The following is a 144179-nucleotide window of genomic DNA, read 5'->3' on the forward strand; positions in this document are numbered from 1 at the left end:
ACGTGTGCTAAGAATAATGCAAGACAAGGACCAGTAAAGCCACCAGGAGTTCAGTTTATGGGGGGACTCCCCATGTCCGATCTACAAATAGACTTTACAGTGATGCCTAAATCGGGTGGACATCGTTACCTGCTGGTAATTGTGTGCACCTATTCAGGCTGGGTAGAAGCATGTCCTACTCGTACAGAGAAAGCAGGAGAAGTTGTGAGATTCCTGCTACGAGAAATAATACCCCGATATGGACTACCCTGTTCTATAGGATCGGACAATGGTCCAGCTTTTGTTCACCAGTGCCTACAACAACTGACTCATATGCTTGGTATAAAGTGGAGGCTTCATACTGCATATAGACCCCAGAGTTCTGGTAAGGTAGAGAGAATGAATAGAACTATAAAGAACCAGTTGGCTAAAATGTGTCAGGAAACCCAACTTAAGTGGAACGTTCTCTTACCCATAGCTTTATTGCGAATCCGCAGTACCCCTACCAGAAGGATGGGCCTCTCTCCTTTTGAAATCATGTATGGGCGACCACCTCCCGTACTTGGTAACTTAAGGGGGGACTTGAGTCAGTTGGGAGAAGGAATTACCCGGCAGCAGGTTGTAGAGTTGGGTAAGACTATGGAGGAGGTACAGAAATGGGTACAAGATAGATTACCTGTGAATATTTATCCCCCTGTTCATAGTTATCATCCAGGAGATCAAGTGTGGATTAAAGAGTGGAATAATGTACCGTTAGGGCCCAAGTGGAGAGGTCCTTATGTTGTTCTTTTGTCTACCCCTACAGCAATAAAAGTAGCAGAAGTGACTCCGTGGATACATCACTCCAGGGTTAAACCAGCAGCAGTCGATTCTTGGCAAGTTACAGCAGATCCAGAGAATCCCTGCAAGATCCGGTTAAAACGTACTACTCAGTCGGAGTAACGAGGAATTATTGTGGATTACAAATTTTATTGTTACAGGTGTGAGTGAGAAGGCCATAATAAAGCCTGTCCGCTTACCATCACATAGTGTATAAGCCAGGAAAGTCTCGAAGGGACACCTGTGAAGATGAGCAGAACTCCATTCCCTGCAGCCCCTCACATCCTGGAAGCTGAGGCGCCATCGCACGGACGAAGACTGAGGATGACGGCGAAAGATGTGCTTTTGATAGTGTTTATTTATATGTGTTTTTATATTCAGGAAGGTAGAGGTACCGACACTCCTAGCTGTGAGGTATGCATTAAGACTACGAGAACAGGTAACCATATTTCCCAAACCCTAATTTGGCATTCACAATACGAATGTAAAGGAGATGTATCGAGATGTAGATACTTAAATATAGATTATAGTGTGTGCCATTTAGGAGTAGGAGAACCTAAGTGCTTCAGTCCGGAGTATCAGCCTCGTACAATTTGGTTGACTCTCAGGAATGGAGATCCTCAGGGGACCCTAATTAATAAAACGGTGTTAGAATCCGTACATTCTTCGGGTGTTCTGCTATTTGATGCGTGTAAAGCGATATCGAGTGGTAGAAAGCCGTGGAATGTATGTGGGGATCTTAGATGGGAGAGGACGTATGGGTCTAACGATAAATATATTTGTCCCAGTAGCAAAAATAAATATGTAAGTCCTAGATGCCCAAATAGAGATTATAACTTTTGTCCATATTGGTCTTGTGTGGGGTGGGCAACTTGGGGACAGACAGTAGACAAAGACATGATAGTGACTAAGTTGCCTACCAATCCATACTGTAAGTCTATGGAATGCAACCCAGTCCATATACTCATTAATAACCCCGACAAGTTCTTAGATAAGTATGGAAATTTATTTGGGTTTCAAATATACGGGACGGGTTTAGACCCTGGGACAATATTATTTATAGGGATAGAGACTGATACGGTATCCTCCCAGACTCATCAAGTATACCATTCCTTTTACGAAGAGATGAGTATAGATAATAAGATCCCCCATAATGCTAAAAACCTGTTCATCGATTTAGCTGAAAGTATTGCCGGTAGTCTTAATGTTACCAACTGCTATGTGTGTGGAGGTACTAACATGGGAGACCAATGGCCTTGGGAAGCAAAGGAGGTAATGTCCGGTTCTGAGGCAGTTGACCAATTAATATCTACACAAGCCGATTATCATATGAGTGTTAGAGGTAAATCTGAGTGGAGATTAAAGACCTCCATCATAGGTTATGTTTGCATAGCAAGGAAAGGAATAATGTATAATACTTCTGTAGGAGAATTAACTTGTCTAGGGCAAAAAGCTTATGATGATGATACAAAGAATACAACTTGGTGGTCGGCTTCAAATGTCTCAGAACCATCTAACCCGTTTGCTAGATATGCCAATTTAAAGGATGTGTGGTTTGATCTATCCATCACATCTACTTGGAGAGCCCCAGCAAATTTGTACTGGATCTGTGGTAAGAAAGCCTATTCGGAGCTGCCACAGGACTGGGAAGGGGCATGTGTGTTGGGTATGCTCAAACCATCCTTCTTCTTGTTACCGATTGAAACAGGTGAGACTTTAGGTGTTAAAGTGTATGATGTGAATCATAGGAAGAAAAGGGGACCCATAGAGATAGGCGCCTGGGAAGATGATGAATGGCCTCCCCAGCGTATTATAGATTACTATGGGCCAGCCACGTGGGCTGAGGATGGTACCTTTGGTTATAGAACCCCTATTTATATGCTCAACCGTATTATAAGATTACAGGCGGTGGTTGAGATTATCACAAATGAGACATCACAAGCGCTCAATCTTCTAGCGAAGCATAACACCAGGATGAGGACAGCAGTCTACCAAAATAGATTAGCCTTGGATTACCTTTTGGCAGTAGAGGGAGGTGTATGTGGGAAGTTTAACCTAAGTAATTGCTGTCTTCAAATAGATGACGAAGGGCAAGCAATAGCTGAGCTTACTAGCCATATGGTTAAACTAGCGCATGTGCCTACTCAGGTATGGAAAGGGTACAATCCAAGTAGTTGGTTTGGTAGCTGGTATGAGTGGTTTGGAGGGCTTAAGGCAGTGGTAGGTGGAGTCCTACTGATTTTACTGTTGTGTCTACTCCTACCGTGTCTTATACCCTTAGTAGTTAGGTCTGTGCAAAGCCTGATAGGAAGTATAGCAGAGAGGAAGGCTGCTGCACAGATAATGGCGATATATAAGTATAAGGCTCTAGATCAGGGAGAACCAATGCAAGAAGATGAATGTTGAAGATTCACATCATAAGATAAGTCTGGTCTGGTTCATGGTAACCTGAGGTATATGCAAACCAAGGTTAAGTGATGCCTCAAGTAATTGTGAAATATCAGAGGCATCAAAGGGGGGAATGTGATGTAATTCCAGTAAAATACAAGTTTAGCAGGCTAAGATTGCCACAAGGCATATGTATGTATATGTGTTTGTAGTATCAGTTGGTTAATTACACGTAGCTAAGATACTGTCATCACTGTACTGACCAGGTGCAGGAATGTAAGAACTGGAATTACGCGTCCCTCTCCTTTGTATCAGATGAGCCACGTGGTTAGACCGGATGGATGAGTTTAGACTCTATTCATTAAATAGGTTAAGGGTATGTGTGGGTGTAGTTAATTGTGGGAGGAGCTACAGTGCTATATAAGGAATGTACTCTATGTATTCAGTACTCAGACTTTGCTGTATTTTGGTGACGCTAGTCCCTCTGAGTCCCGATCGGTGATCCAATAAAGAATCTCTTCCTTCCTGAAGAAACCTGTGTCCATCTCTCTGTGCTTGGCTTCCGTCAGTTTCTCCGGTATCAATCTCACCAGGATATGTCTATCTAGCATATAACTAGCATATAACTGTTTATATCAGGATGAATCTGCCTAGCATACAACAGTCTATACCAGGATGTGTCTGCCTAGCATATAACTGCTTTTATCAGGATGTATCTGCCTAGCATATAACCGTGTACATCACGATATGTCTGCCTAGCATATAACTGCTCTCAGCGTGATCAATTTAGCATAACTATTTTAAGCTGGAAAAGCCGGCCTAACAAATAACTGCTTGCCACACGACGGGTTTACCTAGCATATAGTTATCTCCTGTAACAATATACGACCAACAAACTATTAAGGTCTTAACTCATGTTAACTTGTTTTAAACAAAATGAATAGTTTTAATGTTACCCTTCCTTACTACACTTGACTAGACATACTCTTGCGTATTTAACGTACAAAAAAAAAACCTCACCCCGCTTCTTGTTCCACTTAAACCGCCATGAACGCTACACAAAAAGTCTGCTTAACGGTTATGGTGTTAGTTCATTTGCTATGTTTCTTGTATGCAGAATGAATATAAGCAATGCTTTAACTTTGACAAACCTTAGTTTGACATGCAGTAACGAGCTCCTCAAATAGCCTACCTAGCTAAGGATCTATTACTATGCTGCGTGCAGTTCATACTGAACAGCGGTGACTGCCGCTAAGCTACTCTACTACCTACATACTGTATAATTACATGATGTTTCCCCTTGTTCCACATTACACCTTTTAAAAAATTGTGCAAGTTTTATCTGTCATCCACTACCTATGTCAACTATGTACTAAACTGCTTGTGTCAACAGCTGTCGTGGCATGACATAATTGTTTGTTCACCTTTGCGCAACAAAAATAAAGAATTTAAAAAAAAAAAAAAAAAAAAATTGAAAACGGGGTCCACCAACGTATATATATATAGATTATTACCTAGAGCGCAGTTAACATGTCTCTCATCAAAGTACTTATTTTAACCCCACGAATGCTATTAACATTGTGTGTATCTTAACTATACTTGAGAGGCTAATGTGTACAATGGAAAGTGTTGTTTCAACTCCGCATGAGCCGCTCACCCATACTGTCAAATTGCTTAATTTAAATATCCAAGAGTATCCAACATGCCCCACTACTGTACTTACTCTTAACCCACTAGAGGTACGAACAGGTGATACCAATGAGGTTACTTTAACTCCATGCGAGTCACCCGCGTGGTCCGCCACTGAGTGCAAATCAAACCTATAAGAGTCAATGCCAAAAGCTACCCATATACTTACCTGGGCTCCACATGAGTCGCTAATGTCCCCTACCAAGGTGCTAAGCTTTTAACTTTATGAGACCTCCCACAGGGATGCACCGAATGGTTACCTTAAAACTCACAAGAGCGAATAGTTAGCTTCGGCCCTACGAGAGTGACCAGTGGGTTATAGCAACTAGACCCTTATAGGCTACGCTATGTTGGCCCACGTAAACGCCCATAGGCCCCCACAAGCTGTTAGCGCACTGTACTATCAAGCCCGCTTGAGCAGCCGGCACGGCAAACCAAACGTACCACACCAGAACCCTTAAGTGCCGCTGGCATGCTGCACCGTATGATGTACATTAACACCGTTATAACCGATAGCATGCTGTAGAGTGCTATAACATACTACCTTATCTTATCGTCGCCCACACTGGAGATGCCAATATGATCAAATAAGAATATCTTATGTATATTGTTGACTTAAGTTATGTTTACCTTTTACCCTGTATTGGATGATTGTATGTTTACCACCAAAACCAGTGGAGACCTCCTCCACAACAAAAATAAAGAATTACAAAAAAAAAAAAAGGTTTATGGCAGAATTACATTTTACGGATACACTCCTTGCAGAACAAGCAAATCCTGCTGATGTGACAAATGCAGAAACCTCAATTTTTTTTTTTTTATATACACACACATTATATATCTATATCCATCTATAAAAAAAAATGATATATCTATATCCATCTCTATCTAAACATACACACTGATCAGCCACAACATTAAAACCGACAGGTAAAGTGAATAACATTGATCATATGGTTACAATGGCACCTGTCAAGGGGTAGGATATATTAGGCAGCAAGTCTGTGAGCAAGCAAAGATCTGAGTGATTTTCACAAGAGCAAAATGGTGGTGGCTAAACGACTGGGTCAGAGCATCTCCAAAACTGCAAGTCTTGTGGGGTGTTCCTGGTATGCAGATGTTAGTAGCTGCCAAAAGTGGAGAAATTAAAGAAACCCGATGTAGCGGCATCAGGCTCACTGATTCACGTGGGGAGCGAAGGCTAGCCCATCTGGTCTGATCACAAAGAGCTAATGCAGCTCAAATTGCTGACAAACTTTATGCTAGCTATGATGGAAAGGTGTCAGAAGACAAAGTGCTTTGCAGTTTGTCCAGTCTGAGTATGTAGCTTTGTATGCAGCAGAGTGCCCATGATGATCACTATCCACTGCCGAACGCACCTTCAATGGCAACGTGAACTGGACCATGGACCAATGGAAGGAGGTTGCCTGGTATGATGTCACATTTATTTGTAGATAAGGTGGATGGCTGGGTGCATGTGCGTTGTTTATCTGGGGAAGAGATGACAGCAGGAGGCACTATAGGAAGAAGGCAGGCCAGCAGAAGCAGTGTTATGCTGGGAAACTGTGGGTTCTGGCTTCATGTAGATGTTAATTTTGCATGTACTACCTACATAGAGCATGTTTCTGACCACGTACACCCACTCAGGGCAAAATTGTTCAGGAATGGTTTGAGGAACATAAAGAGTTCAAAGTGTTGCCTTGGCATTTCAAATTCCCCAGAACTCATTCTAAGTGAGCATATGTGGGATCTGCTGGAACAACAAATCCTATCCATTTAATCCTAAGACTTGCATGATTTAAAGAATCTGCTACCAATATCTTGGTGCCACGTTCAGAAGTCTTCTGGAGTCCATGCCTTGACTCTGTAGAGCTGTTTTGGCAGCACGAGTATGATATTAGGCAGGTGGTTTTAATGTTCCGATTTACCGGTGTTTTTTCAAAGATCAATAAAAAGCGGTTTAAAAAATAACCCACAAATATAGCAAAATTAGCTAACATTAAATAACAGCAAAACTGAGCAGGAAAAATAATAATAATTAAGAGGGGCGGGGCCTGAATGCAGAGCTGAGCAGATGCACACAAACACAGCTCCTGCTCTGCACAATCTTTCACTCGACGAAACGACACAAATAAGCCCAGAAATGCAATCAAATGAGCTACCGATGGGTAAAAAGTTAAACTGACCAGTTTAATACCTCACACGAAGCAATCCAAGCCGGTTTGCCAGGATCCGCATCTGAGGCCTAGCATGAACAGCAGCCAGATTGCTGGGAGAGGCGGCCGATCTCCCGTCGCTGGGTTGGTACCGCATTGCAGCTCTTCTGTTCCCCTGCTACCCCCCCCCCCCTATGGACCGGCGGGGGATATCCCGGTTCCTGCTGGAGACTCAGATTTACCTACCACAGGGGGAACTGCAGTCCGGCGGCAAATCGCATGAGGCATCTAAGATGGCCGCCAAGCCATGTCCTGAACACGCTACAGAAGACCCAGGGCTCCAGCAATGGAGGCAGCGCTTCGAAGCCCGGTTTGACCAACTCTGCAGTGCCTTCTGGACGCAACTACAGCGCAAACCTTCCTCCCAAACCTTGCATGAAAAGCAGGGGCACGCACCAGAGGCTGCACGTCAGATCCACTCCGAGCACGGGATCCATACAGAGGTACGCCTGCTCCGCCGCCCAAACACCCGGAGGGCTGCCTGCAAGCCCCAGGGCTCCAAAACCCAGGTAGGTACACGCTGGGCAAGGACCGGCCACATGGCCACCCACAAAGCGACATTACTCAAAGCTGAAGACAACGGAGAAGCGGCGGAGGGCAGCTGGACACGGCCAATACAAGAGCTCTCATTACAGACCTGCCTATGGCCCTTTCGGAACAAGCAAAGGTAGCAAGGAGCGACCCAAACGACCACTCCAACAAACGGGACACTCACCAAGCACCAAAACCCCCCCAGAGAAGAAAAGAGAGGTACCGCTTACCCCACCGGGAGTCCTGGGAGCTTCCCGAACCGGGGGATTGGCTGAGCCGGAGACACCCTGAAAACACAGGGCTGAGAATCTGAGCATCCCCAATGGACACCATCTTGTTACAATGACATACCGTACCATCATAAATGCCCTGTGTCCCAGCGGCTAATTGGCTACCTAACTAGTGAGCACTATACACACTATTCCCCAACTTTGCAAGCCCATTCCTTCAGTGAGCAAGCCTGATCGTCTGCAAAGCCTGATTCCCCAACTTTGCAAGCCCATTTCTTCAGTGAACAAGCCTGATCATCTGCAAAGGTAGCCTTTCTGGAAGACCATACTATGACTATCCTGTACACCTTCATTTATTTTTAACTTAACCACCCTGTACATTTATTTTATTTTTATTTAATATATCCTGTGTAGATTGTATATTTTCTTGTATTTATATCTTGTCTGTTATGCTATCCCTGTATGTAATTGTTTTATTCACCTATATGCATTCCTCTATTTTCCCCCTCTTATTTGTGACTGACCCCTGACCACTCCCTTTTCTTATTGATATGTTTGTTTTTATTTGAATATCCATCTCTGTACCTAGATACATTTCCCCCTCCCTTACGTTTATTACAAGCTCTCTGACCCTCACATCTCTTTATTCAACAGCCTTCCCCAACTTTGCAAGCCCATTCCTTCAGTGAGCATGCCTGATGCCCACCCTCCCCTCCCCACACCATGCTCATTATTACATTTATAGATTGTCTGTCACACCTACATTTTAGTTCGGGTTTAAAAAAAACTAACAAAAACCCTGCCTCTTATTACTACACTTTTTTAAACCATAAAACACATTTTCCTACCTTCACCTGCTCTTGACATTCCAATTATCTCCAATTTTCATTTTTCACAATTTAGCAATGATCTGTTTTCTCCTCCTCTTTACTTCCTCAGTCTCCCTCAGTATAAAAATCTCTCCTTACACCCACTTCACTCATCCCCCCATCCACATTTACATATGCCCTTCTCTGCTACACTCCCCCCTTCTCTCATATCATGCCTTACACTCATTTTTCTACTCTCTCACTCCAACCCACAATCGATCTCATCCTAGACCCTATTCATACAAAACCCATTCACACCTCCTGTTACTTTCTCTCATCCTACTTCTAGCAGCTGGTGATGTCTCTCCCAATCCAGGGCCCTTCACCTTCTCTACACACACACAAAGACAACCAGAAACCCCACAAACCTCATCACAATACCCTGCCCTTTACCCTCACTTACCAAAATTCATTGTGCACTCTGGAATGCCCGCTCCATCTGCAGTAATTTAAAATCAACAACCATACACAACTTTTTCATCTCAAACTCACTCACACTGCTTGCACTTACAGAGACCTGGCTGTCCCCCTCTGATAGTGCTGCTCCTGCCTCTTTATGTTTTGGTGGGCTACAATTCTCTCACACTCCCAGACTCAACTGTAAAGGAGGCGGCGTAGGCATCCTTCTTTCCCCTCAATGTACCTTTCAACCAATCATAACTCCCCCTGCCCTATCCTTTTCTTCTTTTGAAGTTCACACTGTCCGCCTATTTAAACCCACTCCTTTAAGAATTGCTATCATCTACCGCCCCCCCCCCCCCCCCCGGTTATCCTAGACTATTCATTGAGCACTTTTCTTCCTGGCTTCCCCACTTCCTCTCATCTAGCACTCCTTCCCTTATACTTTGGGATTTCAATATCCCAATCAATAACCACAATTGCACTGATGCCTCTCGTCTGCTCTCTGTAACCTCCTCCTTTGGCCTTACGCAATGGTCCAATTTAGCAACCCATACAGCAGGAGACACTCTTGATCTTGCCTTCACCAACTTCTGTACTGCCTCTAATCTCTCCAATATTCCTTTTCCTCTATCTGACCACCATCTGCTGACTTTTGACATTGGCATACCTAAGACCCAATTGACACCACCATCTGAACATCACTCTCACAGAAACCTCCAATGTCTTGACCTAGAGCATTTCTCCACTAATCTCCAAACTCTCCTTTTACCTATCTCAAACCTCACCTGTCCTAGTTCTGCAACCTCCTTCTACAATTCCACCCTCTACTCTCAACTAGACATCATGGCACCTTGTACATTTAAATGCCGCAGGCCCCCCCAACAACAACCCTGGCACACCAAGCTCACTCGATACCTCCAAAAATGCTCCAGAACTGCAGAACGCTGTTGGAGAAAGTCTCACTGTGCATCTGACTTTCTCCACTATAAATTTATGCTGAGCTCATACACCTTGGCTCTTTCCTCTGCAAAAGTTAATTACTTCAATACCCTCATAACCACACTCTCCCGCGAACCCAAACGACTATTTCACACATTTAACTCTCTTCTTCGCCCTGCTGTACCTCCTCCACCTACTAACTTGACTGCCTCAGACTTTGCAACTCACTTCACTGACAAGATCTCTACAATCAGAGAAGAGATCTCTCATCTTTCTCCTCCCCCTTGCAATACTTCCCCTGCTGTTCTATGTTCATTCGCACTCGCTACATTGGAAGAGGTTTCTGCTCTGCTCCAGTCCTCCCGCCCCACCACCTGCTCCCTAGATCCAATTCCCTCACATCTCATCCATACTCTGTCTTCTTCTCTTTCTCCACCTCTCACTAAAATTCTCAATCTCGCTCTCTCCTCTGGTATATTTCCATCGCCCTTCAAACATGCAACTGTAACCCCAATTCTAAAGAAGCCCAATCTTGACCCTAACTCCCCATCCAACTATCGTCCTCTCTCGCTACTGCCTTTTGCATCCAAAATCCTTGAAATAATTGTGTATGCGAGATTGACAGACTTCCTCGAATCAAACTCTCTGCTAGACCCGCTTCAGTCTGGTTTCCGCGCTAAGCATTCTGTGGAAACGGCACTGACCAAAGTATCCAATGATCTACTCGCTGCAAAATCTCGTGGTCACTACTCTATCCTAATTCTCCTTGACCTGTCTGCGGCTTTTGACACTGTTGATCATCAACAGCTTCTTCTCATCCTTAGCAATATCGGTCTACAAGATATTGCTCTCTCCTGGTGCTCCTCCTACCTCTCCCAGCGCTCTTTCAGTGTTTCTTTCTCTGGCTCTGCTTCTTCTCCCCAACTCCTCTCTGGTGGTGTCCCTCAAGGTTCAGTCCTTGGTCCCCTACTGTTCTCCATCTATACTGCTTCCCTTGGTAAACTCATTAGCTCCTTTGGCTTCCAATATCATTTCTATGCAGATGACACGCAAATCTACCTGTCCTCTCCTGATCTCTCCCCGTCCCTCTTGACTAGTGTCTCTGACTGCCTCTCTGCTATTTCTAACTGGATGGCTGCCCACTTCCTTAAACTAAACTTGACCAAAACTGAAATTCGGGTCTTTTCTCCCTCAAGTGTTGTTACTCCTGTGTCTGTCTCCCTCCAAGTCAATGGTGCTACCATCAGCTCCACCACGCAGGCTCGCTGCCTAGGTGTTCTCTTTGACTCCGACCTCTCCTTCAAGCCTCATGTTCAATCTATCGCCAAATCCTGTCATTTCCATCTCAAAAACATTGCGTGCATCCGCCCCTACTTATCGCCAGATGCGACTAAGGTGTTGGTCCATTCCACTGTACTTTCTCGCCTTGACTACTGTAATCCGCTTCTCAGTGGTCTTACGTGCTCCCAACTTGCGCCGTTACAGTCCATAATGAATGCGGCGGCGAGGCTCATCTTCCTGTCCGCCCGCACCTCCCATGCCTCACCCTTCTGTCAGTCCCTACATTGGCTTCCTATAAAATATAGAGCTCAATTTAAAATTCTGGTTCTTGCTTTCAAATGTCTACATAATGCTGCTCCCACCTATCTATCCTCCCTTATACACAAGTATGTTCCGTCTAGGCCCTTACGATCTGCTGAAGACTTACGTCTATCTTCTGTCCGTACTCCCACCTCTGATGCTCGCTTTCAAGACCTCGAGGGCTGCACCGTTCCTGTGGAACTTGCTTCCCTCCTCCGTTAGATGCTCACCCAGTCTCCACTCCTTCAAAAAATAATTTAAAAAACCACTTCTTCATAAAAACGTATCAATTAAACTCTTAATAGCTCCCAACTGATTCCTCTTCTGCAACTGTCACTAGTCTAATACTATCCTTACCTTTTGTGTCATTTTACCCCACTCCCTCTAGTATGTAAGCTCATTGAGCAGGGCCCTCAACCCCTCTGTTCCTATGTGTCCAACTTGTCTGGTTACAACTACATGTCTGTTCGTCCACCCATTGTAAAGCGCTGCGGAATTTGACGGCGCTCTATAAATAAAATAATAATGAGTATAATGTTCCCCCCCCCCCCTTTTTGTTATTTAACACATAGCTCGCAGATTATCACCTTATCACTGGGACATCTCATCTCACCTTTTATATATAGGTGGCTTGTTTAGCGACATTCAAACATAAGAGTTGCCATGTTGTCAGCTACACTTATAGCACACGTATAGTGTTAACTTTTAAGAATGTTATCTCTATAGTTGCATAATATCACATTCGGTGCCTTCACTTAAGTTACGAGACGACAACAAAGTCGATAGCAAGGCTGTGTTATTTAATGATGTCTGCCATGCATGTATAATAACTAACTGATCCAAGCAATAACCATGCAGATTACAATGTCAAGCTATATTATATGTTTATCTTGTTCACTTAACCCAAAAAATGTGCAATGCTTTCAATGCCATAGTGGTGTTTCTTTCTGTGTATCATCTGGTTTGCTTCAGCTATTGTGGCAGAGCAAACTTGCCTGTTAACTATTTGCACGAATAAAATAAAGATAAAAAAAAATAAAAAAAATAATAATTAAATAAATAAAAGTCTTACACACTGGAGAAAAAATGAAATACAACAGCTGTTACAAACAATCCATTTATTGTGTCTTAAAATAAACTAAGTATACAATTGAAATAATAAGAGTTTTGGCACTACGCTATACAGTGGTTACGTATATGCGTTGACACCTGATGAATACTGTTCTAGGAACACTGCTGTGTTTTAAAGTTCTGATTCAGTCACTTAGCAGGTAAACATTTAAAAAATGATCGTATTTTTCCTGCGAGGAAGACTGCACAAGTCTTGAAATGGGATGCAGAGTTAACCAACATGACAATTATTTCAATGTACAAATGAACCTGCTAACCAACTGTCACCTTAAAACAGATATTAAATCGGCTTTAAGAGCGCACCACACACACACACACATAACACCCCAAAAACAAAAACAAACAAAAAAACTCTGCATGTTCTCTATATGGTATCGTTAATGGTTTTCGTTTATTGTTGCGCTTTTTGAAAACAAAAAACATTAAAAAACAAAAACAAAAAAATGCTCTATCATAGGAGCAAGAAAAACCAAAAAACAAAACTAAGAAAATAATTTAAAAACAAAAATATGGCATTTGACTTGATACAAAGCTTTAGCTTAGCCTCAGTGTCCACACTGACTTTGTTACAAGCCGATGCCTGAAGCATTTTCCTGCAAACTGTACAATTTATCTACTGTAAAGTCTCTACATTGTACAGTCATGTAAAACATTTGCAAAAAAAACACAAAAAACTTATCAAGTGCTAATGTGGCAAGCAAACCTATACAGACCGTCCATGTTAGTTTAGAGACTAGTCTTTTTCAATCATAACATTGTATCCACTTCAGCCTGTTAAACAGCCCAAACTCTTCAATTAAAATTAAATTGTCTTCAAAGTTTGTGTTCTATGGTTGGCTTAAAAGGAAGGAAAAAAAACAAACAAAAAAGAATGCTAAAAAAGTCCCATCCACTGGGGCAGCGAGAATTCAAAAATGTAAAATATTCCCACGTGAGGTTTTTGGACCATCCTTCAATTCCATCAGTTTATTCCGGAATATGTTCATACGCTGCACAAACAGAATACAGAGAAGGTCGGTTTAGTGCTCTCCTAGATTGCTACATGGTTACTATGCATCATACACACTGTGCTTTAAATGAAATCTATTGACAATGGTTTGATTCAACGAGAAAGAAAAACAAACACATGAATCAACCCACAAACCACACACTGCCAAGACATTACAGGTCACCTTCTAAATCAGGTGTTCCCAAACATGTCAACATCGACATCAGCCATACAAATTAACACCTGTTAATAAAGACATGACATATTACTTTCATAGTATGCTGCCCTCTTTGCCAAAGCAAAGAAATAAGTTATGAACATAATATTTGTTAACGAAAATCAAAGTGGGTGTTATTATTCATATGGAATAAGTTTAATTTAAGAAAAAAACACCGCTTTGAATTTAAAAACATATAATTATATACATATACACAAAAACACACTTGAAATCTTAGATATTAGTGTTAAAGTATTTTGGTTTATAAATGGTCACTTTTAGTTTACAGGGGTTTAAACTATCCTTTCTTTAAGTAAACTATGTGAAAGACCAACAATCCTTAGCCTCCCATTTCAAAATCTACTTCAACAGCATCCAATCGTAAGGTCTGAATACACGTAGAAGGGACAACGAGAAATCAATTGGAGTACCTATCAGGTGCCAGGGTGTTGGTAAAGGATGCGTCACGTGACATACTGTAATTTAAAGCCGACCGTAAATTGAGTCTTGTGACTTTGAACAGCACAACAATGTTTTATCAGTTATCACAGGATTATTTACCAACTTGTGAATTGTTGGGAGTTCAAAAAGGACTATACTGTAAATTTCAAGTCTCAGAATTTCCAGCATAATGAAGAACCCAATTGGTGATGTTACATGGCAGTGTGTAAATAAAACAGACCAGTCCCACTCTGCATTTTCTTTTGTCTTGGCAATAGAGAACCGGAATTAAAGTTAAAGGGACACATCTTAATTAAGTGGTTTTGGTGTATTGACCCTGTCTTTTTTTGAAACATTATAAAAACAAACAAACATTGCAGTTTCAGAGAAATTGCAATTTTTACATTTATCTGAAACCACGTCTCCTGGCAGTCACAAGAGGATCTTCCTTCCCAATACATTTGAAAATCAAAGATCTTTACGTTAAACATCATCATGCACACCATTACATCCATCACAGCCAAGGCTTTTTAAAAAGAAAAATTGCATTTAATTCTTCTCTATGAGAAACATTTGACTGGTGGAGTTCCGTAAACTGCCTCGAATGCATGTTGTGTAGACAATGCTTCTCTATGAGAAGTACTGGACAAAAGTCATCACGACTGACAACTTCATCGGAGGTAGATTGACTCCCGAGAGATGATTGACCTGGAACTAGATTACAGGAAAGGTTCATGGCTTTTTAATTTGTAAATTGTTTTTTTAAACGGTAACCTAAATACCAATAGAAACACTAATGTCAAATATACATTATTTTAGCATTAGAGTGTTACTCTCATGTGAGAGATGTATCTTTAGTTAGATATATTGGGGATGTTGCCGCATTATAGGGTGCTATTTTTCTCTTGGGCAATAAGTGGGTGCATATATTTCTCTACATTGTAGATGGGTTTTCACGGCTTTCTTTGTCGGTGCATAGCATTAGATGGTAAACACTGCTCACCTTTTTACGCATAATAGCACGGGGAAACCAGAAGATCTGTTAAAAGCAGTAACTGGTCATCTGTGAACTGCTGTTTGTGCTCCTGCCAATTGTCAAGATGTGTTCTTCGAAAATTAGATAGTGTTTTCTTTACAGTCATCTGAAAGTAAACATTCCATCAATTTATTCGTATAATTACATACAGGTAGACTCCACAAAACAGATTTTGAATGCTAAAATGCATGTCTGTCAGCTAGTAAGGGAATGTAGCCAGAGGCTAAACGCAATGGGAGAGATTTATCAAAGCAACCTGATGTGAATAGTGTTCCAAAGTTCTAAAAGGGGGGGATCATCACAGAACGCAATGGATTAACAAGAGCAAGAAGAATACACAGGCAATTCCTCTATTTTTACAAATTAGTTTTTAAAATTCTGTAAAATTTGGCAGTATATAGAGTTAGAAACACAGGTTTATATTCCTAGTGCTATAGCGTTCCTTTAGTAATAAAATGTAGGTCACACATTTAGAAAGTTTATCATCTACGGATCTGAAAGTTATCTAGTTGAAAGACAAAAATTACAAGCTATAGAAAGGTAAAAATGTTACCTCTATCGGCTGAGGGTCATTTAGATGTGCACTAAGATCCATGAGAAGTTGTGGCATCCATTGTGGTACATCATAAGGACTGGATAAAATACACGCACTGAGTCCCAATACGCCAGCATGACGTTTTACCAAATCTAGTGGAATAAAAAAATAAAAATAAATTAGACATTTTAAACTCCAGTATATTGATAGCTGTGAAACCACATTAAAACATTAAAGACAACAGCAAATAATGGAATATTGGGATTCCAATTTTTTATAGATTTTACAGTGATTCTGGTGTTCTGGAATTACACAAACAAATACAAAATTTATAAGATATCATATACAGAGAGTAGACAAAAAGGCAGCAGGATATTTATGTCTGTTTTATTAATTTAAGAATTCATTGTTGGGTCAATGGGTTCAAAGCTATAAAAATAAAATAGGAGTACTAGAGTATGAAAGATATACTAAAGTGACTTAAGTGGTCCTTTAAGGTGGTGCTATAGGCTGCCCAACCTACTATTTTCTCACATTTTGAGGCCACTGCATTATCTGTAAACCACAAGGATTTGCAGCATCTGAAGTGAGCACTCTCCAAACCAGGAACTGACTCAGGAGGGGATTATGTGCGCACAGTATTTATAGGAGCCAAGAACACTGCAAGTGGAGGGTGGCCGTGTTTTTCAGGGAATTATGGGGCATTTGAAATATGCACAAGCCATGCCAGCACAAGCTTGCACTTAATGCAAATGATAAAAAAAAACAAAAAAAAAACGAGAAATAAAAACCATAAGTGCTTAACTGAAAAAGGCTTTTAGCTACAATAAGCAGATTTTCTTTAGAAAGATATTTTGAAATATTTATATTACAGATCACTAAAGTCACCAAAGGATACCTGCGGAAGGAATGGTATCCACAGCCATTCCGGAATCTCTCTTCCGTTTCTTGGGTAATCTGGTTTTGCAAAGCTCTTCAAAGTGAGTCTGCATTGATACGTCCATCTGGAGGAAGTTGCATTGCAGGAGCCCACTCAGCGTAGTAGCAGCCATTTCTCGCACCTGGTAAGAAAATGAAAGTAAAAACCAAGCAAATAAGCCAAGACAAACACACATTAAAGGATTCCCAATGAAATCACTACTGGGCAAACCATAAAACATACACGAGAATTGGAGACTCAATTGGATTTAATTTTAAAAATTTTTTAAACTAAACTCTATAAGTCACAGGTATAGATGCAACTGCAATGTTGATAAGTTTTGAGGCCGATTGGCAATTACTATGTGTCTGCAGTAACCCAATCTGACAATCAGAATACAGAGGTTTTAAAGTCTGGGAATGTACATGAATTGCAGATGCACCTGTCACTGCACAACTACTTAATGTTTTAAAGGGGCCTTAAATTTAGTGACTGCTCATGGACACACCGCACTGGAAAACAGAAGAATTAGCAGGATTCCTTAGACCAGACGGAGTCAGGCACTTTACAGGAGAGTGTATAAATGCTACCAACATTACACAATTAAAATGTAGCACAGACGTGAATCAGCAAGTCTCTGCTGTGCCAGAATCAAGACAGGTGTTTATATCCTATGCAAATACAATGTACCAATAACTAAAAGCAATAATATTATTTAGCCAGAAAGGCTACAATTAGCGGATCATAGTTTATGTACATCTACCATTTAAATCTGTAAGGATTAAAGGCAGAACTAACCATGTAAGGATGAGGATCGAACATGTACGACCAAGAAATATTGCAGTTGGTGCACTAACCAAACCATTTCTAAAGCCCAACTTTCAATTACGCTGTGTAAGCAGTCATTAAGACGGGAATCGGATAGGCACCTTCTATCCATCAGTCCAAATAACAGTTTGTGCTGTAATTCACAAAGTACTCCGACTCCTTGTAGCCATGAACTAGTTAAATAAACAACTGTGGTCCCGCCTTAACCGAGACAAAAGGCAAAATAGTCAGAATGCCAAAACACTGGACAATAAACTTAATCTACAAACAGATTTAAGTTTGCATTAATGATATATTATTCACGAGACACATATTGCATTTCCTACTATTAAACAGGAGAAAATATGGCCAAATCTATGCATAGCATCCACCTCGCTTCAAGAAGAGGGGTAAGTATATCGCGCAATAACGATCATTAATGACGGGCCACATTTGCTAATAAGTACATATTGTTACATGTTAAAATGTAAACAAAGAGATACATCTGTTTGGTGAATAAAGCAGGGTCCACCGCATTGCATGTAATGTGGCGTATTACATTAAATTAGATCTTTGAACAGAATGTTCTAGAGCGGCACAAAGCAATAAGTGTGCTAATTAAACAGAGCAACCAGACAATAAGCTCATTTGCACGTCCGTAGCACATTATTAAAATGTGATCAAATTGATTAAGAATTGTCAAAAGTATGAAGTGAAATAGCATGGCAGAAATTCTACTGGCAATTTGTGGGGCACTCTGGGAGCCGGCTAATAAACGAAGCATGAAAAAAATAATGTAAACGGCAGAACGGGAGGCGGCACGGCAGTAAAATGAGCACACTCACTGGGGAGCCTGACATTAAGGTCTGTTCCCTGCACTGAAATACATCTTCCATACAGTCTCAGCGCTCGCTGGCACACGGTAGACCCGCTATTTCAGTGTTTGTATCTTTATGAAACAGATAAACGGTCTGCTTTGTGAACATTCTGATTAATAAAGTTCAGTCAGGTTTGTAAAAAGGAATCTTCTTTACCTCCAGTGATCCATTGGGGTTTATTCACTAAATACCAGACTGCAGTAAATTCAAAACAAAGTCTCACATTTGAGGTTGTAACAGCTAAGCTGCAACTACAGCGGATTTGCAGAATTTGCATAAACTTTGCAGTTGATTTTTCAATTACAATTCAGTGTTTAGGCAATAGAATTCCCTGGGTTCCCACTATGCATTCCAAGGGGCGACTCACAAAGCATCATGGGAGTTTACATTTCCTCTTAAACACTGAGGGCAGAGGAGGATTCAAGGAACACTCCATAAAACCCCAAACAATTTATATATCCCCCAAAAAGATGTGTGTAATCAGTTTTGCATGGTTTCTTTAGAGTTATATGGAATATTGCCTTGCCACAGCTGCAGTTACTGAAAGCCCTGTCCTTCCCCATCCCAGACTGACTAACTGTCCAATACAGACTTCCCAATGCAGCTCAATGAGAAGTCTTAGCACGGCAGGTTTTCAAGGCAATTGCTGCCAGTTGACAGAGCCAATCCTGGGCGCTCTGTAGATAGAGGCACATTGGAAAGGTGTGCGGCAATAGGCTCCATCCCTCTCATTGGGCCCCACCCCCTCACAGTCAGCCTAGCCGGAATGCAAATGCTACAAGCCAACAAGCCGTTTGAGAATAACAGCCAATTTTGGTTTCAAACCGCCTTACCAGTGCTAAGGCACAGCTCACCCATTTGGGCACAAAGATGGCACTGATTAGCTATTTAAAGACAGTGATGGCACCAATTAACTGTGTGGGGACAGTGATGGCACTGGGATGCAGTGTGGTGACAAAGATGGTCCTGACCAGCTGCGTGGGGACAGAGATGGTCTTGACCAGTTGTATAGGGACAAACATGTTACTGGGAAGCTGGTTACCAAGATGGTGCTGACCAGCTATTTGGGAACAAAGCTGGCACTGTAGGAACTTGGGAGGCCCAAAATGGTAAAGTGATTTCCATAAAAAATGGGTGTGTCTAAAAGGGTTTGCAATATTGTCACACCTACCTGGGGCACCAAAAATGTTTGTTCACAAGGTATCAGTGACCCTCCACTGAGCTAAACAACCAGGAAGTAACATAACTGTTTGATTAACAGCCAAGGGTGTAACTAGGTTAAATTTATAAAAAAGTCAATTTCTATTGCAATCTATGAAAAAAGAGAGGGCATGCTCTTCACAGATAAAGCACTTCAGCAAAGTGCTTTATGTGTATGTGGAATGTCCCTTAAAAGTTAATATGCAAGCAGCTAGCCAAAACAGCTAGCCATTCAGGTTACTAGCATTCCCCCAAATGCTGGTAGATTCAACATTTAGTGAATTTATACTTTTTTTGTGGGGGCATACCAAAAAAAAAAAAAAAAAGAAGAAGAAGATTAAATGGACACTATAGTCACCTGAACAACTTTAGCTTAATGAAGCCGTTTTGGTGTATAGAACATGCCCCTGCAGCCTCACTGCTTAATCCTCTGCCAAATATGCACACTTCCTTCTCCAGCCACTAGTTGCCATAACTTCATCATAAGACCATTAGCAACTTCAGAGGCTGGGACTGGGATAGAAACTAACAGTGTTCAGCACCCATCACACTTCGCTACATCACAAGTGTAAACCATTGCATATTGAACTCCAACCACCTAGACATGCAGCCCATAAAATCACATCACACGCGCGTAGACACACAAACACACTTAGCTTCCACACAAACAGAATTCTTTCCACAACACCCATGCCAACTCAAATACACCAAGCAATATACGGCATATGAGATGGGTGGGAGAAGGGGGAGTTTAAAAATCAGGCCATTCATCCCTAAACTATGTGGGCAATAAGGTCATATTCAAGGAGGTACCAAAATGTATTCAAATATTTTTGCCAACAAAATCTTTAGTTTTATCTATAGGTCTCATGTTGTAATACCTGAAGATAGCGGCTGCCTTCTAGAAGTTTATTACTGCAGTGGTTTTAAGAACCTTTTACCACCCCAACCCCACCCCCCATGCTCAGAGCGGTATTTTACAATCCCAAGCGTTCACATTCAAACTAAGCATTGTGGGATAAGACCATACATGCACATACGCTTAAACAGTGGGTTCTATAACCTCCGTACCAGCAGCACTGGCTGACCAGAAAAATGCTCTCTGGCTCTACAATAAATTATACATTTTATTTTGTCAGATTTTTTTGCAAATCAAGATTTAATGGATAAGCATTTGTTTCCGTAGAAAGAAGCCAATTTGTGCACCTTTCACACAGACATCTTACCTCTAACTGTTCATCAGCCATGAGTTGCAGAACCAGCCACCTGACTCCCTGCACAGCTTCTTGATTGTGAAGGAAAATGAAGAGATTATAAAAAACCATGTTCTGGACATAGTTCAGAATGGTGTATCGAGCATGCCATGAACTGCTTCTCGATGTCTGGGGAAAAAAAATTGAAAAAAAAAACTATATTTCATCCATAGAACATTTAAATGCAATATTGGGAACAAAAGAAAAAGATTAAGATTTAATTACGGACGGGGGGGCGGGGCGGGCCGCCGAGCTGAGCGGTCGCAGGACAGCTCGGCTCCTGCACAAAGAGGCACATAAAGCTGACAATTCGTAAAATATGATGGCAACAACCCACCAATACCTGCAGACCATGAAGTAACCGGGCTGCCCGAGCTGGGGAGAGGCTGGCTCCCAGAGTTTTAGTCTCTCAGCGGAGAGGGCCCGCGGCATCAGACGGGACCTCGCCTGGCGGTGAGTGGAGCGAACGGCCACCGCACCACTATCCTGCCCGACGGAGCCCAGCGTACAAGCATCAGCGGCGGACCCGGTCCTGATCCCCTCCCCCCCCCTCCCTGGACCGGGGGGGTGAACCCGGTCCAAGCCGTGGGGCCAAACTCGGAGGCACAATCACAACATCATGCTAACCTGAGACCTGCGCTTAAGATGGCGGCAGCCACGTGCACAGGAACCAGAACACAAAGCCTGAGTCAGACTGCAGCTATCACTTGGCCCGGCGCACAGAGCACCAAGTAGTAAATGATCATTACGAGACAACGGTTCCCCAAGCCCGGAGACTCACTGGACACATGGCACTCGCCACTCACCACTCACGTGGAACCTGCGGCCGAGAAGTCCGCTCACTCTTCATCTGAGCTGGGCGCTCAACAGGAGGAACCCCTCCACAGCCTGCCATGCTCCCAGGGAGAAGCTTAGGATCCGGGGGAACCCTGGGCCCACGATCCTGGTGATGGGATCAATGGCGGAAGGGCGCGAGCACCTACTAAGGCCTCAGGCCGAAGACAAGCGACCCCCGGACGCAGAGATACCACGACAGCCCACCAGAGGAACCAGCTGAACCTGGTCGGCGGGGAGAGCGCAGAGACCGACCCACAAAAATGGACTGGTGCTGCACGCTCACAAGATGGACTGTAAGGCTAAACGACACCTGCCTATGCATTTCTACACTGAGGCAGGCTGCTGATTTACACAGCCTCTGTACTGAGCTGATGGAACCTGATCCCGTGCTACCTTTATTGATGTGCACACTATGCCTGACACGGAACCTAGCCTGCATAGCTGTAGAATGATGTGTTTGTTTACAATCTATAGTTTAATAGTTAATTTAACACTTGAACCGTCAAGCGGACATCGTTAGTGCTAGCATAAAGGAGGTACACTCTGTTGGGTCTCTAGCTAATAATGTGAAGTAAATAACAGGGGGGTCAGATCATACATGTGCTTAGCACATCAGTCACCAAATTTGGCTTGCACATGAAGCAACATACCACATCAGCACGGCTCACACAGATCAGCCCAACAGTTCTCATGCTCCGCTCTACTTAAATAACACCTGCGCACCTAGTAATCCAACAAAACGAGCCACAACTTGCTCATAACAATGACTGACACACAGCATTGACATTATACGGAACATCAAGCTCAGCCAGACCATAGTTTAAGCTATCTACTGATACCGACGCAACGACCTATAAACTGCTAACATGACGCGGGTTCAAAACTTTCTATAGCCTTGCAGTATTTTTATCTCAACTCACCTAGACAGACAACGCTTTCGAGTGGGCTCACATTACTGCGGCTTTACCACAAACAAGCATACCGAGCTAACCAGACATAGTGACATAAATGACAAATTTTGTTATGACTTGGTTTAAAACAAGTCTCCGTTAAGCGACTTACAAAAACATAAAAATGAGGCATCGATCTGGAAATGTACTTAACAATATTATTGCTGTATTAACCCCATGCATTTCCCCCTCTTTCTTCTGTATCCTCATATTTGCCTTAATATAATAAAGATTTACAAAAAATATTTAATTACGGACAAATAACCAAGTTACTGAAAACGTGTTTAAGCATAGCTAATGAGGAAGAACATGACTTACTTGTCTGAGTACATCAAGAACCAAAGGCACCTGCTCTGCGTAGAGCAACCCTTGTGACATTAGGGACAAGCACAGCTTTGCATCTCTTTTCAACTCATCGTAATTGTGGTCGTTTTCAACAGGAGCGATCTAAATGAAAAATAGTCAGAAGTTAAGTAAATATTCAATTAAAAGAACAAAAATAAAAAATCAGAAACCACATAAGAAAACAGAAAAAACTAAAACTTTAAGCATGTACAATTATTTAAAAAAAAAAAAACAAGCAAACAAAACAAAAAAAAAAACACCACATTTATGAGAAATCCTATTAGAATCCTAAATTTATTTTGCCATGGTAACGATGTGATAAATAAATGCCTGAATAATTTAAGAGGACTGAAAACCAAAGACTAACCGTAAACTTTGCAAAGAGTATCCACAAGATTTAATACAGAAGGTCCGTGTGATGAAGCCTTTTCATGCATCAGCATTAAAAAAGTTTTTTTTTTTTTTTTTTTTTTTAGATGTTTAAAGTTTTTATTGTGAGAAATGGAAAACATTTAAAAACTGAATTTAATGCAATGCCGAAACATCAGTGCTTCATTTTACATAGAAAATGACAAGTGCAAACGGTAGAATCATTCAGCGCTATTAAAACATAAAAATGCATGGCATTGACCATCAACATCGTCTTATTGTCAAAAGTAAATTGTAAGAATTTTCTAGGGACAAACTGGCAATATTATTCTATATTAAACTGCTGCTTAAATAGGACAGGCAGGCAGATGGATAGTACAACAGCAAACCAAAAACAAAAACAAAAAAATAAATACAAAAAAACCCACATCTCAGTGTATACATTGCAAAGAAATAGCCAAGTTTGAAGCAGTTCAGTGGCAAGATATACTATGGTATAAGTGGATCCATATTATTGCTTTATTGAAACAGATGTTCCATTTGCTACAAGGATAGCTATTGGTGTGTGCGAATCAAGAAATCGGAAAATTCTGTTAATCCCTCTTACACAATACAGCATTTTCTTAGGATGACTCTGAACGAGAACTGGGTCCATACTATAATTAAAAACTAGAGAAGGTGCATTTATTGTTCTATTATTGCGAGTTTAATACCTTTCATTTGTGGTCACAGAAGACATGGAAATAAAGAATTCCATCGATCTTTGCTGGGCCCTTGGATTTACAGCTAAAACCACGTAGATGCACATTATGTATTATGTAGGAAGATACTATAGGAAGAGAAGTGGGGTAATCACCATGGAAACTAAAAGAAAAAGAAGTGCTATTTATATAGCTGCTTATTCCGCAGCAGTTTTACAATTTTAGAATGGGGAGATTTAACAATAAGTATATATCAGACACAAGAGGTGAAGAAGGCCCTGCTCAACACAATTCTACAATCTATGAGGAAGGGGTAAAGAAACGAGAGAAAGACAGTCTGATCATTCATTTGCAATCTCATTTTGTGCCACCTCCTCGCCTCTACTTGTCTCAGTTGGTGTTCCCCAAAGCTCTATTCTTGGTAAAAAAAAATGTATTCACCACTTAGTGAGTTGCAATAGTCAAGTCGGGAAATGAGGAGTACATTAACAAGTGCCTTAGCGGTGTTTTAAGTTAGAAAAGGGCAAATGTGGACAATATTTTTAAGATGCAAGCTGCAGGATTTGAAGACAGGCTGGATGTAAAGAGAAACAATAAAATGTCTTCAAATCCGGCAACTTGCACCTTAAACATATTGTCCACATTTGCCCTTTTCCAACTTATGACACAGCTAAGGCACTTATTCATGTACTCAATTCATGACTAATGCAACACACCAAGAAGAGAATTTAAAAAGGACCAAGAACAGAGTCTTTGGGAACATCAACTGACACATGTCGTGGCAAGGAGCTGGCACAAGACATGGAGACCACAAATGAATGTTCAGAAGGATAGGATTGTCCATAGGATAGGATTGTTGTGGAGTACTTAAAGAAGAGAGTGGGCACCAGTATCAAAAGCAGTACAGAGATTGAAGAAAAAGGAGAGCGTAAAGAACTTTAGATTTAGCAGGAACCAAGTCATTAGTCCTTTAAGGGCGGTTTCAGTAAAATAGAGTGAGCAGAAGCCATATTGAAAAGAGTTTATATTGAGAAAGCGAGCTGGAAGGAAAACCACAAACCGCTCAAGAAGATTACAAGTTAGGGGGGGTAATGATATGGGATGGATTGTATTGTAATTGCTACATTTTTAAAATGTTCCCTCACTTATATTGCCAGCAGGTTTGTAGAGTTCCCTAGAGGTCTTTATAGTTGAAACATTGAATTGAGAAAGTCCAAAGTCACACAGAGTAATAACATGTCTCCGTATCCAGTTTTATTCAGAGAGAGTTTTTCCACCTGCAGCACACCCGTAGTTTGATGCTAAGCCATTACTCACATATATGAATCTGTAGTTAACTACAAGAGGAGGTAATATTCATAAACTGACCTTAAAGAGCAACGGGAGGATCTGCATCTGCTCTGGAACCGCCGTACAAAACGATCTGCCAGCACTTGCCATAATCCACTTCAATACTGAAAAGATAAAACATTAACACGGTCACGATAACATCGGTATTTCAAAATTATGGTTGAAGATCAACCAAAATGACTAACTTCATGAATTGTCTAATGTGGTGTAAACATAGAAAGCAAAAACAAAAGATCTATTTTTTAATTTAGCTTTAAAGAGCTTTTAACGTTATAAAGACCTTTTATAAATCGCAGAGATCCATTTCTCTTGGCACAAAAAATTATTATTATAGAGGCATGACATATATCAACACTGTTAAAATGTTGCATGAGAGGATGGTTTGGAGCATTATAACTTTCTGCAGCAGCTGGTGGTTTCATAGGATTTAGGATAGCTGTGCTGTTATAGTGCATAGTTCACACACCTTAACATTCTGGCTAGACGTGAAATATGCTTTAGAACCAGAAAGTATCAACTTTAATATACACAGGAAACTGAAATTTTACGTAACAAAAACAGCAGTTTTTTGGGTTTCTAATCCAGACTTATTGCGTTCACTGAATATCGCACTGCATTTTTTTATTGATGCATTTAAAGAGAAAAAAAACAAACAGTGTAATATACTCTTAATGGTTTTGATCACTACATGTGCCAAGCCAACAATTTGTCTGCAGACATTTCATTTGATGAACACGGAAAAGAACATGTGGATATGAAAGCTAACGCTTTTGCATACATGAGAAAACCCTAAAGGATGAATTGGAGAAAGCTTTGTGGCGTCCAATTCTAATACGCTAGCAATACAACTGGGCGGCTCCTCCAACCAATAAACAGAAAATATGACATCATAGCCAGATAGGTAACTATAAGATGAATGGCAAATCAAGACAATCTCGTCAACAGGACACAGATGCTGGCTCAGGAGAAGTGTTGAACAACAAACTGACAACATCCTTATTGAGAAGCAAAAACACACCTTGACCAGTATAAAATCACTACAGATGGACTTTGCTGGTTTGTGTGTCAACCCTGGTCATTCATCTGATATACAATAGGAGTAGGAACTCTCCAAGTTACACACAAAAGGGACATGTCTGTTGCTTGCTCACTTCTGCAGAGGTGAAAAATGTATTTCAGTTTTGTTTTAACAAAAAGGAAAACTATAGGGTCAGCAGCACAAACCTTTATTCCTGACCCTATAATATTAAAAAAAAAAAAAAAAAAAAAATCTGTCCCCTTGGCTGACATCAGAAATGATGATCTGAGCCAATCACAATGCATTCCCATTGGAGCTTGTCAAGGAGGCAAATCAAGGGCAGAGCCAGCACAAGCCAAGCACAGACCTGGCCAAACAGTATCTCTATGCGGAAAGTTCAGCATCTCCATGCAGAGGTTGGAGACACTGAATGTCAGTCACAGTGTGCAGCACTGCCCCAGGAAGCACCTCCAGTAGCCATCGGTGGAGTGGTCAGTGGAGGTACCCGGAGGCTGTAATGTAAACACTGTATTTTCTCTAGGGGGAATACAAAACAAAACAGTGTTTACTGCAAAAATCCTGAAGGAATGATTATACTCACCAGAAAAAATACAATAAGCCGTAGAGTAGTCCTGGTGACTATAGTGTCCATTTAAATATTCTTAGGTTATTTTATTTTTTTAAACTGGGGTTAAGCACTTACTTGTCTTCATCAGTTTAATAGCCTGGGTCCTTTCATCCTGTTCTCCTTGTCCATTCTCTTCCATAATATGGTTCTGGATTTCTTCATCAGCCTCCATCAGAGGTTTGAGTTTGTCCATGATCCTGGCAGTGAACTCCGAGATGTGAGGAGACTTTGTTGACATGGTGTTTGGTAAGTTGATGTCAATCATAAAAATATATGTAAGGACACTGGAAAGGAATGAAAAGGTTAATCAGACTTAATTTTAATAATTCATAGAGCCATTTTTATGATGGTCAGTCACATGCATAAAAACAATATAGTTTGCAAGTGTTGAAACAAATTACACGCTGTAGTATGAACAAAAGGTAAGGAAGATTTATTCTTTAACCCCTTAAGGACTGGACTTTTTTTGCGATGTTGTACATTTGCGACCAGGCATCTTTTTACACTTTTGTGGTGTTTGTGTTTAGCTGTAATTTTCCGCTCTCTCATTTACTGTTCCCATACAAATTATATATTGTTTTTTTCAGGACAAAAGGGGCTTTCTTTACATACCATTATTTATATAATCTCATGTAATTTAATTTTTAAAAAATGAAAAAATATGATGAAAAATTGAAAAAAATACATGTTTTTTGACTTTTATGTGAAAAATCTTTTATTCATCTACAAAAGCGAATGAAAAAAACTGCTAAATAGATTCAAAATTTTGTCCTGAGTTTAAAAATACCCAGTGTTTACATGCTTTTTGCTATTTTTTTGCATGTTATAGGGCTATAAGTACAAGTAGGATATTGCGGTTTCAGAACATATATTTTTAAAATGTATCAATAGTGACATTGTAACGCTATTATCTGTCATAAATCGCTGAATAACACCCCACATGTACATATTTTTTTTAAAGTAGACAACCCAGGGTATTCAATATGGGGTATGTCCAGACTTTTTTAGTAGCCACTTAGTCGCAAACACTGGCCAAAGTTAGCGTTCATATTTGTTTGTGTGTGAAAAAAGTAAAAAACTAAATTGAACGCTAATTTTGGCCAGTGTTTGTGACCAAGTGGTTACTAAAAAAGACTGGACATACCCCATTTGCAATACCTTGGGTTGTCTTCTTTCGCAAATGGTATGCCATCATGGGGGTAATTCTCATTCCTGGGCTACCATACGCTCTCAAAGGCAACGTAACCAACCTGGCCATTTTCAATGTAAAAATATTTGACCCATATATTTGACCCTGTAACTTTCAAAAACGCTATAAAACCTGTACATGGGGGGTACTGTTATACTCAGGAGACTTTGCTGAACACAAATATTAGTGTTTCAAAACTGGAAAATGTATCACAACAATTATATCATCAGTAAACGTGCTGTTTATGTGTGAAAAATTAAAAAAAAGTCACTTTCACTGACAATATCATCGCTGTGATATGTTTTACTGTTTTGAATCACTAATATTTGTGTTCAGCAAAGTCTCCCGAGTAAAACAGTACCCCCCATGTACAGGTTTTAGGGTGTCGTAGAACGTTACAGGGTAAAATACAGTGCTAGCAAATTAAATTCTCTAGACTTTCGGCCTGGGTTGGCAGGCAGGTCCCTTAAATTGCAATCAATAAAATAACTTAATTATGTAAAAATATTACATAAATACGCACGTAGAATTTAAATATATGTGCATATTTATATATTTGAAGTCTACGTGTATATTTATATAATTATTTATGTCATTTTGTATATGGACATATGAATAGTTCGTATTCTTTTTATTTATTTATATATACATAGATATATATACAATTTCATTCTAAGTGTATTTTGATATAAATATATATATATATTAATATCAAAATACAGTTAGAATAACATTTCGTATAGATATATAATTTTTTTTAATTTTTATTATTATTATTTTTTTTTTATTATTTTTTTTTAATTCTTTATTTTATTTGTGCATAGGTTGTACAAACAGGATGACAATGCCACAACAGCTATTGCAAGCCTCATAAACATCGGTATTACAAATGTCTGGCATGTAAGGTCATAGCACATTTTTAGGAAAAAAAAGTTGCTTACATCTTAGTATCTGCATATTATGTGTAACAGAACAGAATACGCAAAGCACTGATCAGGCAGTTAATTGTACACTTACAAGTTACAAGGCATTTTAGTATTCTGCACATTTTTGTTAAGCAAGGTAGATTACAAGCTAAGCAAAGCATGTCTAGGTCACACATTCGACAGGATGATGCGACTAAGCGGGTCAGAATCCTAGGCATGTTGATAGAGTTATGAAGGTGAGAAAACATATTTAGTAAGATAGGCTAGTCTAGTGTGTCTGGTGTATTGGTTTGCATGAGGTATGCTGATTCTTGGTATTACAACGTTTACTTAGCGGGTAGCATCTACAACGTTACTATACAATCTTGGTAACGAGTATGCTTGTTGTCGATTATAAAATAAAAATGTGAGTGGCAGGCAACAGGCCTCATGGGGACATGGCCTCGTGTGGTGAACAGAAAATGGTACAATAGGGAGGTTATTATTGTGAGAAAACAAAGTAAAGTATTGAAGGGAGAAGCATAGGAAAGAAAACATATGCAGACAGTGATGGTTACTCAAGTGTCAAGTCCAGCTCGGTTGTGGAGGCTGTTGTAGGGTCAGGGTAGCGTCCTGAGCGGCAGAGGCTCTATTTAGACAGGAGGCTCTCCTGACAGGAGTATGGGTGCTCTGTCAGCCTATACCCCGCTTGGGAGAGGACTTTGCGGGCGCTTGAGAGTCCTGCTGGGATCGAGCAAGGTGGGACAGTGTGGATGCCATTGGTGTTCTCAGCCGCCTGTCGCCATGAATATCTGTGCCGGTATTGACGGTGGGTGGTCTCTTTGTTTGGGTCACTGTGGCTCTCTTTGGCGGTGGCTGTACTCGGTGCTGTGAGGCCGTCCCGCTGGCTGGAGGTTGCGTCGTGGTTCTCAGCCGTGTGCCGGGTCTAGTGGGGGCCCTTGGGCCCATTCGAGCTGGCCTTGCCATGTGGCTCGGTCGTGGGTGTTTGCGTGCATGCTGGAGAGGCCTCCGTCTGCGGCACCATCTTTGGGATGTCGTCGGGTGCTTGTCAGCGCGGCTGTGGCAGGTGCCCTTTAGTTTGCTGTCAGGTGGGGTTGCCAGATTGTGTGTTGTAGCCTGTTGCTCCCGGATTGCTATCTTCCTCCAAAACCTGGCGAACAGCTCATGTATTTTGGCTTCGAGGTCAGTTGTCTTTGTGCTTCGAGCACACGTGGCATCGGCCATCTTGCCTGGCTGCGCAGTTTCTTGCTGCTCGCTGGGTTCCACCCCTGGAGTCTGGGCAGAGAGGTTGCCCCTCAGGGCTGGACCGGGATGACCCCCGCCGGTCCAGGGGGGGGAGCAGGGCATTGGTGGGTCCGTGTCTCTACCGCTTGGGCGAGGAGAGCGGCCGTCTCTCCCCAGTCCCGCCATCAGTAGGCCGCAGCTCTCCACCTTGGGTTCCCGGTCACCAATTCGCTTGTGACAGATATCAGGCTAATCCCTGGGGTCACCCCTGTTGTAGGGAGTGTACCCCGGTTTGCTTGGTTTCTCGATTTTAGCAGGTATCTGTGTGGTATCGATAAGCAAGGCAGGAGCCCAGTTTACACACGTCTGCTCAGTTCGCTGGCTTGGCCCCGCCCTTTATTATTATTTTTAATTTTTTTTAAATTTAATTTAAATTATTTATTATTCGTATTTTATAATAATATATATATATATATACACAATATATATATATAGTTATTATATATATTATATATATACGTGTGTAAATTAATTATAAGTGTATTTTTATATTAATATATGTACATATTAATATAAAAATACACTTAGCATGACATTATATATATGATATATAGACATATATTATATAGGTATAATATATGTCTATATATCATATATATATATATATATACACACATATATAATAATATTTTTTTTTTATTAACTTTCACTTTAAATTTTTTTTATGATTTTACAGTTGCAGGGAGACTGCCTGTCAGCACAGACAGTCCCCCTGCAGGCAGAGACTAGGACACCTATTGTGACCATGTGGTCGCCCTGTTGGGCGATCACATGGCCCCAGGGGTCCTAATCCGCCATGGGGAGACTGTCTGGGCTGCAGGCAGTCTCCCCACAACGGGAGCAACGCCGATCGCCGCCGGGGGAACGACGGCGATCGGGTAAGTACATTTTAAATTTAGGACGGTTCAGGACCGTCGTCGGCCGGCAAGGGAAAAATGCCGATGACGGTCCTGAACCGTCTTGCGTCCTTAAGGGGTTAACAGTCTAAAAGCAGAAAACAAGTGAAACTCTTATGTGAGAAGTCGTCATGTGGTCGAACAATTTTAAGGTGCTTCCTTCAACGAAAGTTACCCTTCTTGCATGTTGGTGATTTGATATGACTTATTTTAACATTTGAATTAAGTTTACAAATCACTTCTGATAAAGTTTTACCCATTCCTAATAATTCATACCAACCTGTGAAATTTGGGGTTTATAACCAACTCTCCTACTTCCTCTACATTTTTCCAAATTCTTATTTTCACTTTGTCCATTGGTTTTGCCCAGTTGACCAAGCATGAAGGAGCTAATAACCTTAACCTCGTCTCCACTCCCATGTTAATTGGCAACTTTAATGTGCTTCTCAAATCGCATTTTTAACAGAGCCCACCTCACCTCTGAGAACGACCCAACTCTCTCAATATACAACAGCCCTCCACTGATCTCCATCTTCTCATCTTTCAGTCCCAATCTGGTAACTTCTCTTTACAACTCTACGCTTTCTTCTAACCTGGTGAAAGAAGGACTAACCAAAACACACTGCTTTTTGCAGTCACAACCTCAACATTGACATAAAAAAAATTATTCTGCCACCTCCAACAGATGTGGAGTGTTTGTGGAGATCTTGAAAGGTCTCAATACAGCAGACTTCATGTTCTAAATTCAGGCTATATTTCTACTGCCTAGCAATGCAACGTCCATATTTTCGTCATCACTACCTTATAACTCCAAGAATCTTTTCCCATAAACATACTAATTATTGATAAAATGTGCTACCATGAAGGCATTATGCAGATGTCTGTTTTCAAGCATGTACTTTCATCTGTACATCCTTGAATCCTACACAAAACCTTGTTATTTGTGGATGGACTAGCAACCCAAAACCGTATTATAAAAAATTTAAGCGGTTAGAGCTGAATAAAGTGGTGTGATCCATTCAAATCATTTTCAATCTGCCCATATTAAAGAAATACATTGTTTTTACCTTCCAATTCGTTCTCGCACGTTCTTGTACACTTGGGTGAGTTTGGGTTCCAGGTATTTGAGCAATCTGTGCAGCAACTGTGGGACCCTCCATTCCTGCTGTGCAAGTCCTCCCTGAAGCACGTACAACCGACTGTAGTGAGATATAAAAAGTCAGTTTTACCACGAAACCGTTTGAAACCTACAAACATAATTCCTGCCCATCACGGTTCCAAACGGTTTTGATTACAGGTGGTCCTCATTTTATGACGGCTCGCACTGACTACCAGCTCTCTAGCGTGAGCAGTCGTGGGGATTAGAGGGATTCCCTGCTCAGGTGTATTTGTGTATGTTCGGGGAAATTGTCCCGAACATAGACAAGCGCACCAGAGCAGGGAATCCCTCAACTCCTCACTTACCGACCGGGTCGTAGGAATGGAACCTGGTCAGTAAGTGAGGAGTACCTGTATACAGGTTTTAGTTTTTCTTTTTTATAAAACACTCCATTGGAGCCCCAGATACACATGGAAACTATTCCAACCTCAGAAGAGATCCGAAATTACATTTGTACCATTTCAGCAAAATGGGGAGAGAAAAGTATAACATTTTCTTTCTTGAGTGAGTGGGCATAAAGAGTCTGAAAATTTGATAAGAAATGGAGTTTGAATTTATAAGTCAGGTGCAACAACCATCATGGCAATCTCACACCTGAATAGAAAAATAAATAAAAAATCAATTTGGCAAATTAATAACTACATAAAAGTAAAAAAAAAATAAAGATGTCCCTTTCAGACAGGCACCAGTATGCAGGTGTCTACCGGCAAATTTGACCCGGGTACAGTCACTATTCAGGACACTATAATCTATAAAAAAAAAAAAAGTATGATTTGGCTGCACCGAATCCCCATTAACCCTGTCAGAGCTACCAGACTGACACAGGCCACCATGTTCTTTTTGATTAAAATGAACACTTATTACATTACGGAATGTGCTTACCAAGCATCAACAAAGGATCCTCCTTCCCCACTCACTGGGGACTCCAGAAGCAGCTCAAAGAGCCAGTGCAGCTTGCGGGGATCTCTGCTTTCCTAAATTCAAATTAAATAGCCGGACATTAACATAGGCTTCCACATCAAAGGTCTTATTTACATTGATGGAAACATTCAGCCAATTAAAATACAGAACATGGAATTCTATATTTAAAGCAACATTTAATCAAAACATTTCAATTAAATTACATATGCGACCATGCTTTTCCAAATCTGCACTAATTCACCATCTGTGTTATTTTGGCAATGTGATTTTGCTATGGGAAAGCAATGTGCTGTATCTTTGAACATAACGGTCAGCTAGTTACAATGCAAAGAGTGGAATAGGTTCACAGCAAACAGGGAACAGAGGTCGCCCACAGTAAAATATGCGAAGCGTAACTTAGAAAAAAAACGCAATGTTTATTAAAAACAAAATTGAAATGAATGTTATATATCTGAAATGCTTGCATTCATTGCATTTCCATTGTGTGGGTTATTAAGATGTGATGAGATCATTCAGTTCATTACATTTTTGATTTCCATTAGAATCCATCTCTCTGTGTTAGAGCTCCCTCACGTGGGGAAAATCAGTTCTCACTACACCCATAATATTCTATTATAGGGATCCTATAGTTTAATAGGTCACCCCCCGCTCCCCTCAGGGCTGAAGGGGTTAAAACCACTTCAGCCACTTACCTGAATCCAGCACTGATGTCCCTGGGCGCTAGGTCAGGCTCCGCCCACGCTACTCCCCTGCCGTCAGGGGAGACCTAATGCACAGCGCGCATTAGACCTCCCCATAGGAAAGCATTTAGTAATGCTTTCCTAGGGGGAAAATCTGACGATGGATGTCCTCATGCAGAGCGTGTGGACACCCGGCGTCAGATAACAAACAACAAGTCAGTTTGAATTCCGGATGCCCTCTAGTGGCTGTTTGGTAGACAGCCACCAATGGCAGACTTAGAGCTGCAATGTAAACATAAGTGCAATAGGGACACAGCACACATACAACTTCAATGAGCTGAAGTGGTCTTGGTGCCTACAGTGTCCCTTTAATCTAGCAGTTTAGGCAAATTATAAACTAGATGCTATTGGTCGAAACCATTTAATAAATTCGGAAGAGCTCTATTAACTTAGTAAAATAGGCACTTATGAATGCAGTGTACTAGTACATCAATAATGATTATTTTTCACTTCTATTAATTTTGCAATAAACATCAAATCATATAGCTTGTGTTTTATCCCCAATAATTTTCTAATAAACGTTAAAGATAACATGTCACTTCCAGAGATGTGACAGCTACTCACCCCAGGAAATGCAACTGCGGCACTTACCAGGATAAATAAAGCAGCAAAGGAAGAAAACAAATAAAAAAAAAAAACAGCAGAAAAAAAAAAAAAAAAAAAAAAAACTAGATACTTCTATCCGCAGCATTCAATTGTTCAAAAGACTTTGCTGCCCCAGATGCCTTGCTAATGCCTGCTCTGCCATCAAACTTAAATTCCATAGAAGCGCTTGCACACAGTATTGGCACTGGAAGAGTTCATTTGCATTCTTTGTCTGCTGTTGCAATTGTACGCTGACTATTTATTTAGCATTTTTATTTTTTGAGAGTCTTAACCCCTTAAGGACACATGACATGTGTGACATGTCATGATTCCCTTTTATTACAGAAGTTTGGTCCTTAAGGGGTTAAACACAGAGCTGTTTTTCAAAGAAAGTAGATAGATGTGCCTTTTGACAGCTTTGGAGTTCTTTAGACACCCTTAATTGGGTTCCTTCAGTGTGAACCACTGACGGGTAATGCTTACACAGGCTGTTGCAACGCATGTTCCCCAGTCACTGTAAGATTCCACCGTGATATTTGCCAACGCCGTCCTCAAAAGGGGACACACCAAACCCCACATGTTTTCCACCTGTTCAAAACAACAATTAGTATTTCTTGAATATAAAAATAACTAACAGTAAAACAAAGGACAGTAATGAAAGTGTTCCCACCTATCCCTTGGGTATAGTCACCCTGTAAGGTGCAACACTGACAGGGTAAACTCACAAAAAACTGCATTTTAGTAAATTAAACAAACTGACAATTTGTGGCTAAAATAGCCAAACTATTACTAAAGTAGAGTTAAAGGTTTTTCCAGATCTGCCATTTTATCCTATGATAATGCAATTTTGCTTTAAATCTCTAATATCCAGATTTTAGTGAACAACCCTGAACAGGTTTTCATTCCCGAAGTCAAACGCCCTAATTGGTTTCACTGCGGATACTGAACGTGACATTTTCTGTTCATTAAAGCACTGGTAATAATAATTCCATAACAGTAGATAAATCATACAAACCTTAACAAATTAAGCCAAAACAAAGTTTTTTGGGAATTGACAAGTTTAAAAAAAAAAAAAAAAAAAATAATATTTTTTGCAAAGCTTCACTTGCTCTTCAGCAGATAGGGAAATTAGGGAAGCTGCATTCCAAAACAAAAATAAGAACTAAATACAAACAAGCTGCTATTTGTGCAATAGATTTTTAAATGAGTTTTTATTTGAATTTGAAATTTTCATTATATGCCATTCTGTTTCAACACTGCCTTGTATTTGTATTTTCCTTGTATCTACCATTATTCCAGGTACGACCTATAACTTCCTTTCCACACAAAACATCAGAGTTTAGTGGACGTCAACGTGTTTTAGAATTCCTTTCTGATGCTGAAAATTTTACTGCAGTGAACAAACAACCCGACTCCCCTCTCCCCCACCACCACCAAAAAAAAACAACACACAAACGTTTCACAAACACACAAATGTTACAAAGAGAAATGTGACATTTCCGGTTTAAATGGCCAGTAACATATCAATGTATGGAGAACACAGACACTGGATTAAATCAGAACTCAAGTTACAAAATGGAATGTGGAGAGGAAGAGCACCTTTTCAAATGTCCAATGTTTAGAACCTCGAATTATGCCGGCAATGATTTCAGCCACACATCTCTGGGTGCTCTCATGGGAATCTGCAACCAATCTCTCCAAATGAGGATTCAGTATTGGCAAGAAAGCATCATCGAAGTTCCTGAAGATACCCTAAAAACATATCCAGATAAGTTACTACCTTTTGTCTTAAAGTCAATATTGACACACAATACAGGTGGGGATCGTCCAGTACCGCTGTGTTGAGCCAAGGTTGTTCCCATTAGCTTAACATGATGTAGATACTTCACAGAAGCATATTCTGGAATGTATAAGTTTTACTCTAAAAACAGATGTGACAAGCATAGTACTATTGTAACCGCTAGTACTCCTATTTACCGCTATAACGTCTTAAAACTTAGAATTTAGCAGGGCTAACCATACAGATATCTTAGCTGTTTTATTAGTGGGCCATGTTGCGATTGCAAATAATACAAAAATAAAACATTTTTAGATATTACATATAAAAATATACAAAATAGTGATCCAGATGAATGTAACATGAGAAGTGTGTCTCGCAGAAGAAGGACTTTGCTAACTAATACAAACTCCTTCCTACATACTGGCCAATTACTCGTAGAATCTATTCAGGTTGTATCCCATTATTCTGATCTAAATGATGAATTGCTACGTCAAGGTATATTGATTCTTAAAGACCACCTGATAACGCTTACTGCAGCATTAATATATGACATTTCTACACTAGAAGAAAGTGTGAAAATATCTATGTTCAATCAGAAGATTTCTGATATTCGATCAAATTTACAAAATGGTTTAATTGATACAAGTCTGGTTAACATAACTAAAGTGCTTCAAAAGTTACAATTAACTAAGAATTAGATTGAAGTGTTATTGCAAATTTCACAGACCTTTGTTTATGATATCAGAGAAACAAAACATTTAAACAATGCCATGGTTAGCCAGTGGGAAGTTAAAATCTATTATGAATTAACTCTTCCAGGTGAAATATACACTACGAATTGGAAGCTTGATATTATAGGTCACCTGTTACAAACAGGTGAAACGTTGGCAAAAATAACAATACAACATCCATATCAATATATATCAAAGACATGTGATCAGATATATTATTTGTCTGTTTCTAGATGCCAAGGAAAAAAAAAAAAAAAAAAAAAATGTAATAGGGTAGATTTAATTTGATCGGTCAAGAATTTGAAGGTTATTAAACAATATGCAATGCCTTCTATAGCAGATTAATGGCAAGCACTCATAGGATGCAGTCATTGGTTCCAAATTACCTATGATTTCAGCATAGCTTGAGTGAATGATGTACCATAGAATTCCAGAGATAGGTTTTCTGAAGCGGATTGTTCTAAACCATCTACTTTAGCTAGCTTTGAGATGGCATCTACGTTTTACCCAGTAAAGTCTTAAAGCAAACTTTTGTTCTCTTAAATTTTCGAAACCACTAGCTACAAATCTACAACACTCCCACACACCATTAATACCTATGACCCTTGCCTGTAGTTTACTTCCCATCTCCATTTGTCCAATTCACAAACTGTGCTACCGCAATTCTTATACAAGATCTTGAATAGAAAGTACACACATTAACAGCAAGTCAAACGAGTTCTAAATTTGTATAGACACATTCATCAATTTGATGAGACCCTTTACAGCAGCTGTGTGCATTGAGTGGACATGAGTAGTTTTATTCATGAAAAGCCATGAATTAAATGATGTTGCAATCTACTGGAATACACTCATAAGAACGCTGAGAAATTTCATCCACGTCTTTTAAACCCTTAAGGACACATGACATGTCATGATTCCCTTTTATTCTAGAAATTTGGTCCTTAAGGGGTTAAGCAATGCAAAGACTTGTGACCATTAAGCTACACATCCTAAATAGATATTTTGGACAGGGTCCTCGAGAGTTGCATTAATGACAATTAAAAAGTTTAAAAAAAAAAAAACAACAAAAAACCCACAAACCTTAAAAAGGCAAAATTTGCGAGGATTAAACTTGTCTTTGCCCTTTCGGTCTTCCAATGACAGAAACTTTATCAGCTGGTCAACAAACTTTTCATCAGTAAAATGATCATATATTATTTGTTCTTCCTGTAAAAAAAAGAAAAAAAAAGGGGAAAAAAAAAAAAACATAGGAAACGGGACATAGAAACTATGTGACCATATTTAGTATAATAAAGTGTACACCCAAATCTACAATATCCAGGCACTCAGAAGGCATACCCAAGGCATAGTGGCTTTATGGCTTTATTTCTCAAACGCACAAGGTCTCTGTACAATACTGCTCAGGATTACAGATAACTATTCTCCATCACATTCTTGGCATTTTAAACAGGCTACAAATTGTACACATATTTTAGAATATTGCCAGAAGTAAGGCAATGGATGCTTTATAATGCGTGAGATATGAAGCTGGTTAAGATCACTGTTCTGGGTGCTACCTGACTTTTTATCAAAGTGTACCAATACCTAATCTCTTAATCTGCTGATAATGCATCAATATCCTTTAAACGCACAGAGCTGAACAATGTTTCCTGTAACTTTAAACAGGAGGATGCAGCCAAACACTGAATTACACTGTTATGAGTTTCTCACATAAAAATAACAAATATCCTATAGTACATTCATTGCCTTCCAAAACCAAACACTTTAATCTCATACATCATAACCCATTTACCATCTTACCTCTGACATCTCTTCTCTTGTTCTCCCAAGTTTAGGTTGCTGATCAGCAGAGGCATACACCAGCATGTTTCTAGGGGGAGTAACAGACATCTGATTCATTACAAAGCAAAGACAAACAATAAACACAACAGACAACTCTTTGTAATAATCATACAGTGTTAATACTTCACATTTGGAAACAATGCAAGAAACCAAACTATGCACTTATAATGCCTGGAATCTGGTCAGCCACTAGTGTACTGGGAGACCATGTCAGACCTTGCTGTGAACTACAGCTCCTTACCAAGGCTTTTACAAAGCCACAATGATAATTCGAACTGTAGAACCAATGAGTTGAAGGTGTGATCACTGCATTGGCCAATAAATGTTTGTCATCCTCACAGTAAAAGCTATGCATTGTAGCATTGCAAACCTGGTGTGGATAAACATGAATACATGCATAGGAAGGACAATGCGTTAAAATGATGACATGAGGGCACTCACTGAGGCCACGATGAATATCCCCAATGTGTCTTTTCCACGAAGCAGCACGATTCCCAGGCCACTTTAGTCTTTGGTAGATCTGCACTGTCATAAAGTAACCACTGGTTGTCGGCTCTGTCACCTGCTATGATGCGGTCTGGTTTGCTACATCCACCTTTTGTAAATGAAACAAAAATATATAAATACATACATTTACAAATCTGCTTTTCTCCTATTTTACAAGCATGTATCCTCCATTACTTTAACATGCCTCTAAAGACAAACCTATGTAACTTTCATCTCTGTAGAGATCCTAATCCACTTGTTAAGGTTGATAATGTTTGCTTCTACAAGAATGATCTACAGTAGGCCTCAAACCATTTAGGCACCTGTCTTCCAATGTTCTGTTTAAAAATAGTATCTAATCTCTATATCCTTTCATAATCACGCTCCTTCCTAGTCACATTCTGACTTTGTTTCTAAATCCGAGCAGAATCCAATCAGCCACATCCCCAATTCATTATTTTACACGGCCTAAAAATCCACCGATCCAAAGTTACCTTCACCTCCTTTAGAAATTAACTAATTCATCACCCCTCCCAGCTGAGTCTACTTGTCCTTTATCCATTATTTCTGTACTTTTTACATCCATTTCTGTCAGCATCTGATTCGATCGTATTTCACACTTTTTTTTCCCTGCTACACACTGATATGTTTTGTTTTTTTTATTAAAAGGGACACCAGTACCACTAGAGCTTAATGTAGTGGTTCTGGTATCTATAGCCTGTCCCTGCAGGCTTTTTTTTAATGAATAGAATTAAATGTGAATGATACTCACTAATTGTGTACGGACAAATTGTTTTCTTCTCATGGGGTCTCTTCAATTGCTTTAGAATTCCAGCAACTGTGGAGATTGCCATCTACAAAACCAAAATTAACACAACTAAGTAAAAAGTACAAAATACATTAATCAAGCAGGTAAAAAACACACAAACTTGGGGGGGGGGGGGGGGACATTTCAACACAGACATACATCTTTAAATATGTTGTGCTTTGATTTGTTTAAACATAGGCCATTTATAGTTATCCTCGACAGACTCCATTTTTATTATTTATAAAGTGCCTGCATATTCAGCAGTGTAGTACAATTGGGGTAAATGACAGGAGAATATAAACATACCAATACATAAAGTAAAGAGGGCCAGAGGGCCCGGCCATTAGGATTATGAACCAAAACGAGAATTCAAAGTGGAGACATTCTCCAAGTCCGCTTCTTTCAGCTCTGCTATAGTGGTCTTAAATTTTAAACTCACTTTAGTATATAACTGGACATGTCATATTTTTTCTACCCAGAAGCCTTTGCTTAGCATCATGAACAGGATTTAAAATGTGACCATTAGGACACTGTGTGGACAGATGATCAGTATTCAGCTAGTGCAAGGGGTTCATGGTTAGTGTAGCAAGTTAATGTAATGATGTCACCAGTACGAGATTCTAGAACTGACCTGCATGATGAGATAACAGGCAGAGTACGAATACGAACATACATACAGGGATAGTCACTCAAGGGACACTTGTCAGGAATTCAAAGTGAATTACAAACTTTAGAGCAGAATATCTAAACTGATTGCACAGCTGACTTGGATTCCCCCCCCACCCCCAATTAAACTATTTGTTGTCAAATTTGAAATTCACTTGCAATTTCTGCCAATTTTCACCTTAATAAAAAACTACTCATGAATGAAAACTATTATCAATAAATAGACTGAACTCCAAAGCCTTTAAAATGCACAAACAGTAATCACTGCCTAGATCGGGGTAGTTCACTGTTGTGGGTTCGACTGCCATGATTATTAAAGGACCACTCTGGGCACCCAGACCACTTCAGCTTAATGAAGTGGTCTGGGTGCCAGGTCCTTCTAGGATTAACCCATTTTTTCATAAACATAGCAGTTTCAGAGAAACTGCTATGTTTGTGAATGGGTTAAGCCTTCCCCTATTTCCTCTAGTGGCTGTCTCATTGACAGCCGCTAGAGGCGCTTGCGTGATTCTCACTGTGAAAATCACAGTGAGAGCACGCAAGCGTCCATAGGAAAGCATTATGAATGCTGTCCTATGTGACCGGCTGAATGCGCGCGCAGCTTGTGCCGCGCGTGCGCATTCAGCCGACGGGGAGGAGAAGAGGAGGATCAGAGGAGGAGAGCTCTCCGCCCACCGCTGGAAAAAGGTAAGTTTTTAACACTTTCCCCTTTCCAGAGCCCGGCGGGAGGGGGTCCCTGAGGGTGGGGGCACCCTCAGGGTACTCTAGTGCCAGGAAAACGAGTATGTTTTCCTGGCACTAGAGTGGTCCTTTAAGTTTCCTATGTTCTCTTGGACTTGAAAAAATAAAAATTTATGTAAATTATAATTCCAATTAATGCATTTAGAACTTTGTGGTTCCTCTGGAATATATGTATAGTTACATACACCCGGGTAAGAGTGGACTGTACCTTGCGCACAATGAGGGCATCATGATTCAGACACTGCACTAAGTATCTGATGGCGCGCGCAGGAAGTACATGATCATCTCTCAGCAGCAATGTAAGGAACCCGATGCCTATGTGTTCAAACTTCCAAGGACTGAAATGGGGACAATAGAGATCAATTAATAAACAGACAAATGCTCAAACAGGAGATTTACACTTAACCAAATGCTAAATTACAAAACGTAACACTTATTACAGTTTGAATTATACAACTACTGGGCAGGGAGCTTACAGCATCAGTTTTTGCAAAATACAAAATATCTGAACCCAAGTCGTATACGGTTTAATGCCAGCCATTATACAGTATTATAGTAAAGGCAATTTTTCTAACTACCGATAAGTTAATAAAGTATTGAGAATTTCCCCACCCCTTGTTTAGAAGTTCCTAGAGACCCACATATTCTAACTTCATCCTGCAGAAAGGGATGGGAGAACAGGTGTACGGTTTTCCCCCATCCACCAAATTCTGTGTTAATAAAAGGAACACTTTAAGCACCATGACACTAGAGCGTTCCCTGACCGCCCTCTAAGGTAAGTAATCAGTTTACTAAAAGTTTAACTTCTTACCCGGTGTCCGCTGGGCACTCGCCACTTCTGCCAGTGAGAGCCGGACGCTCCTGCTAATAGCTTCTGTTAACACTTCTGGCAAGGCCAGCTCATTGGCTGAGAGCTCCAACTGATCGCTTTCAGACAATGAGGTAGCAGTGCCCAGTGGACGCCGGGTGAGAAGTCAAACTATTAGCAAATGAGTGGACTACTTACATGGAAAGGGGAGGTGGGGCATGACAGGGCACTCCTGGCAATATAACCAATACAACACACTGCAATGGTTATGGTGTTTGAGTGTTCCTTCATAACAGTCTGACAACACCGCCATCTTGTGGTAGATATCAAAACAACATTTTGCTATAAAAGCTGTGTAAACATTGTATTTTGCACATTGCATGAACATTCATAGTGGGCCTTTTTCTAAAATTCTGAGACAGCGATTGATCAAACATCAATACCTGACATGCACTTAACTTATGAAAGTTTTAAATAGTGCAAAAAGGTGCTACTTGGATAAAGTAAAACATTTAAAACAATGCAGAATTCAAGTCGACTTTAAGATTAAATATAACCTCATATTACAGTCTCAGTTTGTGGGTACTTACAGGTTTCTCTGGTTAACACAATCTAACAGAGTGTTGACCAACCGCTCATATTTCCTGTAAAACAAAACAAATAAAATGAACAATTAAATTACTACCTAAAACGTCTGGAATTCCTAAATAAACACATTTACATCACTACCTTTAAAAATACTTTCCAAATACAAATATATAAATTATATACATAAAAGAGGAAAAATATGTATGTTCATCTATGTAAGTAAACATGTGTATCTGTCAGGGTAGGCCATGTTTCATATGATGCTGGATATTATCACACATTGACCAAGATGCTGCTTCAGCCAAAAGGCTGTTCAAGCTGTATGACGGGACTGTCACATGACTTATGCAGTCTTCATAAAAGGGACACTTTATTATCTACATGATAAAACACATCTAACTGAGCAACAGGAGACCTCTTAGAAGTTATAAATATGCAGTCTGCTATTTACTAGATGGTGCTTGGTAATCGATGCGAGTAACTGTTGTTGCTTTACATTCAGATCTGTGATGGAGAATTTGTCCGTATTTTGTGAGAGTGCTCTTCAAACATAATCTTTCAGGGCACATTTAAATAAACGCCTTGCGATATGCAGATGTAGTACAGCAGTATATTAAAAAATAAATAAAACATTCAATTAGGGAGGATTGTTTAATCGATTTTATTTTATTTCTGAGGTCTCAGTGAAAGTATAAAAACAAAAACACAAATAAAACAAAATAATTGCAAATGTAGGATTTAAACAGTAGGCACGTTTTGCACGTTTCAGGATTACACAGCTAAAATACGATGTTAATGAGGGTTTATAAAAATACCACTTACTGTAAAGATTCTGAATTCTTATCCTCTTGCCTCTTAATGGCTAGACAGACTTCATCAGGAGGAGGCAACTGTGAGTTTGTGGGTAGACCTTTTGATTGCTGTAGGAGAATTCCAACATGTACACAGGACTCTGGTATCTTGAAGAAAAACATTTGTAGAATCATTGTTAACAAGACATCAAAAGGTTATAACAAGATATCAGAAGTGGTTAAACCCAATAAAAGTAGAGGCTTAAAAAGTCAAGGAAGTTGAGCTACAGCAGCAATCCATAAAACATGTCCAAATGTGTCGATAAGCGGCAGCTTTATTCAGCTTTGCTGGAGAATCCAGCAAGGCGACAGCACAGGACCAAGGAAAGTTGTCAAACCATTCTTACACGGTTTGCTTATTAGTCTGGGAGGGAACCAAAGGACTCCTGGCACGATAACCATTACAGAAGGCTACTATAGTTGCTACATTGTTCAGAGTGTTCCTTTAAACACAAATATCCCAAGCAGTTATTGAATGCTTCTAAATGCCATCAAAGACGATATAAAAGCTTACCGAAAAATCCAAGCCAATGGTTTCATATTGTCGATGAATCCTCTCAGCCAGATCATCAAAAAGGCGGACAATGGATGGTTTCTCCAGAGACATTGCTTTGCTGAGACCAGAAGATACAATTGCAGGCCATGCTTGCACAATGCAATCCCAGTCATGAAGGTTTGCTAAGCAAGATGTACCATTATTTCCAAGTAGACAGTACAAGGCACCCTGTTATAAAATATATGCATTATATATTAAGGTCTACGTAGAGTTATTAAGATCATGGAATATAATAAAAAGCTTTTCTAAAAGAATAAAGTATCATTAACACTGTCAGCTTGCAACGGTCTCGTTATCAGGCTCCTTACTTTGAATTGTTGCTGAGTGACGTCAACCCTCTCGGGGCGCAAGTATTCAAGTACGAGAGGAATTATATCTCGGCAGCAGAAACTGTAGGTTCCCAGAGCTGTGAAAAATGCTTGCTGGGCTTTATTTCTCACCTGTACAATACAATCATACAATCATAGGTTACAAACATCTTAAATTAAATAGAAAATAAAACGGATCAAAGCTCAATATAAAAAGAACAATTTCCCGGGTGGGAGAATTCAGAGAAACACTTCGAACGCTAGATGCACATTGATAAGAAGTCAGTTAACCGTCCATGATGTGAAGAGGTTTTCAGGCCTGGTAAGGTATGTCCACCACTGGTATCATCTCAGAAGAAGTGAACAACAAGGCCCACTTTTACAAACCCATCCAATGCAAACACAATCAAGAGGCCAGATCAACTTGTTAATACAAGTAAACCACTATAAAATAAACTAGTGCTCATTCAAGAAGATTTCACGAGGCTGTAGGTTTCAAGCAAGCTTCTCAAAAATATTCTACAGATCATAAACATTTAAAGGAACACTATAGTCACCATGTAAGAAATTGATATACAAAACATTGTATATATTATATCTATATATTGTATGTAACTCTCTGTGCATGTGACTGGTTTCACAAGTTGGGGTAATCTATTTGATAACAGTGTTATAATGATGAAAGCTTTCAGTTGCATTTTACAACACCCAGCTAAAACAGAAGCTTCCATCCCTCCAGCAGTTCTCCTGCCAACCAGTTTTCCATGCATGTTATCAGAAGATCAGAGTAATGAACATCTAGGTGTAACCATGGAAGTGTGTGTTTTCCCAAGCTATCATGTCTCTAAAAGAAGTACAGGCCTGCTCCCAACCTATCCAAAAACCAACCCTAACTGGACACATCTTACACAATGTTACAGTATAGCTGGAGGGAAGAGATCATACGGAAAGACTTGTGTAAAGACAGAACTCTCTGGAAAAAGGACTGGATAAACCACTTTTTTTATGGGAGGGAAAAGGGATTCTGGGACTTGTAGTTAATGACTGAAAGAATCAGTCTTTAAAAGTAAAGCAGCAAGGAGGTTGGGCTCCTCTCCTCTCATTGGGGAGGACAGCGCAGCAAGCAGTGGTGCCATGGTGAACTGAGAGAGACTGTCCCATACTACCCAAGATGAAGGCGCAAGTGGAAAATCTTCATTTAAATGTCTAAGTATTGCCCTTTTACTATGTATCTTTTGGTTTTGGACTGGATGTGGTTATAATGTGTATTGTGTATATCCTTTTTAAATCTGTAACAGTATCCTAAATTAATATTAACATTAACAATACATTTTATTATACACTTGTGTTTGTGTCTTATGTCACTCATTCCCTAAAAGAATATCCTTGTAAGAGGATCATCATTTCTTACAACCAGAACAACTACATCTAATTGGAATTGTTCTGGCGAGTAGAATCATTACATTCAGACATTTTGGCAGTAAACATTTACCTTTTCAGAGAAAATGCAGTGTTTACATTACAGCCTAGGGATAACTACACTGACCACTCCTCAGATGGCTACTAGAGGTGCGTCCTCGGGCAGTGCTGCACAGTGTGACAACCATTAAGTGTCTCCGCCCTCTTCATGGAGACACTGATCTTTCCTCATAGAGATGCATTGGTTCAATCATGAGATGCTGATTGACCAGGGCTGTTTGGCTTGTGCTGGCTCTGCCTTCTTGACAGTATCAACCAATCCCATGCTTTTATATGTAAAATCATTGTGATTGGCTTAGATAAACACTTCTGATGATGTCAGCCAAGCAGGCAAAGCCAGCAGCAGCAGACTGCAAAATAAGTAAGATTTTGCGATATTTAGAGGGGCAAGGGAGGGTAGAGGGTGGTTTTAACACTATAGGGTCAGGAATACATGTTCGTGCTCCATACCCTTATAGTGTTCCTTTACCAACACTTAGAGGGACATTCTGAGCACGGTACCCACTATAGCTTAATGAGGCTAGAAATTAAGCAGGATCCTAACACGGGCAGATCAGGTGTCAGTGAGAGGGAGGTATTACATGTTAAATTCAAAAAATGCTCCAGAACTGCTGAATGCTGCTGGAAAAAGTCTCACTCCGCATCAGACTTTCTCCACTATAAATGTATGCTGCATTCTTACAGCTTGGCTCTTTCCTCTGCAAAAATAAATTACTTCAATATCTTCATAACCACACTCTCCCGCGAACCCACAATGACCATTTTACACTTTTAACGCTCTTCTCTGCCATGTTGCTCCTCCTACCGACTAAACTGTCACAATCTTTGCAACTCACTTCACTGACAAGATCTCTACAATCAGGGAAGAGATCTCATCTCTCTCCTTCCCCTTATAATACTTCCACCAACCTCACCCCTTTTGCTGTTCTATTTTCATTAACACTAGTTACAGCAGAAGAGGTTTCTGATCTGCTCCAGTCCTTCCGCCCCACTTCCTGCTCCCTTGGATTTCATCCACGCTCTGTCTCCTTCTCTTGCTTTGCCTCTCACTAAAATTCTCAATCTCTCTCTCTCTCTCCTCTGGCATATTTCCATTACCCTTCAAACCTGCCACTGTAACCCAGATTCTAAAAAAGCCCAACCACCGCTCTCTCGCTACTGCCTTTTGCATCCCCTTATGTCCAGTCTATCGCCAAATCCTGCCGCTTCCATCTCAAAAACACAGCGCACATGCGCCCCTACTTGGTCCTCTCTCGCCTTGACTACTGCAATCCACTTCTCAGTGGTCTTATGTGCTCCCAACTTGCCCCATTGCAGTCTATAATAAATGCGTCGGCGAGGCTCATCTTCCTGGCTGTCTGCACTTCCCACGCCTCACCCCTCTGTCAGTCCCTGCATTGGCTTTCCGTAAGATATAGGGCTCAATATAAGATTCTGGTTCTTGCTTTCAAATCTCTACATAATGCTACTTCCACCCATCTACCCTTCCTAATACACAAGTATGTCTCGTCTAGGCCCCTACGCTCTGCCGAAGACCTGTGTATCATCCACTGTTCGTACTCCCACCTCTGATGCTTCCATTCATGACTTCTCTAGGGGTGCACCATTCCTGTGGAACTCCCTTCCCTTTTCCATTAGACGCTCACTCAGTCTCCACTCGTTCGAAAAAAAAAATCATTAAAAACTCACTTTTTCACAAAAGCATATCAATTAAACTGTTAATGGCTCCAAAAAAAACCCACACTAAGTCTTCATTGAATACTATTCTACCAATCTACTTCCCTAATGCTTCCCTTACCTTTTGTGTCACTTTACCCCACTACCTCGAGAACTTAAGCTCATTGAACAGGGCCCTCAACCACACGGTTCCTGTACGTCAAACTGGTCTGGTTACAATTAAGTTTGTTAGTCCACCCATTGTGAAGCTCTACGGAATTTGATGGCGCTATATAAATATAATAATAATAATAATAATAATAAATTATGGCTGTAATCCATGCATACTATACAGAATTTCTTTAAGAGACTCACCTGACCATATGAGCTGGTTGACAATCTTAGAAGATCCCTCAGAATGTCCTGGTGAACAAGCTTATATGCACAGCCATCGACAGTCAATGTTCTCAACTATAAAAACACACAATACAATTTCACAAATTACTGTTACACATACTATATAGCTACTACCTTAATGTGAATGACAACCTTTCCTTTAAACAGTCATTTACTTGTGTACGCCTGATTTTTGCAGCCTCAGGAATTTGATTGCCAGCCTAGGGTACATATAGAAACATAGAATGTGACAGCAGATAAGAACCATTCGGCCCATCTAATCTGCCCAATTTTCTAAATACCTTTCATTAGTCCCTGGCCTTATCTTATAGCTAGGATAGCCTTATGCCTATCCCACGCATGCTTAAACTCTTTTACTGTGTTAACCTCTACCACTTCAGCTGGAAGGCTAATCCATGCATCCACTACCCTCTCAGTAAAGTAATACTTCCTGATATTTTTAAACCTTTGTTCCTCTAATTTAAGACTATGTCCTCTTGTTGTGGTAGTTTTTCTTCTTTTAAATATAGTCTCCTCCTTTACTGTGTTGATTCCCTTTATGTATTTAAATGTTTCTATCATATCCCCCCTGCCTAGTCTTTCCTCCAAGCTATACATGTTAAGATCCTTTAACCTTTCCTGGTAAGTTTTATCCTGCAATCCATGAACCAGTTGAGTAGCCCTTCTCTGAACGCTCTCTAAGGTATCAATATCCCTCTGAAGATACGGTCTCCAGTACTGCATACAATACTCCAAGCGAGGTCTCACCAGTGTTCTGTACAATGGCATGAGCACTTCCCTCTTTCTACTGCTAATACCTTTCCCTATACAACCAAGCATTCTGCTAGCATTTCCTGCTGCTTTATTACATTGTCTGCCTACCTTTAAGTAATCTAAAAAAAAAAAAATACCCCTAAACCCCTTTCCTCAGATGCGGAGGTTAGTAGGGTATCATTTTGCACTTATCCACATTACATGTCAGTTGCCACAACTCTGACCATTCTTCTAGTTTACCTAAATCATTTGCCATTTGGCTTATCCCTCCTGGAACATCAACCCTGTTACATATCTTAGTATCATCAGCAAAAAGACATACCTTACCATCAAGACCTTCAGCAATATCACTAATAAAAATATTAAAGAGATCCCTGAGGTACCCCACTGGTGACGACCCCCCCCCCCTCCCTCGCGCCCTCCTCCCGTGGGGCTGAAGGGGATAAAACCTCTTCGGTGCTGGATTCAGGTAAGTGGTTGATGTCCCTTGGGCTCCGCCCACACTCCTCCCCCGCCATCAGCCGGCGGGGGAGACCTAATGCTCATATGAAGGCATTATTCAAAATCGGACGCTGGAAATACGTGAGGACGTCCAGAGTCAGATATTGGACCAAAAGTCAGTTTTGGATTCAGGAAGCGCTCCCAGTGGCTGTGACTTACAGCTGCAATGTAAAGTGGTCTGAAGTAGTCTGGGTGCCTACGGTGTCCCTTTAGCGCAAGTTGAATAACTTAAACTTATGGGATACTACACTCTGGTAGATTCTCCAATGTGCTAAAATAGAATACATATATCATTTCCGGTAAAGTGGCAAACCATCTGATACACAGAAACCTAACCTGTTGTGTGCCAAATTCACTTGTGCTAAAAAAGCGCTTTAAAAAAAATATATATTTAACCCCTTAAGGACACATGACATGTGTGACATGTCAAGATTCCCTTTTATTCCAGACATTTGGTCCTTAAGGGGTTAAGGAGAACGATAAGGTTGCAAACACAGTGTGGAAGAATGGATAGGTTTGACGCCAATGTGTTCTATGAGGGGCTGCATTTGACACATACCTCATGCTGAAGCATGACTCTGTCAATTAGGAGGCCTCGAAGGTGCTGCTTCTTACCGTGGAGCTGAAAGAAAAGACAAGTGGAGAACGTCTGGTGACATTGCACATTACAACAAACTTTTAAAATGATAATTCAGATACAATTTTTACTAGTGTACGAAATGCAGACAATATTAGCATATCATTACTTTGCAAACTAGTAAATAACGAAAACCAGAAAAAAAAAAATACAAAATTCTTGTTTGGTATTATTTTTCCTGCCTTAGCCACTGCAAAATTACTTTCACTTTGTTATAGTGACTGCAGTGTGCGTAGTGCTGACCACTGCCAGAGATTCCTAACAAAACTCACTGGCATTACAGCCATGTTTAGTGTACAATCATGTGGCACCATCAGTTTGTATGCTTGTTTGGGCAGGGCCCACTTCACCTACTATTCAAATGTGTTTTGTTAGAATTTTTTGTTTTACCTCTCGAAATGCAGAATATGTTGGCGCTATATAAATAATGCACTGCACATATCACCAGGTCATGAAAAATGCACCTGACCTCCAAAATGTATGAAACCATTTTAATAACCTTACAAACACATAACGTATTCATTTATTTCTTGCAAATAAAGCTGGCATATCCTGCTTAAAGTGAAATCAGGATTAGGTATGCAGTCCAACACCAAATAAAAGCGCAGCATCCCATAATTCTTAGCAAGCACGCGCCACAAGGAATTGTGGGATGTGAACTGTTCACTTCGAGAGGGCGAGAGTTGAGCAGCTTCACTTTCAAATGTGAAATCCCATCTTGTTTGTGGATTGCACCTTCATGAAATTCGTTCAGAGATTACAAAGTTACACAATACAAGAGAGAAGTTGGAAGTATGACTGCAGCTCACAAGACGTTCTACACACCCGGTTTTCCATGGACTTTTTGACCATTTTAAAACTCTTCCATCGAGCGTCAAACTCATGTTTGTGGGCTCCCTGAAACTGCAGAAGGTCACCGATAATCTGCCAGGGAAGACATGAACCAGAAGAGATTAGACCGAAAAGACAGATTCAAAAATCAAACTAGATCAGGTTAATTCCTTTCTTTTTACCTTTATTATTAGAAATAACGACTTCGTATCATCTTCTGAGTGATCAAGGATATAGTCTATCAAGAAGAGAACATCATCAAGCACCTACTTTGCAGCCCGTTTTGTACAAAGCCAAAGGTCGGCAGTTTCTCAATACTATCCATATTCTATAGTAAAATTGTAATAAGCTTATAAGGCAATACTTACGCAAGAGTTTCCTGAGTGTTTTTGTAATCAATTCTCTGTAGTTTTCTCTGGAATAGTCTGAATTATAAATAAAATTTATTTTATATACATCTGAACAGACCGCCAAACTGTAAGCACAATAATCTATAGCTTAGTATATTTGATATTGGTCTATCCATAGACGACATACTGCTGGACAAATTGTGGCTCTCCTGGCATCTACAATCTTTGTCATATTGCAGCCGCACAAAGACTGGACAATTTCTTCCTTATTGGTGTAGTTAAAGATAGACTGGACTATGGGTGCTGAAAGAGCCCTGGTTTTTATTAAAGTGCTTCAGAAAGACAGAAAACAGAGAAACCGCTCTCATACACTCGCGGCACTATAACCACTACACTGAGTTAAAATGAGTCAAGAGCTTCTAGAAACCAAAACCCAATACATTTTATGTTGCACACCTCACTTTCATATCACCACAATTAATAAACAATCGGCTCCATTCAAGGTTTACATTAAATTAATTGTTAAAACTTGGTTTTGAGGATATATTAAATATGAAGAAAGACCATTTACATGAATTAACTATACTGAACAAAATTATAAACGCAACACTGGTTTTTGGTCCCATTTTTCATGAGCTGAACAGACTGGATGTGGAGGTGTCCTGGGCTGGTGTGGTGACACGTGGTCTGTGGTTGTGAGGCCGGTTGGATGTACTGCCAAATTCTCTGAACCGCCTTTGGAGACTGCTTGGGGTAGAGAAATGAACATTAAATTCATGGGCAACAGCTCTGGTGGGCATTCCTGCAGTGAGAGCATGCCAATTGCACGCTCCCTCAAAACTTGCGATATCTGTGGCATTGTGCTGTGTGATAAAACTGCACATTTTAGTGTGCTTTTTTTTTTTTTTTTTTTTTAAATTCTTTATTTTTGCTGTGCACATAGTTATTACAAGCCGGAACGAGGTGCCCCGAAAGCAGTCCTCTAAACATGCGGGATAAGATATTAACAGGCACAATTTTATGTTATTTTTAGCTTAAGTACGTATTTTAAAAGTAGATTTACACTGTAATAAAACTTGGTCAGTGTTTATTATCAGTCGCATCAATGCTGCCATCAGTCGCATCAATGCTGCCATCAGTCGCATCAATGCTGCCATCAGTCGCATCAATGCTGCCATCAGTCGCATCAATGCTGCCATCAGTCGCATCAATGCTGCCATCAGTCGCATCAATGCTGCCATCAGTCGCTTTAATGCTGCCATCAGTCGCTTTAATGCTGCTATCAGTCGCTTTAATGCTGCTATCAGTCGCTTTAATGCTGCTATCAGTCGCTTTAATGCTGCCATCAGTCGCTTTAATGCTGCTATCAGTCGCTTTAATGCTGCTATCAGTCGCTTTAATGCTGCTATCAGTCGCTTTAATGCTGCTATCAGTCGCTTTAATGCTGCTATCAGTCGCTTTAATGCTGCTATCAGTCGCTTTAATGCTGCTATCAGTCGCTTTAATGCTGCTATCAGTCGCTTTAATGCTGCTATCAGTCGCTTTAATGCTGCTATCAGTCGCTTTAATGCTGCTATCAGTCGCTTTAATGCTGCTATCAGTCGCTTTAATGCTGTTATCAGTCGCTTTAATGCTGTTATCAGTCGCTTTAATACTGTTATCAGTCGCTTTAATACTGTTATCAGTCGCTTTAATACTGTTATCAGTCGCTTTTATATGGTTATCAGTCGCTTTAGTACTATTGTAAGTCGCTTTAGTGTTATCACCCTGGCCATTCCAAGCCACCTGTACTGTCCCAGTGGGGAGCCATCTATGTGGTGGTCCTGCAGGGAGAGTCCCACTACTGACCGATACCTGCTCTGCTCGTTCTGTGTAGCAGGGGGTGAGTGTCCACCAGAGCAAGCATCATAACGTTGAGCTCTGTCCAACCATGCTGCGCTGTAAGTTTCTTGGTGGTTTTCTCTGGGGCTGCAGCTGCGTTTCAGTGTGCTTGTCCCTTTTAGTCCTCTGGGTCAGTCGGGGTGGGAAGCTTGGGGTCTTCATTTCATGGGCCTTTTCGTTGCAGGCTGGATAGGAGGTGAGTAGGAGATCAGTCTTGGTGTTGGGGCACCATGTTGGCCGTTCTGCTCGGTGTCTGGTCTTTCAAGCCTTGGTGTGCGGGCTGTTGCACCGTGCGGTCTGTGAATGAGGCACATGTGTTACAGGATTGTTGCGTGGGGGTTCGGAAGCCCTCAGGGACCTCCCGCAGTGGCAGCTCCGGCTGTGTCGCACTGTGCCACCGTAACGGCATGCTTCAGAGGGATCACCGTCTCGGTCGGAAAATCACTGTGCAGCTGTCGGCCATTTTAAGGGGACCGCGTGCGAACCTCTTATCTGCAGCTTCGGGCCGCCCAGGTGAGATGCATAGGTGGGTAGCCTGCCTGGTGGGGACCGGGATGACCCCCCCCCGGCCCATATGGGGGGGAAACGGGTCCGGGCAGGCGCCAGGCGAACGGTGGTTCTCTGTAGTCAGGAAGGAGGGCGAGGCAGCGGCCGTCTGCCCCACTCTCCCCCCGGGTAGGCCTCAATCTCCGAGTCCAAGAGTCGCTCACCAGGACCTAGAGCCACCCTGCAGTGGGGGCTCCAGCTGCACCGGGACACTCCAGGGCCTCATGCCATGGACCCCCGGGTCAATATAAGCTGGGTAAGGTGGGTATATACCCCAATTTTGTCGGTTCCTCGGGAGCCCTTGTGATATGCAGCCTGCTGGCATGGCCGCCCGGCCCCGCCCCCCCTTAGTGTGCCCTTTTATTGTAGTCTGCCTAAGGCATGCCTTTGCAATAATCCTGCTGTTTAATCAGCATTTTGATATGCCACACCTGTGAGTGCTCACTAACAGATTTAGACAGATTTCAGCTCATGAAAAATGGGGGCAAAAACAAAAAAAGTGTTACGTTTATAATTTTGTTAAGTGTATGTGTAAGCTAGAAATATATAATTTTCTATGCTCATAACATTTAAATATGCCCGTGACGGTTTGCAGATTTAGCAATGCCTCTAGATGATTGATGTGTACGGCTATTGTTGGTTTTGTCATAGATTTGAAGTACACAGCACACATATCAGCTGCAATGTAGTAAATGGCCTGTGTCACATCTAGAAGGCATTTTTTTAGCGTCTTAAAATGTTAAGTTACTAGAAATTTGAAAGTAAAAGCAAATAATTACTTTCTGGATTAGTCCCATAGAGACCAGTAAAATGGACATAAATAGATCACGTATCCCAATGAAAGAGTAAAAAACACCTACCATAATCTGTACCAATGAAAGGTTTCGTCTCATCCAAAGACACCATGCTTGAAACCCTACACAACAGAAAAAGATCAATAAAATATATGAAAAAAATGTCTTTCCTCAACTCTAGTTCTACATTTAGCAGAGTGAAGGTAAATAAATTACAAAAAAAAAATAACTGGAGGACTGGGACTGAGGAACCACTAGAAGAGCTTGAGGTGAAAGCATGTAGTAATTCCTTGTTTTTATGTAAAGAAATTACTGACCCTTTCAGAAGCTAGCATCCAGGTCCACGTTACACTGTATTCCAACTATGCTTTTATTATAATCAATATCAAAATCCCTAGAACTACTTAATACAAAAATGCACAAAGCAGTAATGAGATTCCTTACAGGTGTGGAACTCGCTCTCCACCCAGAGGAGGTAGAAGATTCCCGGAGCCAGTAAGACAGCTTTGCACGATAGTCAGACATTGCTGGACATCATCCCTGAAAGAAAAAACACAAATTAGGCAAGTATTTTATATTGCATAACATGTATATTTAAAGGACCATCCGAGGTACCATAAGCTTATTAAAGTGGTTATGGTTCCAAGGCGCTGCATGTTTGACAAAATGTGTGTAAAACTGACAAAAATGGCTTGGAAGAAGAGCTTGCAGTTCTGCTTTAAAGCTCGGTCAGAAAAAGAGCAAGAAGTTAAAGTTCCTACATAGCAGACTGATGTGCATGCTCTGGTGCTGGGCGTAACTTCTATGTCACTACTGCGTAGAATTCATTGATACGTTTTGTATGCAAACTGGCAAGTGTTCTAACTAATAGGGCTTGGAGGTAGTGCTACAAACTCTGCTTTCAAGTTCTTTTTTGTAAAAAAATAAATAAAATTAAAACTTAAAAAAAATTAGATATATATATATATTTATTTATTTGTGTTCGGTGCTATTCTTGTAACATAACGTATGTATAGTATGGTGTAACCACAGGTATGAAGAAGTCGGTTGAAGTGTGCCGAAACCGACGTATGCGGTAGGCCTGTAATAAAGAGGGCCCACCCTAGATATAAAATAAATTCAATTGAGTTGAGGGAGTGCTGGGTGGGGCCTGCCGAAGTCAAAACTCCACGGTGATGCAAAAATAAAAGGGGGGTGAGTTTAAATAGGATCACCATGCCCCTCCCACAACTCCAGGCAAGCCTTTATACACACACTATTTATTTGTGGTTAGGGAAAAAGGCAGAGAAAGCATTAACCATAATATTTACTAAATTCGGTTGTAGTGTACTAAAACCGATGTTAGTCAGGCCTGTAAATAAAGAGGGCCAAAAGGTGTAAGCAAAGCAACTTTAATATGCATTTCACAGTTAACAATACCCATGCAGATATGTGGTTTTTATCATTATTTGGCCAAATCTTTGAATGCTTGTCGGAGTTCGTTTTCCGGTTGGGGTATATACACCGGTTGCACGCCGACTACTTCCATCGTCCTAGTCTTTTGATGATGTGTACTGGAATATTATGACTAGATCCGGCTGTTGCAGTGCCTATGCCAAATGAATGACCGGTGAAAGCCGATGGATTGCACCCTATTTGTGAAGAGTTTGTATGTATACCATGAATTTGGATGTTGTTAGAGGGTTACCATGTAGGCTTAGTAGGGGGGCGTTTTTGTCTTGACCTCTTGGGTTTGGATAAAGCTGGTCAAATAATTTCAGTGGGCACCACTTGTATGGTTATGTCGACAGGTGGCCCCGTTTGAATCGTTTTGGATTGCCGAAGTGTCAGGACATGGTGGTCCCCTATTTTGTTTAGTCAGCCATTTTTTGCATTTTGTTGGCATCATTGGTCTTTTCTACTGTGAATTAGTTTGGTCGTTAGGGCCCGCAGGTGGCCAGATAAGTAGCGATTTTTATGGCGTTTGTTTAGATTTCGAATGGTAGCGTATCCAAAGTGTCGGATAATGCTTAGAATTTGTTCGTTCTACCATAAGTATAGCTAGTCCAGGATGAGTTTCTGGAATAGCAGCGGTCTGTTCGGGGTTTTGTCGGCTGTGGGATGTACTTGGTAAAAAACCTGTAGGTTAGAATGAGAGAGGGCATCAGCTGCGGTGTTGTTGTAGCCCGGTACATGTTCGCAAGTGAAGTGGAAGTGTTGTGTGGCTGCCAACCACACAAGTCTTTTGACTAGGCTCATGATGGTATGGGGTAAGGACCTGCCCTTGTTGATTATGTCGCATGCTGCTGTATTGTCTGTATAGCATTTTAATGCCTGTCCTTTCCAAAGGTGTCCCCACACTTGGGCTGCTGCCATTATTGGGTAAATCTCGAAAAGGGTAGAAGCGTTGTTGAATGATGGCAAAGTTACGGTTTCTATTGGCCATGCGTCTCTGAACCATTTGTCTCTGAATATGTCTGTGTAACCCGAGTGGGCTGCTGTGTCTGTCCATATTACTGAACATATGAATGCCGTTCCAGTGAGCCAAAAATGTACTCCACATAGACATATCTGCCCTGGCCTGTCCGTCCAGTGTGAGTACGCTTTGGTTGCTTGGTAGTTTTGTTAACAGACTGAGTAATTTGGATATGAACGCGCGTCCTTGTGGGATTATTCTCATGGCAAAGTTGAGAGAACCTAGATGGGATTGAAGGTCTTTCCGAGTCATAGTAACTCTGCTGAGGAACAACACTAACTCTGTCCTTATTCTCTGAACTTTGTCTACAGGGAGACTTGCCTGCATGGCGACTTGCCTGCATGGCGACTGAGTTTAGGCATATGCCGAGTAAAGACAAACTAGTGATGGGTCCTACAGTTTTGTCCGTGGCGACCGGTACGCCTAATGTTGAAAAGAGTGCTAATGTTTGTTATGCTGAGTGGATTTTCTATGGTCAGAAAGTCATCTAGGTAGTGAATTACGACTGGACAATCAATGACATTCAATAAGAGCCAGCAAAGAGTTTCTGTGAATATGTAAAATAGCTTTGCGCTACTCTTTGCCCTGAAAGTTAGACGGCTGGCAAAATAGTAAAGGCCTTTCCATTTTATTCTGTGCAGATGCCACAGTGACTGATGTATTGGAAGTAGTTGGAAGGCATCGGATATGCCCAAAAGGTCTATTATCAAACTTTTTTTATTGTATTATTTGCCTGTTGCGATGCCCATCTTGTTGGTTCGCCAACATGAGAATGGTGATGTTTGGAATGGCCAGATCATGAAGCGTTTTTCCACTTCTGTGTTTCAGAGTGTGTCTACTGTTGTAGGGTCTTTTGTTGCTGACTAAGTTGTTACATTCGATATCGCCTACTGGTAGTGCAATTGACCCTGTATGGAACCCTTCCGTGAAACCTGTGATTAGGAACTGAACGAGGTCTTGTGATGGGTGAGTGTTGAGGTAGAAAGCAAGTGAGTCAATCTGTACCTCAGTCATTTTTTGGGAAAGACAATGTTTGGGCACATAGTCTTGGCGTGGGCTCGAAAACAGATGGAGTAGGCATGCAACAACCTGCAGGCACTGAAACTGCAACCCACTGCGTTGAAGTTGTTGCATATCTGAGCCTTACCTAAAAAGACTATCGGTCTCCCCAGTTTGTCTTTCAATCCTTTTTGTTCGTATGTGCTTGTGCTAGGGGTGGGGTAGCTAGTGGTGGGTAAACTAGGCTTATTGGAGCACAAATTTGTAGCATGAGAGTTGGAAGAGCAAATTGCACAAGCCAGTGGCACCCGCCCAGCGAATTGCCGAAAGAACGCAGTGTCCATGTGGCTCCAGTCTATCCTGATATTGAATTGTGCAAATGTTGCCGCAGCCTTGGCTTGGCTGGCTGAAAAAGACTTGTGGTAATTGTAAAATGTGGTGCCACCATACTTGTACCCCAGGTCTACCAATTTGTGCATGTACAGGTCTAGTTCCTCTCTGCGCTAGGGGATATTAAAGCACATTAAGTCTCTGTACAATCCAAATGCTATTACAAAGTCTGGTATGGATAGTTTTTTATTTAGTCTGGGGTATTTGGCTTTGAGCACCACTCACAGGTCACCGTAATTGTAGGTTTTATTTTCGACTATGTCTTGGAATGCTATCAATAGGGACATTAAGTTTACATCCTTTCCCTCCAATGTCTTTCTTCATGTTGGGAGGGACCACGTGTGCGGGTGTGACTGTATCGGAACCCTGTGTGGTTGGTGTGGCAGTGACATTACCCTATGTGATGGTTTGTTCGGTGGTTAGTGTGGGAAGGAGAAGATCTGCAGGAGTTACAGTAGCTGGTGTTGACAATTCCAACTACTCTATCCTTTGATTTAAATTATTTATGGATGACAGATTCGAAGACATGGTGGCCTGTATCCCAGTTATATTGGCTTGAGTAATGGTCCCTGGTTGTGGATTATCAGAATTGGACATCATGACTCATAATTCAACCTTCCTGGCGGTCACTGGGTAAGGTATACCCCCTCGCCTTGGTTCTGAGGCGATCTTCTGGATGGTCCATGACCTCCAGGAAGAGGGACTTTAATGGTCTTTATTTGCACCCGCAGTAGAGGCCAGTGGTTGTTTGGGTGGTCTAGCTGGTGTGCTGGGCAGGAAGAAGTCCTCTCCCTGGTCTGACAAGTGAGATATACTAGAATGACATTAAAATGAGACTTCTGATTATACGTTTTTTGGTAGGTTGTTATGTTATGTTAACTGGCGTCTGTTTTAATGCCACGTGACGAATAAGTAATCTATGCGTGGGATGGTGAGGCACTCCCGTGGGTAGGGAAAGTGACACCCTAACTATTCCTCTTAGCTAGAGTCGCAACACTCTAGCTATGATTTGGGCCGATGGGACCTTCATGTGAGGAGGGGTGTTGGTTTTGCGGCAATTCCAAATTAGGTTTCTGAGTTTGGGGCTGTTCTGGTACCCTAAGTGCCAGTTAATGATGCGTGAACTGACGTTACAAAAGGAAATAGCATACCTTTGATCTTTTAAGGAGTCATATGTCTTGACAGGGTGTCTGATTTTGTGGCATTTATCCCCTGTTGGAAACCAAGAACTGTGGTTGGTACTATACCTAGACTGTGTAACCGATTGGAATCTGTTAAAAGTGGTACATACCTGGGTATATAGATCCTCCTCTTAAAGTGTTGCGATTATGGAGGTTTTACTTCTGAACCTATGCAGATTGAGGGATCGAAGTGAATTTTTATATTTATACAATATTGGCGTGGTTCCGTTAAACTATTTACTATGTGTGCCTATAAATACTGTGAGATTTTACGTATGATATTAAGTGCATTAGTCATTCTTGTGCGTTTGTGGTCAGAAACTGGTATAACATTGAATGTAACTTACGGATTTGGCTTGTTAAACAGGACGCGTATTTGATTAGACTCTAGCATACCAGTCTGGGCAGGTATTGTAGGTTGACATTAGCTCAAACTAAATTAAATTATATAGTGACCTTTCTGAATTCTTTACCAGGTTAACCTAGTACCCTTTATACCAATATTAACCCCCTTTGATGAACGTCTTGTTTAAAAGTTTAGGAGCTGGGTCCTTGCTTATAGAGTATTAGGTCTTAACTGGTGCATTGTAGCTGGAACATCCCATTTCCGCCCCCTCATTTGGAATCACACAATTTCATTAACCTACCGTGCATACTGAATTAGTGACAAATGTAACTGGTAAGCAAGAGAGTATAGATCAGAGTTCTGAAAGGACATGAAGTGAAACGCAAACGTACAAGAGTATTCATGAGAAAATATGGACTGATTGATCACATAGAATTCTCCCACCAAATTGACTGCTTGATTTTGTCTATGTGAACCAAAAACATGTTAATGTGAACAACGGATTTATGCATAATTAAAACTTATAATGTCACAGTTATAACTTCTAGATTTCCCGGTAAAATAATAAATCATTGAAAAAGGTTGGATTTGTGTAGTTAGCAATTTTTGACAGTCGGGGGCGGCGTTGGTGTGCAACTAGTATAGAGCTTGTAACGTGAATTGTGCAAAATGAACTGCTTTGTTTAGTTTGAACCGAATTGAAGGTAGCTGTACGAAGTTTCCTATGAGAATTACCGTGTGTTGGGAATTAGTGTAAGTTAGTTTTTTTACCGCTTTCGTATGAGTGGGGTTACATATTTGTTGTCCGTGCGTGCACGATCCTTGTTCAGTAGTTTAACACGTGTTCCCTTGTACTCACTGCCGGGGTGATATCGGATGACCAGGAAGTTTGGGAAGGTGCCCTGGGAGTTTAGTGGTGCTGGGAGCGACTGCATTCGAGTGGTTGAGGCTGAGGACAGTAGTCCAAGGGCCTGCTGACTTGTCGGAACAGTTTCTCGGCTGCTGGAAAACCATGCAAGGAGCTCTTTTGACAAAACAGGATGTGACCAATCAATGTTGGCCCGGTATGGTGGGTAAGTTTATGTTTATATAAGCCAGATCATCCCCTCCCACAACGCCAGGATACATACATACATAACACTTTAAAAAGCCCTGCGTGTTTTTTTTCTTTGTGGAGATATTTATAAAAAATTTTAAATTGTTTTAAAACACATATATACACCCCCCCCCCCCACACACACTATAAATATAATTTCATATATAATATGTGTCAAACAAATGAAATAAAAATAATTTACAAATTTTTTTTTTTTTTTTTTTTAAGTGTGGTTCAGATGAAAACATTTGTTTTATAGGCATTATTATTGCCATTTATATAGCGCCAACAGATTCCGTAGCGCTTTACAATATTATGAGAGGGGATTTACCGTATATACTCGAGTATAAGCCGACCCGAATATAAGCCGAGGCCCCTGATTTTATCCCAAAAAACTGGGAAAACTTATTGACTCGAGTATAAGACTAGGGTGGGAAATGCAGCAGCTACTGGTAAATTTCTAAATAAAATTAGATCCTAAAAAAAATATATTAATTGAATATTTATTTACAGTGTGTGTATAATGAATGCAGTGTGTGCGTATGTGTGTGTGTATGAATGCAGTGTGTGTATGAGTGCAGTGTGTGCGTATGTGTGTGTGTATGAATGCAGTGTGTGTATGAGTGCAGTGTGTGTGTGTGTGTGCATGAATGCAGTGTGTGTGTGCGCATGAATGCAGTGTGTGAATGCAGTGTGTGCAGGGCCGGTGCAAGGATATTTGCCGCCCTAGGCAAAAAAAATTTTGCCGCCCCCTCCCCCCCCCCATATGTCCTGACTTCCCCTCCTCCTCCCTCAGTGGTCCTTACCTCCCCACCCCCGTGTTCCTTCACTCCCCCCCCCCAGTGGTCCTGACTCACCCCTCCCCTAGTGGTCCTTATCCCACCCCCTCCCTCTCATAGTGGTCCTTATCCCCCTTCTCCCTCCCATAGTGTTCCTTATCCCCCCCCCCATTCCTCCCATAATGGTCCTTATACCCCCCCTCCCTCCCATAGTGGTCCTTATACCCCCCCTCCCTCCCATAGTGGTCCTTATACCCCCCTCCCTCCCATAGTGGTCCTTATTCCCCCCTCCCTCCCATAGTGGTCCTTATTCCCCCCCCTCCCTCCCATAGTGGTCCTTATTCCCCCCCCTCCCTCCCATAGTGGTCCTTATACCCCCCTCCCTCCCATAGTGGTCCTTATACCCCCCTCCCTCCCATAGTGGTCCTTATACCCCCCTCCCTCCCATAGTGGTCCTTATACCCCCCTCCCTCCCATAGTGGTCCTTATACCCCCCTCCCTCCCATAGTGGTCCTTATACCCCCCTCCCTCCCATAGTGGTCCTTATACCCCCCTCCCTCCCATAGTGGTCCTTATACCCCCCTCCCTCCCATAGTGGTCCTTATACCCCCCTCCCTCCCATAGTGGTCCTTATACCCCCCTCCCTCCCATAGTGGTCCTTATACCCCCCTCCCTCCCATAGTGGTCCTTATACCCCCCTCCCTCCCATAGTGGTCCTTATACCCCCCTCCCTCCCATAGTGGTCCTTATACCCCCCTCCCTCCCATAGTGGTCCTTATACCCCCCCCCTCCCATAGTGTTCCTTATACCCCCCCCCCCTCCCATAGTGGTCCTTATACCCCTTTTTTTATTATTAATTTTTTTTTTTATTATTTTATTTCTTATTTTATTTATATATTTTTTTTTCGTCCCCCCTCCCTGCTTGATATATGGCAGGGAGGGGGGCTCTCCTTTCCTGGTGGTCCAGTGGCAGTTCAGTGGGGGGCTGTCAGAGCTGTACTTACCTCTCCTGCAGCTCCTGTCAGCTCTCTCCTCCTCTGCGCCGTCCGTTCTGCTCTTCTGTCAGCTCCCAGTGTAAATCTCGCGAGAGCCGCGGCTCTCGCGAGACTTACACTGGGAGCTGACCGAGGTGCTGAACGGACGGCGCGGAGGAGGAGAGAGCTGACAGGAGCTGCAGGACAGGTAAGTTACAGCTCTGCCAGCCCCCCTCTCCCCCCAGTCTGTATTATGGCAATGCAAATTGCCATAATACAGACTCTGACTCGAGTATAAGCCGAGTTGGGGTTTTTCAGCCCAAAAAATGGGCTGAAAAACTCGGCTTATACTCGAGTATATACGGTAACTATAAATAGGACCATTACAAGAACTTACAGGAACAATAGGTTGAAGAGGACCCTGCTCAATCGAGCTTACATTCTATAGGAGGTGGGGTGTAAAACACATTAGGACAGGAATTTGCAATCAAATAAGGTGGGCTGCCCTTTAGGAGAGGGCAAGAGACAGGTATGTGAGGTAAGGGTTAGTCTTGGAGGCCATAAGCTTTCCTAAAGAGATGGGTTTTAAGGCACTTCTTAAAAGATGCAAGACTAGGGGAGAGTCTGATGGCGGTAGGCAGGCTATTCCATAGGAAGGGAGCCGCCCGCGAGAAGTCCTGCAAGCGCGAGTTGGCCATACGGGTGCGGACAACGGACAGGAGGTGGTCACAGGCAGAGCGGAGAGACCGAGAAGGGACATACCTATGGATCTGTGAGGAGATATAAGAGGGGCTAGAGTTGTTCAGTGCTTTATAGGTGTGAGTTAGTACCTTGAATTGACTCCTATAGCATACAGGAAGCCAATGTAAGGACTGGCAGAGGGGTGAGGTGTGAGAGAAACGAGTAGAGAGGAAAATCAGTCTAGCAGCAGCGTTCATTACGGACTGTAGGGGTGCAGTACGGCTTTTGGGAAGACCAATCAGGAGAGGGTTACAATAATCCATGCGGGAAGTTACTAGAGCATGGACAAGCTCCTTCGTAGTATCTGGTACAAGAAAGGGGCGGATGCGGGCTATGTTTTTAAGATGGAATCTACAGGATTTGGCAACATGCTGGATGTGAGGCTCAAAGGTGAGACCAGAGTCAAGTATGACGCCAAGACAGCGCGCTTGCAAGGATGGACTGATGTTGGTACCACAAACCTGAAGGGAGAGCGAAAGAGGAGGATCAGTATTAGGAGGAGGAAAGACAAGGAGCTCAGTTTTTGAGAGATTGAGTTTCAGAAAGCGGGAGGACATCCAGTCAGAGATGGAAGAAAGGCAAGCAGTGACACGTTGCAGGACGGCAGGGGAGAGGTCCGGGCTAAAGAGGTACATTTATACATTATTAATATGGAAGACGTCTACGCTCGCTTGTTGAAATGTCGTACCTGTGCATACGTTTATATACAAGTTAACACGCTGCCCATTAAATTAGGAACTAAAAATATCCCCATCACGAACAGTAGCCATAATATGCACGCAGTCCATTTACCATCATGGTAAAAATACCTTGACATCTCAAGTTCTCCGCTTCCATAAGACTCCAGTTTTTGCAATTCTGGTCGTAAAAAGTTATCAAGAAGGTAGTAAGCGAAGGTGATCTCTTCAGCAGAAGGAAAGTGCCACTGTATGTTCAGGTTCCACAAATCGCCCGCCTTCCCCCAGTCCTTAAGAAGACAAAATACAAAAATTATTTCACAGGAAGAATGTTAGCCACTGATGAGCCACGCTTTTGAAACACTGTTTTGTCACTGCCAATTAACAGAATATTGCATTAATTAAAATGGATTTATCTTGTAGTTATTGTACCCCGGAAAAATCATAACCTGTACTACCACCACTATCTAATATATCTACACCTTAAGCTCTGCATGCAAGTTCTAAAGATCATAATCCTCCACCCTAATATAGCCATACGTATCACGCCCCTTATTAAGGTAGGTGTAACTTGTGCATTAATGTACCCTTTAAATTGCCAAATAAAGCAAATTGTTAGTAAAAAAAACAAGTTGGTAAAACCAGTCTTCACTAGGAAGCTTATGCAGATCTGAAGGAACATTTGATTAAGGCTCTAGAGCACTTTTTTTTTTTTTATTCTTTTATTTTTGCACCGATAGATATGCATCTGTACGACATTCTAGGCGTATGCAAAAGCCAAATCACAGTAGTTGCATCTTTTGGGTTACAGAAAGGAAAAACGTGTTGTTAGGGCATGAAACACTTCATACAGTTGTGGTTCTAGAGCACTTTATAAACTCCTTTTTCAGAGCAGACTCCCATATACTCTTCACTCACCCAGCATTCCTTCTTCCAGGGGAACTATTGCTTGAGCTTATAGCAATTGAATACGGTGACAACAGAGTGTGGCGTTTTGTACACAGTGGTTTCGACAGAATGCTTTTATGTATAATCTGTAGTTTTCCTACATAATGGATAGATTAAATATCAGGCCAGATAACCCAGAATCAGCAGCATGATTCTGAATACCTCCCTTGTGTGTATGTTAAGTGGAAAAAATAAATTAGAGGTTTGAAGCAAAGCAGAGATGTAAGGGAACACATACTCGTAACCTATTATGACATGGACCCTGTCAGGGCAGGATTAACATAGGGGCTGCAGCTCCAGGCCCATTGATTTAAAAAAAAAAAAGAAAAAAAAAGAAAAAAAAACGCCTCCGGTATTTGAGGCTGCCTAGCCGGTGCCGGTATTGCAGTAATACCAGCAACACAAATGTCAGTCTCAGTATAAACTGAGATTAGATGCAATACCGGCACTAGCCAGTAGGTGGAGCTGTGTGTGTGGAGAGAGGCTGGGATAGGATGTTACAGCATCTCCCTCCCTGCCTCCTACTCACTGATCCACGGGGGAGCAGCCCTGCCCAGAGAGTCCAGACAGAAGCTCCCAGCCTGCAGAGACCACCTACATCTCAAGTAAGGGGGGGAGGGAGGGGAGGCTGCAGAGCGACACGGGGACACAGAGCGACATGGGGAGATTAGGGGACTAAGGGATACTGGAAGACATGGGAGAAATCCATATATACACTAGAAGCAAACAAATAAGTTTTTTGGCGATTTTACAGAATCTCTTATGTCACTCCTTGTAATTTACATCATGTGATGTCACGCATACAAAATTTATTATGCAAATTAGTAAGGCTAGTATTTTGTTTTCCAAAGAAAGGTGGCAACACCAACTACTTTTCGCATACTCTTGCTTAAGTATGGAAACTTAAGAGGGATGTAGAGGAACAAAACTTGTGTGGACTGGCTGACAATGAAATTAGTTTAGGTAATGCTGACTTTGGTCTCCAACACTGTGGCATGTTCCCTTTCTTCTACACTCACTACATCCACCTTTTCTCTGTCTCAGACTGTACAACCAGGAGCTTCTGCTTGCTAGTAAGAAGGTAAGGAGACAAGTGGACATGTGACTGCTAGGGGACAGTCTTTAGAAAGAGTGGAGCGAGTGCATCATTAGATACATTTATGCCAAGCTCAGGGTGCTGTCTGCATAGTATGCCCTTTGTTGGCCAACCTGCTTGACTGGCAGGCAGCCTAACATGCATTTATGCCGGGCTGTCCTTCAAATTCTTTGGGCAGACATGCTTTTTGGTCAGTTCTGGTTACATGATTTGCGTGAGTGGCCCACCCTTTTACCTTGACTTCCTGCTTCACTGGACACTGCTGTTAGGGAGTATGGAATTACTTGAAAGGTGAAAGCTAAAGATTAGCATAGGGTATGTGTTTTCCCATAGCTGTATCCTATGATTTTCCCTCCAGCACCATCTCCATCAGATACATGACGCTTGGGAGGTATGACTGTTTTAGTGTGTTTGGTCGATCAGATTTTCTAATTAGGCCCATCATAATTGTCAGCACCAGGCCCACTGGGCTCTTAATCTGGCCCTGGACTCTGTACATAGCATTAGCTCACTAACCCCCTTTTCAATATTAAAATTCTAACCTATTCAACAGTTATGCAATATACAACAAAACATAATTCTGCAAAATCTGTCATTACTCAAAGTGTCAGAAGGATTAAGAAACACTAGTATAATGGAAGCTTATGGGTATGGCCTCGTGAAAGCAAGCAGAATCAAGTTATGTGTGTAATTATTTTTTTAAAAGTTTTATTGATATTTTTAATGAAATTAAATTAAAAAGTCAGTAAAGACAGATCTCATTTCATTTAAATTAAAAACACACACACAAAAAAACAAAAAAAACCCCACCAAAACAGACAAAACTTGCCTTTAGGGGTAAATATTGAGAGAGAGGCTTATCAAATCCACCAGGTACACTGCAGTATTCCTTGGGGTATATAAGCGTGCTGGATCGTAGCAGATGGTGCAGTAGGTTACAGGACAGAGTGTAGCCCTGCTTGCATTTGAAGTGCAGGGTTCTCTGAAGAATCTTTACGAGCTGATCTTTGTAGGGAAGCAATTTTGCTGCATCAACTCTTGTTATCTATGGGGAAAAAAATAAAAATAATGTCAAACCTAGTTATAACCATTGCTAAAAATAGGATCTAATCATAAATGCAAAAAAATGGCTCCCAGTCGAGGCACAATAAATGCATACGTACAGTAAACACACTACTTTATATAAAACAAAACAATGGCAGACTTGTGATCTTTACAGTCAGTCAGTTTTAGGTGCATTTTAAGACCACTGTGATTTCAACAGAACATTGCTAAAAAAAACAAAAAAAAAACAACTTATTTTTAGAAGACTAAATTGAAAAATTCAGGTGCAAAAAAAAAATTGAAAAAAAATAACGCACAACAGAATGGGGAATAAAATGCTCCGACTTGGCTGTAGTCACAGCTTGGCTATTTCAGTCTACATATAGTAATTTGTAATTGAACAGGTTTGCAAGAAAAAAAAAATGTGTTTTGCAAAATATAGGCAAAAGCATTAAGGGAAATGCTAATATTTCTACTTATCCCTTAAGTTTTCATTCCACTGCAATTCACTGCTTATTGAGTACACCCTTAAATCATTTCAATGCATCCCTAGTAGACTTGTACATTAAAAGGCATTGGATTTGTTCGTAGCAGCTTAAACACATTATCTGTTCCTGAACGAATCCATTGCTCCAGGATCTCTATGAATAAGACCCCACAAATAATCGGTCATCGAATCGCTCTGGCGCAAATTAAAAAGGCATTTGATTCGCTCAAAGCAGGTGAAACGTTAATTTACAAGTCTAAACCCTAGATATACTGCAAACATGGCACATACCTGAGGAATTTATTAGATCCTGAATTTTGATTAATTGAAAACAGATTAACAAAATCTCACCTTTTGAGATGGAAAAATCTTTCAGTTAGGTACCTACTCTGCAATCTGGCATCCTTACAATAGTCTTCAATTTGCCACAATTCACTGGTTAGTTGGTAAACCCCAGAGTGAGGGCTCAGTATCATTAGGGGTGGAAGTACAAAATTATACAGGAAAACTAGTAATATATAGCAAGTGTAAGACACAGATCAAGAGTTATGCAAGGGAGAAGGACCACAGGCTAGGTCATCAACAAATACATTCGTCACCACCACTAAATATTATTGCAGTTATATATGGAGAGAGACACACACACACACACACTGAGATAGATATATTCATCAATATAGATTTATTTACCTCAGAAAGAAGCTGCAGGTTCCATAGTAACTCTTTATCCAACTCTTCCTCACGTAGGACATCATCATCTGAGGGAGAACATGAAATATACATTGGTTTCTACTTATCTGAAGTACAAACTCTAGTCCATGTTCAATCATCTCAGCACACTACATGGAGAGGTACGACTTCAAAATTAGGCTTCTCTATTTAGAATTTTAAAGTACATATCTTATACATAACATTTTAGATACAAAAAGGTTTAAATTGTACTCTGGTAATTAAATAAGATATTGTGGTTAGTGTATTTTTATTCAGGTTCCTGAATTTCAAAAGCTCATATTCTATATTACATTGACTAGACAAGACCTCTGAACGTGTCCTGTGGTATCTGGCACCAAGATGTTAGCAGCATATCCTTTAAGTCCTGCAAGTTGCAAAACGGGGCCTCCTTGGATTGGATTTGTTGTTCTAGCACATCCCACAGATGCTCAATTGGATTGAGATCCGGAGAAGGTGGAGGACACGGCAACACCTTGAACTCTGTCATGTTGCTCAAATCATTCTTGAACAATTCTTTGCAATGTGGCAGGGTGTATTATCCCGCAGAGGAAACACCACTGCTATGAAAGGGTGTACGTGGTCTGCTACAATCTCTAGATAGGTGTTACGTGTCAAAGTAACATCCAAACAAATGCCAGGACCCAAGGTTTCCCAGCAAAACATTGCCTCCACCAGCCTGCCTTCTTGTCAAAGTGCATCCCCAGATAAAATGATGCACTCTCACCTGGCCATCCACCAGATCTAAAAGACAACGTGACTCATCAGACCAGGCAACCCTATTTGAGCTACACTAAGCTCTTCTGTGTGATCAGACCAGACTGGCTAGCCAGTGCATCAATGAGCCTTGGGCTGTTTTGGAGGTGCTCTGACCTGGTCTTCTAGCCATCATTATTTGTCCCTTGTCAAAGTCACTTTTTGCTTGCCCATCCTTCCTACTTCCAACACATAACATTCAATAACTGACTGTTCACTTGCTGCCTAGTATACTCCACCCCTCTGACAGGTGCCATTGTAACGACTATCAGTGGTTTTAAGGTTTCGACTTATTAGTGTAACACACACACACCCAAATCGAATTTCAAGAGCCATTAAAAATCCTTTACTTAAATATTTAGTCAGAGCAAGAAGGGTTTACTTAGAGTCCTTACAATGAAAGTTGGCATATATATTTAAAGTAAAAAATATAAAATAAATAAATTTGTGTAACCTGGAGAGGATCGCAGACATTAGAAGAGTGCCATTATTTGAAAAAACAAAACAAAACATAAGCCAGTCTTATAAGTAGTTTGTTCACAATCAACACATAACAATGGACACGGTTGAGATGTGATATTTTAGGAAACGATTCATCTTTGTATATATAAAAAGGTCCGCAGGCTCAGAGAATGTAACAATAGGAATTGTGAAGGAGAAATAAAAAGGGCAGAACTTACTGAGAGTGAGCTGAGTTATAATATTACAGCAATGCGGCAGAAACCACTTCAACGATTCCACAGGGTGACACTAAAACAAAAAATAAAACATTTATTAAAACACAAATGTCACCAACAAACAAAAAGCCACCCATTTTAAAGTAGACTTGCCATCTGTAAAATGGTTTTACAGCATGGCTAACTCCAGAAAAGCTTCCGTTAAGTAGGCAGGCAAGTGAAGACTGCAAATTCACAAGCACAAGTGATTTTCATAGGGATTTCTAGTTGGGGATTTTAAGGGCTGAAGTTCTGAATGTCAACTAGTAAAGCCCCACATTTCTTTAACTCCTTTTATATGGTCTGCGGTCCCTCTACATCTCTACAAATCTCAGCAGCCTCTGCAGCTTTACTGGCTGCAAAACTCCTGCATTGCTAAATCTGTCAGGTCAGACAGGGACTCATCCCCTCTTAATTAATATGTTTGATAAGGGACAGGCAGAAAGAGGGGAGCTTTCCCAGTATGTCAGTCTCTGGACACTTGCTGCCAATGCTTCCTCACAGTGTGTGCGGTTTGCAGATGGACTGACATTTAGGTGTGTGAGGAAATCACTCATGTCCTCATCGAGACTCATACAAACAGCAACAGAGCAAGCAGTGACAGCAAGGGCTGACAAAGGCACAGTTCACTGCTGCATTCAGTCCACTAGATCACCAAGACTGGGATAGGAAAGGGAGAGAAGAGGAGATATAGATTAAATCGGGGGTAAATGTGCAGTGACTGGAGGTAACATAAAAAGAAGGGGTTCTATGAAAATACTCAGTGGTGTGGGCATAAAATGGAAGGGTGTATGACAAATAACATGAGTTCAAATTAGGAGGGGTCCTAAAAAAGAGGTATTAAAACATTTTTTACAAAAATATTTGTGTTTTTGCCCATCCTTACTTGCCATAAATATGATTATTACTAATACTCTCAATTCCTTGATAGCCAGGACATTAGGGCAGTATGTGTAAACATCACGTTTGGTGAACTGATGTAAATGAAAGCTAGTGTTTGCCAGTGACAGAGCTAAAAAACGAAAACCCAAAAAGTTTAAACAGCTATTTGTAGGATAAATAAATGAATACAGACTTTAACACAAAGACTATAAGTGTAAAATAAATATTTGCACCTTAACAGCAGCCCGGCATAAGTCTGCAACCATTCTGCCCGAAACTCTTGTCTCAAACAAATTGGATACTGCAAAATTGAAAACCTTTTCCAGGGCTACCTGTAAAAACATCAAAATGTGACAAAAAGTCAGCCAAAATATAAAAAGACAATAATAAATCAAAAAAAAAAAAAAAACACACCACATGTAGAAGTCACTATTTTCTACTAAACCACTTGTCTAAATATCCTCAACAATAAAATTATAGAATCTTTAGTTTGCTTGTATTTTTGAGTGACCACAAGGCTCAAAAGAGAAATGATAACTTCTGGTCCTCTGACTAATAGCAAAAGCGAGCTAAAACATTTGTGATCGGAGTAGGAATTAACTGTAAAGCAAGCTTTGGCATTTGTGTCTTATTGTTCCCGGTTTTGTTTACGTATTCTACATTGGTTTAAAGGCTACCCCCCAGATGAGGCATGCTGGTATTTTGATTCTGGACTGCCCCTGTGTGCGAGGCCATTCTGATAATAAGCGCACGTATAGGTTCACAACTGTAATAAGATTTAATAGGCGAGAACATTTGAGATTTGAGCAGGACTAATCAAGATTAATAATTTTTTGCCCATTTTCCATGTTCTCTAAAGCTTATCTTTGAATGTAGACATTGGTATCGAATGGAGTTTGTGAAAAGACCAGAGCTTTCTACACAGCCTGGTCTCAAAATTTCCACTTGACAATAGCCAACGGTGAATGAAAATGTATTTCTAGCATAGTGTGCCATGGATCATCCACACTTGCAGTAACATTTAAGCCCTGCCTAGTAGTGTAGAAGATATTCTAAGCCCTGTACACAAGGCATAGTGAAGGTTTGCTCACTTGCAGTTCTTTCAAAATAAAAATCACAGTACTTGATCCTGAAGAACAAACCTTGAAAATTTCACTGGAGCACTGTGTGAATATTGTGCTGAAAGTAGTGGTAAGGCCCAGCTCCACCAATGTCTCAAGCGTGGTCATTTTCTCCGTCTCCGTCTCCTCCCGGGTTTGTTCCAGAGAACTGCTTTCAATGAGGGCAAAACACCTGGGGGGACAGGTTATCATTTTATTTCATTAAATACAATGTTATTAACGTTTTAATTAAACACTTTTGCATTCAGCATGAAAGATGAACATTTTACCATTCAGTTAAGAAACACATTAAGCACTCAATCCACATTCATATATCTAAAGCCAATACCAACAGGACTGTGCTGGATCTCCAAATGGTTCCGGCTTCTTTGACGTTTCCTAGCTACAGCACATTTTGTTCTGTAATAAGCGCATGGCAACAGTGCACTCAACCATAAACACCTAATGCTACCCTGTCTAAACAAAGCATGCAATAAACAAAAAAAAATCCATTTGTGACTAAATACAGAACACCAAAACTATTTTTTTTATTTAGCCATATTATTTACTTATCCATTTTATATGAACATACATTGGTATTTCAAAGGAGATTTTATTTATTTATATATATATATATATATATATATATATATATATATATATATATATATATATATATATATATATATACACACATACACACACACACACACACACACACACATTTTTGCATTGATTTGAAAGAAACCAGAGGTAAAAACCAAACAAACAAAATATATACCTGTCCATGAACTGCAGGACAAAGTCTTCAAACTCTGCAGTAGCCGAGCAGAGCTCCCTCTCCACCTTACAGAAAAATAAAGGAAGTCAGTGACCAACAGCAATCACACAACTTACTACACAGACTGTAAAATATAATCAAACAGTTTGTAAACAGAACTTTTGCTTCCATTACAGTAGAAAATCTACAAGGTTTACAGACAATTTATTGAACTTCCATGCCATAGCTTTGTACGTTACTAAACCTCTATAGAACTAATGGATCCTAAAAGGGAAGAATGTTTGAGGTTTAAGAATCAACACATCCAACAGCCAAGCACTCATTCAGGTTTTTGTTTATTTTTTTTAACTCTTTAAGATAATGTTACCTCGGAAAGATCACTCCTCTCTTGCAGCAGTGGCGAGCAGTCTACTAAAGGCACCAATGTGGAAAATGTTGAGATAAACTGGAATGTGATCTGTTCGGGGTTAAAAGGGATTAGTACAAATCCTATATGGAGAACATACAGTTAACAAATGTACTGAATGAGTCACAAAGACATGCTTGGTTAAAGCGACTGTCACATTATAGACTTTTTACACATTTTACAAAGACCCCCCAATGGCGACATCGCCGCTTGGAGTGTGAGGCACAGAGATCCAGCAATGGGGAGTTATACTTAACTGATGCTGTACCCCACGAACGCCGCTATATTCTTATTTCAGCTCATGGCACTTAATCCACCAAGAGCAGACATCAGAGATGTACCCTCGTGCATGTGTGACGATTCAACATTGATATCCATTGAGGTTCCTGAATGGGCATGAGAGCCTCAATGGATATTATCTAGCGATGAGCGAGTTAATATTATTCTTTTTTTTTTAATTCTTTATTTTGGTTGTGCAGGTGGTTACAGATTATTAACAGACGCCACAACAGCGTATTTCAAGGTTACAGTAGTTATGCAGTGGCGTGATAGTTTGCACATTTTTTATTATTATTGTATAATGTATATCTTGTTTAACGAAACGGTTACGATTGTCAAAATACGATTAAATAGCGTAAACTAAAACAAAATAAGTAATGCTTGTCGGTGAATACATCGGCATTTGTGTTAAGCGAACTGCTTTACATATGGGGCTTAATCTTCGCCAATGAGACCGTTTATTTGCTAGATCAGGAGTTGGTCACAGAGGGCAATTATCAAGCTGTTAGCGGTTTTAAATGACATTTGGCTGAGGTACTTAAATGTACCGCTGGGTTCAGAGGTTGGGAGGTGGAAACAAGCAGAATTAAGCCTGACTTAAGTGGCCACAGGCCGTTTTACGTAAATCAAACCCTCACAGGGGCTGGCAAATCACGTGGTATAAGTGGGAGCATGCTTGACTTCTTATGGAGCCTGTCAAATGCTATGTATAAATAGAATTGTACATGCCAAACATGTCTAGGCTTTACTGTGTTACATACATATCTAGCTTAAGAGTTTGAGGTCCTTAGTTTGAGAGGTTCATTGATAACTGGTTTCACGGTTTAACTAACTGACCGCTGAGCCACAGCACCTCCCTGTCAGTCTGTATCAATCAGCCGATGCCCACGACTGGTAGGCCGCCGCTCCAGGGTGCCGAGGGTGCTCCTTTAAAAATGTGCGTGTGTTGCCAGACCCGGATTTCTCTGCAGCGCTGCATCGTCGTCAGGTCGTTTACTCTCCAGCTCGGGTCAGATCCCTGTCCCTGTGATGTGTGTTTCTTCCGCCAAGGTGAGTTGATAGCAGGGGGTCTGTGCTTGGTTTCTCTTTGGCATTTGTAAGGGCGGATGTCAGAGTCTGGTATACTTGTTACCGTTTCCCGCCGTCTGGAGCTCCGAGGATGACTCCGTCTGGAGGCTGTTCTGGGAGCTCGAGGTGGGCCTCTGCTCAGGTGGCGTCGGGTCGCCGGGCGGATCCACGCTACCACACTTCGCATCACCAGCTTGAAGTGTCGAGCCCTGGTATGGAGCGATTTCCAGAGGCTGGTACGAAGCTGGTCCAAGAATGCTTGGGTGTGCCTGGGTGGTTTGGTGGGGGTGTTTTGAGCCGCCTTCTCTCGTGGGCGCCTGTAGGCTTGTACGCTTGTGGGCTTGTACGCTTGTGGGCTTGGTCGTTTGTTTGAGCCGCTGTGTGGGGGTAGTCGTCCCCAGCGAGGACCGGGATATCCCCCGCCGGTCCAGAGGGGGGGGGGTAGCAGGGCATCATCCGAGTGAAACTTGTGAGCAGGACCTATGCCGGGAGATCGGTCGCTTCTCCCAGGCCTCAGGCTCCGCTCTAGTGTAGGCCGCATAGCCGGTTTAGGTGCTCCGTCCATTTGTCGGTGCGGGACAGATATCACTCTGCTCCTTGTGTGGTCTTGTTTCAGTTTTTGGGCACCTTGTGCTACTGGCATAGTGAGATTAACTAGGAGAATCGTTTTTGTGCTCGCTGGCTTGAGAGCTCTCATGAGGCACGTCTGGCCATCTTGGCTGTCAGGCCCCGCCCCCGTTAATATTATTCTTATCGCTGCTTCTTGTAAAAAAGTTTAAACATGGTCTTTACGTTATGCCGGATTTTGGAAAATATTGGTATCAGCCACTATCGATACCGATATTGCCGATAATGTGAGAGGTGGCAATGGCCCAGAGCACACAGTGCAGGTGCGTCCTTAAGGTGGAACACGCGGCCTCATTAGGGCGCAAGAATCTAGTGATCGTCAGGAAAGAAACGCACAGCGCACCCCCCAGTCACTCGAAGTAGCGTGGTCGAGAGGAGCAGAGCAGTTTCCTGTACTCTGCCAGACTGACAGGAAGTTCTCACAAAGAGCACTTTCGGTCAGTCCAGCTAGGTACAGGAAACTGAAGCTCCTCTACCACGGTCCGCTCTGCCACGCTAAAAGAGGACCACTAAGGAGGAGAAGGGGGGGAGGGAAGGGACAGAGAGGGGAGAGGAACACTAAGGGACAGAGAGGGGAGGGAAGAGTCACACTAAGGAACAGGCAAGGGAGATGAACACTAAATATTCTTTGAAAAAAAATATATTTACAAAAATAAATAATAAACATGTTCAGTTAACAGTAGATTTGTGTATAATTTTTTCACAATGGTAAATGTACAGAATATCGGTAAATCATCAGCTATCGGCCTGAAAAGTTCACAGATTATCGATATCTGCTTTTTAAAAATCAATATTGGTCGATCCCTACTTCCGTTTTCTTATATCTTTATCCATGATTCCTTGTTTCATAAATTACACCATTACCTGCTTTTCACAAATGTGTACTAGGCTATTAAACACGTTTACATTGCTATTTCGCTCATAAAGAAATACCGTAAAATACTTCTAACACAGCTGGAACAATAATCACTTTAGTACAGTCACTGCCAAAATGACTGGCACCTTGGGTTAAGAAAAGCAAATTAGTGGCAGAGTGCAAAGAATACCATAATACATGTAATAAATAATATACAATATTCCATGTTTTATTAAATGTATATCTGTCATCTTGTAATTAATTATGGGAAACCTTTTTAATTTGAGAATCTTTAAGTAAAATTATTTACAGGATTATTAAAGTAAGAATCATTGGGAATTCAAACAAGACTTTCACATTTAGAGTCTAAATAGCTTTAAATGTGCAGCACGGACATTCAGCGTCTCCACGCTCTGCAATGAGGTTCTGAACGTTGCTCAGAGCAATAATTCATTGCAACTCTAGGAGGAGATCCCGAATGGAACAACGCTGCGTTTTGCCACGCACATTCGATTGAAAAAAATAAATAAAAAAAATGATGATCTTGTAGGCAGAGTCACAGAGCTGGAATAAAGGCGAGTTTAAGGCCTTTTTAATAGTGGACAAGGGAGGCCAGTGGGCTAAATAGCAATCTTAGAGCTGTAGTGTCAGGAACACAGGTTTAGATCCCAGACAGTGTTCCTTTAGGTCTGCTATTATTCCAATTCAGCCATTTTGGCCTTAGGTTTGACGTGCACTGTGATTTCCAGACAACTCTCGCCTCCGTCAAAAACAGTTAGTTATCTCAGCCTTAAGGAACTGTACTTTGTTCTTACATGGTTTCCGTTTCCTAGATCCCGGTTTATATGTGATTAGTTAGTAATGAGAAGAACCATTTAGAAGGTGAATTACTAAATTAAACTCCAGTTTTAGATTACATACAATTAAACAAACCATACTCACCATACATTTGCTGAAATCATTAGGATCAACCCCAGGAAGTGCTCTCATCAACAGAGGTAGCATGTGTGTTGGACCTTCTGGGAACCACCTGCCACCGGATACAAGGCTGCGTGCCACGCCAATTACGCACGTTAATGTTGCTGTAAGCTGGTGAGGCTCAGTTAGAGTTTCCAAAGCTGGATATGTTCTGCACAACAGAGAAATACACAGGATTTAACAAAAACACTGCTGCAAACTGCTTGGGTCAAGTGAAATAGGGTTCTGGAGACATTAAACTAGGGGACCCACGTTATTTATGTAGACAGAAATTCAGTATTAAATTAGGGAAAATCCTGCAAAAAACGAGACAGACAGACACACACACTTTAAGACCGTCAGAGCTTCATCTCGTTTCAAAGCACACCTAATATAAAAAAAACAAAAAACGGACAACCCTCAAACAGGTAGATCAGCTGCTTGCGCCAGTGATAGATTTTTTTTTTTTATATTTAAAATCAGCACTTTAGCCGTTTTACATTATATTTTCTCTGTATTGGTTAATGTGATACACCGAGAACTGTAAACTAAGGGTTTGGGAATGTGGTTGTTTCTCTGAAACTTACCTTTCAAGTACTGGGGGAATAACAAGTTCCGGGCGCATTAGTGCAAGGTTCTGCAGGGCCTGGGCTGCATCACCACTTCCAGTTTTGCTGAACATGGCCAGCAGTACAGGCTGGATTATACTTTCCACAAAGTCTGTCACATCTTGGTCACTAAGCTTGTGACTGTCCGGAACTGGGGTCAACCAGGAAGGCTTCTTGTACCTTTCCCTGTGCAACCTTCGGACAAAACAGCATGGCAACCTCTGAAGCAGTTTCATTAGTTTTGCCTAAAGTAAGAAGGGGGTGCGTGGAGGTGGAAAGAAGACCGTTTCAGAAATTGGATTTAATACAGATCTGCTCCGAAGGCAGTTTTAGAGCAGTAGTAAAACATGCTTCATTATATCACAAACACACAAAAAGTACCAGGGGTGATTAACATTACAATCCAGCTTTTAAAATGATTGGAAACGGCGAATGGGCGTTTTAGTTCCACTTGAGCCGATTAAATACACACATTTTGGTCACCAATGCACTACATTGTTTTTTCTTTTTAAAGAACACTATAGCATTAGTTCCCCACTCCATTTGCAATAAAAATTTAAATGAAGGATATACCCCCTTTTTTAGTGCAGAGGCTCCCTCAGTGTTGCTTACCTCTCCACCTTGGGCATGGAATCCCCGACTGTCTAATCCAATGCTCCTCGGAGAACCTGAAAGCATTGCTTTACTACTCTGGGGCCTCTGCATCACGTGACCAAGTTTTCCTGTCACACTGAAAGCCACTAGAGGCACTAACGGGGAACCGACAGTCACTCACTGAGGAATCAACCCTGCAATGTAAAACAGTTTCTTAAAAACTGCATTATCGTACATTGCGGGGTTAAAAGGACAGGTCAACTGCTGCCAGGCCACTTCATCTTAATAAAGTGGCCTGGGTGACTTTTGTGGTCCTTACAAGTGTTCGGCAACCAATCAGTGCAGTAGTTAAACTTTAACCATTACAGGACTAGTGCAAATGGGACTTTATATCCTACATCAGGGGTAGGCAACCTTCGGCTCTACAGATGTTGTGGACTACATCTCCCTTGATGCTTTGCCAGCAATATGGCTGTAAAAGCATTATGGGAGATGTAGTCCAAAACATCTGTAGAGCCGAAGGTTGCCTACCCCTGTCCTACATAAACCAGTCAAGTTTAAGAGATGAATATCCTGGCAAAGAGTTATTAGCAATGTATTAATGGTTAATGAATTTTGATTTGTGCTTTGAGAACACTTGGGTGACACCTTTTAAAGGTCAGAAAACATCAGTTACCAATGCCAAATTGTAATGAATACCAAAATTAGCCGTTTATTTATTTAGATTGAACAGAGTACACTAGACAGCACAGAAACAGTCTGGCTTCTCAAATACAAGGAAATCTCTTGGAAAGCTATAAACACCTGGCTCCTGTTACCGTGGACTGAAATCGGCATCCTTCTTAAAAAGTAAGGAGATCAAAGACTTAAGAAGGGATTTAAAAGAGCAAGTCACAGCCTTGACATTTCCTAGAGAAGCAAGTACGCTGTATGACCGAATGCACAGCACCAAGCCCATTATCTGTCTGCCCAGGGATCAATTCTGAAGAGCGTATCTTTTGACTTTACTGCCATGATTGTTCCACTGTAAATCTAACTGTGCTCAGTGAGACTACTAGAGGGGCAATATAATCCATTCATTAGACACTATGACGAGCAATCTCAACACCGGAAGCAAAGTCTTTACACACTGATGATAAATTAAGATGCCATTGCTGTATTACTTACCAACCACCTCCCATTGTTGGATGGATGGTAAAACGATGCTATGCTATTGAAGAGCCCCGTTAAGTGTGCCTGTGCAGTCTTGCTTGGGCCGCCCTAAATAAAATAAGGAAAAACATTTGAAAAAGCAGCACCTAATTGTTTACATGTGTTACAAGCACGAAGTGAATAGGGCAGAACGGCAAAACAAACGGTAATTGTAAATCTGATGGAACGAGTAAACACTAGGTTTACTGACCTGCACAAAATAAATAAAAATCCTATGATTGATTCCACATTGGCAATGTGAGGTTTTTATTTTAAGTATATGATGAATTGAAAACCAAAATCAACAAAATTTAGATCAAAATATGAAGATGGAAATCTAGCCATTTTAACCCCCCCCTTTTTTTTTTTTTTTTTTTAAAGATGTAATTTTTATATCACCCACTTCCACTCATTCCTGCATCCATCCCGCCTGTGCGCTCTTTTGATTGGGTGCACGCCATTAAAGGACCACTATAGGTACCCAGACCCCTTCAGCTTAATAAAGTGGTCTGGGTGCCAGGTCCCTCTAGGATTAACTGCTATGTTTACATTAGGGTTAATCCAGCCTCTAGTGGCTGTCTCGTTGACAGACGCTAGAGGCGCTTCTCACTGTGATTTTCAGTGAGAATGCTTTCCTATGAGACTGGCTGAATGCGTGCGTGGCTCATGCGCATTCAGCCGATGACCGGAAAAGAGGAGGAGAGTCCCAAGCGCCGAGGGAGCCCGGCGCTGAAAAAAAGATAAAGGATTAACCCCCTACTCCCCCTAGAGCCCAGCAGGGGGGGAGAGGGGGGGGCAGGCAGAGGGTGAGGGGGACCAAAGGACCCTATAGAGCCAGGAAAAGGAGTATGTTTTCCGGGCACTATAGTGGTCCTTTAACCCCTTAAAAACACATGACATGTGTGACATGTCATGATTCCCTTTTATTCCAGAAGTTTGGTCCTTAAGGGGTTAAGCAGGGTGACCCTGCCCATGACGCAAACTTCATTGCCAGCATGCTGACCACAGAGCGCCATCAGTCACTGCCTTCCTATAAACCACCAGTGTGAGGGTTCTCTGGAATTCTGTTAAGTAATCACATGGTTTAACATCCAGCCTGCGCATGATAAGGGCCCAAAGCTACTATGCGTGGATCAAGCATTCTGCACATTCGGAGAAACAAACATATATAAACCCCTGCTAGCAGAGGGGAAGAACAAGGCAATGCCAAATGTACCAATGGCTGTGACTCACCATCATTGCTGTGATCCATACTACCACATGACCAATGTCATAAGCATTGGTGAGCTGCCTTGGGAGCAATACCTGGCTGCTACCCACTGGAAGATTTAGGTTTCGCAGGATCCTGGTGAAGATCTGAAGTTAAAAATAAGAAAATATTAAGTTAACGTAAAACTAACGAATGTTAGGTTCTAAGGTGTTGCAAATACTGGAAACTCTGGTTTAAGACACTTTTTTTAAAACAAAAACAAAAATAAAACAACCCATTAGATTTGATATCAGAGCACCTAGGAAATAAGAAAATAGAGCTTGCATGAAAACACAATTTAGGCAGACAAAGCCAAACAACGACTAGAGCAGAGAATTGTTCCAGATCAGCACTTTCTGCAATGTATTGTGTATTATTGCTGGTATTTTCAAACGTCACTGCCAATTTTGGGTTCCATTGGAAAATGGTTTGCAACATAAGCAAACATTGAAACTAAATTACAAAGACTGAAAATAAAAGGTTCTCCGCACCAAACATATCATAAATCATAATAAATGAGAGAGCCTTTCATAACAAGAAAAATACAATTACGTACACTGAAATAAGTCCTGCGCAACAGCAAAGACTATAGTACACATCAGCTCCAATACATACAATTTAAAAAAATAAAATAAAAAAAAAAGTTACTTTGGAGTAATACTAAAAACCTCCAGCTATTTAAATAAGCGTAGGGATATGAGAATGCAAAAGCAACACTTTTCTTTTCCAGGTAGACTTGGTAAAGCAAGGCACAAAGAACATCGTAACAAGGTTTTATACAACTACCTGTAAATGTAATCCTATGGATTTTAATTTACAAAATGTCGAGGAAAAAAGCGATTTACCTTTGGTACATAGGGATCCCAATCGATGTACCCGATATTGTCATTTGCCAATCGTGCAAAGAGACTGACCAGATGCTGCATAAAAACAAAAACAGACAAAATGCTAGATCTGGAAGTTTAAAACAGTTTGCAATAAAAATAACAAATAAAAACCAAAGTGGATAAAAGAGAAAAATTCGACCTATGATATTTTTGAGAATTTAATCTGTAGGTTAAAGATACACTGCAGAGCCTTAAGAGGTATCTGTGTGCCCCATTATTTTATAAAATTGCCTTTTCGCAAAAGAAATCAGCACTTTCAGATATACCCTTAAGCAACGTTACAGCCAGGAGGGTTTTCAATGAGAACTGAGTCCTTCTCACTATAGTGCGGCTGGTCAAGAATTCAATGCAAACTTTACAACCAAATTAGCTGAAATTAGCTGAAATGGAAGTATAGCAGACATGAAGACATTTTCCAATTTGTCTATTTAGACGTTTAACTTTGGTATTATTGGTAGAAAGCCGGGTAGCAGAAACAGTAAGTCCTGGGCTAAATCATCCCCTGCTTATTGTCTTCCAAATTGCTACATAGAATACAAAAGTGAACATATACAAAATTATTTCAGAATCAGCAAAGTTATCACCTAGGGGGGCAGAAAAGGACTTGTACAGTGTATCCCTTATCATATTCATGAAAGTTGACTATACAAATTATCCTTTAATACGTACCCCTTCCCACTGAGGAAGATTCTGTACTGAAACCCACAGAGCCAGTAATTCATCAAACCAAAGCCTGAAAAGGAATAAAATTACAAAACATCAAATCCATAAAAAAAAAAAAACAACACACACAAAAAAATTAAATAAACAGGAGACAGAATAGAGCCCTGTAGTGGTTATGGTATTTGTTCCTCTTTGTACGACATTAACTTTGACCTTAAACAGAGCTGACCGGTCCACTTCAATCTAGTAGCCACAAAATTAAACAGTATAAAACTGACAGTGTTACAGAATTTCTGTTTACCTCCTTAAGTCACCTACAGACATCAAACACGACAGTCAGCCAGAGCACTTGATCTCAACGAAGTGGTGTGGGTGCAGTATTTTGTTTTGAAACTGCAATGTTTGCATTGCATGAGAAATCCACCGCTAAAGGAGGTCTTCCTGACAGCCATTATTTTATTTATTACGGTCATTTTTAAAGTGCAGACATTCTACAGCACTGTACAATTCAGGTAGAACATACAATATTCACAGACCAATAAAACAAGTGAAGAGGGTTCCAGCCCATGATGTGAGATCTAGTCATTGTTGGATTGCTTTTATACAAAGTGCTTAGTTAGATAGACCGTGAGGCGTTCCTCCTTCTGGGAATCATATGCTGGTGATCGCAGTATTTAATTGAAGGAGGGGGTGTTCGTTGCATATATGCATTTCAAAATCCATTACTTCTCTAGGAGAATAAATGGATTGGAGGTTATCGTGTGTGAGGTCAGCCTGGAGGTGGACATAACCAAAGGCTGCAGCAGAGGAGTCCCATCGCTAGAAATTAGGTGAGCAACAGAGTTTAAACTTTTCACTAGACAGAGGGGAACCTCTTCACTTATAATGCTCCAGTGAGTAGCTTTATTTTACTTCATTTTTTATGGGATGCTGTAGCTTTAAATTTAATAATCAGCAAGAACAGTGAGGCAGCCAGTTCCAAATGCTATATTTAAACGGCTTATCTACCACACAGTCAAGTCTAGTTTCTTAGCAGGCTTAGTATAGGATGCAAAATGCTCCTTTCACTGCTAATACGGGTCGACTAGCAGCAACAGACAGTGTTACACATTGTAGAAAAGTGGTTCAAAGTGTAATTGTGAATGGTGAGGAACAAGAGGGAAATAAAATACGGAGTTACGTGCATTTCTTGATGAGAAACTTTGTGTGCTAAAAAAACACACCATAAAACAAAAACAGTTTTGCAGACAGCCTACAGATTTTTTACAGTTAAAACAAATAAGCAATTCTGTCTAATTGTCACTATCAACGACAACATGCTATGTAACCTTTGTACTGACAACTGTATCCCCCTATCCCCTTGTTTTCTTCTGTACCCTCCCCCAATGAAAATGAAAATAACTACAAAATGATCAAAAATAAAGAATCTTAAAAAAAAAAAAAAAAAAAAAAAAGCAACAAATTTAGGAAGCTATGTTGGGTCAAACCGTTCACATCAATTAATGCTAAATTACACGTTCAGTACATAAATACCCAAATCATTTGAATGATGTCTTTCAGACACCGACAGACTGAGAATGGAACCTGGATTTATGTGGTATACCTTAGATCTGCAACTCACCTAAAACCTTTACAATGTAGGTCCGGAGGTAGAGAGGTAGGCAAGAACAATTCAAGATAACTAATGGCCTTCTGCATGGTCACATCAAAAGGGCACATTAAAGGCCGCCATTCTTCCAACATCTCTGCTGTTGCATTATCTGGAAAATAGCTTTGAAAAGGACACAAGACATGTGTTAGTCGTCTTTCACGCAGCCAGAAAAGCATTAAAGGGACACTAACTCTAGACCTCTAAGAACACGAACTTGCTGAAAAGCTTTAGGTGTGAACAGTGTGTTCTATTTTTTTTTTCCATTTTGGAAGAGTGTAAATTACAATAGAAATGGACACTTCTGAATTAACCTGGTTACACCCACCTTCCATGTACGTCCTGGTTTGGCTAGCTCATGAGGCAGCAATTGCCCAGAGAAGCTGCACTGCATAGACTACTTGTGCTGCAGGTGTGACTAGGGCTGCATAAACACAGTGGTTTAACTCATAAATTGCAGAGAATGGAGCAGTGAGACTGCGGGGGCATGATCTATATACCAACACTGCTTCATTAAGCTAAAGATCTTTTGGCGACTTTGGTTCCCCTTTAATACAAAGATTGTTTTACAACAATAACAGAAAAAGTGCTTTGGCAGAAAAGTAAAATAGACAGATAAAGGAACCTTTGGATTTTTCTCTAAAACTATGCAGTTTGCTCCCTTATTTCATAACAATGGCATGTTTGGCATTCCTTCAGCAAGCAGTGTTCATTTTATAACTGGTTTTAGCCTTAATTCTGGAATTCACAAATTCTCAGTAATGCGCACTTTAGTCAGTAATTGTGCCGATTCATTTAATATAAAATTATAGATTAAAGTAACAGGCTAGCACACCAGTTTTAAAGGGTTAATACTGAAGTCTCGATTGAAATTTGGGTTTGATTTTTTTATCTCTGATCAGACACAAAGTGCTTCATGGACAAAAAAAATCTGAAATTACGGTAGATTCCGGAATGTGCAGTTGGGGGATTAATAAAAACTAAGAGAGATTTAGAATTTTATTTACTAGTTTTTATGTTTCTTAATACTTCCACTTGAGGAATTCCTGACTGCAATAGATAGACCGGATTATTCCCAATGTATGGAACACTGAGAAAATGAAAATTTCAGATATTAGCCCACATTATTCAAATTGTAAAAAAATCTTCAAATCAGCTGTCAGCTTTTTACGATTTTTTGCCCTAAAATTTGAAATTCACTTTGAATTTCTGACAAATCTTCGCAAATACCAAATGGAATTTCTACTCTGGAGGGAATGGACAAACCAGTATCCACTGCAGGCGGCAAATTTTCATTATTTTTTTTACGGCTATGCCAGGGCATAGCGAGACTAAAAAAATAAATACACCTACAAGAATTTTGGCTAGCACAAAGTGTAGATAAAATGAAGTTAATCACAAATGGCCTCCACGACCTTATTGCAAGAATCAGTGCGTGTAACATTTAATTTTTACATAAATAAAACTTACGGTCGACAGGCTTTCACTAGAGTCTTCAGGACCCCCTCCACAGCACTGTAAAAGGAAGAAAAAAATATATATAAATAAATTGGGCCAATCCAACATCCAGTGTTTATAACGATGGCGTTCTAGAACCGCAATTAATTGTGAGCATGCATCTTACAGTAACCCACAGACTGTCCACTCAATATTGCTTTATGGAATATTAAAGGCTATGTTATACACACACCCCCATTTTAGTAAAAACGGATAAATACTTTCTATTTAAAGTAGGAAAGAAATATATACTATTCCGCTTCAAACGGAAGGTCCAGTCTTAGAGATTTCACAAGGTATGAATGAAAGTCTACTTCTCTCCAGCTGTCCCATGAACGTGGAAAGCTAGTCAGCCATTGATACCCAACTTCAGAGGCAGAATACAAATTTAATAGGACAGTAATTTGTCAACTTAAAGAAAATTTACCCAAAGGGGCTTACACACAGAATTAATTTACACGTGAAACCTATAAACACTACGATTTTTACTTTCATGGCTCTGGAACGTTTACCTCAGATAGCACTAATTAGTTAATTCCCTAATCATTGACGTTTTAAAAACATCAAAAATCTAATGGTTCCCATCATCTCTTATTGAAGGAATAAATGCGTCCCATCATTTAATGTACATACTTTATATAATAAAAAAAAAAAAAAAACGACATGCATTTACATTAATATTAAATGACAAGGTAAAAGGAATAGCTGTGGGTTTTTGGTATTTTTAGCACAAACTTGCATTTGTTTAGGAACCCACATAGTGTATCTACTCTACATGATCCTGCAAGAAGACTAAACGGAATAGCTTCACACCAGTGGGGATCACCATTAATACATTTTGTGCCCACTCTGAAGTTTTGAAAATTGCATTTAAAAAGCTCCCAAATGCCATGTTTGGCACATTCAGTGTTTTTTTATTTGATTTAAATGTTATTTTTTTTACAGCCAGTCTAAAAAATTAATTGCAGGGTTCTAAGCGACACTTAGGCACTTTATGCACACAGTTAGGCTCTCACGCAGCAGAAAGCAGAAGCTGCATTTGTGACGTAAACACGCCGACACACTCCTCGCACCAGGATTACATTTAACACAAATCTTTATTGCTTCATGCGAAAATAAAATGAATTCAGATGCAGTTCTGTTCAAACGGTAAGTGTAATGTGTAACGTTAATACTGGCAAGTCCAACAGCAGACTTTAGAAGCAGATATTGACAAAAGGCAGGCCCCCGCTGTTAAACTACATCTCCCACAATGCTTTGTCAACTGTAAGAGCTGTTTGCTGGTCAATCTTGATTTATTGTGTCCATTAGCACCAAAAGGAATACAGTTCACAGCTGAATAATCTTATTATATAAGGAATAGTTCTCCAGGCTTCATTATGTCTGAGGAATACCACAGAATTAAACATGAAAAATTAATATTTATTTTATATATAACATATCACATCACAATTTTCACATAAGCAATGGAGAATGACAAAATTATAGCCATGTCCATTAAATATACACAAAGTACATATACTTTTTACAGTTACACACACACTAAGAGTGGATCATCTTTTCAAACCCTGTACAGCCCGGATGAGAACATATATTTCACACAATTGTCCCCGTAATGAACGGCTAATAATGCACAGATACCTCACGGCTCAAATGCAGGAAGAATAAGGACATGTATGTCCCACACTGACAGATATTACAGTGATTTACACTGTGTATAACTCTCCATCCAGGACTAACTCCCATTAATCTTAGGCAGCACTAGGACATTTATGAAGTCCTCCCCTTTACCTCTTGCTTTATAGGATGTATTTAGGAAGGCTGAGGAAGTCCCATGCAGGGAGGTGTGGCTAGGGCTGCATAAACAAAGTGATTTAAATGTATTCTATAGTGCCAGGAAAACAAAGCCGTCTTCCTGCCACTATAGAATCCTACAGTGGCCCCTCTCTTGCGCCATCTCCCACACAGCTGAAGGGGTTAAAACTTCAGTCACTCACCTGAAGCCAGGGCCAATGTCCCTCGGCACTGGGTCAAGCTCCGCCCACGCTCCTCCCCGCCGGCAAGGGAGACCTAATGCGCATGCGCGGCAACGGCTGCGCTCGCATTAGGATTTCCCCATAGGAAAGCATGAATTAATTCAGGCTTTCCTATGGGGAAAATCTGATGCTGGAGGTCCTCATGCAGAGCGTGAGGACGTCCAGCGTCAGATAACTAACCAAAGGTCAGTTTCAATTCCAGAAGTCCCTCTAGTGGCTGTCTGGTAGAACGCCACTAGAGGAGGAGGAGGAGTTAACCCTGCAGGGTAATTATTGCAGTTTCTCAAAAACTGCAATAATTACTATTGCAGGGTTAAGGGACATGGGGCATTGCACCCAGACCCCTTCAAAACAGCTAAGGTTGTCTGGGTGCCTACAGTATCCCTTAAACTCCTAAATGCCGGAGAATTGAGCAGTGAGACTACAGAGGTATGATCTACACACAAAAACTGCTTCATAAAGCTAAAGGTCTTTTGGAGACTATAGAGGCCGTTTTAATTTGGTGGCTAATTATGATGTCTCCAGAAACCAGACCTGGCATACATTTTTCCCACAGTTATAGATAAAGCAATGATATAATACATAGCATACTTTCCTCACTGAGTTTCAGGAATGGGGAGCTAGTGATTGGCGGAGCGTACCAGCTGATGCGCTTAGCCTATAAGAGGCGCCCATCTGCAGAAGTTGCCGTGCAAAGTGAATTGGTGCTAAACTGTTCGTAAATGGCTTGCTGTTCTGAAGCCACGGGGTGTAGGGGACGGTAGCTTTTACTTACTCAAATTCCCCCCACCCCCTCCCTCCTCCCTTCCTTTGAGTTACTATGGAGTAAATGCAGTGTGAGATTTAGGGAGCACTGCCAGAGTGTTCGTCTACTTTGGTATGTTGATTGAGGGACAAGGATAGCAAATCAAGTTATACAAATGGAGTTGTAAGAAATAGGACATTCAAACATTTTCACTGGGTCTTAGTTAAAACATAAAATAGTTTTAAATCAAATGGTCATGCTTCAGTAACTTGAAAGTGGTACACAGACACAAAACAAAAAACAGATCAGAATTAAACAACTTCCTCATAACCTAGCAAAATGAATAAAATTTTGCAACAGAACTGCAAATACGTATTAAGAGTGAGACTTTTAAACATGGATAAAGCATTAGAACTCAGAAAGATGCACTTATGTGAGGTATATATTATGCATAGCCATAAAAATGTTTGGTATATGGCCAGCTGGCTCTTCAGTCAATTCAGCAAGAAAGGTAAATCAAATATTGGATGACAGTGATAAGGAAAAATAGGGAACAATAGAAATTTGCCATTTACCTTGGAACATTGTTTCATTGCATCTCTACTTAAATTTTAATTAAAGTGAAATTAACTGCAATTATTAAAAGTTAAGGGTGCTGTGAACAGTATGGTCCTAAATGGTTTCAATAATGTGACAATCTGGGATAACGAGGCAGGATATGGAGATTCACCAGGTGAGCAGTGGGTACACCCCCAAGGGAAGCATATAATTAGGCTGATGCCTTAAATCAGAATTTTAACCATAGACCCAATGTCCAAACCAAATATGGTTCTGGTATTTTAGTGGGTCCCAAATGGTCACTAACAGGCAAATCATGTTCATCAAAACCCAGACAACAGCCCACAATAAGTAGAATGTATAGGCCGATTTCACAATTAAATACATGGGTTGCCAACATAGAGCCATGTTCTGGTTTGGTCCCTGATGGGGAGAGGGGCTGAAGGAAAAAATGGTCAAGAACCTTCTTAAAAACCGGCATCCCTGGTGAATCTCCTATACATCTCTTCTATCGTATTGCACTCTGTGTAAACCACCTGTAAGCCAACGGGTACCAGTGGCAATCCTATTAATATGATTACACATGCAGAAAATCAGCCAAAAATAAAACAAAGATCTCCTTACCACCTATGTAAAACATTAAGCAAAATTGTTTTAGTGGAGGACAAGCCTCGATGACTTGAACTGAATATGGAAATGGAAACAAAAACAAAAAAAAAACACAAATCATGATGAGAAAACAAAAATGTCAGGTTACCCAAGACATGAAAGCATGAAGAGCTGGGAGTAAACATGGAGTCCATCTAGATAAATCTAGGACATTACGCTAAACAGAGCGGCCGTATAAAAATGCACAAATAAAGTTATTTAACTGGATACAATTGTGATTGTTATAATGCTATAATAAATCAAAATGGAACTCTGAGACATATACAGAGATGGAGGTCATTATCTACAGAGAAATCCACAGCGATTCCCATCATGGTTGGTCTCTAAAGGCAGAAAAAAGATCAGAAAACTGCTTTAAAATAATAAAAATCAATAAAGAAGGGTATAGATCATCCACAAAACATTCACTTTGGAATTTATTTAGATGGTATAACAGCCAGTCATTACTGCACATAATGGTTACATCAATTCCTGGATCTTTATAGCTCAGTGGATTTTACATTCCTACATAGGGCTACCCTGATGTCCATCCATGTCTGTCTCACTAGACACTGGCTCAAATCTGCCTCTTACTGAACATGTAAAAAAAAAATCTGTTTCTTTGAATGGCAAGTCAAACTGTCCTTTAAAATATGAAACCTGGATTTTGCACTACTCTGACACATCTCGGATCAGAGGCAAGTTTCATATTGCATTTAGTGGTTCCCCCTGAAACTCCTCTTCCTTAATCTTAGTAATCGTTCCAGAAACCACATATACACGGTATGTCACAATGCTTTTAGGTTACCATTTCCCCCCCCCCCCCCATTGTGTTGACATGTTTTATAAAATGTAAACTCAGGCGGCCACTAGAGGCACTTCCTGTATCTATGTTTTCCACGCTCTTTATGGAGGTGTAGAGATGCTGATTGGCTCAGTCAGTGTTTTCAATATGGATGATCTCCGGAGCAAAGGTGAAGTAAACTTATCTTTAATGTTTAGAGGGAAGGGGGGCAGGGACTGTAGTGCTGCATTTCAGCACTATAGGATCAGTAACACATGCTTGTATTCCTGGCACTATAGTGTTCCTATAAGTTTGCAACGTCTCGATCCAGTATTTCCTTCTCAGGAAATTACATAAACTGAACAAAATGCTTATGCTAATTTGCTCATGTGAGGTTCTATTGTTGTTGTAAAGTGTTAAAAGATTTAGCAAATCACATCAAAATTCAGTTCATTCCAGGCACAGTAAGGGTACACAATGCCAATCATATTTGTGGTACTCACTCTCTCTCTCTCTCTCTCTCTCTATGCTACTACCAGATAGTAAGGGCACAGTTTATAGCAATGACTGACAGGGAGTCAAGATGTACGCTCTCCGTTCCAGGACAGAGGTTAAGGCCATGTGAAAAGTTCTACATTAAATAACTTCACACCTTACATACATGTAAAATACAAGGGATAAGTCAACAGAATATTAGAAATTCTGGAAAGGAACAGTTCCACTTTAATCTATGCAGAGCGCTGGCAAAAATTAGCAATACATTGTTTAAAATAACCATTTACTGGAGATCACTTCCTCCCATTAAAAGAAAAAATGGATATGTATGCCTGCCCTTAACGGATAAAAAAAATTGGGTCTCCAATAAGGAGTAGTTGGTTATTATTTGATAAAATGGGGCTTTATAATGTACAATAATGATGTAACAGCGGGTGTCAAATAAGTGATTTAACAGGGCTTAATAAGGTCACTTTTTTTCATCACTTCCAAGTGTGTGTGGGGTGGGGGAGAGAAAACAAAACAAAAAAAACACAACCTTGATGTTTACAATGGTCTAAAAGTGCTGAAGGCTGTGATGCCTGTTTCAACAATGAGCCTGGTTACATCATTACATCAAGTTATATGCAAGTCATTTATCTAGAGAGGAAAAAATATAAATATAGAACTAAAGCAACGGTATCTCAGGAGATGTCATTTCAAATAGGAAGTTTGTTTCTTCATACATGGACTCAGACAATTACTAGATCACCAATGACTAATTAGCCGTTTTAATAATAAAAAAATAAAATTATAAGTGCATATTTCGACCACTTAAAACCGCTATTCAGTCATCCTTGAGTGCCTTGACCATTTTGGCTATTCGACATATGTATGGGGTTTGCCAGGCTCGCACCCTGTAGAGATTACTTTGAAAAGTGCAGATTCCTTCCAATTCTACATAGAACATTAGCATATCAAAACCGGCAATAACAAAACACATTGGGAAACTTACAATAGGATAATCTTTGCTTGGCCAAAAATTGCACAGGTTTTGACAGTGAGAGAAAGGGGTTAACTCCTTGCAGCCTACAGCTAAATTACAGTGTTTTCCACCATGACAATCTTTATATCCATACCTATACAGTACTGGATCTGGGTGCAGAAGCAGCTGTTAAGACATTTTTTCCATCCCAGAAAAGAGGCAATTACAGCTGAATAGTAGGTGTGCAACATGGTCACATCACATAAACCCACTGTTGACACTACATTTGATACGTTTAGACCCTATAGTCTAGAGTAGACTATCCAGTCTTACAAACTCAACAATTCCACAAGCGTTCATGTTGAGACATGTCACCCAGGTCTGTCAAACCATTTTTCAGTTAAAGGAACACTATAGGGTCAGGAACACAAAACGTATGCCAGACCCTATAGTGTTAATAGGACTACCTTTTTCTGGCCCTGCCACCAATTTGCCTCTTTGGTGGACATCAGAATTGATCATCTCAGCCCACAGGGAAAGCACTGGATTGGCTGAGATCGCCAAGGAGGCAGAGTGAGGGCCGGACCAAATGCTGGCCAAGCCAAATCAGCACCTCCTCATAGAGATGCATTGAATCAATACATCTCTATGAGGAAAGTTCAGAGTATCCAGGCAGAGCGAGGAGACACTGTGCAGCACTACCACAGGAAGTTCCTCTAGTAGCCATCTGAGGAGTAGCCACTGGAGGGTGTCCCTAGGCTGCAATGTACATACTGCCTTTTCTCTGAAAACCGTCCCTGCAGGCATTTTCATGCAAACACAGTCTATACTCCACAGAACAACTACAATGAGCGGACGTTGTTCTGGCAACTATATAGTGTCCCTTTAAGCAAAAGCAGATTGAATAAACTGCTGGAATTCCAAGATATACTGTGTATTCCGTATGCTCCTGCCAACTTGCATGAATGCAAGGGGTTAACAGATGTGAACTAAAGTACCAGCAAGAGCCAGTGGGAAGTTTCGGTGCTATTTTTATGTTGCTCTGCATAGTGCAGGTTTACATCTATAGTGGCTGCATGGAACCCCTCTTCACAGATTAATCAATGCCATTTTTATTAATCTAAGTGCTCAGCAGCGGCGATCATTAAATAGGCTGCGCCGTCATGTGCCTTGAGCTCCGGAATTAGGGAAAACAGAGCAATACATTTCTGTCAAGGTTTGCCTTACTTTATGTGAGACTTCTCTAGTGAGGAAGTTAAATTAACTTCAGGAACACTGCATGGGGCCAGCTGAAGTCTAAAAAGGTAAAGTGGAATTGAGTGGTATCTAAAATTTAGGAAATTCATACGAAAGGAATATAAATGCTTCTGCACGTCAGTGGTCCATCAATCTGATTCACCAGACAAGCTGTATTTGTTCTTTAAGGGAACCTCCAAGCAAAGCAATGTGTACGTCTGTACCGGCTATGGTGCAAGAAGCCACCGTTTCTCCTGAATTAAGCTTGAAGCAGCAATTTAAGACTGGTTAAAGGGGCAGCATTCATATTCTTGTCACGTTCGATCCAGTGCCATCATGTCCTTTGCTTTGTGGGTGTTAATCTTCTGTAGCATCCACCTCTAGTTCTTCTTTTGTTCCACCCGGTCTCATTTTCTCCTGCTTGAGGACGCTTCCCCCAACCAGGTTAAAACTCCTATGTAGCGGACACCTCCGCCCATGCACAACCTAGCCAGGGCTAGTGGCATTGGCTATGAGGTTACCACAGCAACCACATATGCGGCTTTTTAAAAAGCTAGTACCAACCCAGGTAAAGCCTTCTTCATACAAATTTACTTAATACTTAAAAAAATAAATAAAAATAAAGCCCCTTTCCAATCTTTTGGAAAGCAAAAGATTAAAGGGAATCTCCAGTGCCAGGAAAACAATCAGTTTTCCTGGCACTGGAGGGTCCCTCTCCCTCCCACCCCCCAATCCCCGGTTACTGAAGGGGTGAAAACCCCTTCAGTGACTTACCTGAGGCAGCGGCGATGTCCCTCGCCTCCGCGACGCTCCTCCTGTCCATTGCGTCGGCCGGTGGGCGAGACCGATATCGCCCACCAGCCGAGGGGACCTAATGCGCATGCGCGGCAATGCCACACATGCGCATTTCGTCTCCCCATAGGAAAGCATTGAAAAATAATTTCAAATGCTTTCCTATGGGGTTTTGAGCGACGCTGGAGGTCCTCACACAGTGTGAGGACGTCCAGCGACGCTCTAGCACAGGTTTCCTGTGCTAGAAACCAGGAAGTTCCCTCTAGTGGCTGTCTAGTAGACAGCCACTAGAGGTGGAGTTAACCCTGCAAGGTAATTATTGCAGTTTATAAAAAAACTGCAATAATTACACTTGCAGGGTTAAGAGTAGTGGGAGTTGGCACCCAGACCACTCCAATGAGCAGAAGTGGTCTGGGTGCCTAGAGTGTCCCTTTAAGTCATGCTGCGCAAGTTAAAATTTAACTTAAATTCAAATTTAAATTAAATTCTCCAACGCCAAATTAATTCTCGGTCTGGTTTTCAAATCCTGAAAATACCAATTTAAAAATATATATTTCTTACTCCTAAAGGACTTTTTTAACCCTGCTTTTCTGAGGAGAGTTATCTGAAAAAGGTCTGAACATTAACCGATAGCCTCAGATCATTCTGTATTACATTTTGCCTACCAAGCTGCTCAGTATACAACGGAGGCTAGAAATCGATCCACAGAGCCTCCATGACAATATTTTTAGGGAAAAAGAAGTTTGACATTTGAAAGTAGGTAATAACAGAGAGAGCAGTGTGGTTCGAACGAGTGAAGAAAGGTGTGGGGGGGGGGGGGGGGGGGGTAATTTGGGGGGCGGAGAGGGAGAAAATAAGAATAGAGAGGGGGAAAAAAATTCAGGTATATTAAAAAAACAGTTAAACGAACGATAAAAGTAACACAATTAAGAAAACTTAATTCATTGGCCACAGTAAGCAATTTCAGGAGCAAAAAATAAATAAATTCCAGTTTCACTTTATATGCTCTAGTGACATTGAATAGCCCAATTGGAATTACAAACCAGAAGAACTGATTTCACTTACCTGGGAAACCAATTGAGGCCAAGGTGTTCTGTTTTAGAGTACAATATTCTCTCCAATATGTCATAGAGTGGCCTCCAGGGTAACTGCAAATCATCCCTCGAAAGAAGCTCTTTCTTCCTAGAATTGGTGTAGGGTGAACTGTTAACTTCAGGTACAAGTACATCCCATTTTCTATTACATAAACTCACTACCATCTAGAAAGGATTTAAATGCAGCAAGTAGATCATAAGGTAGAAGGAGAGAAATGATTACAGAGACAGACAGGCTAAGAAATGCACTAAAAAAAAAATATATATATATACACACACACAATAAGTTTTCCTTAAGGAGATTAAACCACAACTATCAAGACATGGCATATGGGGGGAAGGGAGAGGAAAAATAATATGCATAAACATTTTCTACAAAGGGATTGCAAAATGCATTTTCATATTACTACTCAGAAATGTGGGATTTACGCATAACTATAGCCTTCATCTTAGAGTACACATCGAAATTTGCACATCTTTGAAATGGAAGGCGAGAAGGAAAAAAAGCCTGGCTGATCCTACAGCTTGTATCATCTGTTATTTAGAAGCAAATTCCCCAATGTAAAGTTGTAGCAAGAAGTCATTTGCCTTTTCAGCAAAGTTCAGCCAACAATTCTGCTTACTTGAGATTTCTTAGAAAACAACCTAAATCTCCAAGTTTATTTGAGCAGTCACATTCCTTGACATTTTTAATTTACTTATAATACCTATACAGGTTTTCATCGGGGATCGATCTAAATACAGCTTGCCAATCCTGCATTTCTCCTTATCTAAACTTGGATTGGATTGGATGTCTCTCCAATCACAGTCTCCCCAATGCAGCTCAATGATTAGCGCATTTAAAACAATCAACACTTGTAGTTGCTAAAGTGCAAAATGTATTCAAAAATAAATAATGATACACTTACTGTGTCCCTATTTCAGCTGCACTTCCCCAGTCAGCCAGCAAAGAGCTGTGCAGAGACCAAGACCAGGATCCACCTATCAGGAGCCTCATTCTGCTGTATGGGGTCTACCATTAACACATAAACCGGGGATATATAGCTGAGCTACCAACAGCAGCTCCGATAATTAAATCTGTATCATGGGTGCCATCAGCGTAACTGGAGCTGAGTTGAAAACTACACGATGCAGCCCCTACTCAGGACACAGCTGGGATCTTTGGGGCGAGGTATGACACTTCCACCCGCAGCAATATACAAGCGATTACACAATATGAAAATATAGCAATATGCTGCTCTACTGAAACAGATTTTGCTACATTGGAATATGAATGTTATTGGCCTCAGGCCTGCCTTTCAGTCTGTGTAGTGAAAGGTGATAAAAGAAATGGTCTCTCACTTACTTTAATAGGTTTATTAGCAAACGTGCAAATCCATGCATCATACTGATTTCCAGTTTTGGGATAGTCACCATCTCGTACAACAGCTTGACAAAAAGCACATGGTCTTCTTTACTGAACTTCCGTCCATAGAGTCGAATATACCTAGAAAAGAACACACAACGCCATGAAAAAGCAGGTTCATGCAGAACATGTTTACAACTATTAGGTTTCTAGTATAAAAAAGTACCACGCACACACACTACTGTACATCAGCGATAATTACTCTAAGTAAATGCAAACTTCGAGTACAATACATTTCCCATGGTGCTAAATCAGCAGCCAGGCTGACCCATCATTGGGAATCTAATTCAGAATAACTGCATGTGGCAAAGAGGGATACAGCTGTGCCATCAGAACATATTACTCTCCAGAAATAAAAATGCTATACTATCAGGTAAAAGGCATTATAGGGTTTTATTGTGCATTGTCAATGCTGTAACTGTAATCCTGACTACACTTTACATGCAGAGTATGCAAGGCACAGCAACACATCCAGGGTTATTCCCGAATGTGAGAATTCACATTAAATCTCAAATTGAAAAAGACACGACTTTAGCTTAAAGGGATACTATAGTGCCAGGAATGCAAAGCTGTATACCTGGCACCATCACTCCCTGTGCCTCCCCCCTCCCCTGTGCTCCCGCATGTAAATAAAGGGTTAGAAACTATTAAGTTCCTTAACTGAAGCCAGCACGGATGTCCCTTGGTGCTGGGTTTGCACTCTGCCCCCTCTGACGTACTGCGAGGAGCAGGCGCTACTGTGCATGCGCGGCAAATGCCATGCGCGCATTAGACCTCCCCATAGGAAAGCATAGAATCAATGCTTTCCTATGGGGAAAAAAAAAAAAAAAAAAATCGGACACTGGGTGTCTTCATGCAGAGCATGGGGGCGTCCAGTGTCAAATACCGGACCAAAGGTTTGTTTCAATCAAGAAAGCACCCCTCGGTGCCCACTGAAGTCAGACTTTGAGCTGCAATGCAAACATTGCACTAGGTGCAATAGGGACCCTGCAGTCAAACCACTTCAATGAGCTGAAGTAGTCTGGGTGCCCATTATGTCCCTTTAATGAAGCAGTTTGGGTGTATAGGCCATGCATCTGAGGAATTTACTTCTACATTTTAATGCCTATAGCATTCCTTCAAGGACAGTATAGCCGAATTGAAAGAATAACGGACTTAGAGATTTATTTTCCAATCACCTCTTTTGGCCTTCAATTTGAAATTCACTTTGATTTCTCACTTTTGTAAAATAACCCAAATATGGTCTCAGTATTGCATTTCGAAATAAGATTCTCTGCATTAAAAAGGATCTCTCTAAAAGCTAAAACAGACAATCATATGCTTTAAACAAATTGATATTTGTCCCATTATGATCCAACAGCTGACAACTAGAAACACCCCATGCCCTAGAATACCTAGTTTAAAATGTAAAAATGTAAAGTACTAACATATCTGCTAATATTGCTGATCCATATATATCTGGTATACAAGAAATTGTAAAACCAGATTTTGCTAATATTTTATACATCATTTAAAAAAAATAAAAAAATGGAAACAGGAACTTGTCAAATGGAATGGTGTAGCTTTATGGGAGGTTTATCATATTCCTTAGGATTAGAGTAAGTGTTCTTTAAATATAATTGCTTATAATAAGAAGCACCTTGCTAACCAACAGCCCTGAAAATATACATTTTCAATAAGTGTCGGTGCTGAAACAAGAGATGCTGTCCACAGTTCGTCAGCAGAAAGCGGAGACACAGATTGCAGAGACCAATATACCCCATGTCAGCAATGCAACAGTAGAAAGTTGCCAGAAGCAGGTACAAAACTTAGAGTGAATGCGTGTAAGTAAGTATATAAAACAAAAACCACACCATGCTATTAAGCTTTTCTTCCAGCAGGATTTTCTATTGAAACAAATGCGGTTTAAGGTGTAAGCATCCCTTATGAACAACAAAACAAGTCAATAAGATTAGTTTTAACAAGCATACATGAAGCATGCTCTCAAGAGAGCAGAATACAGCGAGGGCCAATATGCCCTTCAGCACGTCTGGGAACTACGTGGCTGTTTAACATGTAAAGCTCAGTGCTAGATAACAAACAGTAGTCAGCTTTACCAAGAGATCACACTCTAAAGATGGAAGCGGTAAGCTCAGAAGGAATGGGTAGAAGAACCATAGTCAAATGGGCCATTAACATACAAATAAGTCACTCATACAGGCAAAACCAGAGCAACAGAACAAACACATTCGACCAAGAATACACAAAACACTAATTATGTCCCTGAGCTATGGGTTAACATATTAAACAAAGTGATCGTAAAGAAACAGTCATATCCACAGGGGGATCCTGGTACCCAGAATAATAAAGTTAATGCTAGTACTACACATACAGAGGGAAGGTGAACAGCCTAGTTGCCACATCCCCTAAAGCGATTTGGAGCCCTCTTTGAAATTGGTGTTAATTTTGCATTCCATGGCCGATTTATTGTGTACAGTAGAACTTTTAGTAGCATCTTCTTCTAGATTTGCCGGACGAGAGGTGCCCAGTGTTACTGAGGATACAAAGTCTTTAATTACATTCCAACAAGGATTATTTACAAGGATCATGCAGCTACCCACACAGAGGTGCAAATTACTAAAAATGAATAATGAAAAAAGGTCTCCGGAATTACACATAAGTATGCACTGGGTTATTCACCAACATGACAATTCAAAGTGAGAGTTTAAGTAGCTGAACTGTAAGCATATCTGACCGCTATATTGGCCTTAGGTCTAAATATTCACTTTGAATTCTCATTTAAGCAAAAAACCCGGATAGCTATAATGGGCAATGACACATAACCACAGATTACTGTGGTAAAAATAAATAAATAGTTAAATAAATAATAATAAAAAAATAAAAAAACTTCTACATATCCTGTACAGATAATGCAAATCAGACAGACAAAGGGGCTAATCTAGGTGTTCCAAGAGATCCACATTTTAGGATATACTGATATTTGGCAAATAGGGTTGGGGAGAGGGGAATAGGGGGTTGTATTCTGCAGTAGCTTTAGTGATAAGTTGGCTGGTGTACACAGCACAGGTAAGCAGCCACCACTAAAAACTCAGCAATGCAAAAGATTAGGGGCATAGAATTTAAAATATGATAGAATATACAATATATATATATATACACACACACACACACACACACACACACTTTTCAGAGAAAGGGCAGTGTTTACATTGCTGCCCAGGTACACCTTCACTGGCAGTCAGACAGCCCCTAGAGGTTCCGCACTGACATTCAGCACCTCCACACTCTGCATAGAGACGCTGCACTTTCCCTATAGAGATGCATTGATTCAATGCATCCCTATGAGGAGATGCTGAATAACCAGCGTGGCGTTTGGCTCTGCCCCCCACCTCACCTCCTCGGCTGAGATCATCAGAATTGACAATCTCCAATACAATGCTTTCTCATTGGATTTTTTTTTTATGTCAGCCAAAGAGGGTGATTGGGGCAGAGCCATCGCTGGCATACCCACGTAGCACTGGAATTAAGGTTTAACATTAAATACATATATACATAATTCACACAGAGACATGTACATACTAGTATAGAGGGGGAGGGAGGGGGGGGGAGAAAAAAAAACCACAGACGGGTAAAAATTCAATAAGTGCAACATTAAATATTTACTAAACTATAAATATAACAGGAGTATAAATGTGTTGTTTTAAAACTGGCTGCCTTCAAATATACATTAACTATTTAAATAATTAGCAATACGTCTAAAGCATCAAAAGGCTGAACTCAAAAAAAAAAAAACATTCAATAAAAGAAAAAGAAAGGATTAGCACATTGCAGAAAGCTGACACTGTCTGCAGGACTTTCTACAGACAGGTAAAAGCAAGAAAGCATTTAGTTTGACAAGAGCAAACATTCTGAAGATAAAGGCAGAAAACATGTTCATTGGGGTACAAATAGCATGCAGGCTACACGTTATTTCATCTCAAATCGTTAAATCGCTAAACTGTGAACTGCAAGGAAGTGAAAACCGAACTGTAAAATTTAGGCAAAAAGAGCAAAATTTGCTAAATTATTTTAGCTAAATAAAGCAGTTTTAGTGTATAGATCATTCCCCTGCAATTTCACTGCTCAATTCACTGTCATTTAGGAGTTAAATCACTTTGTTTCTGTTTATGCAGCCCTAGCCATACCTCCCCTGGCTATGATTGACAGAGCCTGCATGAAAAAAAAAAACTGGTTTCATTTTCAAACAGATGTAATTTACCTTAAATAATTGTATCTCAATATCTAAATTGAACTTTAATCACATACAGGAGGCTCTTGCAGGGTCTAGCAAGCTATTAATATAGCAGGGAATAAGAACATCTTAATTAAAGAGAACTTGGAATAAAGAAAGCCTAAATAGGGTTCTCTTTACAGGAAGTGTTTATGGGAGGCTGTGCAAGTCACATGCAGGGAGGTGTGACTAGGGTTCATAAACGAAGGGATTTAACTCCTAAATGGCAGAGGATTGAGCAGTGAGGCTGCAGGGGCATGTTCTATACACCAAAACTGCTTCATTAAGCTAAAGTTGTTCAGGTAACTATAGTGTCCCTTTAAAATTCACCAGCCAAGCTATAGTAGTTAAAAAAAAAAAAATTTAAAAAAAGTGTCTGCATTCGCATACTCAAACATAGCAGCCACGCCGTCAGAGATGTTTTCAACTTACCTGGGGCTCGGCAGGCAGCTACCCAAGTGTCCCTCTGTTCCGGTCCCCAGAAGGTGCGACATTCTTAAGAACGCTGGCCGCTGCAGACCGGATTTTTATAAAGAACTTACCTTCGTCCATATCAAAGATGGCATCGACGTGTGTGCGGCTTCACGTCAGACGCGCGCACACGTTTTGGGGTTAGAGACAGCCAATTACAGACCAAGGAGGGTTAAATAAACCCAAATTACCTTTTTTGTCAGTGCCCTGTCGTGGTTTCCCTTTGCTGGTTATCCAAGAGAGTGTTTCTGATCGTATTATTTCTGGTATTTGACTTTGGCTTCGTTATGGACTTTCATGATTTCTGGTATCCTTGACTTTCCCTCGTCGTTGTGTCTCATTCTGTTTCCCTGACCTCGGCAAGAAGTTTGACTATTCCGCGGTACATTAAGTCCGGCCATTGTAAGGTCCGATGAGACGTTACCCTTAGTCCTTGGTGTGATACTATTTCTGCATGCTGGATCAACTAGTAATCCTGACACTTCGTGAATAAATCCAAGATAAAATGGTCAAATATTCACAGCACTTTAACAAAAAAATATTCTCCAATATTATTGGAGACAGGTTTCCAACTGTACATTTCTGATGATTTTACACTTTTTTTTCTTAAAATCACTTAAAATGTTACCATACAAACATTTCTAACATGATTCTATCATATTGTGATAACATTGTTGCATTTCTCACCCACCCTCCCCAAAGATTTTGTCTCTTGCGATCCCACACGAAAAACGTCTGCCCAAACTAGCAAACACACCAGTTCACCAAATAACCACAAAGTAAGATCATGGGAAGCTTCACACATGCCTTCTGAACATCTAACTTTGATATAATCCTAGATTAACTGCTGTGTGGCTCATAATTCCGCCACTCACTACATCATTCAAAATGTTTTTTACAAAAATAAAAGAAAAGCGTATTTACCCCCTATGCTAGTGAGGGACCATAAACTCAAACAGGAACAGAACATGCAGCAAGCAGAATGCAATCACATCAGTTTGAATGATTATCTTAAATATATCGGCATGTGGTATTGCCAAACTAAATGCTAACTCATGAAATTGAAGTGAAAGGGGGTGAAAAAGTACCAATGTTCCAGGCTCACAACACTGTTTGACCATTAACTTCACAGCGTATTCGATACAAAGACATAAAAGAGCAAATAACAGGCTTATCGAAAGTTAGAATGTCGCCCTCTCACACTACTTTTAGACCATTCATCTGAATGAACACAAAAACAACTAAACAAATTACAAAAAAAAAAAAAAAGTAAACTGCCCACACATAATTATTACATTGATGGAAGACTACTGCATGTAAGACATGACAAAACATGGCTGTTCGCGTGTAGCTTGTACTATTGAAGAATAACGATTCCAGCAGCAGAAAGCCTCGAACAGTGTGATTTACGGCAATTTATAACTTAATTACGTTTTATTTTCCCTTTGTTCCTGGACTTTGCAGGGTGTGGGCGTTTGTCTAAACCGAATAGATACTGTGAAGCCATGTATATTATTGATCCAATGTATCTCTATGAGGACATGCAGACTGGCAAAGTGTGGGAATTTGCCACATATGTGCAATAGCCTCCCAAAGGGAAAGCATTAGATTGGCTGAGATCAAGATTGAGGTCTCAGCCATAGGGGCGGGAGCAGCCGCGGCAAGTAAGAAAACTTACGTTTCAACGCGATCTGAGGAGTGCCAGGAAGCTAAACTGTTAGTTTAACACTATATAGTCTTAGGAATACAGGTTTGAATTCCTGACACTAGAGTTCGTTTAATGTTGCATAAGTTACCTGACTTCTTAAAGAGGACTTGCTGGTTCCCAAGTAATTGGATGATGTACTTACTAGATATTTAGCAAGACTATGCTTTGATGCAGGGCTCGACAAATCCCAGGCGCCTGGGATTTGTCTGCCCTTTAGTGGGCGGCCAGCTCGGGGAGCATTGTAGTCGGCCGCCCTTTCTGGGAAGCATGGAGGCGGTCGGCTAAGGGAGCATTGTAGCCAGCCGGCCGGCTAGCCAACCGCCCCAGGGCATATCAAGGTGATTGGAAAAGGTGGCGCGCAAGAAAGCAGTGATCTTCCTGGAGCTCCTCTCTGCTCCCTCGTGCAGTATATTGATGCCGGGTCCTAGAAAATGTAGTCTTTCCAGCCTCTGCATCACTACAGGGAGCAGAGAGGAGCTGCAGGTGGATTACTGCTTTCTCGTGAGCAAAAAGATACAGCAGTCCCACTGGACCCCAGGGAAAGATCCCAGTTGCCTATTAAATCCTATCAACCAGATTATTAATTACTACAGGTAACTGCAACTACAGATATTACAGTAGTAAACTACAAGTAAAAATGGTAACATTGTAATAGGAAAATTAATATGTAGTAAAAAGGTGGAAGGAATCCGATGAGGTATCTTCTGAATCCCAGTCCATACCTTAAAGCTGCAGTTTTTAAATGAAGATTCTTTATTGCAAAGATGGAAGTTAATAGACAGTTTAAATGGATAATAAACTGTGCGAATTCAGGTTACATCTTGTAATAGTGTTGTTCTCTCAAATCGGTAAAAGGGGCAATATAGTGTCAGGAACACAAACGTGCATTCCTGACACTATAGTTCTAAGATCACTATTTAGGCCAGGCATAGGCAACTGTCGGCACTCCAGATGTTTTGGACTACACCTTCCATGATGCTTTACCAGCATTATGGGGGATGTAGTCCACAACATCTGGAGTGCCGAAGGTTGCCTATCCCTGATTTAGGCAGTTAGGAAAGTAGGCCAAAGGTTCTGCTGTGGTTTTAAAGCAGGTATTTTAGCAAAATCACTTTTTTTTTTACACAAAACAGATCAGTGTAGTGGTTATGTTGATAAGATTATCTGGATGCAGTCCCCTAGATTTCTGCCAAACCATTTAGGAGGGGTTTGACAAAATAAACAAAAACAAAGAGTACACAAACAGAGAAAGAGGGGAATTATGGTTGAACAAACATGACAATTACATAACACAATGCACTTTCAAATGTCTAATAGGATATATATTATGATGGGCGCTATAAATGCTATTTATCCAGTCGTTTTTGTAAAACAGATGAATTAGTCAGTTCCTCAAACACGTTAAACTGACATCTTGCCAAAACTTGTTTTTATGTAATTACCACATTATTATTAACAATGTATCACACTGTAGGCCACATTTTCCATGCAGCCTTTATTCATAAAAAGGGGGGGTGGGACACACAAAAGCATGAAAGAAAAAAATAAAATAAAAATGAAATTTAATACTCCAGAGGAGACTGATCACAATTTCTTAATATGTTATATTATATAGACAACACAATCATATTCTATATGAAAACTCTTCTGAGGTCTGAGTCTCCTGCATGATAAACTCCACAAGTGATTGTACGCATTTTAAGATGCATTAAAGATGCCCATGTGCCTGATTAGTTTTAGTTCGTCCAAACAAGATCTCAACATTTTCCCAAACATAATAAAACCCTGGAAAATATGACAGCAAGAGAACATGTTGTGTATCAGCTTTGGTTTCAGATAATTGGAAAAAAAAAATAAAAAAATCAGTCCCCGACTATGTCCATCGAAGAAAGCCAAATGCAGAAAACACCCGGGTTAAAAATAAATAAATAAAACACAGACCTCTGGCAAAGCAGGATCACAATGTCATAAAGTGTAATTCTATACAGCAGGGATTGCGTTGTACATCAGCTGTTTGTCAACATCTCACATGATGTTTCAGGTGATTTCATATTGAAGGCAAGTAATTCAAACCTATTTAAATATCACCTAGCATATGCTTTTTTTACCCTCTCTGTGGGTTCGATATTGCAGAAAACACATTGCTCAATCTCCGAGAGCGAGGGAACAAGTCAGGACTGTTAGAATAAAAAGTGCAGAGTAAAACCGAGTCGCAATAGGGTTAGACCATTCTGTGTCAAAGATTCTCACTAGTAAAGTGTTAACATCAATGTAACATGTAAAAGGACAGGTTGTACAATCAGAACGCGTCAGCAAATGACAGACTATCCAATCCATCCCAAAGCTGCCATCTTGTCCACTTTATTGGGCCATTTAAACAGCAGAAGGTCACGCACACATGATTTTTGGGAAATCAAGTAGTTGGTTCAGTCACTGCAACACTATTACAGTAGGAAATCCCACTGGCATTATAGCAACCTCTGTAACTGTCCATTGCTGGTCATAGTGAATAGTGGGGTAGAGTGTAGGACAGGTATGGGGTGGTTTTTCACGGAATTTCACAGCAAGAGTGGCGCATAAATCCAATAATCTGATTGGCTAGGGATCATCAAGAACGTGCAGCACTGCAGGTATATACAAGGCATTAGTTTTGGTGAGCTGAATATTTTCCCTCAGCTTGCCAAGACAAGCATCCCATCCACCCTACTAATAGTCTGCCGTAGCCTTGAAGTCATGGCGCCAGGTTGCCTCCAATTTTGGGGGTGGACAGAGGCGCAATGATAATCTGGATCGCAGTGCATATTGTATTGGTTCAAAGGGAAAACTATAGTGCCAGGAAAACAAAGTCACTTACCTGATTCCATGCGGCAGGGGAGACCTAGTGCGGCTGTATCTACCAGACAGCCACTAGAGGTGCTTCTGGTCCGCTAACTGACACTGGACGTCCTCACACTCTGAGGACATCCAGCATCAGGCATTTCCCAATTGGAAAGTATTGATTCAATGCTTTTACTTGGGCTTGGGGGGGGGGGGGGAGGCTAATGCACATGTGTATTAGCGACACCTCGTTGAGTGACGTCTGAGGAAGAAGAGCCGTGACCCAGCTCCAAGGAACATCGGTGCTGGTATCAGGTAAGTAAATAAAGGTGCGGGAACAAGAGGGAGGGGGGGAGGCAGAGGGAGCTTTGTATTCCTGGCAATATAATATCCTTTTAAGGGACCTGGAACACTGGTCTGAGTGCCTGTAGTTTCCCTTTAACCCCTTAAGGACCAAACTTCTGGAATAAAATGGAATCATGACGTGTCAGACATGTCATGTGTCCTTAAGGGGTTAAGCTTAGTTTTAACATTATTTTAAGGTTTATTCAATTTTGGTTATTATTGGAATTGTTATGTGCAATACAACCTGTTAAATAAAAACTACAGTCTTTATATTCATTCACAGTCTGTATATCTTTATTTTAGGTTATTGCTATAATACATTGCATGCAACAGACATGTTGAAAATTAAATACTTACTATCCAGGAATCACACACACACACACACACCACAATTTTTCTTGTCCTTTACAGCAGAACAGCCACAATTCTATTTACTTAGTCCCCTCGTGTGAGAAAAATCACTGATGGCTAAATAAGGAAGGAATTCTAGAGCAAAGTCTGTTGGGCACACAGGCACGTTGAATAAAAGTTTTCGCTAAGCATTAGGGCTTTATACACAGTTGTGGCTCTGAAGTGGGATGTGCCTATATTTAGCATAGTATTCTTAGAAATGATTTGCAAGTAGTGCTTGTATTACAAGGAATTTGCCATCAAATATATAACAATCATAATACACAAACAGGCACTGCAATAGTAAATAAATGACACAAATGTCGTTAGATAATCCAGTGACTGAGCAAAATCAATTCAAAAACAGTGACAGTGCAAACGCGGTGACCCTTAGAAACAGGAAGTAAATTAAAGAACAGAGTGTGCCCACACATGGGACTGGCTTATGGACCGTTATAGGCACACAAAACAGACACATTGGCATTTTGAATAAATGGTTGTCATATGCACACGGTATTACTCAATCACTGGTAGAATTCACAAGGGGGGGAGAGGGGAGCAGAAAGTTACTAGCATACCTATGGTAGAAAATAATGTAACCCATTAGTTGTTTTTGTTTTTAAGGAAAGTGTGTGATTGCATAACAGAATGAGTAGCGGAAGACACCTTATAACACAATCATGATATTGCTTTAGGTTAAGTACAACTTATAAACATAGGGGTTTATTTAAAAAAATAAAATAAAAAAACACACACACACACACACACACACACACACACAACAAAATTTCAGCAAAATCAAATTGTAAAACATGGATCACATCATCCAGATCATTATAGTCAAAGCTCAATTTATTTTTTAGACTGAGTTTTGCAATTCGTTTTAATTCACAGTTTAGACAAAACCCACAAACGTAAATGTTTTTCCACCACAAACAAAATCACATTTTATGCATGGGACTCGTGTTCATGATCCAGCGAATGCCTTTATTATCCATTGAGATACAGTAGGAGGGAGCACCCCTGGCAAGCAGAGGGTTAAACAGGAGCGCTATGCCTCTGTAAAGTTGAGAATAAGGCTAATCTAAATATCAGACAAATGCAGAGGTCACCATGATAACAGATGTACAAAATCAAAGATGGCCTATGTAGGTCACTTTGAAAGCTGATCATCACACAAGCTTCACGGTTTTATGCTGTTCTAATATGTGCATGACTCTGTATTAAAACAGAAGGTCACACATACAGACTAAAGGCCTTCACATACAGAACAATACACGAACATCCATGTCCAGTTCAAACAACTGTAATGATACCGGCAATATTACTTTGATTACAATAATATATATTGTTCTATTCATTTTATACAGGGCAGAGAACAAGCTCATTGTCGGATGTTGCAGCCACTGTGTTAGAGGTCAAATGACCTGGCACAGGAAACTACTGACAAGACATTTATATTACACAGACACATGCAAGGTGACCAGATGCCAACATGCAATCGTGATGCTTATAAACAAAAACACACACACCCATAGTGCAGCATGGATTTTGATGCCACGTAGTATACATTTCAAACACCCTTAATATTTAAAGGAGAAAAATTCTGACCACTATAATAACAGCCATGGCTAACCTTTGGGAACCCAGATGTTGGTGTAATGCATAGAAATCTCAGGTGTCAAGATTAGTAATTGAAATATACAGTGCCGTGCAGAATCAAACATTTTCATAACTATACCCTCGGAAAAAAAAAAAATCCAGTATATTGATATTACTAGGCACAGATCCAGTCTCACGCAGCCAGTCTGGCGAGGGTTCTACATTGCATTCAAAGAAGCGTGCTTAAAATTACATTAACTGCACCCTGCTGGGTAGCATTGACTTTAACATAACCCAGTGGTAAATATTTCCCATAACCGGGTCCTCTCAAAGGAGAAAGCCCTTGACTTGGAAAATAGTGGGTGGGGGGTGTGGACTCTGCCTAATTCTCTTTATTGGGAAGAGACTTATAACATATACAAGGTAGCAATTATTATAATGTCATCTTGTATACATTTCAATAATCAAGTCCTTGTAAATGTTTGGGATATATATATATATATCTCTCTCTCTCTCTCTCTCTCTCTCTCTCTCTCTCTCACATACACACACTATTTACCAAACTGCATATTTAGAGGTTTTGTCAAGCACCTGGCACACATTTGGTGGCACAGGATTACAAGCATACAATGGGTGGCACAGTCATCACAAAGATATTGTCACACATACTGCCATTAGTAGGATAGCGAAAGTACCCATGGACACAGATGGTGCCCCAGACATTGCCTGGTGCAGCTTGGCACAGACACCTTGGCTCACACCAAGACACGAGCATAGCTATACACTGATCATAAGCACCCTGGCAAAACAAATGGTGGCACAGGCATTTCCATACATAGAATAGCACAGGTACCTAGGTGGTGATAGAGGTACTGTCATGCACAGGTTAATACAGGCACAGCTAGTGGTAGAGGAACTGACATAGATCGTTAAAGGCACCATGGCACACAGGTAGTGGTGGAAGCACTGCCATTAATAGGATGGCACAGCATCCTGACAGTTGAAGAAGCACTGCAATTCATAATATGACAGAGGTACCATGGCATACAGATAGTGATAAAGTTACCTCTATTCATACAGTGGCACAATACACTAGCAGACAGTAGTAGAGGCACTGCCATTCACTGGATGGCACACATGTGGTAGTGAATATAGGATGGCACAGATAGATGGTGGTAGTGGTTATAGTGATGGCACAAAGACAGAGATGGTTATAGTGAATGGATAGACGTTGACAGTGGCTATAGCGAATGGACAGATGGTGGCAGTGGTTATAGCGAATGGACAGAAGGTGATAGATGATGGTAGTGGATGTATAGATGGTGGTAGTGGTTATAATGGATGGACAGAAGGTGGAAGTGGTTATAGTTAATAGGGGATAGATGGGGTAGTGGTTATAGTAAGTAGGGAATAGAAGCTGGTAGTAGTTATAGTGAATAGGGGATAGATGGTGGTAGTGGTTATAGTGAATAGGGGATAGATGGTGATTGTGGTGGTAGTGGTTATAGTTAATAGGGGATAGATGGTGGCAGTGGTTATAGTGAATAGGTGGGGTGGTGGTTATAGTTGATAGAGGATAGATGTTTGTAGTGGTTATAGTTCATAGGGGAGAGATGGTGATCGATGGTGTAGTGGTTATAGTGAATAGATGTTTGTAGTGGTTATGGTTAATAGATGACAGATGGTGATAGATGTTTGTAGTGGTTATAGTGGATGGATAGATTCTGGTAGTGGTTATGGTTAATAGATGACAGATGGGGTAGTGGTTGTAGTGGTTATGGTTAATAAATGACAGATGGGGTAGTGGTTGTAGTGGTTATGGTTAATAAATGACAGATGGGGTAGTGGTTGTAGTGGTTATGGTTAATAAATGACAGATGGGGTAGATGGTGGAAGTGGTTATGGTTAATAGGTGACAGATGGGGTAGTGGTTATGGTTAATAGATGACAGATGGGGGGTAGATATTTGTAGTGGTTATAGTTAATAGATGACAGATGGGGTAGTGGTTGTAGTTAATAGATGACAGATGGGGTAGTGGTTGTAGTTAATAGATGACAGATGGATGTAGTGGTAGTAGTGGTTATGGTTAATAGAGGTTTGTAGTGGATGGATAGATTCTGGCAGTGGTTATAGTGAATAGATGACAGATGGGGTAGTGGTTGTAGTTAATAGATGACAGATGGATGTAGTGGTTGTAGTGGTTATGGTTAATAGAGGTTTGTAGTGGATGGATATATTCTGGCAGTGGTTATAGTGAATAGATGACAGATGGGGTAGTGGTTGTAGTGGTTATGGTTAATAGATGTTTGTAGTGGTTATAGTGGATGGATAGATTCTGGCAGTGGTTATAGTGAATAGATGACAGATGGGGTAGTGGTTATGGTTAATAGATGACAGATGGGGGGACAGGCACACAATAGACAGGGGACTCACGTGTTGAGTTTCCGGGTCCAGAATAGCGCCCCCGGCCACAGCTCCCGCAGGTGCACGGCCCGGCCCAGGCTGCTTTTGATCTGCGCCAGGAGCTCGTTGGACTCCCGGTCCAGCCGGTCGGCATAGGGCAGCAGCCGGTTATAGACGACCTCCTTCTGGGGGACGAAGCCCAGCTGTGCGGCTCTCTCCTCGGCGAAGCTCATGCTGGGAGCCGCTCAGCCCGCTCCGTGTAGGTCACTCACCGGCCTCTCACTCACTGTCTGCTCCCTCCGAGCCAACTCTCAGCCTGCACACCGGTGACGAAGCAACCGGAGGGCGGGCACAGACGTCACCCGACACGGCTTCAAAACGTCACTTCCGCCCCTACTTCTACTCCGCGTGACGTATTAACGGGGCGTGTCACTGGAGTGTCAGTCACCGTTACTGTAACTGTCAGCATCAGTCTGCAACAACACTGGGACAGCTCACAGGGCAACAGGGGGCTAGTGTCTACCAGCCACCAACAGGGGGCTAGTGACTACCATTCACCACCAGGGGGCTAGTGACTACCTTCCACCATCAGGGGGCTAGTGACTACCAGCCACCACCAGGGGGCTAGTGAATACCATCCACCAACAGGGGGCTAGTGACTACCTTCCACCAACAGGGGGCTAGTGACTACCTTCCACCACCAGGGGGCTAGTGACTACCATCCACCAACTGGGGGCTAGTGACTACCATTCACCACCAGGGGGCTAGTGACTACCTTTCACCATCAGGGGGCTAGTGACTACCAGCCACCACCAGGGGGCTAGTGACTACCATCCACCAGCAGGTGGCTAGTGAATACCATCCACCAACAGGGGGCTAGTGACTACCTTCCACCACCAGGGGGCTAGTGACTACCATCCACCAACTGGGGGCTAGTGACTACCATTCACCACCAGGTGGCTAGTGACTACCAGGAACATTCACCACCAGGGGGCTAGTGACAACCTTCCACCAACCAGGGGGCTAGTGACTACCTTCCACCAACCAGGGGCTAGTGACTACCATTCACCACCAGGGGGCTAGTGACTACCTTCCACCAACTGGGGGCTAGTGACTACCATTAACCACCAGGGGGCTAGTGACTACCTTCCACCAACTGGGGGCTAGTGACTACCATTCACCAACTGGAGACTAGTGACTACCATTCACCAACAGGGGGCTAGTGACTACCATTCACCAACAGTGGGCTAGTGACTACCATTCACCAACAGGGGGCTAGGGGCTACCAGGACCATTCACTAACAGGGCAAGTGACTACCTAGACCATTCACCAACGCGGGCTAGTGACTACCATTCACTTACAGGGGGCTAGTGACTACCAGGAACATTCACTTACAGGGGGCTAGTGACTACCATTCACTTACAGGGGACTAGTGACTACCTGGAACATTCACGTACAGGGGACTAGTGACTACCAGGTCCATGTAGTAACAGGGGGCTAGTGACAAGGAGGGTGACCTTATCTATAGAACCCAATATGGCATTTTATACAGGAAAGTGTTGGAGTAACCCTTTCAAGTATTAATTATTAGGAATGTAAAGTGTCAAAATGTCTGAACTATTTCACCAACCTGTCTGAACTATTTCACCAACCTGTCTCTTGTTCTCTCCTAAAGGGCAGCACTCTGTTCTGCTACATGTCCTCTTGGATGTTTGGCTGCAATGCCCTTCCGATTGTGTTTTTATACCCCACCTCCTCTAGACCCTAAGCTGGTTTGAGCAGGGTCCTTATCAATCGATTGTTCCTATAACAGTTTGTAATTGTCTCATGTATTAAATCTACCGCCTTATTAATATTGTAAAGCGCTGAGAATGAGTGGGCGCTATATAAATGTCAATAATAGTGATAATCTGTCGATGACTTGGAGAATTCCTTTCCAGTTGTCAGCAAATTCCTAGTTTTATGAATATGTTTCATAAACTTAGTTTAGTCTCTTGCATTTCTCCCAAAAGGCCTGTAAACAATGGGACTTCTCAGGTTTGAAATACTGTTTGTTTTTGTTTCTATAACTATTGCTGAAATTAGTGCAAAATGTGTAATTTTTGCCCAATCCAGACTCGTCCAGGTCGTTCCTGAACTGCTAATTTTGGCAAGTCTGAGATCCGGAAATTGAGAGGCAGGGCCAAAATAATGTCCCCGGAGTTGTGGGCCCACTATAAAATGTAATATCACCCCAGTGTGCATGCAAGCCAGGAAAACGAGCTGCCTAAGGCAGCTTATCAATGAGGCTGTATGTTAAGCACCGGACTGACATACCCTGTGAAATGCAGTGCAACTGTAAATGCTGCCTTTTCTTAGAAAAAGACAGTGTTTACATTCCTGCCTAAGGCTACCTTTAGTGGCTTCTTGAGTGACAGCTGAGATGAAGTTGTTATAGTGAGTACAGTGTTCAGTGTTCCTTTCAATGGTAATTATGAGGATAAGAAGTAACCAAAAAATGTCATGAAATATCCCCTACCATATAAAATGAGTACTTTTTTGGCCATTTGAAATCGGGGGCCAGGGTTCTATCAGATAACTATACTTATCAGAATTCTATACAGGCGTCACTTCCGGTGCACCCGGGTCACCATAAGTGACGCAAGATCAGCTGTGCGCATGCATGCTAGCTGATCTCGGGGTATAGAATTCTGACGAAGGCCCGCCTGATCAACTGCTCCCCTAATCTGAAGGTGTTATCCTCCAGATATAGAAATCTGACGGGTGTACCGCGCATGAGGCGCAGCACACCCTCCAGATATATAAATCTGACTTGTGTACTGCACATGCGTGCGGCACATCCATCAGATATAGAAATCTGATGGGTGTACTGTGCGTGCGTGAGGTACATCAATCAGATTTCTTTACAACAGGTTTCACTGTGTACTAACACAGTGGGAAAAGGGGAGATGCAGGGTTATGGGATGGGGGTAACACACAGGGGAAGAGGGGTTAATGTTGGTTATGTATGGTGGATGGGTGGTTTAGGGGGGTGGGTGACACACAGGGGGTGGGGAGGTTAATGTGAGTTATACACTGGTGATGGGGGGTTAATGGGGTGACAGCTGTTAAGGTGTGACACAATGGGGATTGGGGAGTTAATGGGGTGACAGGTGTTAAGGGGTGACACACTGGGGATTGGGGGGGTTATTGGGGTGACAGACAGATGATGTGGGGTTGTGGAGTGACAGTCAGGGGATCACCATAATTAACCCCCCATCCCTGTGTGTCACCCACACCCATAAACCCCCCCCATCCCCAGTGTATAACCCTGATTAACCCCCCATCCCCAGTGTATAACTCCCATTAACCCCTCCTATCCTCTGTGTGTCACCCACCCCCATAAACCCTCCATCTCCAGTGTATAACCCCTCCATCCTCTGTGTGTTACCCACCCCCATAAACCTCCCCACACCCAGTGTATAACCCACCGTAACCCCCATCCTTAGTATATAACCCCCATTGACCATTCTCTATCTGATAGATGTGCCGCGGCGCACGCGCAGTACACCCATCAGATTTCTATATCTGAAGGATGTACCGCGTGCACGCGGTACCTCAGTCATAATTTTATACCCTAAGACCTGCTAGCGCGCATGCGCGCAGCTGATCTCATGCACAGGAAGTGAAGTCCATATAGAATTCTGATAAGTATAGTTATCTGATAGAACATCAGCATGGGAATTTTGAATGTTTTTACACACTAATAAACTTGTGTTGAGTTGTAACAGCAGGCAGTAAGAATATTTTTTTAATTTTTTTAATTTTTTTTTATGATTTTGCCTTGATTTTATAACTTTAGCTGAAAACCCTATTTCTTTAAAAATATGCTCTATTTATATAAATGATATAAATGAACATTTCATGTGGTATCTGATAACATTGACTTTAATTTCCACTGTCTATACAAGCTATTCACCTTTGTATTAGAAGTAACAAAAGAATACATATTTTAAAGCTCAGATATAATTATCTGTGATCGACATCTGCGTTAAGTACACTTTTGTAAAATGCTGCGCTTACAGATCACGTGAATACGCTTTCTACTGTGCAAGAAATGATTTACAGCATGAAATCTATTCTGATGAGTCTCTACAATGGAAATTCCCAAGACAACATGCTGGCCCAATGTGCACTAGCAATTCCTTGGTGAATGTAACATGCAACAGCAGCATCTATGGCAGTAAGTGGACTTAATTATTTAACCCTTGTAGCATGGGAAATATAAAATATAAATAAATATATATACTGTATCGATTTAAAATCTTTCTGTTACTAAATCTCAACCATATCTTGTTTTGTTCAAACATATATTTACAATGAGATGCTTTTTTGATATATTTGTATGAATACATAATGTTAACATAAAGTAAAACAATAATGTTAACAGAAACATATGTATTACTTTACATTTCTTATTTCACAACATTAGAAATCTCAGGCCCCCTTAAAAAATTGGCTGGGCCCCCTCGCCTAGATACTCTGTGTCACACACAAAGATATACACACATAAATTGTCATAAAATCTTTCCGAATACACACACACACACACATACATTGCCAGGCACAAACTCACAATGTCATCTACACACACAAGGTCACATACACATAATTATATAATAAGGCGGTAGATTTAATACATGACAATTACAAACTGTACCAGGCATAGCTGCAAGGTATGGTATTGGTAGTGATATAAAACACTGCATTAAACCCCTTAAGGACCAAACTTCTGGAATAAAAGGGAATCATGACATGTCACACATGTCATATGTCCTTAAGGGGTTAAACAATTATAAGCTACTCTTTTTCCTTAAATGTCATCACTAACAACATGGCCTTAAGCATTTGAGATGTTAATTATACCAACTTCCCACCATATTTCCATCAAGTTTAACTACCTAGACTTCTAACCCAGTTAGCTAGAAATCGGACATATATCAAACACCAAACTGGAACAAATTGCTTTTCAATTTAAATATTTAGAGGAGCATTTGGAAATTTCTGCCTGTTTAGTTAAAGAGGCACTCTAGGCAATACAACAACTAAAGCCTGCTGTAGTGGTTATGGTGCCATGAGTCAAACTATATGTAAACAGTTTAATACTTACCTACGTTTCCCTGGGTGTCCATGGACCTTCTGTGATTGTCCACTGACACTCTCAGCCAACGTATGGTGTGAAAAGCTGCATTAAATTGATATAGCAAAAGCCGAAAGATAATTTCAACTTTAATTATATCGATATCCTGCAGATTCTCTACTGTAACTACTTGTTTGGGGGCAGCAGTTCTCCACCACGTTGTACCAAGTTGGATATTGGATCTCCGCTCCTTTTCCCCAAGAGTACCACGCCGGATTAATTATTTTTATATATTTTGCAAAGACTGGAAGAACCACATGGTTCCAGGAAGACCTTGATAAGTGTCAAATAGATGAACAGTTTTACTCCTTAACAGAGATGGCGCCAGGTGACTCCTGGCACCATAACTACTACAGCGCACTCTACTTGTTATGATGCTTAGAGTGCCCCTTTAAGAAAAACATAGTGGCCAGGCAATGTGGACTTTGCTTTTCCATTTCATCGTAGGAGGTGGTGTGAGGGTTGATATTCAAAGCATGTGGATCAAGGTGACACTTGCGTGTGAGATTAAAAAAAAGAAATAGAGTCCCTAGAATTTAGTTTGAAGGACAAGGATTCACTCCTTACTCATCCAGCTGCTCATCTGATGAGCACTTACTGTTCTGGGTGGGTATTCCTCTGACTCCCACATGCTTGTTCCTAGATCACTTGGGCTGTAGGATGTGGGTCAAAGTAAATGATTTTATTAAAGACACGGAGGCTCCTATTATGCTTCTCTTTCTTTAATTCTCCCTCAGCAGCGAAGAGAGATATATGCAAAAGAGATAAAAAAGAACAAATAACATTAGCATATTGACAGTGCTACCATGGGTATCCACCCCCTTAGTATATAAGGTGTAGCACTTCCTGCTTCTTCCTCTTTCTTCGCTGCTCCCTCAGATAAGTACACTCTAATTTTTTATGGTGTGCTCTGGTGGGATTAGTTTGTTGTATATTGTGCTATTTACTCTGCTGTGGGGATATTCCCTTCTGTTATCCCTTTTATCCCACCTTATTTGCTTATTTACTTATTTATCTACTTGTTTATCTTCTTATTTATTGACTTATTTTTTTACCTTGTATTACTGTGTTCCCCTTTTCACTGTGTGACCGGGCTACCCTCAGTTCATCCTCTGGGTTTTGCTGGTTTTCCATTCCCTCACCCCCCCCTCCGGGTGGGGCTTTCCCCCCGGTCACACTCTACCGGGTTTCGCCGGCGGGGCTCGTCTAACACCCCCGCCGCGCTTCCCGGCACTTTTTTCTCTACTGCCGGCCGGAACTACTTTTGTCCGCACGGCGGTTTCGTTTTCTTTTGCTCCCGCCGCTCGCGAACGGCGCGCATGCGCAGTTTGCCCGCGGCGGCCATCTTTTTGGTTTCTGGTCGCCGGTCAAGGCGGCGGCCATTTTATGAAACGTGTATCGCGGTTTTGGTCCCTCACACGCTGATTATCATTACTCTCTCCTTGAAGACGGTACTCCTACCCTTTCTGCCTTGGAATTACCCTCCATTTCACTGTCATTTCCCATCCTGTATCTGGGTTAATCAATCCTGATACTGCCTGTCATTTAGATTTCATTTATTATTTTTCTCACTTGCACTCAGTAGCCATCATGCAATCTGGTGATAAATTCCCTGGCAAACTTAGCCCACCTATGCCCAATACTAATCCTGACCCCCAGGTTGACCCTGGACTTATGGGCTCAGAAGAATTCCAATGCCTTCTGGACACCACCATGTCCAACTCTATCTCTAAGGCCATATCATCGGCCATGGGCGCTATGTCCTCTACCATCTCGGACTCCATTGCACTCGCACTCAGGCAAGTACAGCCTCACACTACCCCGGCCTTGACCCAGGCCCCCCCTGAAGGGACATTACCGGGGCGCAAGTCATTAGGCAAACGCAAGCACTCACAGGACCCCCCCCCCCCCCCACGCAGGTTGAACCTGCTCTGATTGACATGCCTCAGGCTGTCCAAGATGGCGCGCAACAACCGCGCAGTAGAGCTTCTGGGAGAGCTACGGCTACCAGAGACTGGAAACGGGCAAGAGCCCAAGATATAATGTCTGACTCAGACGAGGAGGGGGATGAGGGGTCTGATGTCCCGTACTCAGATCCGTACGAGGACGAGCTCTCAGAGGGTGAAAGCCTCCAGGGAAAACAATTCCCCTTAGCATCAACACGTGCCTTGGCACATTCAGGGGCACCCGGGGCAGATACTGAACGCGACCCTAAAGAGGTTCCGCTTTTCGATCCAGACAACCTGAGACACCCACGCTCTGCTGAGTGGGAACCCTCCGAACATATCGCCCGGTTATCAACCTAAGACCCCTCAATGCCTTTATCCAATATCATCATTTCAAAATGGAGGGCATACACTGCCTCCGAGACCTCCTTCTCCCAGGAGACTGGATGGTGAAACTCGATCTGCAAGATGCGTATCTCACAATCCCGATAACTCCAACACACAGGAATCTACTACAATTCCAATGGGGCACAAGGAAGTGGCGCTTCCGCTGCCTTCCCTTTGGTCTATCCTCCGCCCCCTGGTGCTTTACGAAAGTATTGAAACCAGTGGTTACATTCCTCAGATTACACGGAATTCGTCTCATTATCTACCTAGACGATATCCTCATACTTTCCGGGACGAGATCCCTTCTACTCTCACACCTGTCGTGGACTCTTCACCTCCTACAGAACCTAGGCTTCCTAGTGAATTGGGAGAAATTGGTGCTACAACCATCTCAACAGATGGAATTCCTGGGATTCCGAGTCGACTCGGTACAACAAATTCTATGTCTCCCTGCGGACAAGATGTCCAGCATCAAGAAGGAGATCAGGAAGGTAATGAACCGTCCAAATATCTCCCTGAGACAACTGGCCCGAGTAATCGGATTACTAGCGGCCTCCATACAGGCGATCTTCCCGGGACCACTCCACTATCGGGCGTTACAAGGCCTGAAAGCTTCTTGCCTACGGAACGGGCAGTCGTACGAGTCCAACATCACTCTAGACGAGGAATCCAAGGAGGAGCTGGACTGGTGGTTAACCCACATGGAAGCATGGAATGGATGGGCGATCTTCGGTTCCACTCCGGATATAATAATAGAGTCGGATGCGAGCTTACATGGCTGGGGCGCGCGCTGCGGCTCCATTTCCACAGGAGGCAGATGGTCAGTAAACGAATCGTTCCTACACATAAACTCACTGGAACTACTGGCGGCCTCATTTGCCATCCGCAGCCTCACTCCCAGGGGCGTCTCTTGCTCAATCCTCCTCAAGTTGGACAATATCTCGGCGGTCAGATACATAAACCATCTAGGAGGTACCAAATCACGCATCCTGGCGGTTTTGGCTCGAGACTTCTGGCATTACTGCTTGCAAAACAATGTGTCGGTGACCGCGGAACACATACCAGGCCTAGACAATTACGCCGCGGACTGGAACTCCAGATACCTGAGGGATCTAGGGGATTGGAGACTCCAACCGAAGGTCTTTTCCAAGATCGCGCGGCTATGGGGTCCATTGAGTGTGGATCTCTTTGCGTCCAGACTGAACACGCAACTTCCTCAATTTTTCAGCTGGCGACCGGACCCGGAAGCCTTGGCAACAGATGCTTTTCTTCAAGACTGGACTGGGGGACGAGCATACGCCTTTCCCCCGTTCAACCTGATTGCTCGGACTCTGGCGTACATTCGACGGTTCAAAGCAACATTGGTCTTGATAACACCATGCTGGAGATCTCAACCCTGGTTCCCTCACCTTCTGGAAATGGCAATCGACTTCCCACAACTACTGCCGGATCACACGTCCCTGTTAACCAATCCGGATGGGGAGAACCACGACCTGATAGAACGGGGAATCCTCCGTCTCATGGCATGGCTCCTTTTCAGGGGACCCTGGGAAATCACGGAAGTTTCGAGAACAACTACCCAACTCTTGGCGAACGCATGGGCACCAGGAACACGGCGCACATATGCTATGGCATGGAGAGCTTGGTCCGATTGGTGCCTGGAAAAATCAGTGGATCCCATATCAGCTCCTGTGAAGACGGTACTAGACTTCCTCACTCAATTATTCAAATCGGGCAAGGCGTTCCGTACAGTCAACATCTACAGATCGGCTATCTCGGCAGGTCATGATAATGTGGACGGAAGTCCTCTCGGACAGAACCCCCTGATCTGTCGCCTACTCAAAGGCATACGTTTCGCACGCCCTCCAAAATCCAGATACGGGTCCTTTTGGGATGTCGACATTGTGTTCAAGTTCTTAGAAGAGTGGCCCGACAACACGGCACTCTCACTTAAACATTTGTCTGCTAAATTGCTCATGATTTTATGCTTACTATCCTGTAAACGAGTATCAGATGTACGAGCCTTAGACTGGCAAGCCCGCACATTCACTCCGGAGGGAGTGTCATTTGATATTTCGCGAAGAACTAAATCAGAGACTAAACAAGTCTTCTATCCACGCCCGAACCAACCGAAGCTGTGCCCAATACTGTGCTTGAAAGAATACGAATCCTGTACTTCTTCCCTCCGACCATCAAACGAAGGCCCATTGTTTATTTCACTAAGTAAACCGCACCTCCCGGTATCTACACCTACGCTTGCCCGTTGGGCCAAGTGGTTATTAGCTTCAGCCGGCATAGACGTAACAGTTTTTTCAGCCCACTCGGTGAGAGGCGCTATGGCTTCTAAAGCATCGATGATAGGATGTCGATTAGAAGATTGTCAGGATCGGGACAGGGATCCAACACGCAGAGTACAGACAGTAGAAAGGTACGTATACCGGACCTTAGAATGGCCGGACTAACGTACGGAGATAGAGAGAATGGTCAAAGGCAAGCCGAGGTCGAGGGAACGAGAAGACAGGTAAGCGAGGAACAAGCCGAGTCAAAGGGTAACAGAGATAAGCAGAGTAATACAAACAAGCCGGGTCGGAACCAAAAGGATAACTGGAATACAAGAGCGCTGGGTGACTAGACAGGCTAGAACCACAACTGGGCAATGAGCAAATGGAAGAAGCACTGTTAAATACCCTGGCTCAGGAGAGTAGACACGCCTCCGACGAGTCCTGATTAGTTTCCAGACAATTGAGTGACAGGTCGGTCCGGGTTGGCGTCATGACGTCGACTGCTGGGCGTCGTGTTACAAAAGGAAGTGGATCCCTCGCGGCCGGCGTGTAAATGACCGGAAGGACCGCGAGGGACGGAGGAAACAGCCCATTTGGACGGATAAACTTCTAAGTCTCTACCTCTCTCAGAGGTAGAGACTTCAGGTACCCTGACAAAGATATCCTGAAGGCCGCAGATTGGTCTACGGAATCCACATTCCGTAATTTCTACTTTAAACCAATCCAACATTTTTCGGAAAGAGTTATTGCTCAGCTTTGAAAGAGCATAATAGGAGCCTCCGTGTCTTTAATAAAATTCCTAGATTTTACTATTAACATGACGTAAAGTCATGATTTTATTAAAGACACGGAGGCGAGTATTATTCCCTTCCCGCCCTCCCTGGGTGGAGGGATTGGATTTCACACGGATATCGACCACAGAGCGGATGTATCCTTAAGTTCAGATTACCTTATTGCAGGTTTCATACATCCCTCAGGTAAGTGGCTCTAACATGATACTAGTGGACATAATATTATAGATATCTTAAGTTTGACGACATGACAACAATTCTGTACACATTAAGTTATAACCTTTGTGGGGATACATGATACAACCTGTTACCAACCGAATATTACCATATTTTCTCCTTTTATTTTAGCCTGAATTATACTGTCAAGGTGTCGAAGTGCCGATACAAAGTTCTACAGTCCATCCTCAAAGAATGGAATTTTGACTACCGCCCACTGTTCCTGTTCGGGCCAAGTTTTATCGTTCAGTTATGGATCTGGTCTTCGGATCGCGGAAGAAAGAGGAAGAAGCAGGAAGTGCTACACCTTATATACTAAGGGGGTGGATACCCATGGTAGCACTGTCAATATGCTAATGTTATTTGTTCTTTTTTATCTCTTTTGCATATATCTCTCTTCGCTGCTGAGGGAGAATTAAAGAAAGAGAAGCATAATACTCGCCTCCGTGTCTTTAATAAAATCATGACTTTACGTCATGTTAATAGTAAAATCTAGGAATTTGTTTTTATTACAGTGTACACCCTTAGATTATGCTTTAATTTAGAAAAATAATTTATTTATAGTAGAGTCATTACCACAGGAGGTTATTTCCCCATTTATATATTTTACAATGAGAATTTGTTTTCATTTTTAAACAGACGCAAATCGTCTTAAATTAGCAAATGCACGCTAATTACCTTTTTTTTTTACATCAAATTAGACTATTTATCCAATTTTGCAATTTAGAACTCGGAGCTTAGTAAATAATTCTCACCCGGTACGTATTTATAGATTGCGAAACTGGAATTAAAAATAAATAAGCACAAAACAGCCTTGTCCTTCATGGGCAAGGACTGAATGCAGGTTAAATGCAATGCATTCATGTTTTACATTAAAAAAAGCATTCTACTGATTAATGGGTTTTCTGGTAGATTAAAAAACAACATAAACAGAACAACTGACAAAAATAAATATATAGCATTTTACCAGAGCCAATGTAGAATTTTTGGTCTATCGTTTCCACTTATCTTCACAGTAATGTCAAATAAATTAGCGGTGTGGGCGGAATTCCATTCAGAAAACTACACTATGTGTGGGGTTGTTTGACGTCATTAATGGATTTAATCAGAAACATCCAGTGTATATAGAGTGGGGCTCTTTCAATTTACAGTTGTGAATTGTACCTGTTTTTCAATTGAGTGATTTGGAAATATTGGCAGGTAAAAAGAATATGTGGGTGTTTTAGTTTTTGCTTTCTTCCGAATCATCAAGATACGGTCATTGCATTACCTCTAACCCTCTATTATTTGTTGGATTGTAAGTTTTCCCTCTTTATGCTCTATTTTGTGGGTTGTGCGTGTCGTAAAATGTCATTGTTTTTTTTCAATCCTAGTTATTTTCTCAAAAAAAAAAAATGGGATGGAAATTAAATAATAAATCACATTGTTTCACTGTTTAAAATAATATATATAATATATATATATACCAGCAAACAAAGAGAAAGTACCTCACAGCAGCAAAATATTTGTTTCTTCCTCATATTAATTTAGAAAGTCTTCTGTTTTAAGTTACTAAATTCCCATTTTTATCCCTCAGCAAATAAATATCTTAGCACGCATCTCAGAGAACTTCCCAGTATATATATATATATATATATATATATATATATATATATATATACATATATATATATATACATATACACGGCTGGCCCAAGATATTGTGCTGCCTGGGTCCAAGGATGAAATGCTGTCCCCACCCCCCAAAACCTTACGCACATCCATTATGTTTTTTAGTGTGTGTAGTAGTTTGTGTAGGAGATACAGTATGTGTATTGTATGCAGTGTGTAATAGAGTGTGTGTTTGTGTACAGGGCCGGTGCAAGGATTTTTAGCTACACAGGTAAAGGTGCATTTTGCCGCCCCCACCCCCCCTTTAAAAAAAAAGAAACGCATCTTCACCTATGTGTGTCTTGTTGTAACCCCCCCTTTGAATTTCTTACACCTTTTGTGCTTTTGTGCTTTTTGTGTATTTTATTCCCCCTTTAGTGTGCCTTACAACCCATTTTGTATGTATCTTACTTCCCCCCAGCCCCTTTGTGTGTCTCTTCCCTCCAGCCCCTTTCTGTGTCTCTTTCTTACACCAGCCGCTTTCTGTGTTTCCTTCTTACCCCAGCCACTTTCTGTGTTTCCTTCTTACCCAGCCCCTTTCTGGGTCTCTTTCTCACCCTATCCCCTTTCTTTGTCTTCTTCTCCACCACAGTCCCTATGTGTGTCTCTTTCTCCCCTCAGTCTGTTTTGTGTGTCTCTCCCTTCCAGATCCCTTTGTGTGTCTTTCCTTCCAAGCCACAGGCACACAGGCATCGTTTTCAGGTACACAGTCATACAAGGCACACAATCAAAGTCATACATGTACACTGTCATACAAACACAGACATAATCATACAGAGACATACAGACACAGAGGCATACAGTCAGAGACATACAGACACACTGGCAGAGACATACAGACACAGTCACACAGAAACATATAGGCAGAGACATACACACATACACAGACATGCAGGCATACAGAGACATGCAGGCATATTTAGACACTTAACAGGAAATAGTATAGAAGTGGCGCTAAAGGATCAAATCGGTGGATGGTGCAGCCAAAACCAAGTATATCACCACTATATATACTTAAAGAAACATGTACAGCCAAAAAAGTTAAAGCGCACACACACACCAAACAGGAGTGATTACCTGGGGTATAGCAAATAGGTATCTCCTCCTTAGTACACAATGATAGGGTTTGACAAATGGAAAATCCCTATACAAAAAATATAAATACAGAGAAGGACATAGTGCAACCTGTATAATATATATACTGTAAAGGGAAAATTTGAGATGGAATCACTCACACTTTTTTGAGCCGTTTAGAAGTAGGCTCAGGACTTATACAGCTTTCATGTCACTTAAATGGGACATGCACATTTCCTTGAATCCTCAGGCCAGTTCCCCTTAGGTCTCAATGATCATCAAGTTTGGAGTCAGGAGTCAGGAGTCAGGAGCCAGGAGCCAGGAGCCAGGAGTATCAGGATAAGTAGTTTATTTTAACAGATAGTTAAAAGATAAGTAATAAAAAGCAATATTGCACACACAACGCGTTTCAACCAACTGGATGTGGTCTTCCTCAGGTGCTCTTCTAAATTACAATGGATATACCACAGTTTATATAGGGGAATCATTACCTGCTTAATTATTCAATTCACAACACTTGTATATGTAATTAACCTTAAATCGTTTATTTTGGAGGGAATTCGCATGATCCTGCAGAACAACTATTTTTGGTTTGAGGAGGAGTTCTTTATGCAAATTAAAGGCACGGCTATGGGGACCAAGTTTGCGCCAAGTTATGCGAATTTATTCATGTCCTTTTGGGAACGTACTTTCGTCTTTGGGGGACATGGCTTTGGTGCAAACTTGGTCCTCTATAAGAGATATATTGACGATATTTTCATCATTTGGAAGGGGCCGGAAAAGACCCTTTTAGAATTTTTTACTTACCTTAATGATAATGAGTGGGGAATCTCCCTCACACAAAATGTGAGCAATAACAATGTCGACTTTTTGGATCTGAATGTTTTTATCCAGGACCAAGTTTTAATGACTAAAACTTTTTTTAAAAAGGTAGACATTAACAGTTTTATCGAATTGGATAGCTGCCACCATCGTCCTTGGTTAAATAACATACCCAAAGGACAGTTCCTTCGGATACGAAGGAACTGTACTAAAAAAGAGGACTACACTAGTCAGGCTATGTCCCTTAAAAATCAACTGATACAAAAAGGGTATGAAAGTGACGACTTACAAGAAAAAATAGATCAAGTCGGGGACATGGACAGGTCTCCCCTGTTACAATATAAAAGTAAAAATGATTTAGGTGAACAAAAACAGATCCCCTTTATTTTTAATTTTTCTAGTAATATAGGTGCCATTAAGAAAATTATTAATAAAAACTGGCACATTTTACAACATGAGGAGGATATTAAACAATTTGTAGGCAATAAGCCCAAATTTATATTCAGGGGTGCAAGAAACCTCAAACAAATGGTAACTTCCAGTTTTATTAAAACTGAAGTACCGAGAAACTTTTTGAGTGACTGGACACAAGAACAAAAAGGTTTTTTCCACTGTGGGTCGTGCAGAGCCTGCTGCAACACCCTAAGACTGAATAACAAGAAAGTAGAGAAATTTCATTCTACAGTGACTAAAAAAGAATATCACATTAAAACCTTAATTACCTGTCACTCTACCTATGTCATCTATCTCTTACAATGTAGTTGTGGATATCAATATGTGGGGAAAACGTCCCGCCAACTTAAAATAAGGCTTAGTGAACATCTGAGAAATATTCAAAAAGGGTTTCCGAACCATAGTGTATCGAGACACTTTTTACAACATCATGGCTCGGACCCCAAGTTTCTGAGCTTTTTTGCTATTGAAAAAGTAGTAGGACACTGGAGAGGTGGGGATATATCTAAAGCCCTTAGTTTAAAAGAATCCAAGTGGATTTTCGAATTACGCTCTCTGGCCCCAAAAGGTCTCAACATTGATTTTGAGATCAATAAGCTGCTATAATCGATGTTATCTGAGATAGTTCATTCACGAGGATACCATTCTCTTAACATATAGATTTTTTCTATTTTTATATAATGGTCCTTTTTAGGATGTTTTATTAAATTTTATTATTTATAACTATTTTATTCTATATTTTTTCTGGTCTTGTCGGTTGGGATCAGGTTATTACCGGACAGCTATTTTTCTACATTTTAGTTTTCTTTGTATAGGGATTTTTATATAAGGTTTATTTAACATTGTTAGATTGATGCACTCCTAAATAATGCAGTTCATTGATTATCTGTATTAACGAGTCATAGAATGGGTTGCATTTATATTTTTATAGTGGATGTTGTTATTAATACATATATATTTTGTGTTTTCTTTTATTTATATGCAATATGTGCCCTGCGTATGAATGTATTCATAAGAGGACTGTTTGCCCACTCTTAAGATGGCCACCTTGCCCTCAAATCAAAAATGGACACTCCTATACCCCCAGGAGAGCGAAGAGAGTGTTTCCGCCTCCTCATCATGAAACCGGAAGTAATATCGACGGTTTCGGCTGGTATATGCGCTACCGGAAGTGACGCGACGGGCGGACTCCATTTTCGGATACGTCACCGGAAGTGACGAAACGGAACACCGAGAGGACCTTAGATACACCTATTTTCGCAGTCATACATGATTCCATCATATTATGGTAGCTGACTGTGATGGGGATAGGATATATCTATTGTTTATATTGATTGTTTTTTAAAATGTATATTGAATATTGGATCCATTAATGTGCCCTTCCGAACCGGATGTGGAGCCATATTGGAGGTGGCAGACCACATCCGGTCCGGACCATATAAGGGTAATTACATATACAAGTGTTGTGAATTGAATAATTAAGCAGGTAATGATTCCCCTATATAAACTGTGGTATATCCATTGTAATTTAGAAGAGCACCTGAGGAAGACCACATCCAGTTGGTTGAAACGCGTTGTGTGTGCAATATTGCTTTTTATTACTTATCTTTTAACTATCTGTTAAAATAAACTACTTATCCTGATACTCCTGGCTCCTGGCTCCTGGCTCCTGACTCCTGACTCCAAACTTGAGGATCATTGAGACCTAAGGGGAACTGGCCTGAGGATTCAAGGAAATGTGCATGTCCCATTTAAGTGACATGAAAGCTGTATAAGTCCTGAGCCTACTTCTAAACGGCTCAAAAAAGTGTGAGTGATTCCATCTCAAATTTTCCCTTTACAGTATATATATTATACAGGTTGCACTATGTCCTTCTCTGTATTTATATTTTTTGTATAGGGATTTTCCATTTGTCAAACCCTATCATTGTGTACTAAGGAGGAGATACCTATTTGCTATACCCCAGGTAATCACTCCTGTTTGGTGTGTGTGTGCGCTTTAACTTTTTTGGCTGTACATATTTAGACACTTACATACAGAGACATACCATCATACAGACACATGCATACAGACACATACATGTATACAGAAATGTAAATACATACATACAGAGACGTACATACATACATTCATACAGAGACATACATACATACATCCTGAGACATACATACATACAGAGACAAACATACATACATACAAAGACATTCACAATTACATAAACACAAAGATAAAGCACCGCGCTTACAGCAGCAGTAGCTTAGTATCCAACAGCTTAAAATACATAGTAAAACCAAGAAAACGTTACCTGCGCTCTGGCCTAGAGCGCAGGTAACGTTTTCTTGGATTCACAATTACATACTTACATCAGTTCAATCCGGTCCCTGGTGTACATGCTGTCCGGCTCTGTGGAGTCCTGTCTTGCAGCCCAGCCTCATCACTGGGCGCCAGCCGCATGGTGTGGTACCTCCACACAGCCTGCGGCAGACACCAGGGTAGGAGGCTGGGCTGGGCGGGCGGGAAGAGGCTGGGCTCGGCCACGCTACAGGTAGTAACCGGCTGGAGGGGAGCGCAGTGTGCTCCGCCTGGGCCGCCTTATGGTAGCACCGGCCCTGTTTGTTTAGTGGACGCAGGATGTGCGTGTAAATTGGATGCAGAGTGTGTAGTGGATAGAAACATAGAATGTGATGGCAGATAAGAACCATTCGGCCCATCTGGTCTGCCTAATTCTCTAAATACTTTTATTAGTCCCTGGCCTTATTTTAAGCCTAGGATAGCCTTATGCCTATCCCACGCATGCTTAAACTCCCTCACTTTGTTAACCTTAAGCTGGAAGGCTATTCCATGCGTCCACTACTTCTGTACAATGGCATGAGCACTTCCCTCTTTCTATTGCTAAATGGAATTCCGCCTACACTGCTAATTTATTTGGCATTACTGTGAAGATAAGTGGAAACGACAGACCCTATACAACCAAGCATTCTGCTAGCATTTCCTGCTGCTCTATTACATTGTCTGCCTACCTTTAAGTCATCTGAAATAATTACTCCTAAATCACTTTCCTCAGATGTTGATATCAGTAGGTTATCAAATATTCTGTACTCTGCCCTTGGGTTTTTACGCCAAAGATGCATTATCTTGCACTTATCCAAATTAAATGTTAATTGTCACAGCTCTGACCATTTTTTTTGCCATTTGGCTTATCCTTCATGGAAAATCATGATGACATGTCTGTGTGTAGTGGATGCAGTGTCTGTATTTGTGTAGTGGATGCAGTGTAGTGGTGCAGTGTCTGTGTAGTAAATGCAGTGTAGTGGATGAAGTGTCGTGGATCTAGTGTCTGTGTAGTGGATGCAGTATCTGTGCAGTGGATGCAGTATAGTGGGTGCAGTGTCTGTGTGTGGGTAGTGGATGCAGTGTCTTTGGGGTTGGATAAGGGCAGTGAAGGGAGAGAAGTTATTTATAGTTTAGTTTTCCCCCCTCCTCCCTGCATTTTACCTGTGGTCAGGGAGGGGGGCACAAGTTTCCTGGTGGTCCAGTGGCCAGCATGCTGTGTCCTACGAAGAAAAGGCCCAGGAATATAATCTTGCACCTCCTGCAGCATTCGGTACTCTACTCTTGTGACCCGTGTGGGCATTGCCATGAGTTGCCACGCATTACGTGCCACACTCCGCGTTGCACTTAATGCATGCCATAAGAGGAGAGGTCCTAATGCTGCAGGAGGTGCAAGACTACACTCCTGGGTCCCTTCTTCACAGGACATGCTAGCAGGGGCCCGGGACTGCATATATATAAATATATATATATAGCAGTACTCGCTATACAAATGCAAATAGGCGTACGGGCACTGCCCAGGTGATTTATTAAAGGTACAGGGGCTGCAAAATGTTGCTTCTGTGAAAGTGTCGCTAAAACTAAAATGGCTTTTTAGTCAAAATACTATGACTAAAACTAAATTTAAATTTGCCACCAAAATTAACACTGCTAAGGACAGGCCGGCTCTGGGTGCAGATCTCTTCTAACTCCATGCACGGTCAGGCCATGCCAGCCACTAGTGATTTTTTTTTTTTATTATTATATTTTATTGTTTCATATAATAGGAATGAGGGATACAGAAAGAAGATGGGGAAGGCTGGGGAGGGTAAGCAGGCTGTTTGAGTATTACAGCCGAGTATTTGCCGGTATCGACCTTGCTCAAAACATGCAAGGCCAATACGTACATAGAGGATGGACTATACAGTTGTGTACAATGTTCATGCATGCGTTACCGAATCTAACATCCCATTGCACATCTAATAGGTAAATGACCTCAGGTTAATCGTCATTTGGGCCATCTCTTGGGTAGTTTTGGACTGTACCTCTATCTTGTTGTGTGTCTGCGCTGGGAGACAGGAGGAACAGAGTACCAAAAGAAAGGCTGAACCAGGTATGGGGGGGGGGGGTTGAGAGGGAGGAGGTCACCCACATTAGGCCTGCTCGGATCTCAAGAAATCTTTACACGACATTGTTGTTGTTGTTATTATTATTAGAGAGGGAGGTACGGATCAAACCCTTTGCTTAGCCCGTTAGTACGTTGAAGGTGGAGGGGGTTGGAGGTGTTTGTGCCCTTATGGTGTACACATGATTGCCACACTTTCTGGAGGGAGATATATCACCGGGCGGACTCTGTTGCCATTTTTTTGTATGTATAAAATAAGTGGATCTTTTTTAATAGTTGGGATTGGGTGGGGCAGATTTGTTGTTTCCAAAGGAGAGCAATAAGAGGTCTTGCAGCCATGAATATCAATGGGTCCTCCTGTTTGGAAATTGCCAGTAAGTGTTTCGGGAAATTGTAACAGTAAACAGGTATACACCACCAGTTAGATCATGAGCACCGATATGTGTCAGTATCTGAGCCACTTTGTCCCACAGTTATGGTTCGACACGACCACCAGATGTGTGTCATGGTGCCTTCACTTTCTCCACATTGCCAGCAGAGGCTGGAGGTGTGGGGGAACATGTTATGTAATCTTTTCGGCGTGGGGTACCACCGTTAGATCAATTTCCTATGTGCCTCTATATGGTAATAGCACCTAGTGACCCCTGTTAAAGCATTGAGAGTCCTAATCCAATCCTTGGGTGACATCTCGCAGTCTAGCTCTAGTGACCATTGTTTGGCAAACGGGAATTCCGTCACTGGTAGTGTCTCCTTCAGGGCACGGTAACAGTTCGAGAGGGCTTTGGGTTTCTTGGGTGCTGTCCAACACCAATCAAAAATAATACTTGACGCGTCAGTTAACACCAGGCTCGAGTCAGCGTCTGATTGGACATGTGACATAATAATACTCTTTAGTTGAAGGTATTGGAAGATTGTATGTGGAAGATTGGCAGGTTGTATGTGTTTTGCGAGTCTGGGAAGGGGATGAGGTGGCCTTCGTTGCAAATATCGCTTATGCTTGATATAACTTTGCTCAGCCATGAGCGAAAAGTAAACCATGGAGATATCCCTGATAGAGCCATGATTGGGGCTGCTAGACTAAATTTGTTGTTCTTGCCCAGCCGTGACCGGAAACGATCCCATTGGTGTATAGAGAGTAGCGTAGTTGGGAATAGCTGTATATTCTTACGCCTGAGATGCGTCCATAGGATATCTATCAATGAAGTGCCCGAAGCCAGGTAGTTTTCTATATCAACCCATTGCAGCTCGTTTTTTGGAGCGTGCATTCTAATTGCTGATTCTAATAAAGAGCATAAGTGATTTTTTTTATAGCTCTACCCCAATGAAAAAAATGCTCAATTAAATGCATGCAAGCTTTAATTTGTAGTATATCTACTAAATAGTGACTTATTGTATCGGGCAGTGGAGTGTCCCTTTAAGCGCTTTAGGGGATCCCACATTTTGTTAATTACTCTTGTCACACAGTATGGTATGTAAAACTGAACAGGCAAGGAGAGTCCAGATTCCCCCTGGAATAATAAGGAAGGGGGAACATGACTGCTGCCCAAGATTGTGGGATGGATTATGAAGGATACAATGTTGCTAAGACTTGGGGTTTCTTAAGGAAGGGGACTTACCAGTCGTCAGGATCCGTTGAGGGCTTCTGACTGTTTTCCCACCCCCCCCTCCCTGTTTCTGGTGTTGTGGTTTGTGTCTCGTGCTGTTGTTTTGTGTTGTCACAGCTTGGCGGTTTCCCTGGACAGCGCAGAGGAAGAAAGGACATTGGGGAGACGACAGCCGGCACGGAGCTGATGGCGAGGAGCTGGCTGTCGAGGCTCATGGTATCGAAGGTGTGAGAACTGCCTGTTGGGCAAACACCCAACAGCTGGCAGGTTTGGACTGAGCAAATTGTTAAAGTTAAATAAAGCTGTGGCCGTTGCCCTTATCCACAAGAACGAGGTGTCACGTGTTTTATTGGGGGGGGCAACGGGTTGATGGTTGGGTCTGGTTGGGTCAGCAGTCATGTTAACATTCACACCATTGCCCATGATATCAGAGAATAAGGTCATTCATAAAAATACAATGTACTTTTAGTATGCGCTTTCATTTGCAAATACTTGCGTTTGGAAAGCTGCCTGCGCTGTAGTTTTTATGGGGTCCAGTCGTGTTAATGCACTACCACTTCCTTCCTGCGTAGTTACCATAGAGTGCTGGGAGGAAGCGACATGTTAGATCACTTCCTACAAGCACTGCCATGGAGGAGCGAAGCCGGAGCAACTGAGCAGCAGTTCCATTCACAGAGGGCCGAACTAGGAAAAAAACAGTCCTGGAATGCATTGCGAGGCATAGTGTGCGAAATATTAGTAAAATAAAATAAATATAACAACAATAATTCTCCAATGTGAAGGAAAGCAGTCAAAATATTTTATAGAAACAAAAGTAGCACTTCATATTAAGCAGACACGCATAACTGCATACTGTCAACATCCGTTTCCTTGCCGTACTGCGAAAAATCCAGAATGGGATTGAAACATTTACTGTACGCTTTGCACATTTGTTTCAAATAAACAACTTATTTTGTTTATTTAAAATATTTTTGAGTTCACTTCTTTACATTGATTATACACTGACCAGCCACAACATTAAAACCACCTGCCTAACATTGTGTAGGTCCCCCTTGAGCTGCCAAAACAACTCTGATACGTCGAGGCATAGACTCCAGAAGACCTTTGAACGTGTCCTGTGGTATCTGGCACTAAGACATTAGCAGCAGATCCTTAAAAGGAACACTATAGTGTTAGAAATACAGATGTGTATTTCCTATGACTCGCCACCCCTGGGCGAATAGGGTTAAAAAACACTTACGAATCCAGTGGCGATGGATCGCCTCCTCTGATGTCAGGCATTAGGCCTTCCCCGTAGGAAAGCATTAACGCAATGCTTTCCTATGGGGATTTTGAAGACGCTGGACATTCTCATGTAAAATGTGAAGACTTCCAGCACTGTTTTACGAGTTAAACTTTGTGTAAATGTAGAAAGTGCCTGCAGTGGCTATCGTAACCCTGTATGTAAATATTTAAATTTCTCGAAAACTGCAGGGTTAAGAAGACAGGGACACTGCACCCTGACAACTTCAATGAGATGGAGTGGTTTGGGTGCCAATAGTGCCCATTTAGGTCGTGCAAGTTGGATTTCAATAGTTCAATTACAATGATCAGTCACAACATTAAAACCACGTGCCTAATATCGTGTAGGTTCCTCTTGTGCTGCCAAAACAGTTCTGATGAATTCAGCCACATAATCCAGAAGACCTCTGAATGTGTCCTGTGGTATCTGATCTTTTAAATCCTGCAAGTTACAAGGTGAGGCCTCCATGGATCTGATTTGTTGTTCCTGCACATCCCACAGATGCTCAAACAGATTGAGATCTGGGGAATTTTGAGGCCAAGGCAACACCTTGAACTCTTTGTCATTTTCTTCAAAGCATTCCTAAACAATTTTTTACAGCATGACAGATTGCGTTATCCTGCTGAAAGAGGTCTCTATCCATAAGGGAACACCACTACCATGAGGGGTTGTAAGTCATTTGCAACAATCGCTAGGTAGGTGGTACATCCACGTGAATGCCAGAATCCAAGTTCTCCGCACGTGCAGACGAGCTAGCCTTTTCTCCCCATATGCCTTGGACACCCATGAACCTGATGCCAGTTCACTGGTTGTCCCTCCTAGCACCACTTTTAGTAGGTATTAACCACAAGACTTGCTGTTTTAGAGATGCTCTGACCCAGTGGTCTAGCCATCACTTGTCAAAGTCACTCATATCTTTCTGCCCATTTGTCCTGCTTTCAACACATGAAATTCAAGAACTGACTGTTCACTTGCTGCCCAATATATCCCACCATTTGTCAGGTGCCATTGTAACAATATAATCAATGTTATTCACTTTACCTGTCAGTGGTTTTAATGTTGTTGTTTATCAGTGTACGCTGGTGTGAAAAGAGTTTTCGATCATCAACTCTTCAATAAAGCAGTTTATAGCACAATAATACAAAATCTAATTTCATAAAAGTTTAAAAGTGACAGTCTGAAAAACATTGTAAACTGATTATCGAATTGGTAAGACTTTTTAGAATAATAATGACTAGAAAAGATACATTTTTTTTTCTCCAGAATAAATTTGTGGGGTCTGTACTTATTGGTAATGAGAACTGACCTTGTGAAACGGCATACGTACTAGATATACAGCAGAGGTGTTTGGCTGTATAATTTAGGTCATCCTCTTAGGAGATCATCCCAATTCGTGCAGCGGCTTAGGAGAAGCTGCCTCTGCTCAAATTTCATTTTAACACGAGTTATATGTGGATTGAAATTGCATTACCTGCATTATTTTACCATGTTTAACATTTCCTAACTTGTGGTTACTATTTCCAGTGTTTAAAGGTCACTGAGTTCATTGTAACAGGGTATTAAAAGCTTGTGATTTATATTTCATCCGCAGGTTTTTTTAAAAAAATGTAAATTAATAAATAAATATACAACTTCATATATTAAAGAGGAAATATGTATGTATGAAAGGGTTATTCCATGTGATTTTTTTTTTTAATTTATTTTTTTAAATGTGAAAGACTTATGCTAGTTTTCTTTAAGTCCTTTTGAATTTTGAGTGAAGGGCCAAGTTCTTCCTGATCTCTTCTACACCTCTTCTTTCCCAACAACGTAACATCTTCTTCCTCGGTTTGGTCCAATCAAATGCTCCTTATAGAGGAGCATGGATTGGTATTCGGCGGATGAACGGCGAGCGCCACAAATGAGCAAATTAGCTTCTTGACATGGAAAATAACTGAATTCAATGATTTTCTATCTGGAGCATTGGATGGCAGAATGTGCATATGCCTGACTGACAGCTCATCTCATCTCTGAATCCCGTCCAATTAGAAGTAGGGAGCAATACCCACACATGAGTGACTGCAAGAGTGGACAGGGCAGAGAATTCAAGGAGTCTCAAGGAGATATAAGATTAAACAGGCTGGCACTGTTGGAGGGAAGGGGGGGGGGGGGTATTTTAATAGCAGTGATCACTGGTGGGGCAAAGGAGGGACACCAAGCAGGCTCCAAAGGCTTCACATACAAGGTGCGCTCACATTGCTGCCTGTAAGTAAAGAATCAGGTTACGTCTGTTTCCAGCATGCAGTTCGTGCTGACGGCAAACATATGTTTGCACAGAATTGACATTAGGCACTCCGGAACAGAGTTCAGGGCTGCCAAAGTGTCACGGAGTATAACCCTAACACGCAGAGTTTAGGATATCAAGGAACGGACTAATGGAATATAAACTTCTTACCAGGCCTTAGAGTGGTCGGACTTAACGTTAGACAGAGTAAAGTCTTTGATCCTGGTGTATGCAGTGGTGTATTTTGGATTTGTGCTGCCCTAGGCACGACTAAATTCAGGCACCCCCAAAAATCTAAATTTGCCCCCCCAATTCGTGTCAAGGCCATTTTTGTGACTGACAGACACATGCCCTCATTGATACATGTACTGATATACACTCACTGACAGATACCCAGTCATTGGCACACACATACCGTCATTGGCACACACTGTTTAACCAACACACACTTTGACAGGCACACACTCTCAGATACACATAAAATGACATACACACACTGACACACACTCACAGGCACACCCATTCTCACTGAAAGACACACTTTCACTCACTCACAGACACACACAGACAGCTACACTCACTCACTCACAGTAAGATGGACAGCCCCAGAACATGAGGCAAACAAGGCATTTGTCTTGGAGCTTGGGGTGGCATTTTTTGGCGCACCCCCTGAAAGTGCCGCCCTAGGCAAATGCGTTGTTTGCCTTGTGGTAAATACGTCCCTGCTCCTGCACACACCCCACACTCACACATGCTCCTTGATCCGGCTAGCTTTGCCTGCCTCCTTAGATTCTGAACCACTTCTAAAAGCAGAAGTGGTCATGGACATTGGAGTGCATGCCAATTCAATCTACTAGTGCAAGCTGGAGGTTTATTTTACTGTTCACTAAATGTTCAGCTATTAATCCCTTAAGGACACATGACATGTGTGACATGTCATGATTCCCTTTTATTCCAGAAGTTTGGTCCTTAGGGGGTTAAAGCCGGAACATTGCAAGTCACCTTTGACACAATCCATTGACACTGACAGCTGGCTTTAAACACGTGATACAACCAGAGGCGGCTCTCTAATTAGGCGGTTTAGGCGGCCGCCTAAGGCCTCGCGCTGGCGGGGGCCTCGCGGCCGCCTAAACCGCCTGTTGGCAGAGTGTGTCAGGTCCTCGGTCAGTGACCGAGGACCTGACACCAGGAGGGGGCCCGGCGGCTTGCCCGGTATGCCGCCGGGTGCGAGGCCCCTCCTGGCTGCCCGGCCAGCCACCGCAGACACTGGTCTGCAGCTCCGCAGTGTGCAGAGCTGCAGACCATGTGACTCGCGAGAATTGGCCAATCAGAGCGTTGCCGCGGGTCGCGAGATTACACAGTCACCGTGAGCAGTGGCCACCGGACCACCAGGGAGCCCACTGGACCACCAGGGAAAGGTAGGCTCTCCCTCCCCATCATCCCCCACCCCCCTCAGGCTCACCCCCACCACCCTCAGCCTCACCCCCACTACCACCATCACCCCCCACCACCATCACCCCCACCACCCTCAGCCTCACCCCCACCACCCCTCCCCACCCTCACCATCACCCCCACCACCCTCAGGCTCACCCCCCACCACCACCATCACCCCCACCACCCTCAGCTTCACCCCCCACCATCATCACCCCCACCACCCTCAGCCTCACCCCCACCACCCCTCCCCACCCTCACCATCACCCCCACCACCCTCAGCCTCACCCCCCACCACCACCATCACCCCCACCACCCTCAGCTTCACCCCCCACCACCATCACCCCCACCACCCTCAGCCTCACCCCCCACCACCACCATCACCCCACCACCCTCAGCCTCACCCCCACCACCATCACCCCCAACCACCCTCAGCCTCACCACCCACCACCATCACCCCCCACCATCCTCAGCCTCACCACCCACCACCACCATCACCCCCCACCACCCTCAGCCTCACCCCCACCACCACCATCACCCCCCACCACCCTCAGCCTCACCCCCACCACCATCACCCACCATCACCACCCTCAGCCTCACCACCATCACCCCCCACCACCCTCACCATCACCCCTCCCCACCATCACCCCTCCCCACCCTCACTCCCACCACCCTCAGCTTCACCCCCTCCCCACCCTCACTCCCACCACCCTCAGCCTCACCCCCACCACCATCACCCACCATCACCACCCTCAGCCTCACCACCATCACCCCCCACCACCCTCAGCTTCACCCCCACCACCATCACCCACCATCACCACCCTCAGCCTCACCACCATCACCCCCCACCACCCTCAGCTTCACCCCAACCACCATCACCCCTCCCCACCCTCAGCCTCACCCCCACCACCCTCACCATTACCCCTTCGCCCTCAGCCTCACCCCCACCACCCTCAGCCTCACCATCCCCCATAAACCCCCGCCACCCTCAGCCTCACCTCCCACCACCCTCAGCATCACCCCTCACCACCCTCAGCTTCACCACCCACCACCACCCTCAACATCACCCCCCTCACCCCCCTCAGCCTCACCACCCACCACCCTCAGCATCACCACCCTCAGCATCGCCCCTCACCACCCTCAGCATCGCCCCTCACCACCCTCAGCATCGCCCCTCACCACCCTCAGCATCGCCCCTCACCACCCTCAGCATTACCCCCCACCACCCTCATCATCACCACCCTCAGCATAACCCTCCGTCACCACCCTCAGCCTCCCCCACTCACATTACACCCCACTCTCACATTACCCCCCACTCTCACATTACCCCCCACTCTCACATTACCCCCCCACTCTCACATTACCCCCCCACTCTCACATTACCCCCCCACTCTCACATTAGCCCCCCACTCTCACATTAGCCCCCCACTCTCACATTAGCCCCCCACCCCACTCTCACATTAGCCCCCCACTCTCACATTAGCCCCCCACTCTCACATTAGCCCCCCACTCTCGCATTACCCCCTCTCACTCTCGCATTACCCCCTCTCACTCTCGCATTACCCCCTCTCACTCTCGCATTACCCCCTCTCACTCTCGCATTACCTCCTCTCACTCTCACATTACTCCCTCTCACATTACCATCACCCCCCGCTCCCGCTCACATTACCACCACCCCCCTGCTCCCTTTCACCATCACCCCCCGCTCCCTCTCACCATCACACCCCCCGCTCCCTCTCACCATCACACCCCCCGCTCCCTCTCACCATCACACCCCCCGCTCCCTCTCACCATCAGCTACCCCATACACATAGGGTCTCAGACAAAAACGCAAACATGCTCACAGAGACATACATTCGCACACACAAGGATACTCTCTGTCAGACACACTCTCAGGCACATACACAGGTAGACAGTGCATCAATGTGTATATGTGACACTTTTTTGTTAGTGGGGCCTCATGTTTGTGTTTCGCCTAAGGCCTCATAAAGTCTAGAGCCGCCTCTGGATACAACTAGATTTTTATAGACTGTATATTAAATAAAAGGCAAACAAGGTTTTTGTTCAAAGAAATGTTTGATGTAAGGGCTATAAAAAAGTAAGACTTTGCAGCATGTTTGATCTATCCCAGTCTAATAACAGACTTAAAGGACCACTCTAGTGCCAGGAAAACATACTTGTTTTCCTGGCAATAGAGGGCCCTGAGGGTGCCCCCACCCTCAGGGACCCACTCCCGCCAGGCTCTGGGGGGAGGAAGGGGTTAAACTTACCTCTTTTTCCAGCGCCGGGCGGGGAGCTTTCCTCCTCCTCTCCTTCTTCCTTGCGACGTCATCGGCTGAATGCGCATGCTTTCCTATGGACGCTTGCGTGCTCTCACTGTGATTTTCACAGTGAGAATCACGCAAGCGCCTCTAGCGGCTGTCAGTGAGACAGCCACTAGAGGTTTAGGAGACTGGATTAACCCTCAGTATAAACATAGCAGTTTCTCTAAAACTGCTAGGTTTATAAAAAAAAAAGGGTTAATCCTAGAGGGACCTGGCACCCAGACCAATTCATTAAGCTGAAGTGGTCTGGGTACCTAGAGTGGTCCTTTAAACAAACATAGTCACCAAAGCAACTTCATCTTAATAAAGCAGTTTTCGTGTATAGATCATGCCCTTGCAGTCTCACTGCTCCATTCTCTGCCGTTTAGGAGTCAAATCACTTTGTCCATGCATCCCTAATCACATCTCCATACATGTGACTTGCATATCCTTCCTAAACACTTCCTGTAAGAAGTTTATACTTCCTTTATTGCAAATTCTGTTTAATTTAGAATTTCATATCTCCTGCTCTGTTAATGGTTTGCAACACCATGCAGGAGCCCCTGTGTGTGATTAAAGTTTAATTTTTCAAGCAGAAGATAAGAGCTTTTAAAGTAATGTAACATTTGATTAATAATTAAGCCATTTTATTTTCTTGCAGACTGTGTCAGTCACAGACAGGGGAGGTGTAGCGAGGGCTGTATAAACAGAAGCAAAATTAATTAAACTCCTAAATGGCAGATAATTGAGCAGTGACACTTCAGAGGCATGATCTATACACAAAAACTGTTTAACTACACTAATGTTGTTTTGTTGAATATAGTGTCCCTTTAATCTAAATAGTGTCCCCACAATACATTGTTTTCTATAGTGACACTGCCTGACCAGTGAAGTGGTGATCCAGTTACTTTTGGGAAGAGCCAAATGAAATAAATATATATCAAACCCAGATATCCTTTCTGTCTTATTTTATAATAACTTGTTACTTTAGGACACAGTGAGGGGCACTAAATCTAAAATAAAAAAATAAACAATCCAGTGTTAGAAAAAATGTATTTAAAGTAACACTCCACTTCCCAAATACAAAATAAATAAAAATAACTGTTTAGTAGATATTTCCCAAATTGAAACATGCTTGCATTTCATTCTCCATTTTTTGCATTGGAGTTATATCTAAAAACAGCGTGCAAAAACTGCATTTCTCTTGTCTTTAGCCTTTGCAAGCCCTCCTCTTCTAACCCCGCCCAGACTTTCTGTGACTGTCCAATGACAGACTTCTTAATGCAGCTCAATGAGAAGTCTTTGCACGGCAGGTGCTCTGGGTAATTTCTGACTCTTGAGTTCTGTTCAACTAAGCTAACTGAACCAGGAAGTAACAGGATCCGTTGTCTGCTTGAGAAGCCAGAGGGGTGTAACCAGTATAATTTATAAGTGTTTCAATTTCTATTGAAATCTGCACTTTTTCCAAAATGAAAAAAATAGGATGCACTATTCACACATAAAGCTTTTCAGCAAGCTAAAGTGCTCAAGGGGTCTGGAGTGTCCCTTTAAGGTGACTTATTATTTTTTTAATGTAAATTATATGTCACTGGAGAAATGCATTGAGCTAATTTTTAATTTGAAAAATGGATTATAAACCTAAGGCCATGGACATAATTTGATTGAGAAGCACTCATCTAAATATAATGTCATATGTTGATTTCCTTTCCTTGTTAATCTTTTAGTTCCATGGAAAGGTCTAGCAGGTCAAAGCAAGAGTTGAAGATCAAGTCCCATTAAGTTCAATTTCAAGGAACCTTCTCCTTATGTCTTTCCATTATCTGGGATGGATTAATCCAGCCATGAGATCTTGAGTTGTAGTCCTCTAGAAATGAATTCAGATCACCTTGGGTGTCTATGCATTCTGTCATGAAGACAAATCAATATTTATATTACAGTAATGGACATGCTTGATCATTTGGCTACTCTGGAATGATGTTTGTTCCTGACAATTGATCTTGGTCATTCAACAAGAAGTTAAATAGAAAATAGGGCTCGCTTAATACCTCTTGTATTTACAATACCAATCCAGCTAGAATGAAGATTAATGAGATTTATTAAGTCGAGGACAAGAAATGAGGCTGGGATATTCAATATCAGTTTCCACTCCAGAGTATCAAAGGAAGGAATGGTTGCAAATCCACACCTGCCCAAAAGACTACAGAGGGTCAAAACTGTCCAATCAGATAACAGATGGACAGGTAAAAGTGAAAAGCCATTTCCTTTAAACACTGTTAAAAATGCAATTGCTGAATCTAAATATTCTGATATTAGGACATAATTGGCTTGGAAATTCTCCAAGGTGTGACTATCGTTTTTTGGCGAAAGGACGTTATAATCATACACATAAACCCTCACTGTCTTTTTGCCCCTATTCCACCAAGAAGACATTGTCTTTCTAGAGACACTCAAGCAGTCCCCTTATAGGGTCATATCTTGTATTTTATACGCTTTCAATTCTCACATGTAATTGGAATAAACATCTTATGTTTGAAGTAGCCATTGTAAGTGATTTTACGGTATTTTCTCAAAACTTTTCTTTACATTGGTTGACGCGAAGATTGAAGTGTCGGATTGTTCTGATTCAACCGTGTTCTCAGTAGATACAATAAAATAAAAAGGTGATCAGCTTAACAACCGTAGAGAAAAAGATTGGCATTATTCAAGAAGAATGGAACTTTTAACGTCATATCTGTCTACTAATTACACTGAAGAAAATGCGACTCACAGTTTTATATAAAAATATCAATAGAAATTCAATCCATGCCCTTTTCTCATTGAGACTACAGAAATACTGCTCTGCTTTTTTTCACCTCTGAGTGGGCTGCAAATTGTTCTTGGCTAATTAACTAAACAAAGGCTGTGTGGAGGTGTACTGGAGTACAAACAATGATCCTTAGCACAATCTCATAAATCACAAGTCAACTGTATTAAGACAATATTTTATCAAAGTCATAGGTCCTCTCTAATATCAATGATGTATTTGGGTCAGAAACTCTAGAATACATCTGTGGAAGTGTTTTATTAAAAGAACACTGTAGCATTAGCAATGCAAACATGTATTTCTACTGCTATAGTGTGCTACTCCCTATTTAGATTCAGGCCCCCCTTTTTTTCCAGTACTGAGACTCATTCCATGCATCCACCAGATCTACCTCCGGTGACATCGTTCCACAGGAAGTCTTCTCTTCATCTTCGTATCTAATTAAACTCCTCTTCATAGACAAGCATTGGGTAACACAAGCACATTGCTAGTACAATCAAATGTTTCACATGTTGAAACATTAAATCCAGTGCTTCCCCATGATCAGTATGGAGGACATTCAATGTCCTTGTGAAATGTGTGAGGACATCGGACATCAAATAACCAAGTCTGACTTGGTCCTTACAGTGGATGCACCCTCTAGTAGATATCAGGAACACGATGCACCCTCTAGTAGATATCAGGAACACAACCACTAGAGGTGTGTGTAGTCCTTTAATGAAGACATTACCACAGGACTTGACAAATCCCATTCGTTAGGTCGCCATGGCGACTAGAAATTTTGCCCTGGCACCTGGGATTTGCCAGCTCTTTAATGTGGCCACCAATGGACAGCATGGAGCTGGCCACCCGCGGGTGCAAGGAGGCAGCTGTCAGGGTACCTGTTGTCTCTACCTCTGTGGAGGCGAGACACTTGGACGTTCTTCCTCGCAAAAGGGTTGAATCACTCGTTCCTCGCGGTTCCCTCGGTCGTTTACACGCCGGCCGCGAGGGATCCACTTCCTTTTATGACGCGGCGTTCAGTAGCCGACGTCATGACGACAACCCAACCCGATCTGTCAATCAAGCCCCAGCACGAATGAGGATTCGCCGGGGGCGTGATTACCTGTTTGGAACCAGGGTATAAAATAGGGCTTTCTACATTTGTTCATTGCCCTGTCGTGGTTCTAGCTTGTCTAGTCACTCAGTGCTCTGTTATCTTTCTGTCTGTTTGGTTTTGACCCGGCTTGTTCGTATTACCTCGTTTACCTCTATTCTCCTTGACCCGGCTTGTCTCTCGCTTACCTACTCTCTCGTTCCCTCGACCTCGGCTTGTCTCTGACCATTCTTTACTTACTCCTTACGTTAGTCCGGCCATTCTAAGGTCCGGTATACGTACCCTGTACCTGTTTGTACTCTGCGTGTTGGATCCCTGTCCCGATCCTGACATTACGACAGGGCCAATGGATCCTGCAGGTACAAACACTCAGGTTGGTTCTTCCGACTCTAGATTTGACGCTATGGATCATAGAATGGACCAGATGGCTCTAGCGCTGCAGGCCTTATTATCTCGTTCTAGTAATCCACCGGAAGAGATGCGATCTACATCCATCTCACCTGTAAGCTCAGGTCTAGAAGTAGCCACAGTAGGTGCTTCTTCTCGTATTACCCCTCCTGTACGTTATGGTGGTTCTCCGGAGAAGTGTCGTGGTTTCTTAAACCAAATTGGTATTCATTTTGAATTACAGCCCCGCTCCTACCCTACAGATAGGGCAAAGGTTGGATTCATTATCACACTACTCATTGATAAAGCTCTGAGATGGGCCAATCCTTTGTGGGAGAATGACAACCCGTTAGTCTATAATTATAATGCCTTTGTCGCTGCTTTTAGAAGAAATTTTGACCCTCCAGGTAGAAAGGTCAATGCAGCTAGATTACTGTTGCGCCTTAGACAAGAGAACCGAGCCCTTGTGGATTATGCACTAGAGTTCAGGTCATTGGCGGCAGAAGTTAAGTGGAATGAACAGGCTTATATAGACGTATTTTTAAACGGATTGTCAGATGTAATTCTAGACGAGGTGGCTACAAGAGAGCTCCCTGAAAATTTGGAGGATTTAATTTATTTTATTTCTCGTATTGACGAACGTTTACGAGAGAGACAGAATACTCGAGATAATACTCGTAGACCTTCCTTTAAACTAGCTCCTCTATTTCAAAGTCCTCAAACCACAATCCCAGTTTTTTCAGAACCTATGCAGATAGGCAATACTCGCCTCTCTGAAGAGGAGAGACAGTACAGGAGAAAGGAGGGGTTGTGTATGTATTGTGGAATAAGAGGGCACCTACGCCTAAATTGTCCTAATCGTCCGGGAAACGCTCGCACCTAAGTTTCTCTAGAGGACAGGCCTTGGGTGTTTCTATTTTGTCCTCTATACACAATTATAAAGATCACAGGCTTCTACTACCTGTTTCTTTAGCTTGGGAGAAGGGAGCACTAAAAACTATGGCATTAATAGATTCCGGAGCTGCTGAGAGCTTTATTGACCAAGTTTTTGTTTCTAAACACTCTATCCCATCCCAGCTAAGGGACACCCCCTTGGCCATTGAGGCCATAGATGGTAGACCACTATCTGAACCTGTTATTCTTCGTGAGACCATACCTGTTAACTTGACTGTTGGTATCTTACACGAGGAAGCTATATCTCTTATGCTTATTTCGTCTCCTTCTGTTCCTATAGTCCTGGGGTATCCATGGTTAAAGAAACATAACCCTATTATTGATTGGGAACTAGGGGAGATAACCTCATGGGGTCAGGGTTGCCAGAGCAGCTGTTTACAGAAAGTCTT

The 144179-nt window shown here is 41.6% G+C and overlaps 1 protein-coding gene across 1 annotated transcript; it reads right to left on the minus strand.

Annotated features, from left to right (window-relative positions):
- Nucleotides 1–12746: 12746 nt before the first annotated feature.
- Nucleotides 12747–110734, minus strand: PSME4 (proteasome activator subunit 4). Its single transcript, XM_063443970.1, has 48 exons — nucleotides 110461–110734; nucleotides 96364–96504; nucleotides 94990–95106; nucleotides 89630–89689; nucleotides 85640–85684; nucleotides 84143–84292; nucleotides 82528–82591; nucleotides 81817–81891; nucleotides 80956–81078; nucleotides 79699–79791; nucleotides 77917–78182; nucleotides 77315–77501; nucleotides 73504–73593; nucleotides 73137–73201; nucleotides 72398–72548; nucleotides 71489–71587; nucleotides 70338–70407; nucleotides 68863–68930; nucleotides 67471–67686; nucleotides 64730–64887; nucleotides 55404–55499; nucleotides 55026–55081; nucleotides 51757–51813; nucleotides 51571–51626; nucleotides 51383–51481; nucleotides 50480–50542; nucleotides 48625–48720; nucleotides 45115–45246; nucleotides 44765–44974; nucleotides 44222–44358; nucleotides 43402–43455; nucleotides 42212–42341; nucleotides 40561–40642; nucleotides 39744–39897; nucleotides 39261–39330; nucleotides 38541–38666; nucleotides 36546–36698; nucleotides 35430–35534; nucleotides 33583–33674; nucleotides 32609–32740; nucleotides 27322–27530; nucleotides 25619–25704; nucleotides 23154–23282; nucleotides 21022–21177; nucleotides 16890–17052; nucleotides 16010–16143; nucleotides 15424–15562; nucleotides 12747–13763 (listed from the first exon to the last, which is right to left on the minus strand). The coding sequence occupies exons 1-47, from the start codon at nucleotides 110661–110663 to the stop codon at nucleotides 15428–15430; spliced, it is 5553 nt and encodes a 1850-aa protein (XP_063300040.1). The 5' UTR covers nucleotides 110664–110734; the 3' UTR covers nucleotides 12747–13763; nucleotides 15424–15427.
- Between the last annotated feature and the right edge of the window lie 33445 nt (nucleotides 110735–144179).

Source organism: Pelobates fuscus, chromosome 2 (genome assembly GCF_036172605.1).
Source record: "Pelobates fuscus isolate aPelFus1 chromosome 2, aPelFus1.pri, whole genome shotgun sequence".
Lineage (NCBI taxonomy): Eukaryota > Metazoa > Chordata > Amphibia > Anura > Pelobatidae > Pelobates > Pelobates fuscus.

Coding starts and splice junctions, on each gene's coding strand:
- PSME4 (XM_063443970.1), bottom strand. CDS start 110,663: ATGAGCTTCGCCGAGGAGAGAGCCGCACAGCTGGGCTTCGTCCCCCAG. Junction 79,792..80,955: donor TATGGATCACAGCAATGATG/GTGAGTCACAGC, acceptor TATTTTATTTAG/GGCGGCCCAAGCAAGACTGC. Junction 73,202..73,503: donor AGAGGAGTGATCTTTCCGAG/GTAACATTATCT, acceptor TTTTTCTGTAAG/GTGGAGAGGGAGCTCTGCTC.